This window comes from Eleutherodactylus coqui, chromosome 6 (assembly GCF_035609145.1).
Source record: "Eleutherodactylus coqui strain aEleCoq1 chromosome 6, aEleCoq1.hap1, whole genome shotgun sequence".
NCBI classification, from domain to species: Eukaryota; Metazoa; Chordata; class Amphibia; order Anura; family Eleutherodactylidae; genus Eleutherodactylus; species Eleutherodactylus coqui.
The window spans coordinates 56,584,746-56,711,936 of NC_089842.1; the positions used below are offsets into that span (position 1 = coordinate 56,584,746).

The 127,191-nt window shown below is 43.5% G+C and overlaps 1 protein-coding gene and 2 long non-coding RNA genes across 3 annotated transcripts in view; 2 read left to right on the top strand and 1 right to left on the bottom strand.

Moving 5' to 3' along the window:
• Window positions 1-58,843: 58,843 nt before the first annotated feature.
• On the bottom strand, window positions 58,844-75,042 carry LOC136632176 (uncharacterized). The gene is made up of 3 exons (XR_010793140.1): window positions 75,030-75,042; window positions 74,186-74,257; window positions 58,844-58,962 (listed from the first exon to the last, which is right to left on the bottom strand). It is a non-coding gene; the product is annotated as an uncharacterized lncRNA (long non-coding RNA).
• Window positions 75,043-84,690: 9,648 nt separating this feature from the next.
• On the top strand, window positions 84,691-111,104 carry LOC136632175 (uncharacterized). The gene is made up of 3 exons (XR_010793139.1): window positions 84,691-84,757; window positions 98,808-98,913; window positions 104,194-111,104. It is a non-coding gene; the product is annotated as an uncharacterized lncRNA (long non-coding RNA).
• Window positions 111,105-123,410: 12,306 nt separating this feature from the next.
• GPR157 (G protein-coupled receptor 157) overlaps window positions 123,411-127,191 on the top strand; it is a 20,630-nt gene continuing 16,849 nt past the window's right edge. Inside the window, exons 1-2 of the mRNA XM_066606864.1 lie at window positions 123,411-123,635; window positions 125,811-126,211. Of these exons, the coding sequence (XP_066462961.1) occupies window positions 125,829-126,211 (383 nt within the window). The 5' untranslated portion in view covers window positions 123,411-123,635; window positions 125,811-125,828. The remainder of the gene's footprint in view (window positions 123,636-125,810; window positions 126,212-127,191) is intronic.

Below are 127,191 nucleotides of genomic sequence, written 5' to 3' on the forward strand. Positions count from 1 at the left end.
CCCTACTCCAAAATTAATCCCTGCTAACAGTTAATTAAAAAAGTCAATTTAAAAAGTGTCCAGGCAGCTATACATGTAAAAAAGTTAAACCTTTTTGAACAAAATGAATATAAGACACTGTCTTATTTTCGGGGAAACACGGTACTATGCTTCACTGCTGCGGAAATTGTGGGATTCCATAAAAACCAAGAGACGTTGCATGCTCACCAAAGATGTCCTCCTTCTGCAAAGACAATGCCCAGGTTCACAACTCACATGTTGCCCAGATGGAAGCACGCGGCTATGGGAATGACATTCTACTGCATCCTCCTTATTCACCCAACCTCGCACCAACTCACTTCCTTCTCTTTCCAACAATGAAGTAACTTTTAAAGGGCAAGCATTTTCCTGATAATGGAACTCTGATTTCCGAAGTCACAATGTGGCTTTTGGAGCAACCTGACGACTTCTACAAGCGCGGTGTTTACAGTTGCATAAAGGGATGGAGAAGTGTGTGTCTCTAGAGGGCACCTATGTAGGGAAGGACTAATAACTGGGCTAAGTTTCGTTGCTCTCAGTCCACAGGAAGTGGGTCAGGGGAAATCTTTAATGAACGCCCCTTGTATGTACCATCTTAGCCCGCTATGTAACATCTTAGCCCCTTTGTATCATCTTGGCAGCCAATAAACATCTTGACTTCCACTCTCAGTTTCGTTTTTCATCAATGAACACAGTGGACACCTATGACTTAAGGGGGAGGTTCACAGCCTTAAAGGGGTTGTCCCGCGCCGAAACGGTTTTTTTTGTTTTTTCAACTTCCCCCCCCGTTCGGCGCGAGACAACCCCGATGCAGGGGTTAAAAAAACAACCCGCACAGCGCTTACCTGAATCCCGGCGGTCCGGCGTCTTCATACTCACCTGCTGAAGATGGCCGCCGGGATCCTCTGTCTCCGTGGACCGCAGGGCTTCTGTGCGGTCCATTGCCGATTCCAGCCTCCTGATTGGCTGGAATCGGCACGTGACGGGGCGGAGCTACACGGAGTGGGCATTCTACACGAGCGGCCCCATAGAAGACTGCAGAAGACCCGGACTGCGCAAGCGCGGCTAATTTGGCCATCGGAGGGCGAAAATTAGTCGGCTCCATGGGAACGAGGACGCTAGCAACGGAGCAGGTAAGTATAAAACTTTTTATAACTTCTGTATGGCTCATAATTAATGCACAATGTACATTACAAAGTGCATTATTATGGCCATACAGAAGTGTATAGACCCACTTGCTGCCGCGGGACAACCCCTTTAAGGGAGGGCAGTCCATCAGCCGTGGTTCCCAGGAGGATTCCCCCGCTGGGGTGTCTTCCTTTCTTGTGTGCTGAATTTTTGACTCTGTTTAAGTCACAGGCCCAATCACCATCATTCTCATCAGGGCCACAGTTAAGACTATTGCCCTGACTTTAAATGGAAACTTCTGTTTTTGATACCTTGAATGAAGTTAACAGAGAAGTAAGGGTACTTTAGCAATGCATCCAATCCTCTTCATTGGTTGGACCAGGGCTACATGGTGATTTTAGTTATAACACACGTAGTGTACCCAGAGATGACACTAAAGCCCTGCTACATTGCATCCTAATACAAGCCAATGTAGTTGTGTGCATCACATTAGGATGCCATGTAGCAGGGCAATAATTTGATCTTTGGCTGTGTGATGTGTGTCATGCCCAAAGTCACCATGTTGCCTGAGCCCTAATGCATATCTCATTACCTTTTGGGCAGTCATTGAGCGACACCTATGGTTCATTGTGTGACGGGTCCATTTTTTCTATCCACAACCATATACTTGAATGCTTTTAAGTATTATCACAAAAATAATTGGAATGTAGACATTTTTATGATCCAAATTGCTCCATATGATGGAATAATATGCAAATTACAGTTAGGAACCATACAGATAAACATATCGCTGTATAAACTGTTAACACAAGTCTATTTTTAAGGTCAAAAAGAGAAACATTTAAGGGCCAAAGAGGGACAGAGGGGCATGGGTTCAAAATAGGGACTGTCTGTTCAAAAGAGGGACACTTAGGAAGTATGTTAATGTGGAGAAAATGTGCTGATAAATATATAATTATGACATGTAACACCAGTATAATGCCATCCAAATTGGTGTTGTTTGGTGGATGCATCTGCACTATGGTCAATTGCCAGTACACACGACCATAACTCAGGAGTCCCATGGCGAGCCACGCAGCAAGGGGTCACGAGCCACATGTACCTCCTGAGTCACTGGTTGTGGACCACTGTTTTAGGACATACTTAGGGTAAACCCTAATAGTCACTAGTACACAGCATTAGGTGCCGTTCTCTGGCCCAAAGCTATTAGTATATAACAGTCAGACCTGGTGATCATGGAGCTGACAGTAACAATACAAAGGGCTTTCTGTCAATAGGACTATAACTTTCTCAGGGCTCCGGAGCTGAGGGCCACACTGGACGGAGCTTTTCAGTATGACAATTAGCCAGGGTTATATTATGCTCTAATAGAATTCTGTCTTCTCAGCATTCAGGATGAAAGAGAACAGTCCACGAATGTTGCTTATGTCTCAGGGTATTTGTCTGTCCCAATATAGGTGATTTTTCTGCAGGACACAGTTCTTCCTACTATACTGATCTTGAATACAGGAAGAAGTTACACGGAAGCAGACACTGATTACCTACCAGTAGTGGAGGAGAACAGGGCAGAAGGAATAAAGATGTATTACATTTTATGACCAGCACTGTAATGGGGCGCTATCCCTCTAGCAATGATACGAGACTACTATGCAGACCTTTTATGTGGCTCTGTTAGGCCTCCCTCACACAGGGCATTTTATAGAGCGTTTAGCGCTGCCTTTTCAGCCCAGCGCTAAACGCTGTACAACACTCCCATTCATTTCAATGGGGCTGCTCACACAGGGCTGAAAACGCAGCGCCTTGCAACGCTGCGCTTTGACAGCGATGCATGTTCTATTTTAGGGCGTTTTCAGCCCTGCGTCGCTCATTAAAATGAATGGGCAACGGTTTTAGCACTGCTGAAAACGCGGCAACACTTGGTGCCGCGTTTTTGGCAGCGTTAACCGCTCGCCGATTTTCGGGGTGAGGGCTTGCAATAGAAGCCCTACCCCGAAAATCTGCCCCAGCTAGGTAGAGAGAAAAAAAGAAAGATAATACTCACGTAGCCGCTACAGTCCGGGTCGCGGCCGCTGGTCTCTGCCGCTGATCCGGGCTTCCCCTGCATTCACAAGTCTATTGCCCTAGGCCAGGTTTGAGAACCCCGCCTCCAGCAATAGAGCGCTGTGATTGCTTATCGGCACGGTCGATGCCCAATCACAGCCCTTCATTGACTGTCTCAGCCAATCAGCGCCGGCAAGCTCTGATTGGCTGAGACAGTCAATGAAGGGCTGTGATTGGGCATCGAGCAAGCACCGACAACCAATCACAGCACTCTATTGCCGGAGGCGGGGTTCTCAAAGCTGGCCTCCGGCAATAGACTTGGAAGTGCCGAGGAAGCCCGGATCAGTGGCAGAGACCAGCGGCCATGACCCGGACTGCAGCGGCTAGGTGAGTATTACTTTTTTTTTTCTTTTCAGCATTCTTGGCTGCGTTTTCAGCCGAGCTGAAAACACAGCCAGAACGCTGGCATAAAGTATGCCAGCGCTGCTGAAACGGGGCGGAATCTGCAGTAACGCTTATGGCTGCAATATAGCTCGGTGTTTCTATGGGAAAACTGTGACTGACTTTCATGTAGGCACTGTGGTTGGCTTCAGCAAATGGACAAACTCTCTTGATACCCAAGGCCACAGTTTTCGAATGTGCTCCACAGTACTTAGTCCCTGATGTTTAGTATGATAACTGTCAAATGGACCATCCTTCACTTAATTACACCCTGTTGTTCCCCATAAGTCTATATAAAATGTGTGCTGTGTGAATCACCTCATAGGGTATTATGTGGCCACGTTTTGTCTGTGGAATACATGTGGGAGGCCAGCTCTCAATCACAACCATCCTTCTGCGTCACCACTATGCTGTACATTTATTGTGTTGGTCCTTAAAAGCTCTGGGAGACAGATGGAGCGAGCCTGATCTTTTGGAAATGATTGGCAGTGATATTGGCGTGGGGGTCCTGTGAATGATCATGTTATGGGGGCCTCTCTTCAGACTGGCTGCTCAACACAACAGCTGCAGACAGAACTTCTGTTCCATGAAAAACTTTGAATGACTCGTTTTGACCAATGTAAGTGCAGCTTTCGATGAGCAGGCCCACAACCATAGAGATAGCGGGGTAGATTGTGGTCTTGTCATGTGGTTCTACCATCTCCTCCCCTAGGAGCACGGGACCCATCCAAGTTACTGCTGGGGAAGTTTCACAGAGGTAACCCAAGTAGTGGTTTACTTGAATGTCCTTTGTCACTCGTGACGCCACCGTTCCTTCCTCTGCGGTGAATCCAGATGGTTAAAAAATAAGTAGTCCACACTCAGGGAAACGTTTAAAGTAAGGCCGGGAACGGTCGGCAGTGCTCCCTTACTTGAACATATTAATCCAACAGTCATATCCATGCCAGCAGGACAAATAGTTCAAAAACATAAAGTGGTGTGACAGGAAGGATTCACGGAATGACAAACAAGTTTACAGGCCATGTTATCTGTGGGGTTCTGTTCCCAGCTAATCTCCTTCACTTTCTCCAGCTCTCTACCGGTCAACACTCACATTTGGGAGACAGGCACTCCACGCAGCATGGCGGCTTCTCTCTCTCTCTCTCTCTCTCTCTCTCTCTCTCTCTCACAGTGTTTAAGGGTAACACTGGTATTTCCTGGGTAAAGCAGGCCCAGGGTAGGCTGCTGGATAATTTTCAGCCTCTTCCATTCCGGACCACACAGAGAAGATGGTGTCTGGGTGGCTCACTCACAGAATAGCACTCTTTTGTCCTCTCTCTTGCAGGTCAGGAACAGAACTTTCTTCCAGACACCTTGCACAAACATATAAACGAAGCACGATCACGTGACATTAGCATGATACATTTTTCAGACATAACCCAGACATTAACCCACTAAGTCCTGCAGAGGTGCAATACACATTAAATTCTTGCAACATATAAGACACTGACAACACGTAGGCTCAAGACAAATGCATTCATACTTATGGAGGGGCCCTATTAACTCTGGGCCACTACATAAGTGAATGACACATGGCGGCCTCTGCTCCCCGCTGGCACTCACCAGGAGGAGGGTGACACCGCTGCTGTTACTGCTGCTACGCTGAAAAGGGAGCCTCTTCCCACTGTCAGGTCTACAGAGAAAGTGAGTTTGGAGAAGAGGGTACAAGAACACAGAAAGAAGCAGGAACTGAACCCAGCAGAGGGGGGGGGGGGGGCACACAAGGAAAGAAACAGGGCAGCAAAAGACTAATTGTGCAAGGACAATGACAGAGACGTCATTAATATCTCAAGAACAGAAACTACACCACAGACTTTAGTTTGAAATGTACATAAAAAGTTGTTCTATATGTGGATATCATAAATGGATTCTACACATAGAGGATGCGTAGCGCTGTTTCGGACTAAATTGGTCTATATCAAGCTAGTTGAGAGAATAATTAATCAAGACCCTTATGGTAGGAAGGGAGTGAAAATCAAAATCCCTAATAATCCCTTGTGTAAGAGATTCATAACTCATGTCCCGCTTTCTATGGCCCCCACAGTCATTAGCTCCTCCTCTCTGTGATCCCACAATCTGTAGTTTCAGTTTCCTTTTTTTGAGGCCCCACAGTCATTAGTTCCCCCTCTCTATGGCCCCCATCATTATTAGTTCCTCTTTTTGTGGCCACCACAGTCATCAGTTCCCCTTCTTTGTGACTATCATGTCTATTGCAGTAAAAGAAAGAGGGGTTGACTTAGTTATTATAATGAGCCGAGAGCCAGTCCTTCAGCTACTATGTCACCAACACCGGAGGTATGCAATATCACATGACTGCTTGGCGGAACTCAGCTGAAGTGGCTGTTTTAACTCCACGCAGAAATCCAGGTAATTCCAAAGGGTTCACTTAACCCCTTAAGAATGCAGCCCTTTTTTTTCTTACATTTTCATTTTTTTTCTCCTCACTTTCAAGAAATCATTACATTACATTTTTATTTTTCAATTAACATGACTCTTTAAGAGCTTGTTTTTTGTGGGATGAGTTGTATTATGTACGATTATGATGATACCAAATTTATATAGTCTTACTTTTGCTGTATTACTTAATAAAATAAAATATCTTTTTTTTCTGCCACCATCTTTTGACGGCTATAACATTTGAATTATTTTTGTTGAGATAGTTGTATGAATGGCTTATCTTTATGTGGGACATCCTGTAGTTTCTATTGGTACCATTTTGGATTTCATAAGACTTTTTGATAACTTTTTATTACATTTTTCCTTGGAGATGGGGGTAACCAAAAAAGTGCAATTTTGGCATTATTCACCATGCAAGATAAATAATGTGTTATTTGATAGAGCGTACTTTCACGGACAAGGTGGTACCAAATATGCTTTTTTTATTATTATTATCATTATTATTAATGTGGGAAAAGTCCTTTTATTTTTTCCAATAAATAATAAAACTCTTTTTTTTTTTTCTTATTTTTACAATTTTAGTCTCCACAGGTGGCTTGAACTTGCAATCAAATGGTATAATATAATACCAAAATATTACATATACCGCATTTTGACAGGCAGGCTATGTAGTTGAAGGAGGTTCATTTTAATAATGAAGTCTACACTAGGAGAGTACTAGATGTGAGCCAACTTCATTATATACAGCTTTTTTAAACTTTGTAGACCAACTCAGGAAGGGAGATTTGTTGTGAGGTGCAACCCAAAGCTCCTGTACTCCTACCTATCATGCTCAATTTACTGGTGTCTTCTTACAGCTTGCACCTTTAGGCATGCTCAGGCTCAAGGGCTGGGACAAGGTGATTCTGTTTCCTAGGCAGATTAGGAAATTGACACCTCCACCCCTACAACCTCTAGAATCACTTAAAAGCCAATTTGCACTGTAATGGAAGAGATTCAAACATATTATACAATAAGCTGATACAAGCAGAATAAATATTTAACCTGATAATTCACTTTACTTTTCTTCTCTACTTGGCCCAGACCATCCTGGCAATTTCTCCAAGAGACTGCAGCATTTGCTGCTGAAACATCTCCGGTTCTCAGGGTTCTCCTCTGCAATGGGTGCTGCACCAGGTTTTGATGCTGATGTATATTACATCCTGATGTGGGCAGCAATGGAGCAGCTAAAGTAGAGGAGGACTGGTGAGAAATACAAAAGATGCTAACTGCTCTCAGGCATTCCTGTAACAATTGGCACTTCCATCAAAGTTAAAGGGGCTGTTCAGTTACCGGACGATGCCTGCTTCAATAAGGCTGCCTGCTTTAAAATAATAAACTGAGATTTAATTACCCCTCCATAGCCGCTGGTCCCGGCATTTGTTGCAACAGATGATATCACAGAAAATCAGGTACTATGAAAGAACTGGATGCAGAGTGCAGAATACTGGACTCTTACAACTAGCATACCTGACAACTGACAGGCATGCTGAGAGTCCTAACAGGGCTAGGATACTAGGAGTATAGCCAGTGCCTTCAGAAAGGAGGAGCCATTTTTATATATTATAAGAAAGTAGCTGACTGGCTGATTGGATTGTCAATTATCCGAGCCAGCCCTTCTGCTAAACAGCAGTGGGAATGGGTTTAACCCTCAACATCCAGGACCGAATAAAACATTAAAGTGCCGACAGGTGCATCATGAGATCCAAAACTGATGTTGTGAAACCAGCAACAGCAGCACTGTGACAGATAACTAGCAAAGGTACAAAGCACTTTACTTATCTAAAATTACATTTTTGTGTTGACAAATCACTCTAAAGTGCTGTCCACTAGGGTTCTTCATTCCTTCTAATTTGCTGTCCCCTCCCTTTTATCTTGTGAAATCTGTCTCTAGTAATAGAGATAAGAAGATGAAGAACATTAAGTAGAGGGTGATATGTCATGCTGTACATAGAAGTCTACATAGAAGGGAGAGAGTAGAGGGAGGGAAAGAGAAATTCACACAGATGCTGCTGCTAACTGGTAAGTGAATTACAGCTACTAGAATTGCATCTAATAGTCCTTCAGAGTATAGACACTTAAAATAATTTTTATTTAATAGTATTTAAAACATACGGGGCTCAGAATGACACACATACATATAACACGTATGGTACTAGTGCATCTTGCCTCCACCGCAAGAGTGGGTGGACAGGTAACACTGGTATTTCCTGGGTAAAGCAGGGCCAGGGTTGGCCGGGTTGACTTATAGGGGAGGGGCAGGTTTATCTATGGTATTCGTCTACTGATACACTATGGAAGTATAGATAAGCACAATGGGGATAATTTACTAAGCGCCCACAATGCCCTTAATACATGTGTGGTCTAGAGGGTAATAGATTTTATACCTTATAGACTGGTAGCTCAGTGATTAGCATTTTTGCCTTGCTCAGCTGGGGTTCTTTGGTTCAAATCCAACCAAAAGCAACATCTGCATAGAGTTTGTATGTTCTCCCCATGGTTCTGTAGGTTACCTCCTAGACTCTAAAACATATTAACGGGAACCTGTCACAACCTTTGAGTCACATAAACTACGTTTGGGGCTCAAAGGTCAGGGAACTGGGAGTCCAGGGAGAGGTGCTTTATACTCACCAGGCGCTCCGTTCCTGCGCAGTGTCACCCTGATGTCCGCGTGTGTTGATAGCGTGACCCTTTTCAGTCCGCTTTGTGCACTTGCTCTCCCATTCATCTCTGTGGGAACAGAATGGAGATGGAAAATTGAGAAACAGATACAAACTGAAGGTCTTTAGTTTCATTCTATGTCAGAGCTGCAAAAGTGATATATTTTATTTCCATTTTACTTCTCCCACGACGGAATAGCTAGATGGAATATACAATGTTTTGGGTTTTTTTACTTGCCATGATCCCCGTGTTTCAGAACTGGTACGCTGGTGCTAGATTTCCTTCGCCTCTACTGACAACAAGTCTACTCACTTTTCTTCGACATAAGTGACACTGAAAATTAGAGGCGTGGAGGGTCAGGTCTGGGCTGGATGTGACTGATGGATCCATGTTTAGGCTGGCTTCATACGAGCGTAAGAGCAATAGCGCACGCCTCAGCGCAACATATTTGCACACTGAATGAGTTTTTAGCCGCGCATATCGGCATACTTTACTGTGCTACTTCTGACACAGGGCATGTTCATTTGCACGCAGCAAACAAACGCACCGATTGAAATAGCTAATTGGTTCCAGATGTGTTTTTTTTCCAGCGCAATTACATAGTGTTTCACGCATCTCCTTGCATATTGCGCATGTATTTGCACACCCCAATTATTTCTATGGGGACCTTTGGTGCGCAAATATGCAGAAGGATAGGGCATGTTGTATTTTTTTTTTGCGTGACCAAGCGTTCAAAAATACGGAAATTAGAATGAACCCATTGAAATCAATGGACTCTATCCTCTGTGTATTGTGTGCAGGCCGGTTCAGCGAGATGTCATTGAAACCCACGCATCGTCATTACAACATGATGGACATGGATGCTAAGGATGTGGTTATAGTGCATAGTTGAGATAGGGCATGGGAGAGCCGGCCCAAAAGTAATAGAACTGGACAGCGCTAGGTGCTGCAGGAGAAAACAGAAAACTGTATAAACGTTTAATTAGGTAACAACCATATTTATGGGTTACTATAGCGCAAAAATAGTGTTTTAAAACTAAAGTCAATATCAGAAAAGCCCTTTAAGGGTTAGTGATATTATTTTTGGTGATTTATAGGTTTATATAGTTTGTTAAAAGTGATGTTGGACGCTAATGGGATTCGTTATAACATTCCTGATGATTTAGGGATTACTCTGCATATCCCATTCTGGTAGTGAAGGAGTTAACGCCAACACGTCTGCTGGGTTACAGCCTGAAAAATATCTCCTTTGCAGATGCGTGATATCATTAAATCTTGCCAAGGAAATACCTCTGCTGAGGATTTTCTATCGGCAATCCTTGTGATAGTACAATCATTCAAAACCTAGAAAAATCTCTGCGTGTCATCATTGATCTCAAGTTTATCGATGATCATTCCGGTAATTAAAAAATATTGGATTGTTAGTTAAAAATGAGAAATTTCTCTATGGCTAGCACATAGGACTATTTGCTATTCTAGGAGGTATTCAGTACATATGCATTAATAATAAATCACGAAAGCCTAGCCGGTGCCAATACGAAATTAGACAAATTAAAATGATATATTACTGTCATAGACGCCAAAAGAACGGTGAAGTCCCAAAGCATCTGCAGCCCCACATCCAGTTCCCTCGCAATGCAGCTGTGTAGTCAATTCCCTGCAATACCAGCAGCATGATTAGACATCTGTCCCCCTATAGCCATTAAATGATGGTATGTACACATCATCAGCATGTACAATCTGTATGTGTGATTCATGTCAGTAATGAACTGGACTTAAATCAACTTTTTATTAACCACCATAGAACATCATGCCCACTTATATAATGGTTCTTATATCTATGTATCATCACAATGTCGGTCTTAAATTTGAAAGTTCATGCCAACATAGCAATTCCATAATGGATCCTTATTACTGCAGTAATACTGAAGCTTTAGTAATTGAGACACTAATGGGATGTGGGGGTGATTACAACTTCCTGCGGTTTCTTTTTCAGCCTGTGATCAGACAAGGCTATTTTTACTAAACCCTGCATCTCTGTCTGGATGCTATTAAATAGCAGCCTGAAGTCCGTTAATGGATTTACAAGCGGGGCTAAAATAAGATCTCAGCAAAACAATTATACCGACCCTGCTAGTAGTTTTTGAACGTGGCTGGCATAGATTTTTGCCATAATTTACGCCAGTTTTTGATGTAAATTATGGTAAATATGTCGGGCTGAGGGAAGCTACGAGATCTATAAGCGTGGTTGTGAGCATGTGTTATCTAAAATTCCAATAAAGCTTTGAAAATTTTACCCACTCGTTGGTGCTCATTGTCTTTCTCTACAGTACACAATCCTACCTAAAAGTAGTATTTATTTCCATCTGTTAATCCTTAGTGGTGCTCCTTTTGTCCCTAATGACATCAGATACTCTCCGTGGCATACTTTCTACTAACGTCTGGTACACTTCATCTGTTATTTCCCTCCATTCATCCTGCAAATGTCTGGCGAGTTCTTTCAAAGAAGATGGACGCTGTTCATATTTGCTGACCTGACGTTCCAGTTCAGCCTAAAGATGTTCAGTAGGGTTCAGGTTGGGGCTCTGTGCAGCTAGTCCAATCACGGAACATTTATACAATCAAACAATGTAACACAGCATTTGATTTGTGACAAGGTGCGTCATCTTGTTGGAAGCATTGCTGACCATTCCCAGAGTATTGCCACATTGTTGGCAGCACATTATTGGCCAGAATGTCAAGATACACTTATGTGTTCATGGTTCTTGTCACTACAACCAATGAACTGAGACCATGCCACATAAAACATCGCCAGACCATAACAGAAGCTCCGCCGTACCTAATTGTTGGCACAACACAATCAGGCAAAAGGTGTTCTCCATGCATCCTCCACACCCAGGTACGTCCATATGATTCCATTGCTCAACTCTTCAATGATAATGCTCCTTGCACCATTGAAAAGATGGGACGGTGCACCTGCTTTGAGAGAACTCACCAGCAGGCCAAGCTGTGTGAACAGCCCCAGGCCTTTGGTCCCCTTATTCCATCATTGATTGTATGGTACGTTCTGTGCCATACCTTTGTATGGTATACTCGTACAGTAATGAAGAACAGTTCCAGACTTTTCTGTACAACACATTTGGGTAGGAAGCATAGTCTCGCATTAACCAAAAGTGTCCAATCCAGAGAACATGGTTCCACTGCTCCCGTGTGGTGGTTTGCTACATGCCAAACCTTGGCATTGTGTATGGTAATCTCAGGTTTTGTGTGCAGCAGTTTTGCTTTGGAAATCCAATCCATGAAGCTCCTGACAAACATCTTGGGCTGACGTTGCATTCAGACATTTTGGAACTCAGCAATGAATGTAACAGCTGAGATCAGGAAGACACATTGTTCCCTTTCAGTGAACTTCTGCTATGTATTCTTCGAGAGGTTGCTGCTCTTCACAATGGGCAGTTGACGAGCACAGCTCTAACAAGGCAAACATTTGACACATTTCATAATAACATCACATTGACGGTCTATGAGCTCTTCAGTATGAAACGTTCTACTGCTGATGCCTGTCTACAGAGTTTACATGATTGTATATTTGATTTTATTCACCTATTTTCGAATAATATGGCTGAATTGGCCAAAGCAACCAATTATTACTGGCTTTCTAATACTGTACTTTAATGATGTAGCATGTCTTCATGCTACACCAATTGGGACCTCTGCAAATCCTAAGAACAGGGGTCCTGCGTCCCCTTCTCCTTCCTACTGCACCCTCTGAAATGAGGAGGGGCGGCTTGAATAGAGCGGCAGGCGAACATGCAGTGCGTTTTATTTTTAACCGGAATGCTAGAGATAGCAAAGTACAAGCACTCAGCTAATTCTAACAGCTCCTTCAAATGAATGGAGTGGCATTGCGCATGTTAGGGCGCCGCTCCATTCTAGCCCTCCACACTGTGAGAGCTATAGTGAGGAGGAGAAGGGTTCTCGGGATCAATGGGGGTCGCAGCGGTAAATTGTGGACAGAGGATAAAAGTCCATCTTGGGAATAAAAGAGGTTGTCTCATAAACCCTTTCCATATGCACTATTAAGGCATGCAGACATCATGGGGGTTTTGGACTATGGACCCTCATCTATGAGCCAGAACGAACGGCCTACGTATACTCCTACATTTCCCATGCAGCAAATGTGTCTCACCTCCATAAGGGTGTATTTAAATGAATTGCTTTTTCACAATTTTTTGATTCAGCTTTTGCAAGGACTTTCATCATTTTCACAGAAGTGACACAGTCTTGCTACAATTATAGAATTTATGGCAGAAAATGTGATTAAAACCTTGAACAAAGACTGATTTAAATACATCCTATGGCTGCAAAACAAGGTTTACTGCTCTTATTTATACTGTAAACTGCCATAGGCAGCCTCCTCTCTGTGCAAGCCAACTGTCTGATCCTTATTTCCCCTGACATCTGCTGTCGGGGGACAGTTGGGGGCTCCCATGGGATGCTTTCACACAAGGAGAATATTTCCATAATACAAATGTTGTTGATCCATTTATTATGGTTACCAGATTGGAGTCGGGAAGCAATCGTTTCTTCTAAAATGAGGAAAATTTGCTTCTACCTCATTGTTTTAACCCTTTCCAATCCACTGTCTGACGTCTAAAGACATTCTAATTAAAGGCTGCATAGCTTCCGATGTCAGAAGACGTCCAGCAGGTTATTCTTACTGTATATTACTGGCTGCTCTTTTGTCGGGGGCCTCTCCAGTATGTCCAATACCACAGTACTGACTCTAGCCAGCAGGTGGCGCCATTGCATAATGGCAGAAAGAGGAAACCCCCTAGGAAACTCTGAATTCAAAATTGGATTGCAAAGGGTTAATTTGCCTTCCTCTGGATCAACATAAAGAGATAATGGGCTGAACTGGATAGACGTGTCTTTTTTCAGCCTTCCACACCACGGGGCACATTTATGAGAAGTTTTACGCCAGTCTATAATGTAAAAAAGTCACTCATTTTTGCGCAAAAATGTATTTGCGCAAAATGTTGCTAGTTTTCTTATTTCTATGCTGGACTCGACACTTTTTCAAAAAGTTTCAGTCAGAAAAAGGGAATTGCCATCCCGGACAAACACGTGTCTGTATAATTATGCCAGAAACTGGCGCAAATTATACCAGAAGCGTATGCTAGGTCAGACCTGGCATATATTTCTGTCTGTGCGCACGGAGCTGCCAGGGATGTTCTCTATACATGAAGAGGCTTGCACCTCTTCATGTCTTCAGTGCACCGTGAGCCTGCGGAAATTTTATTATGCCCAGCACAGGAAATGCCAAGCTTAGTAAATTCCCCTCTCTGTTATAGCTATTTTAAATAACAATGTGGAAATCTGAAGCTGGCTGGAACATAGTGGTGGCGCAGGTCGGCAAAAAAAGGTACTGGAGTTCAGTATAATGATTGAGGGCTCAGATCCACCCATGTTTCTGCACGATAAGACAGCCGCACCGCGTGCGGACGTCTCTCTGCATGACTGGCTCCATTGCCGGCCATGTGTTCTATCTTCCGGGCGGTGCAGAGAGTCGTCCGCACCTGCAGTGCGGCCGTCTTATCCTACAGAAACACGGGCGGATCGGCGCCCATGTGACTGAGCCCTTAGATTGATGTTTAGAATAATAGCCGTAAGTGGAAATGTTAGGGAAATTTTGAAAATGTTGGAATACCCCTTTAAGGGGGTCAATCAGGTATTTTCTATGAGTGCCGATCAATAAGATTGCTGCCCCCTTAATGCTTTTTCACAGTTTGATGGTGTCTATATTGGAGATGAACAATTGTTAATACGCTCACTTGTCTCAAAAACAGTATTGGCAGCATCTAGACCTCATTCAGCTGTGTCCAACCATACAGATTTCAGATGTGAAACCTGACATCTATTACTGGATCTATACAGGGAAACTTCCCCTGTCTATATATTTGCAGAACTACTAGGCAAATTTGATATGATGGATCCCGGTAAAGTAGGGTGCCAACCCCTATGGAAGTTGTACTGGTCTCCATGTTGCTTGACTTTGAGCTTTTTCACAAACAGATAAAAGAGAAAAGGCAGAAAAGGACATTTCAAGGACAAATATTTCCAGGGGATTTTCTTCTTTAGTTGCACTGTGTCTTTAAATTGACTAAAACTTTTTTAACCCCTTCCTCCCCACTGGTTAGTTTAAGACTAGAGAAATGAAATGATATATATATAGGAACAAACAGGAAGAGGTGACAGCTTCATGTCCGTCCGTGCTCTGCTAAGTTTTGAACATGCTCCAACTTGCCCAATGCACTTGGAGGACAGTGCAGATAGAGTCCTGAGTCTGCAGCCAGTGCAGTGCAGGGCTGAGCCTGAGTTCTCTGCAGTGTGGCACTGCCAGGGAAGCAGGATGCTGCAGCTCCAGTGTCCCAGCAAGCAAGACAGAGCCTTCCAGCTGCCTAGCATGGACTGAAGAGTGAGCCATATTCAGGTAATGTCTCCTTACCTTCATTCATCAATCCAGCTACAATGTAATTGTATATACAGTACTATGTTATAACTATAGGAAGTGCTATCCCACTGTACTTATAGATATATAAGTAATGCATGCTCCATAGCAGAGTACTGGAAGGCTAATGCCCGGTCTACAGATAGAAAGAAGCATGAAAGTAAAGAAATGGAATGATTTGCTACATAGTTGCAAATAAATCTTTCTATGTAAATATTTCTGAAACAAATACTATTATAATTATACGTCTGTTTGTGTTTTATACTATATACATAGATGTAGCTGAGCTGAAATTGTCATCTCCTTATGGATACACTGTGATAACTCATTCACTGATAATGTAGTAGGTTAACCTGCAGCCCTAATGTAAAAACCAGAGATAAATCAAGAATATGTTATGATATCATAGCAAGATGTGGCAAGCAACAAATTCCGGTGTACCACATGCACATAGGTAAGTAGTATGGTAGATCAGGGTTTTGTGCTTTTTGTAAGTCTTATCAAAAAATAGTAATTGAACTTTAAAGTAACAGACAGAACATTGGTGAGTTTTTATTTTGATGTTACTTACTGATACCTGTCCGACCATCTGCCTCCAATGGGGATTTTGCCCTATTCTACCCTCACTAACACCCCCAAACTTAGAGTATGTCAACAGGTAGTGCCACCATTGGTAGTCGCTCCTCATCTGCCCTGTCTAAAGTAGATATCTTTTGCTATTTTTCACTTTGTCCAGCGGGAGTTTCACACCACGCTGTCCTGTGTCCATTGAGACTCTTGCAAGTCCCATAGACCTTGTGTGATCAATACATAGTTTGCTGAGCAAAGACTTTAATTCGGAAGAGGGGGTCATTCCATAATATGGCAGTGTAGAGTTTCCAATCTAATCTGGAGATCTGGCGGTATGCAATAACATTTTTCTGTGACATAATGACAGTTTGCTATGCGGTGAGGTCATCTGAAGGGGAACCTACCCCAGCAGAGAATGCAATACCCATAGCACGGGTAAGTGCACAGTGCTGGGCTGCAAATAAGGAAAAAGAAGTCTGTAATTTACTAACTCTTCTCTTATGATGTTTCTTCTCTTCTTTTTCAGCGTATAAACAATGCTATTCTATATTGGGTCATTTCAGAGCAGAACTGGAGTTGGACTAAGTGTCTGCCTCTCTGCTGCTGTTAGGAGTGGGGGGGTACTTGTACAGCTTTAAGTGTCGTATTGCGAAATCTTTCTCCTTCAGGAGATCTGCAGAGCAGCAAAACCTGCCTGAGAATGAAGGATGGGGAGAGGAGAACGGAGTGTCTGTTGCCTGCACACTGCATCCAGTTATTACCATCCTCCCTGTATTATAGACTCTGGGTTTATACTAATAGTACATTATACAGTTATACACATTAGTATTACTATAGCACAGGCATTGAAGAGCACTTCCCAAAAAAATAATATATATCTATATCTATCTATATATTAATGGAAATGACTGCATTGTGCTCCTACAAGGGTTGTCACCCAGTATTGTACAGACCCTAAACAACATATAACATTGCATGGTTATAGTAAGGAGCGCTATATTATAGTATACTATTCAGGGTCTTTAGAAAGCTGGGTGACATTATTGTTTTAGACACAGCTGACTAGAATGGTACACTCATAAGGATGATTTAGGGATGTATATTTACTGCAAATTGTATGTTTTTTTGGATAATTGTTTTTTTCTTCTTGTCTTGTCTTACAACACAACATCTTTTTTTAAAAGAAGTCAATTTCTCTTAAAGTGGTTTTCTGAGACTTCCATATTGATGACCTATTCGTAGAATAAGTCATCAGTATCAGATTGGTGAGGGTCCGCCGCTTGGGACCACCACCGATCAGCTGTCTAAAGTGCTTGCAGTGGTCTGGTGAGTGTCACTGTCACTACAATGCATGCCAGGCACAGCGCTGTACATTTCATTGAGGCTGTGGAACTGAGCTGCTCTCAAACCATGTGGCAGATGGATATGACGCCATGGCGCTCATTTGAGCACTGCAATGTCTTCAATCAGCTAATTAGCAGGGGTCTTGAGTGACAGATCCCCACCTACAGTATCAGAGTATCAAAAATTATCCTGATCATCCAGTCTGTTGGTGGGCATCTTAGGAGACGGGAGCGGAAGCGCCCTAGCTGGCTTCACTCTCATTGAATTCTCGGGTGCAACTTGCCATCCGTGTGCTGTCCGATGTGACGAACACCCCACATTGACATGTGCTACTCTCGTCCAAAAATCACACAAGAATAGGACATGCTGTGATGTTTTTACTTGGACTAAAAAAATAAATCGGTCGTTAAAAGAGCCCCTATGCAAGTAGCTTTAATAGAGATGCCTGGTTTGAAAAACACATTGTCAAGTGCTGTATTAGGGAATCAGTAGAGTGGAGTCCTACACTCAGGACCTTCACCAATTAAAGAGGTGATTTTTAAGAGTGACTTAAACCCAACAAAGGCCATTTCCCATTAAAAAGGATTTTCTGTGGTTTGATTTTGGACACTTTGGAATAGAATATGATCTTTGTAGTGAAAGTTGTGTAGGTATTTGAGTTATTTTGGGTAAAGCATGCCACAAATAATACAGTAGGCATCATGAAAAGTACATAATCACTCTTGGCTCAATTTCTTTGGAAAATGGATTAAAGTCTCTTTGAAATCACCTCCATTATCCAGAGCAAGAAGCTGCTACAAACATGAGCTTAGAGTATCACTATACAGCCTGCCTTACATTGCACACTAAAGCCTCATGTCCACGGGCAAAAGAAGAATTAAAATCCGAAGCAGATCAACCGCACGCGGATCCGCACCCCATAGGGATGCATTGACCACCCGCGGATGGTCAATAAAAGTGAATTTAAAAAAATGTGGAGCATGAAAAAAAATGGACATGCTCCATTTTAGTTCGGGTCTCCCGCAGGCTTCTATTGAAGCCTATGGAAGCCGTCCGGATCCGCAGGAGACCTAAAATCAGAATAAACTCACCAGCTCCGGGTGATGCAGATCTTCCTTCCTTCGCAGCAGTATCTTCTTTCGTCGGGTCGGCGGATGTGCCCGGCGCATGCTCGCGGCCAGCGTGCCGAGCACATCCGCCCAATCGAAGAAAGAAGATCCGGCCACGAAGAAGGGAAGACACGCACGGCCCAAAGCAGGTGAGTTTATTCTTATTTTCAGCCCTTATGTCCGCGGAGCAGGAGGGACCCGCTACGGATTCTCCATGTAGAATCCGTAGCGGGCCTGATTTTCCCCGTGGACATGAGGCCGTACCAGATGATTGTGAATCTCTAGCTAAAAGAATCTCAAAGTGCGGCGCTCGGTTATGTCCATAGATATGAATGAAGTACTGGTTATAGATCCGCACTACCACTTCATTAAATAGGGGGAGTCATGTAATGTTCTTCTTGTGATCCCTGGGGGTCCAGGCGGCTGGACCCCCAGTGATCATACTATAATCACCTATCCTGTGAATAGGGAATAAGTGTCTTTAGTTGGAGAATCCCTTTAAGCTGACTTAATGTGCTTTTACACCGGATGACCTGTCAGGCACAAGTTGCCTGACAGGTAGTCTCAGCAATAATCGTTGCTGTGCTTTTAAGTAAGAGGTAAATCATCATGTGCTTTTTGCATGCAAAACTGAACGACAAGCGGACGACTTCTGATTTGTCGTTCAGTCAGTGCATGCATTTACACTGAAAGGTAAGCGTTCAGATTCTTGTTGGATCCCGAGAATCCGAACGATTATTATCGGCCCGTGTAAAAGCAGCTTTAAACATAAGATTTGAAGTGATGAACAAATGGACATATTTTGACAAATGCCTCTGCATACATAAATGTAGATGGTCCCCTACTTGCGAACAGGTTCCGTTCCAGGAACCTGTTCGCAACTACATTTGTTCGTATGTCTAAACAAATGTTTGTATGGAGCAGGATAGCGGGTGGATCCCGCTCCATACAACGTCAGGTGCCGGCTGTTTCTTACAGCGGACGCCCGGCAGCAGCAGTTCTGACGAGCGGCACGGGGCTCGTCGGAACTGCTGCCGCCAGGTGCCAGCTGTAAGAAACAGCCGGCACCTGACGTTCAGGGGGCCCGTACAGTGTCCTGCGATAAGACTGCGGGATGCTGTGCGGTTGCTAGGCAGCCGACAGCCTTCTGAAAGGCCCCAAGGCTGCCTATGCAGAGTGCCTATCAAGCGCACGGCTTGATAGGTGTTCTGCATAGGCAGCCCTAGGGCCTTTCAGAAGGCCCCCGGCTGCCTAGCAACTGCACAGAGTCCCGCGATGTGACCGGACAGGCTTCTATCAGGCTTGTTAGAAGCCTGCCTGGTCCCTGCACAGTATGATGTAATGCCGTAGCATGACATCATACTGTGCAGGACAGATTGTTCGTAACTCGAATGTTTGCAAGTCGGGGATTATCTGTATACAAACAGACAGGTAATAAAAATATGGCATAACAGATCATCGGGCATTTTCACAATAGAACATCTACAAAATGATGGCCGATAGTTAAGGGAGTGGTTGAAATCCTCTGTTTTAGACTATATGCATGTCAAGTCTATTGCCAGCTTTACTCTTAAACAGTTACAACTAAGAAAGAATGCACTAGATCATCCCAACTATAGTCTATTTATCTATCCATCCATCTATTCATTACCTATTTCATATCTATCTATCCATCAATTACCTATTTCATATTTATATCTATCTAATCTATCCATCACCTATTTCATTTCTTTATCTATCTAATCTATCCATTCATCCATCCATCACCTATTTCATATCTATCTATATATCCATCTATCTATCCATTACTTATTTTCTATCTATCACCTATTTCATATCTGAATATCTATCTATCCACCCATCACCTATTTCATATCTATCTATTTATCTATCTATCTATCTATCTCACATCTATCTCCTATCTATCTATCCACCCATCACCTATTTCATATCTATTTATCTATCTATCTATCTATCTATCTATCTATCTATCTATCTACCTATCTATCTATCACTTATTTCATATCTATCTACCTATCCATCCATCTATTACCTATTTCATATCTATCTATTGATCTATCCATCCATCACCTATTTCAAATCTATCTATCCATCTATCTATCCATCTATTACCTATTTCATATCTATCTATCCATCCATCACCTATTTCAAATCTATCAACCAATCTATCCATCTATCTATTACCTATTTCATATCTATATCTATCTAATCTATCCATCATCTATCTATCTATCTATCTATCTATCTATCTATCTATCTATCTATCTATCTATCTATCTATCTATCTATCCATAATCTATTACATATCTATCTATCTATCTATCCATCCATCACCTATTTCAAATCTATCTATCCATCTATTACCTATTTCATATCTATCTATCCATCCATCACCTATTTCAAATCTATCAACCAATCTATCCATCTATCTATCCATCTATCTATTACCTATTTCATATCTATATCTATCTAATCTATCCATCACCTATCTATCTATCTATCTATCTATCTATCTATCTATCTATCTATCTATCTATCTATCTATCTATCTATCTATCCATAATTTATTACATATCTATCTATCTATCTATCTATCTATCTATCTATCTATCTATCTATCTATCTATCTATCTATCTATCTATCTATCCATCCATTCATCACCTATTTCATATCTATCTAAACATAGATTTGGTCTCTATATCTTTTGACTTTCTGCAGTGCCCTTGGTTAGATTTCACACAACAGTACCTTCCAGCCAGGAATGGAGCCGAGACAGGAGCTGACATGCTGCTTGCTGCAATCTGGTCCACAAATTTCTCTATATAAGAATCTGGCTTTGATATAGAAACTATTAGAACGTTGATTACATACCTAAATAAATGGCGTATTTATGTAAATGTAATTCATTATTAACACAAGATGAACTATACAAAGTGAACGTTCATACATTATATAGATAGCAAAGCGCTACCTCTCATGGTAGCAGTCATAATGCAGCATTTACTATACACGGATAAGCCATAATATTAACCCTTTCCTGCTGTAGCCCTTTAGTTTGTTTTCATTATTCTATTCCCCATTTTCAAAAAATCTTAACTTTTTTCTATTTTGCAGTGACATAGCTACATGAGGGCTTTTTTTGCTGGACGAGTTATATTTTTACTGTTGCATATAGTATATGGGAAAACTGAAAAAATGTTCTAGGTGGGGCAAAATGGAAAAAAAATAAAATTGGTTTGTTTTTACAGTATTCACAGTGCAGTAATAATGAGATTTTACCTTTATTCTGTGGGATACTATGATTTATGGTGAAAGCAAGTTTTTAAAATGTAGTATTAATTAAAAAAAAAAAAAATTCCATTTAAAAAAATACGTTTTTGTCGCCATCTTTTGACCCACATAGCTTTTTCAACTTTTCCTGCAATTATGCTACTTGACGGCTTCTTTTTTGCAACATGATTGAAAAAATAGGTTTTATTGATCATTTTGGGCTACAAACAACTTTTTGATCACTTTTGATCCAATTTTTTTTTTTAGATGGGGTTACCAAAAAAGCGCAGTTCTGGTATTGCAGTGCTTTTCCTTTTGAATTCAGTTTCTGATGGTGTTCACTGTGCGGGATTAACACTGTGATATTTGAATAAATTGGACTTTTACAGACGCAAAAATACAATAATATATTTTAACATTTTTGTTATCCTTTGATGCAATGACTGGAAAAAGGCATTTTTTTACATAACACAGTAACATAGTAGGTTAGGCTGAGAAAAAAACATGTTTATCGAGTTCAGCCTATTAACCCCCAATGTTGATTCAGAGGAAAGCAAAAAAACGAATGAAGTAGAAGCCGGTTTCCTCATGTAACAAAAAAAATCCTTCCTGATGCCAATCTGGCAATTAGAATAATCTCTGGATCAACAGCCCTTCTGAAGTAATTAGTGACTATAACATATTATTGCGCTCAAGAAAGGTGTCCAGGCCCCTCTTGTACTCTTTTAGTGAGTTCACCATCCCCACGTCCTCAGGCAGAGTTCCATAGTCTCACTGCTCTTACAGTACTGTATATGTCAATGTAGAAACCTTCTTTCCTCTAGACGTAGAGGGTGCCCCCTTGTTACAGTCACAGTCCTGGGTATAAACAGATCTCTATATTGTCCCCTGATATATCTATATGTAGCTAGTAAGTCACCTCTCAGATGTCTTTTTCTTCTAAACTAAATAAGCCCAATTTTGATAACCTCTCTGAATATGGTAGTACGCCCATTCCATTTATTACTTTAGTTGCCCATCTTTGTACCCACTCAAGCTCTGATAGGTCCTTCTCGGTGCCCGAAATTGTATACAATATTCCATGTGTGGTCTGACAACTGATTTGTAAAGAGGAAGAGCAATGTTTTAGTCATGTGCCCCTAGACCTCTTTTGATGCACCCCATGACCTTTCCATTACAATTGGGACATTTAAATGCCATGGTCAGAGTTAATTCAGATTGTGGCTGTTGGGCGCAGGTACCAGCTGTCCCGGACAGCCAACAGCCATCATTTTTGGAGTGGTATACAATGATGCCCATTATGTGCTATTCTTGTATGGTAAACCAAAAAAACAAGGTTTGGTACCGTATTAGCCAGTAGAGCAAAATGTAATTGTTCTCAGTAAGAGAAACCAAGTAATCTTGTAGATATGATCCCTTTTAATGGCTAACAAAAATACATGTTGTTATAGCAAGCTTTCAGATCTCTCAAGATCCTTCCTCAGGCAAAATGATTCTTGAGAGGTCTGAAAGCTTGCAACAACATCATATATTTTTGTTAGCCATTAAAAGGTATCATATCTACAAGATTACTTGGTTTTTCTTGCTGAGAACAATTATACTTGTACGGCACACATCAGAAATGGGTTAATACCACTGACAGGTGATGTGAAGGACATTGATGATCTTGTGACAATGACTTTTAACTGGTTTCTTATCTATTCTGCTCTTGCATATGGAAATGACATTGGAGCCTCTGCTTGAGCAGTGACTGTAGGGTCTGATTAGAATTCTGTGATTTTCAGCATCTACCTTACATGGTAGCACCGTGTAAGAAATGAAAGTGATAACCATAGTAATAATGTTTTCCCCTGGTGTTGCTTGGCATGCTTTTTCATTCTTCACTGCGATGGAAAAGGTTATGAAGATTAAAGAGGAAAGTAACTCAGTGTAGTTTGAACAAGGTAACATTCTGCAAATCTCTACAGAGCAGAATAGCCTAAAAACCAGCAGAGTATTACGGTAGCACAAAGCCTAGAGGTCACAAATCTACATAATGGAAACTCCTGTGTAAACTTATGCAAGGCAAGGTAGGGCAGATTATCAATAGGGGTCTAAATGCAGGCAGTGGCTATAAATTACAATGCATTTGAAAAGTGGTGCTGTCTGAGGCAGAGTGCTCAACTTGCCTCAGAGACGGGGCTCCCCTGCATATAAGGATATGCTGTGTCATATGTATAGGTAAACAATGTAGTTTCCAGAACTTGTGCCTCAGAGGCATTGCTGATGCTACTAATATCCTGCAGTCTTGTTTATCTCTGTATGGACTCCTGCACTCAGCTGTAGTACACATCTATGTGATACAGATTTGCAGTACAGTTTTATAGCTTACTATGGTCCCATACTGGGTACTGGTGTATCTTGTCTCCACCAAAAAAATGGGAGGTATAAGGTACGCTCAGAGCTGCTGATTGGCTGGGCTCCTGTCTCGCCTGTGCCATGCCCTCCTTTCTCTACTTCAAGCGGCTTCCCCGACGGGCTCTCTGTAATGCCCCTAGCTGTGACAGCATGGGACAGCTGCTGCTGTGTTGAGCAGGAGCACAATCAGCAACGTGGAGTGGAAGGGGGACGGATCAGCGACTTGTGTACAAGCCGCCGGCGCTCCTACACCTTCTGTACACGGAGGAGGCAGCACAGCAGTGTAAGGCACCGGCAGTGCTAAGGGCAGGAGGTGGGGAGAGTAAGCGCTGGAGAAGGCAGGGCAGCGACAAGGGAGAGTGAGCGCTGGCAGTCCCCAGCTGAGCGGGGATGGCAGCAGCGGGAAAAAGTGGACGGGGTCAGTGAACTCACAAATGGAACGCCACGCAGGGGGGAACACTGACAGCGAGGCCGGGAGCCGAGATGGGAGGGTGGGGGAAGAGGATAACAGTGTCAGCGGAGCAGCCAGCAGCAGTGGAGACTGAAGGCAGTGGCGGCCCAGGGAGCCTAGGCTAGCGTGCACACTTGACAGAAGCAGCGGGGTGACGATCGGAGGCTATACAATGATAGCAGCGCAGGCGGACTTGGCAGGGAAGATATTGTGGGCATCACCTCGCCCTCCCCTCCAAATCAACCTAGCCAGCCCATGTCTCCACCCATTCTTCCAGTGGAGACAAGATACACCAGTACCTCCATACTGTACCTCCTTGTGCCTCCAGTTGTATACATGCTGTGATATGGAGATAGTCTTCTTTCACAGAGGCACCATATGGCAGCACATGCAGTACCTTTGGCTGTTTGCATGGACCCTTATACAAATAGTGATCTCTTTTTAAGCCATGTGCCATTTTGTTGCTACTGTATTCCGCTATTGATTTGCCATATACAAATCTGCACAGAAAGTCTGCAGCTTTTCCAGTACGCATCAATGTAATATGAAATATAGAAAGTCTTACCAGCAGCTCCAAATTCATCCAACTTTGGGTCAGGCTGAAATATGCAGTAGCCAGGAGAAGAAGTTCAAACCAGGAAGACTCCAAGATATAGACGTGAAACATCAAAATAGCTCGCAGCATAAACGGATAAAGTATAAAATTATTTATTGCCCCAGCATCACAGAAGCAACGTTTGGGACAGAGTGGCCTTCTTCAATGAGCTTGAAGAAGGCCACTCTGTCCGAAACGTTGGTTCTGTGGTGATGGGGCAATAAATAATTTTATACTTTATCCGTTTATGCTGCCAGCTATTTTGAGGTTTCATAGTGTAATATGAAGGAAGGACGTTTCCTTCCTGCTGACTCCACTTCTGGCTTTGGCTCAAAAAACTGCATCAAAAACTGCAATGACATTTTTCAAAAAACAATATGTTTGAAACCATTATTAAGGAGTTTTTCCATCTCATAAAGTGTTAGCATATCATTAGGATATGACATCACTTTATGATAGAAACAGACGATGGATGGCAGAAAAAGACCACCTGGTCCATCTAGTCTGCCTTTATATTATTTCCTTTTTCTCTTAGGATAGATCTATGCTTATGCCAAATATGGTTACATTCATTTATTCTTGATTCTCCAACCACATCTACTGGAAGTTTGTTGCAAATGTCGTGGTTGGGGCCGGTGACACGGGAATCACACTACTATGCGAACACCAGACTTAGCATAAAAAATATATATTCTTGTAACAAACTTGGAGATGGAGTTGGCAGTAGAAGCTTCTATTAATAGATAAGCAATATGAAGTTATTTAGAAACTTTAGACAATCTAAGTGACTCTAACTAAGAATATGCTGAACTCTGAAGTCGGTGGGGTATGGTAACAATGTTTCATAAATCATAAAGATCATTAACACAATTCAACTGTAGGACACATGGTACCACTACTGAACATTTCAATTTAGCAATGGCGGTCAGCCAGACGCAGTCCGAAAGTAACACAAGTGTTGTCCAATAACTTGTCTGCAACTGAATGTGTTCCTCTGGTGTTGGCTTGGGCTTACATATTTTAACTAGCAGACATGCTTTTAAGTCACAACTCATGTGAACCTGTTGGGCCTTTTCCTGAGGGCGCACCGCACATACATATCTCTGGCGTATTCAGTACTGTAATTTAGGTGACACATCTTTGCAGCTCTCTATGATCCCAAGTCCTCCTGATCTCCCACCTGACCTTTGCAGCCAATGTGAGTAACAGAGATGAAAAAGGAGGGTGGAGCAAGACCCAGTGAGAGTGGTGAAATAGTTCTGGAGTAAAAAGTTTTTCAAATGATGGAGGTGCTGCCAACCACATAACGCTCCACCAAGGTGGGTGTGAGTATAGCGAAAAGAGAGTGTGGATAAATACTGGTGCAAAGGCGCAACACTCTAAACTACTAGAAGATTAAAGGGGTTGTCCCGCGCCGAAACGGGTTTTTTTTTTTTCAATAGCCCCCCCGTTCGGCGCGAGACAAACCCGATGCAGGGATAAAAAAAACAAAACGGATAGTACTTACCCGAATCCCCGCGCTCCGGTGACTTCTTACTTACCTTGTGAAGATGGCCGCCGGGATCTTCACCATCGGTGGACCGCAGGTCTTCTATGCGGTCCATTGCCGATTCCAGCCTCCTGATTGGCTGGAATCGGCACACGTGACGGGGCAGAGCTACGAGGAGCCGTTCTCTGGCACGAGCGGCCCCATTCAGAAGACAGAAGACAGGACTGCGCAAGCGCGTCTAATCGGGCGATTAGACGCTGAAGATTAGACGGCACCATGGAGACGGGGACGCCAGCAACGGAACAGGTAAGTGAATAACTTCTGTATGGCTCATAATTAATGCACAATGTACATTACAAAGTGCATTAATATGGCCATACAGAAGTGTATAACCCCACTTTGTTTCGTGGGACAACCCCTTTAAGGTCCCAGATGCGATAGTGAAAGCACTTTTTTTTATTATTTATCAAAATAAAAAAACAGCAAGTGAAAACGCGTTTCGGGGACGAGCCCCTTCGTCAGTTTAGCTGGATTAAACACGGCAGGATGCTTGGGGTGACACAATTCCAAAGGTTTTTGGATGTGCCAGAGGTCCTGTATGTGGCAGGGAGACAGGGAGGAAAGAAGTGCTTTCACTATCGCATAATGGACCCTAATTTTCTACTACTTTAGAGTATTGCGCCTTCACAGTAGTATTTTTCCACACACGCTTTTCTCTGCAGCCAATGGGAAGTCCTCCATAGAGAAATATACAAACTGCAGTAATGTAAGAGAGCCAGTAGAGGTCGCCCATATACCATCCAGATTACATAACTTTAGGAACCATTACAGAGCTTACTACAGCACAAATTCAAATCTCAGCTCCCTTCTGCCCCCCAGTGCTTTAAACTAGTGAGTCATTTAGTGAAGGATCTACCAACAAGGTTATACAAAAACAGTAAATACATCAACTTTGCATCTGAATTTGCCAGATGAATTCTTTGGCAGTGTAGCGTTGTGGCGGAACCCCTACTCCAGGGCGAGTAAATTGTTGGAGGGTTGACTGACTTTCCTCACATAAGGCAGGTGTGTGGTTCATTTTATGCAATTCTCTAGCCTCAGCTGATGGTACTGCAGTGGAGGTTTCCGCGTCCATAATGCTGGGACGCACTGAGGTCCACTGCTCTTCAGGTAAGTCATATTCTGGCTCAACCATAGACTGAGGTTGGAGTATTGTCCCTTGTACTACAGACACAGGTCCATAAAGGAAGACATGTTTCAGTACACTATAGAGCTGTATTTCCCATCTCTTGCTCAATTTTCCTTTAGGCCGTTTCTCTTGGACCAGCACTCGGTCTCAAAGCTGCAGTCGAATCTTTTGCATCAGAGTTCTAGCTACGTGTCCTCTCTCGAAGTCTTAGTCTTGTGAACTGTCGTACGGTTTGCTACTGATGCCGATGCTCGCGTATCCAAGACGCAACAGTACTTTTGGTTATATCTCCAGGTTGCTCAAGATTCAGCTCACCAATTTCTCTTCTGACTCACCCCAAAAGTAGCATGTAAGGGGTGTAACCCATGGTATTGTGGATCCAATTGTTGTAATCACACAAGCTCAGGGAGGTATATAGGCCATCTCACCTTCTTATCATCCACAAAGGTGAGAAGCATTTGTAACAAAATCCTGTTAAAACGTTCATATGCTCCATTCCCCTGTAGATGGTACAGGGTAGTCCTGGATTTCTCAATGCCATACAGCTTATGCAACTCTTCTATGACTTTCCTCTGAAAACAGGCCACTTGGTCTGAGTGGATGCGTTCTGGGCATCCATACACTCAGATGAAGTCTTGACTGATCGCATGGGCAGTGGATTCATTGCACGAACGATTGCAGCCAATGAAATGTCTTGCCCCAAAGTGAGCACCCTGTTCTTGTGCTTCTCGAGCAGCATTCTTTGCTAACTTTACGGGGATTATTACCTGCCACATTGCCACAAGGTCCATGGTAAGCTGGACTCCTCTATGTAGAACATTGTCTTTTACTTGCAGGCATTCCCACTGTTTCAGTTTGGAGAGGATCTCTTGATTAAGATAGACCTTTTCTTCCTTTCCAGGTTTTTCTTGTTGAGTGACCCAGGTCTTCACCTAACTCAGTCCCGAATCTTCACTCTGGACCTTGCTCCACTCAGCATTCGTTTTTCCTAGTACTGCCATCAATGGTCAGTCTTCCTCCCCTGACCGGGCCGCTACTCTAGAAGGAAACATCTGAAAGACGGGTGCCTATTCATCCGCTAGCCGGTCATCCACTTCTCCCACAAGGACTTCAAACACAACTCATGACAACGCATCTGCATTTGTGTTTTCCTTCTTGGACCGATATCGGATAGTGAATTTGTACTTCCCCAGTCTGGCCACCCAACATTGTTTCAGTGCTCCCAGTTTAGCGGTGTCCAGATGTGCTAGCGGGTTGTCAGTCTGGACTGGTATCTTGGCCCCAGTTAAGTACTCTGTAAATTTTTCTGTCATAGCCCAGACTACGTTGAGTAGGTCTAATGTGAAGGAGCTGTAACTATAAGGCCGGCTGCACACGGCCGTGACGGGCTCCGCCGCGGAATATTCCGCGGCGAAGCCCGTCACGGCGCCCCCCAGAGACCCCATACTTACCAGCGGATCCGGTGTCCTGGGTCCCGCATGACGCTTCGGCGTGACGTGCTGCAGCGTCATGTGACACGCCGGCCACGTCACAAGACACGCCCACAGTGTCACATGACGCGGCGGCGGTGGGCGGAGAGGCGATTTCACGCTATCTTCTGCTGTGCTACAGCGGAAGATAGCGTGAGCGGACGGTTTCCATTGACTGCAACGGAAGCCGGCCGCGCGTACACCTGAGGCAAATAGAGCATGCCGCGGGTGAGGACGGGAGATTTCACGGTGCGGAATTCCGCGATGGAATTCCGCACTGTGAGCATTGAGCTATTAGGTTCAATAGAACCTAATAGCTGCGGGCAACGCAGCGGATTTTCACCGCGTATTACGCGGCGGAAATCCGTCCATGGGAAGGAGGCCTTAGGGTTGCGCTCTGTGTCCCGGCTACTATAAACAGTTACTCTCTCATGTCCATCTTGTATCTGCGCTAGCACTGCTCCTAGACCATAGAGACTGCCGTCCGTATGCAGCAAGAACAGCTGGTTAGAATCAGCATGTGCCAGGATAGCAGTAGTCAGAGCTCTTTCAATGCTTTTTCTTGAGCTTCACCCCAACAAGATGAATGGATTTTTGGATCACCAGCTGTTCTTCTTAACAGTTCATTCAGAGGGCCTGTAATTTTTGCAAAGTCTTTAATAAATTGTCTGTAATACTCTGCTAGGCCAAGAAATGCTCTCAATTCTCGCAAAGTCTTTGGTGGTAGCCATTGCTGCACAGCAACTACTTTATCCTGAGAGGGCAGAATCCCATCTTTGGACACTATATGGCCCAGGTATTTCAATCTCCCTCTTAATTAAGTTGCACTCCTTCGGTTTAACTTTCAGGCTGTGGACCTGCAGACGTTTCAGTACTTGTCCCGATCACTTCAGATGTTCATTGAATGTAGCACTGTACACAATGTTGTCATCCAAGTAGATGACAGTAGCTTCAAAATTTTAAGTCCCCAAAGCACTTTTCCATCAGTGATCTGGATTATGATTTCTCCAGCAGGCTTTGGGGTATTTTGCCGCTTCCGAATTATGTCGTGTGCACACATCATCGTGGAGCAAATTAGACACAAGCTATCAGCCTCATATCCAAAATGGCTCTCTGCCCAGAAACAGCCAGACAGGGCCTTTTATTGTACAGACACACAATGGGCGTGCAACAGGTTACATCAGTAACATATAGGATTCTCATTTGTCGGATCATATAGAATCCCCCCTCCTTCCTGCCCACCTTCTCTCAAGTCCAATGTATAAGCAAGTCTTTGTCTCACAAACATGTGCTCGAACCTGAAAGTGAAAGTAGATATCTCTTTGTTGAAGAAGATCCTGTGTGGGGGATGGGGAGGACTGGGAGAACACTCAAGCAATAACATATAACACTGTGATTTAACTCTTTCCTTATGCAGCAGAGTTTCACATTAGGCTGAAGTCACAAAACACACATAATACGTCTAGTGCAAATCGATAGACATTTTATACTAATTAATTATCATGTCTATCACATCAGCAGCTGAAAGATTCCAAGTGCGTTGGTTAACATGAACGGCATACGATTGAACTAATAAAGGTATGAGGAACACCGTTTTGGGTTTGTCCTTTTCTGTGAAGGACATTTTCCAGGATCGGCTGCGGAGATCAAAAGTTGAGAAATATTTAACCTTTCCCATTGCAGAGGAGAATTCTTCAATCCTTGATAGAGGGCAACAATCCCAAACGATAAAGGTATTTAACTTGCAGTAAGAGCTTGCAGCTCTCTATAATTTTAAATCCTCCAGACCTCCCACCTGACCTGTGCAGCCAATGGGAAGCCACATACAACAATCCATAGAGAAATACACAAACTGCAGTAATGTAGGATGGCAAGAGAGGTCACCTTTAATATGATTTAGATTCCATAACCATAGGAACCATAACACAACTCATAAAACCGTCAGGCACTGAATCCGGGGATGTAATTCTCATACCCACATTCTTCTCATAGAAATCGGCAGAGTCTCTTTAAAGGGGTTGTCCAAGCTAAAACGTTTATGTGAAAAAGGGTCACTTGTGTGAAAAATATAATAAAGAGCTGATACCTCACCCCACAAGTCCCTCGCTGGCGGTTCCGGATCTCCTCACTGGCATATTGTTTACAGGCTGCAATCAGTCTATGCCATCCCATAAATAGGCGGCTGTGGCCACTGACGGGCCTCATCGATGATCAGAGCCGTAGGTGGGGAACTTGTGGGAGGGGCATGAGCTCTTTATTATGTTTTTCACATGGGGGACCTCTTTTGAAATTACAGTTTTAACTCAAACAAACCTTTAAGTCTCTTGTGATAAGTTTTATGCTTGAGACCTTCCACCATTTTTGTAGCCCATATTTACACTCATTTATGGGTGATGTGGTGCGTTAAAAAGCACTAAAATGCATGAAAATAGAGCAGACAGTGCTCAAAAGTCTAACGCCACGTTTGAGCGCTAGTCTGCGAAGCCCCTTTGAAATCAATGCAAGCGTTGTACTGCATTTAGGGCGGTGTTTGAAACATGTAATTGCACAATGTAATGTTATAACATGTTTTACAAAGCTGCAGAGATATTACTTGTGGTCTCCTCCCTGCCTAGTTCTCCACTGGTATCCAATGGTCACGACCTGTATGCTCCGCTGTTTTACTGGTCAGGCATGTGCAGTGCCTTCAAATACTGTAATGGTGACACAGTTTGTACAGTTGTGAATGCGCACTCGTCACTAACTGGCAATAAGGCATTATGGGAGATGTAGTTTTTCTATTCCCCTGCAGCTATTTTAAATAACTATATGGAAATCTGTTGCTGGCTAGAAAACAGTGGCGCTGCAGGTCAGCAAGAAAAGGTACCGGAGTTCAGTTTGATGATTTAAATGGATGCCTGGAATAATAGCAATAAAGTGGAAATGTTAGGGAAATTTTGAAAATGTCCAGTCTCCGGAATACCCCTTTAAGGGGACTTAGTGCTACATAAATCACTGCCAGTGGCCTTATTTATCTATATACTAATACTAAAATATATAAGGGCAGGTGCAAATACTACTTCCCAACAGAATTCAACAAGGCAGATTGCTATATGGAGGAGCATGGTTCTGGTGTATCTTGTCGACACCGGAAGTGGTGGGTGTCGACAAGGGTTAGGCTGTTGGACAGCCAGGTGACACCCCCTGGTCCTTATTGGTTGCATAGCCAGGTCCTGGCACTCACCACTGTGGTGTCCCTTTTCGCTGGCGTCCTCGGCCTGTCAGCTCCTGCCACTGAACAGTCCAGTCTCCCTTCTGCGCCCAGGGCCACTGTCTGCATGTAGGGATGGAGTGCCACGGGGCCGCTAACAGCTAGGCGGAGGGTCCCTTCTGCGCTCAGGGCCGCTGTCTGCATGTGTGGATGGAGTGCCACAGGGTCGGTAACAGCTGGGCACTGGGGAGTCGTCCTGAGCTGCGGATAGGTGCTCCTGTCCTGGTAATGTCGGCATGAAATGGGGGAGGCTCTCTGCAGGGCCCCGGTAACAGCTTGGTGTTGGCTGTGGCATTGGGGGAATAATGTCCTCGCAGCGTGGGGAATAATTTATTGCTGGGATGGAGGGTTAGTGTTAGTTTCTGTGTAAGGCTTACATTATTTGCTATCAATAGCTCCATGTTGCTGCAGCCGGGCTCTGACATCTAACGATGTACAGCTACTAATGTAAGCCTAACACTGAAACTAATTCTAACCCTCCATCCCAGCCTTAACTCAATCCCCACGCTGCTAGGACTTTGCAGCAGCCAGCCAATCAGGACATTTGGGGGCGTTACCCAATCCTTAGCTGTCACTGAAGGTCTCCACCCATTATTCTGGTGGAGACATAATACAATAGTACCGAGGAGCATTACACAAGTTAAACTACTGATAAACAACCCACTCACCCACCTACCAGATAATGGGGGGAAGTGGCTGCTTAGTATTATACCTGCACATAGATAAGGCATACAAAAGGTGCCAATTCCCACTAATACATGTAGTGCACCATGCACTATTAATGACACCACATATGATTCAGCCAGATGGACTGCCCTGCACCTCAAAGTGAACCACACCCCGGAATACACCAGCACTGTATCCGCTTCCTTCTCAAGACTGGTTGAGTTCCGACTTTATGAGATGGGAAAATCTTAAAAGTTTATTTTTACTGCTGCTGCTAATTATCAAACTGTCACAAAGTTGAGATCCCCATCTCTGATCTTTCTGTCACAGGTTTGCTCAACAATATAATTACAAAATGTATACACTGCAGCTGCCAACAGATAAGCATGCTTGTAAATTGATACGTCCACAAAAATGATGTATCTTCAAGCAAACAAATATAGTTTTGAATGGTCTATTAAACTTTCAGCATATCAAGGGTTATTTCTGCTCCCCATTTCAGTGCTGGCGCTATACAATAAGTTTAATTCCTCTGCAGTGCTGTAGTGACAGACATAAAGATCACCCAGTAATACAATCTTCTTCCACTAGGGGGTTCCACCAACACAAACGAATAAACCATGCGTTGAAAGACTGTGAGGTGAGCTGAGGACAAGACTTCCTACTACATCTCACTATATGTAAGTATCACCTATTTCCTAATATTAAGAATTGCAAATTCTGACTTATTGTATAGAGTGATAACTGAAAATATGGAAATCCGGGTTCTTCTCTTCTCATATAGAAAACACTATAATTCTTATCATTTATTTTAAAGCGCTGTTAATTCCAGGATGCTGTACATGCTGTATGAGAACAGCAGTTTAACCCCTTAATGTTAGAGGATGTAAATTTATGCCCTGGGCGCCAAGTACTTAACGCAACAAGACGTAAACTCACATCCTGTGTTTAAAGTGTTGCCGCGGTGGCAATAGTTAGTAGCCTATCACTACTTGCCACTGGGGGACTAATCACAGCAGTCCTGCCCCAGCACTGACTAACCAATCACAGTGTAGCAGCCCGAGCTCGCGCTGTTTACAGTGCAAGTTCTCTCCAACCACCGCAGCTTGTTATTGTAGAGAGAAAACTGAGGAAACACTGGTATGCAAAGAAAAAAAAGTTACAGCGACCATCATTGTGTAGGTAGTGTGATCAGTATATTAGTGTAGCTACTGGTTTCCCCCAAAAATAAGCTTTACCCCTATTTTCAGGGGGTGGGGCTTGAAATATAAGCCCTCCCCTGAAAATAAGCCCTAGCTACACTAGGTTAAAAAAATACCAATACTCACCTAGCCGCCGACATCTGTGTCCTTCGTGCTGGTCTCCAGCGCTGTGGCAGGCTGCAGTCCTCAGCGCTGACAGGATTCTCTTCTGGTGACGGGGCTTTGAATACCCAGCCTCCGGTAATAGAGCGCTGTGATTAGATCGAGCGTCAGCCAATCAAAGCCAGCGCTCGATCATTCACAGCCATTCACTGAACACAAACACAGATGCCGGCGGCTAGGTGATTATTGCTTTTTTTACCTCACCTAGTCGCTGACGTCTGTGTCCCTCGTGCTGGTCCCCGCGCTGCTGTAGCCTGCAGTTCTCACCGCTGACAGGATTCTCTTCTCCTGGTAACTGGGCTTTGAATACCCCGCCTCCGGTAAGCACTGTGAGTGGATCGAGAGCCAGCCAATCAGAGCCGGCGCTCGATGAACCAACCACAGCACTTACTGAAGGCAGGGTATTCAAAGCCCCATTACCAGGAGAAGAGAATCATGTCAGCACTGAGGATGGCAGCAGTGTGGGGACCAACGTGAGGGAAACAGAAGCCAGCAGCTGGATAAGTATAAGACACCCCCCAAAAATAAGACACTGTGCCTCTTTTGAGGCAAAAAATAATGTAAGACAGTGTCATATTTTTGGGGTAACACGGTAGTAAATTGTGATCAGTGTCAGTCAGTGAAGCATTATGGTCCATTTACACGGGACGAACTGTCGGGAAAACAATGCCGTTAGCTCATCACAGTGATGCCCGCGCTCGTGCTGTTACACAGGAGCGGGTATCACTCTCATCATTCACAGCGCTACGGGAATGGAGGCGGAGCAGGCAATGGAGAGTTCTCCCCCCGCCCGCCTTCATTCACAGTAAGCAGACAGCCATTCAGTCGCTGCATGTATTTACACAGGAGAATTATCGTTCACATTCCCGCAGTCATTCAGTGTAGTGTCAGTGTATCAGTCAGTGTGTTCCAGACCTCGTCTCATGGTCACCCTGCGTCCTGTGGTCACCCACTCAATAAAAATTTTTGGCTACTTTTTTGGGTGCACAATAAATTTATGTATATATAATATGGCCTGCATGAAGTTTACTGCGGAGGAGGCTTACGCAGTAATTGTGTCTGAGTCAGACTTGGCTAGTGAGGATGATGCCACTTACCTGGCATTATCCTCTTCATCATCAAGCTAGTCTGAACCCCCTGTACCCCTGAGAAGGCATCCAAGAACTGCCACTTCAGGGGACCCCGGTTAATCTTGTAGATTACCCCAGATAATTTCAGATCCCCAACTCTAGCGGGAACTCAGGGATGCAATTTAATACAGCAAGACTCAGAGGGGTGGACTTTAAGTTTTTTGTTTGTTTTTTTCATATTATTTTATTGCCCGTGTTGTTACCCAAACGAATGTATATGCCCAGAATTTCATCCAAGAAAACCCCAACTCCAGTTTTGCAAAATCCCACAGGTGGACTCCTGTGGATGCATCAGAAAATACAAATTTCCCTGAGGGGTCTAGTTTCCAAAATTGGGTCAGTTCTTGGGGGTTTCAAATGTACTGATACTTCAGGGGCTGCAAACACAACATGTCGTCTGAAAATTATTCCAGCAAACCTTCATTCAAAAAGCCAAGTAGCGCTCCTTCCTTTCTGAGCCCTGCCATGTGCCTAAACAGCAGTTTACGGCCGCGTGTGGGGCATTTATAAAAACTGCAGAAACCAGGTAATAAATTCAGAGTTTTGTCTCTCTACTAACTCCTGCTGTGTTACAGAAAAATGGTTTTAAATTAAAAATCTGCCAAAAAATGGAATTGTTCTAATTTTGTTATATATTTTTCTTTAAATCTGTAAAACATCTAAATAGTTAATTATCTTCCTAAATGCCATTTTGAATACTTTGAGGGGTGCAGTTCTTAAAATGAGGTGATTCATGGGATTTTCTGAGATATAGGCTCTTAAAATCCATGGCAGAACTGAATTAATCCTTTTAAAAAAATCATCTTTTGAAATTTGCTAGTAGATGTGAAAAGTTACTGCTAAACATATATACTTTGTGGAGTCCTACAAAAATACAAATTACACTTAAAAATAATAAGCAGTCCTATGATAAATGTTAATTATTAACTTTTGTGGTATTTGACTATCTGTCTAAGGGCTCACACCCACTGGCGATCCGACTTTCCTGCGATGCCAGAGTGAGTCAAAACGCATGATAATGAAACTAATGAGTTTCAATGCTTTCATTCTCATTTGCGATGTTTTCAATGTAATCTCACATCACAAAGAAGACTGGGCGATATCGCCCATTTTTTTCAATAGGGCCAGCAGCAGCGCTAGACCCATTGAAAACGTAGGGAGAACATTGTGCTCCCCTGACACAGCTGTGACAGCTATGGCAGGGTACTCCTTCAGCTGTGGCAGTAGCCCGTGATGCTATCCCATTTCTTTTAATGGGACCGACACTGCTGCTGTCCTATTGAAATATAAGCCCTTCCCTGAAAATCATAGCAAGCTGTAAAAGAAAGTAAAAGGAAAAAAGTTTAACTCACCTAGAAGAGCCATCCGACTCTTTTCCCCAGCCCCGGCAGCCGTCTTCTCTGTTCTAGAGGCCATGGATTGAAAAATTCCTGCCTCCAGAAAGTGCTGCCTCTGATTGGCTGAGGGCTGTGGCCAATCAGAGGCAGTGCCCAGGCGTTATTGAATGACAGCTGAATACTGCCTCTGATTGGCCACAGCGCTCAGCCAATCAGAGGCAGCGCTTTCTGGAGGCGGGGAGTTTTCAATCCCTGGCCTCCAGAACAGAGAAGAAGACTGCCGGGGCTGGAGAGAATATAATAGAAAAGTGGCAACATGCAGGGGTATAATAAAATCTAAATGATCTTTATTATTCCATGGTCATTCCATAAAATAGAGAGCAGGCTACGTTTTGGCCCTAAAAGCTTGAAAAAAAGCCCTTTTAGGGCTGAAACGTAGCCTGCTCTCTCTTTTATGGAATGACCATGGAATAATAAAGATCATTTAGATTTTATTATACCCCTGCAAGCTGTCACAGCTGTATCAGGGGAGCGCAATGTTCTCCCTATGTTTTCAATGGGATTAGTGCTGCTGTCGCTGGCCCATTGAAAACAATAGGCGATATTGGCAATTCTTCTTTGTGATGCGAGATTACATTGAAAACATTGCAAATGAGAATGAAACCATTGAAAATCATTGGTTTCATTATCATGGGTTTTGACTCACTCTCGGATCGCAGGGAATTTGGATCGCCAGTGGGTGTGAGCTCTTACAAGGAGAAAAACTCAAAGTTTGTAAATTGCAATTGTTTCCAAATTTTCAGTAAATTAATTTTATTTATTAATAAAGACAATTTATTGATGAAAATTAACCACTAACATAAACTACAATATGTCATGAAAACAAACAAACAAACCTTCTCAGAATTGAGTTGATAAGTAAAAGCATTTGAAAGTTGTTACCACATAGAGTGATAGATGTTAGATTTGAAAAATAAGGCTTGGTCCCTTTGGTCAAAATAGGCCATGACCTTAAAGAGGTTTTGTCATAAAAAGAAAAAAAATCAATACTTCCCTATTCCTTCCCAGGCAGTCTTCTTACCACATCTTCTCCTCGCTAATCTTCTTCAGTCCCCCAGAGCCACCTCACCGCAAGCCAGCCAGATCCTCAACTTCTTGTTATGATGCGTCCATTCTCGGCATTCTTCTTCCTGCAGGTCAGTGTAGGTTATGTCACTAGTGACATAGTGTTCACTGCCTAGCAAGGAATGCTGAGCTATTTCCAAGACTACACATGTGCACTGTCTCAACGAGAGCGTTCATATACTAGTGCAAAGAGACAGCGCGTATGCGCAGTCTCTGCAATAGCTCGGCGCTCCCTGCTAGGCTGGCGACGTAGCATACATTATCCTGCAGGAAGGAGAATGCTGGCAATATACTCTTCGTCACTGGAAGAAGAATTGGCTGGAGGCGAGGTGACCCGGGGGACTGCAGAAGATCGGCATGGAAAAGATGCGGTAAGAAGATTGACAGCGAAGTTGTAATGACAGAACCCCTTTAAGGGCTTAAATACATTACATATATAAAATGACACGAACAATAAACATCTTCTAAATTTGTAACAAACCAATACAAAGGGAGAGAGACATTAATACAAGGGCTTACAAGGAAGGAGGCAGAAGGTGAGGGCAGAAGATGCTCCTGTTGTGGTTGCAGCAGACTTACTATAGATTGTAGGCTTTTGTGAGGGTTGGGCCTTCAGGTTCTTTTTGAAGCTTTTCCAGGTAGAAGAGAGTCTGATGTGTTGGATAGCAAGTTCTAGAGAACAGATTATCTACGGAGAAATCTTTAAAAGACTTGGGTATACTAATAGATCACAGACTGAACATGAGTCAACAGTGTGATGCAGCAGCAAAAAAGGCAAGCATAATTCTGGGATATATTAAGAGAAGCCTATTATTATCCCCCTCTACTCTTCCTTAGTCAGACCTCATCTGAAATACTGTGTCCAGATCTGGGCATCCCAATTTAAAAAAGACAGGCAAACTGGAGCAAGTTCAGAGAACAACTACCAGGATGGGAAGCAGTCTGCAAACATGTCCTTTGAGGAATGGTTAAAGGATCTAGAAATGTTCAGCTTGCGAAAAAGAAGGCTGAGAGGAGACTTAATAGCTGTCTACAAATTTCTGAACAGCTGTCACAGTGCAGAAGAATCAGCCCTATGCTCATTTGCACATGGGATGAAACTGAAAGGGAGGACACATATTAGTAAAACTTTCTGACAGTGAGGGTGGTCAATGAGTGAAACAGGTTGCCACAGGAGGTGGTGAGTTCTCCTTCAATTGAAGTCTTCAAACAGAGGCTGGACAGACATCTGTCTGGGATGATTTATTGATATCCTGCATTGAGCAGAGGGTTGGACCAGATGACCCTGGAGGCCCCTTCCAATTCTACCATTCTACGATTCTGTGATTATATGAGGATCAAACTAGAGGAGAGCAGAGGAAGAAGTGTTGCAAAGACCAAAGATTATGTGTAAGGAGGTATCAGAATATTAGGTCGAGGACATGTTGTGGTCAGACTTGTATGACATTGATAATATCTTGAAATGGATTTTCTGGATGATGGGTAGCTAGTAGAAAGATAGGCAGAGGAGGGAAGCAGTGGAGTAACAGGGGAAGAGATGGATGAGCTGCGCAACAGAATTGAGGATGGACTGGAGGGGCAAAAGAGCATTGGATGTGAGGCCACAGAGAAGGATGTCACAGTAGTCTTGGCGGGAGATAAAGTGGGCATACATTTTTGTTGATTTGGGATTGAGGAAAGATTTAATCCAATAGAAGTTTTTGAACTGGGTGTGGTGAGGGCTTGTATATGTGGTTTGAAGGAGAGGGCAGTGTCATATTTTACACTAGACAGTGCACTATGGGACTGGTGAAAGTATAGAGCCATTAATTGTGATTAGTAAGTGTGATGGGGGTGTTGAGTGAGATGGGGCAAAGGCAATGAGTTCAGTTTTCTCCATGTTGAGTTGAGTTGAAGAGAATGGGGATATGGCTAATAGACATTTTCACATTTTGTATAGAAGAGAGGTAATATCTGGGCCAGAAGGGTAGATTTCAATGTCATCAGTGTGAAGATGGTACTAAAAGCCATCGGATTCCATGAGCTGTTCCAGGGCAAAGGTGTAGATGGAAAATAGGAGGGGGTCTAGGATATAGCCTAAAGGAGCACCAACAGAGGGAGGCTGAGGCAAGAACATGGTATGTGAGATACTATAGGATCAGTCAGTGAGGCATGAGCAGATCAAGGAGAGGGCCAAGTGTGTGATGCCAAGAGAGCCAAGAGTTTATAACAAAAGGGAGTGGTCTGTATAGAAGGCAGAGGATGGGTCTGACTCTAGGAGGAGGAGTAAATAGTAATTTTTGAGTCTTTTGTAGTTAGAACATCATTAGCTATTTTGTTTAGGGTGGTTTCACTAGAATGGTGGGGTCGAAAACCAGATTGCAGTTGGCCAAAGGGAGGAGAGGTAGAAGGATAGTTCAAGATAGATGGGCTGTTCCAGGACTTTTGACATAAATGTAAATAGTGAGATGGAGCAATAGCTGGACACAGAGGAGAGATTGAGGGATGACTTTTGAGAATGGGCAAGATAGATGCATGTTTAAAGCATGAAGGGAAGACACCAGTGGTCAAATAGAGGTTAAAAACGTGGGTTATGATCAAGATAAACACTGTGGTAAGGCTAGGGGATGAGGTGAGGTGAAATTGGATCAAGTGTACAGGTAGTGAGATGCGATTTGAAGAGTAGGGTGGAAAGCTTATCCTCGGTAATGGTGAGAAATGAAGCAGGTTAAGGGGGGTGGTGAGAAGTAGCTGTTCAGAGGGGTTGCAGGGACTGTAGGTTGAAGCCTTCTCTGATATTCTCTTCTAGATGTGTGGCAAAGTACTCAGTGGAAATGAGAGATTTGGGGGATGGGGCATTAGGGGCAGAGAAAAGAGTTGAGTAGTTGTCTGGGGTTGTAGGTGAAGGAGGATATGAGAGTGGTAAAGTAATGCAGTTTGGCTAAGATGAGTGCACTTTGAAGTTGAGCATGCCCTGTTTGCATGTTGTGAAGCCTTCCGTGGAGTGGATTTTCTTCCAATGCCCCTCTGCAACTTTCTCAGTTTTTTTGTCAGATCAATGTGCCGGGGTTGCCTATTGATTTACCATGTTCTTTTATGTGTGAGAGGGGCAATTAGGTCATGGGTTAAAGTAATTGTGGTTGTGTCTGTGTCCTGGAGTGATGATATAGTAGAGAGGTAGAAGGAAGTCAAAGAGCATGTGACTATCAAGACACGTAAGATTCCTTCGTGGGTACACCAGTTCCAGGACAGGGAGAACAGCTGAAAAGGGAACTAACAGTAAAAGTGATGAAACTGAGGACAAACTTCAAAACATGAGTTTTTTCTCGTCAAGCAGTTCATGCGTGAGAAAATGGCAAACGTGAGCACAGCCTTACGACCATACTGTTGGGTTTTACTCGTTCAAAACATTACAACAACTCTAAAAGACCTGTAAGGTATTTTCTTGTGTCTCTTATCAGAACCCACATTATATTTCATACTTTCTAATACATAATAGTAGAATGAATCACCTTCCCTTCTTGGTGCTGCTATTTCAATGTCGGGTAGTGTGTGTATCCTTGACATGTCATGACATGTATCATGTCAAGAAGATAAAAACATTAAAAAGTGACAGAGAAACAATGTCCCTGCCAATTTGTCTCCCACATCGAGGCCCTCCAAAATTGTTTCAGTGAAGAAATGTAGACAAGAACAAGAATTTTATGATCCATTGATGGCTCCAAACTGCCATCTCTCTCTCTGGCATCTGGGACTAGTGTGTATACATATGCCCTTATCCTGTACAGTGAGTTACACTACACTAGTAGACCTCATTTACAAAATATAGATCCAGGGGTCAGGGGTGTAGATAAAGGCTAGGGGCCTAGGTGTAAGAGTTGAACTTGGGCCCCCTCACACCTGTACCCGTAGCCATACCTAAACCGTGCTACATGCAGCTGCAAAACAATTTTACATACATGATATAGGCCCATAGAATAAGCTTTCCAAACCTGACTCATTTCCTGGACTACGTAAAAACCTATTTGTAGCCCCTAAGGCCTCCTTCCCACGAACGGATTTACGCCGCGTAAATTCGCGGCAAAAATCCGCTGCGTGGCCCCCTGCTATTAGGTTCTATTGAACCTAATAGCACAATGCTCACGATGCGTAATTCCACCGCGGAATTACGCACCGCGATTTCTCCCGTCCTCACCCGCAGCATGCTCTATTTGCTGCGGGTGAGGAGGGGCTGTACGCGCTGACGGCTTCCATTGCAGTCAATGGAAGCCGTCCGTTCACGCTATCTCCCGCTGTAACCAGCGGGAGATAGCGTGAAAAAACGCTTCCCCACCTACCGCCGCAGCGTCATTTGACGCGGTGGGCGTGTCACACGACGCGACGGCGGTGGGCGGGGAAGCGTTTTCACGCTATCTCCCGCAGGTAAGTATAGGGGCTCTGGGGGGGCGCCGTGACGGGCTTCACTGCGTAATATTACGCGGCGGAGCCCGTCACGCTCGTGGGAAGGAGGCCTTAGGCTGTGTTCATGTTTTTATATTTATATAGAGAAGATACCCAGAGTACACCAACATATTCCATATCACTATATACAGGACGAGGTATAACTTATACCAGCTGTACATACACTACCGTTCAAAAGTTTGGGGTCACCCAAACAATTTTGTGTTTTCCATGAAAAGTCACACTTATTCACCACCATGCGTTGTGAAATGAATAGAAAATAGAGTCAAGACATTGACAAGGTTAGAAATAATGATTTGTATTTGAAATAACATTGTTTTTACATCAAACTTTGCTTTCGTCAAAGAATCCTCCTTTTGCAGCAATTACAGCATTGCACACCTTTGACATTCTAGCTGTTAATTTGTTGAGGTAAGCTTGTGAAATTGCACCCCACGCTTCTAGAAGCATCTCCCACAAGTTGGATTGGTTGGATGGGCACTTCTGGCGTACCATACGGTCAAGCTGCTCCCACAACAGCTCAATGGGGTTCAGATCTGGTGACTGCGCTGGCCACTCCATTACCGATAGAATACCAGCTGCCTGCTTCTGCTGTAAATAGTTCTTGCACAATTTGGAGGTGTGTTTAGGGTCATTGTCCTGTTGTAGGATGAAATTGGTTCCAATCAAGCGCTGTCCACTGGGTATGGCATGGCGTTGCAAAATGGAGTGATAGCCTTCCTTATTCAGAATCCCTTTTACCCTGTACAAATCTCCCACCTTACCAGCACCAAAGCAACCCCAGACCATCACATTACCTCCACCATGCTTAACAGATGGCGTCAGGCATTCTTCCAGCATCTTTTCATTTGTTCTGCGTCTCACAAACGTTCTTCTTTGTGATCCAAACACCTCAAACTTGGATTCATCCGTCCACAACACTTTTTTCCAGTCTTCCTCTGCCCACTGTCTGCGTTCTTTTGCCCATCTTAATCTTTTTCTTTTATTGGCCAGTCTCAGATATGGCTTTTTCTTTGCCACTCTGCCCTGAAGCCCAAAATCCCGCAGCCGCCTCTTCACTGTAGATGTTGACACTGGTGTTTTGCGGGTACTATTTAATGAAGATGCCAGTTGGGTACCTGTGAGGCGTCTGTTTCTCAAACTAGAGACTCTAATGTGCTTATCTTCTTGCTTAGTTGTGCAACGCGGCCTCCCACTTCTTTTTCTACTCTGGTTAGAGCCTGTTTGTGCTGTCCTCTGAAGGGAGTAGTACACACCGTTGTAGGAAATCTTCAATTTCTTAGCAATTTCTCGCATGGAATAGCCTTCATTTCTAAGAACAAGAATAGACTGTCGAGTTTCAGATGAAAGTTCTCTTTTTCTGGCCATTTTGAGCGTTTAATTGACCCCACAAATGTGATGCTCCAGAAACTCAATGTGCTCACAGGAAGGTCAGTTTTGTAGCTTCTGTAACGAGCTAGACTGTTTTCAGATGTGTGAACATGATTGCACAAGGGTTTTCTAATCATCAATTAGCCTTCTGAGCCAATGAGCAAACACATTGTACCATTAGAACACTGGAGTGATAGTTGCTGGAAATGGGCCTCTATTCACCTTTGTAGATTTTGCACAAAAAACCAGGCATTTGCAGCTAGAATAGTCATTTACCACATTAGCAATGTATAGAGTGCATTTGTTTAAAGTTAGGACTAGTTTAAAGTTATCTTCATTGAAAAGTACAGTGCTTTTCCTTCAAAAATAAGGACATTTCAATGTGACCCCAAACTTTTGAACGCTAGTGTATATAATTATATACACACAAGATACCCAGGTTATACCAGCATGCTCCATATCACTATACTCATGGTCGATATTACTATACATAGGCGACATCTATATATAGTGATATTGATAATGCTGGTGTAAGGCCGGTTTCACATCTGCGCAGGAACCTTAAAAGTATAGGAAGTTGAATGTAACTAACTGGACAATCCTGCTTTGGGCTACTCTGACAAATCCTGTAGCTAAACTTTACATTTTTGTTCCTTTTTGCTTTCCTTGCTGCCTGTTATAGGCTGGTTTTACATCTGAGTTGGAACCTCTGATTGGAGATTCCTTCACAGATGTGGCTCAAAATACTGGGCAGAAAGTGGACATACCCCATTATAGTCAACGGGGTCCATCTGGCGCTGTTCAATTCTGTCCAGAGCCAGAGCTGTATGGCTGCGGGGATTTCCCAAACGAAGCAGCAATGAGAATCCCCAATGCAGGTGTGAAACCACCTTAAGTCCTGGATATCTACTGTGTATAAGTTATACATCTCCTGTTTTTCGTGGTATGGACCATGCTGGTATAACCTGGGTATCTTCTGTGTATAATTATATATGTACAGCTGGTATAACGTATATCAGCTATACATGTATAATTGTATGCGGTACATACCTCGTTACACTGCATAGTCAATATCACTATATAGTGATATCGACAATGCTGGTATACTCTGGGTATCTCCTGTATATAATCATATATATACAGCTGGTATAAGTTATACATCTCCCTGTATATAGTGATATGCACCATGCACGGTATGACCTGGGTATCTCCTGGGATGTACATCCCCCTGTATATACTGATATAGAGCATGCTGGTATAACCCGGATATCTCCTGTATATAAATATATATGTACGGCTTGTATAACTTATACCATCTATACATACCTGATTATATACAGGAGATACTTGGTTGCACCCCAAAGTCGCCACTCCCCTTCTTCACTATCAGCGCAGCGCCAGCCGGACCACTCGCGCAGCTGGCAGTGTACTGATAGACTAAGGGTTCACTGACGGGCCGATTCGCAATTGCGACTTATGACAGTACCCCAGTGCCAGGGGTGTCAGTTACTAGTCAGATCCTTCGCTGCTAAGCAGAAGTTAAATCATATTAAGGTTCGGGTCACACGGAACGGAATTCCAGCTGAATTCTCACGGAATGGGCGCACCGAAAACCTGCACTGGGCAAAGAAAGACTCACCAAGTTCTGTGTCTGTGCCCCTATGACAACATTTTCTTTCTTGTGCCCCAGTGATGCAACATTGTGTAGATCCAGTTATCCATTTGCATCAATATGAATCCTGTGGTTAGTTATGAGATTGACACTGATGTGGGTGAAGATATGTTCAGCAAAGATTCAGCCCATGGTAGAACTACTGTTGCAATTGGGAAGGTGGCACAGAAGCTTGCATTCGGAAAGCTGAATTCTTAGGGCTTATTTTTAGAGACATATGCAATTTCGGTCCTTGAAAAAATTGACCGATTTCACTCTGTGCGTATATGCATGTTGCATACATTTTTGTTGTGCTAGTGCATTTTTTTTACGTCCGTGTGTCATCCATTTTTTACATGATTGAAAAAAAAAATATGCAAGAAAACTCAATTCATGTCACTTTTTTTCAAAACAAAAACATGGACAGAAGACAGACAGGAAAATTGTCCATGCACTCTTAATATTATTATTTTTTTCAACTCATTTTTAAAGCACTGTAAAGAGTCTATCACATTCAACGTGGACGCGCTGGATCTGTCACTCGCAGATCTACCAAAAATGCAAATAAATATAGACAAAACAAGAGTGGAACCAAAATATGGGAAACACTGTCCCTATACAACCAAACACTGGAAAGGGCCAGCCTAAAAAGCAGGGTGATTGCCCCGATAAGGACAGCCGCAACCGCGTGCCTAGGCCCCTAGTTGACCCTACGTGGGGAAAGGAACCAAAAACATAAAACCAAAATCACTATGCAAACAAATGCAGTACTTAGCTTGAGCTGCAACAAGTAACTGAATGATCCAGTAGAAAGCTTCTGACTGCTAGCCTAGTCAGGGAGAGACTGAAAAATCAACCGCAGTTCAGCTCAGTCTCAAGCCAGGCTTAATAGCCCTAGTAATTATCCACTGGTGTGACCAAGCATGTCACACCTAATAGCACACCCACTGAGCCAAAAGATGTAGAAACACATCCAAAACCAGCACCTGACTATCAGCAAGGTGGCACCAGACTACCAGAACCGCTGCAACAGTACTTCCACTTTCATAAGGGGCCCCAGGATCATTTTTCACAAGCCGATCCATATGGACATCTGCCGCTGGTACCCATGTCCTCTCCTAAGGACCATAGCCACGCCAAAGCACTAAATACTGTAGTGCTCTCCCAACCACGCGAGAGTCCACTATGCGACTTATCTCAGAATAAATATCCCCATCAACCACAACCGGGGCTGATGGAGATGAACAATTTCCTGAGTCAACAAACTTCTTTAACAGAGACTTATGAAACACATTAGTTATTCTCATCAAAGTAGGAATCTCCAAACGAAAAGACACAGGGTTAATTTTTTCAATGATTTTGAAAGGGCTGAAAAAACGTGGACCTAACTCAAGACTGTTGTTTGATTTTTATGTTTTTAGTTGACAACCACACCAAATCTCACCAAGAAATTAGTCCCCTCAGAACATCTATTATCCGCCACCCACTTAAAATTTTTAACCGTTCTTTGAAGATTCTTCTGAATATCTTCCCACAACACCTCGATGTTGGGGGAGAATTAATTCTCCTCTGGCACCTCTGACACCTTCTTAGAAAGGGACCAAAACATGGATGGAACCCATAATTACAAAAGAAAGGAGACGTCCCCATAGATCCCAACGATCTATTGTTAAATGCAAATTCATCTAAAGGCGAAAACCCTGACCAATCCTCTTGATTCTCTGAGACGTAACACCGCAAGTATTGTTCCAGACTCTGGTTACATCTCTCAGTTTGTCCATTAGTCTCTGGTTGATAGGCCGAGAAAAATTAGAGCTTAATACCCAACCGAGAACAAACAAAGCAACAGAATCTGGAAACAAACTGGACCCCACGATCGGAGACGATACCTTCTAGAGGGCAGATAAAAAGGGACTATATTATTAGCTGCCAGAGGGAGAAGAAGACTCATTAAGTCAGTGCCTGCACTTGTAGCACAGATTAGCAGTAGCACAAAGAAGGGAAACAAAAAAAGATGAAGAACACTGCAAATTATTTTTAAATAGCTATTAACATTTCAAAACTTTTGTATAAACATGATTCATAGGAAATCCCCTTTAAATATACACACACCCTCCTTACTTAAAGGGGTTTTTCCAAGACTAAAGTATTGATGACCTCTCCTCAGGATGAGTCATCAATCGTTGATCCTGGTGTCTGGCGCTCAGGATCCCTGCTGATCAGCTGATTGAAGTGACAACAATGCTTGGGTGAGCGCATCTGTCACCTCAGTCCAGCAGCGTACATTGCATAGTGGCTGTAGCTGGTATTGCAGTGCAGTCCCATTCACTTAGATAGGATAGGTCATCAAAAGTTTAGTCCCGGAAAAGCTATTTAAAGGGCTTTTAAATTCCTGTTCCCCATGTGTAAAACTAATAAGCAATGCAATCCTCACCTCTCCTGGCTCCCTGTCGTCTCCAGCGTCAGATCCTCGATGTTTTCGCATCTGACGCTGTGTTTACATGCTGCAGCAGCCTGTCTACAAGACATCACAGACTGCTGCACGCAATCACAGACCTCAGCACTTGAACACTGAGGTCTGTGATTAACTGTAGCAGCTAGTGACGTCCCGCAAACAGAGTGACTGTAGCCTGTCAACACAGACCCAGCGCAGAGCATGGAGCCGTGGCGCTGGGGCTCTTAGGAGCCGGGAAAAGTATAGGACAGTTTATTATCTTTCCATATGGGGAGCAGGAATTTCCAAAAAAAAGATGACGTTACCTAGACAACCCCTTTAAGACTGAAAGTCATGTCAGAATCGCCTGTCGGCACCGCTGGACTAAATCCTTCCTTTGAAAAGATTAATGTTCTGTAGATGTAACACACACATTGTTACTTAGAAGCTGCGCCCAGCTGATCAGGGGAGTTCTTCGCTGGGGTTCTCCCTTTCAGCTTAGCATAGGGGACGGGATTTCTGAAAAAGGGGTTTCCTACAATGAATGGCCTTTTCGCACACCCACCTGTCTATTTATTTCTGGTGCATTTTCTTAGCATGTAACAGCTGAGTTAGTATCTGTGGCTAAATATAAAGTCACATATTAGCCCATTTCACATATGTGACTACTACTGGAAGCTTCTCCATTAATGATGTCCATCTAACATGTTTTAATCATTGCAGTCAGACAAGTGGAGCTTAGATAGCCATTAAAGGGAACCTGTCTGCAATTATGAGTTCCAAAGACGAAAGTTAGGAGAAAGGAAGTTAAGTCAGGGAATGTGATTTTTTTCTATAGTTACCTTCCTCCGCGTTCCCTCACTGTATGCCCACAAAACCATCAGTGATTGCATACACCTGATTTTTGGGCGTGCGCACATAATGACAAGACTCGGCAACTCATTTCCTAATTTTAATTTATGGGACTCACAGGAGTTGACAGGTTCCCTTTAAAGGAACAATCCCATCTCATAAAGTGATGCCATATCTCTAGGATATGTCATCACTTTGTAATCGGTGGGGATCCAGCCTTTAAACCCTCACTGGTCTTGAGGGTGCGTTCACACGAACGTATATCGGCTTGGTTTTCACGCTGAGCCGATATACGTCCTCCTCGTGTGCAGGGGGGGGAGGATGGAAGAGCCAGGGGTAGGAACTAAGGCTTCCGCCCCCTCTCTGCCTCCTCTCCGCCCCTCTGCACTATTTGCAATGAGAGGAGGTGGGACGGGGTGGGGCTAAGGTCCATGATTTAGCCCCGCCCCGTCCCGCCTCTCCCCATTGCAAATAGTGCAGAGGGGCGGGAGCTCAGTTCCTGCTCCTGGGCTCTTCCATCCTACCCTCCCTGCACACGAGGAGGACGTATATCGGCTCGGCGTGAAAACCGAGCCTATATACGTTCGTGTGAATGCACCCTGAGAGTGAAGTTGCTGCAGATTTGATTCAGCGCCAATTTGATTAATCTGTACAGCTGCTATCCTGGTCTGTATTACATTGCCTTTTTATTTATGGATGTTCTTTGGCAGTCTAATATATAGTTTTTTAGGGTTTCCTGTATACTTACCTATCTCTGTACCTGGTTATCTGGGTCAATACCTCTGTGCTATGCATGTAGTACTATTGGACCTGGTGACCTCCACTAATCAATCTTAAACTTGTTATTTCAATGACATATATCATAATAAAGATGAATGAATTACTTATTTGAATGTTGTTCTGTGTCCTGTTTCATAGGTTCAGTATGCACACACTGCAAATTTGTCTCTTTAAAGCCACCTATAGGTAGCTACCTGGTAGATCTATGTCGGACCCACTAAAAGGCCTTGAAATATGACTAGAGATCTTAGCCAAGCCAGATGATCCTCCAAAAGGAAGCACTGTAGCGGTTGGCTGTGTGAGAAGATCATAGAATGGTAGAGTTGGAAGGGCCCTCCAGGGTCATCAGGTCCAACCCCCTGCTCACTGCTCACTAAATCATCCCAGACAGATATTTGTCCAGCCTTTGTTTGAAGATTTTCATTGAAGGAGAACTCACCACCTCCTGTGGCAACCTGTTCCACTCATTTACCACATCTGTCAAAGCGTCATCCTTTGGCAATAAATGCCGTAGTTCTCATATTAGACCGCAAATGGACAGTAGTGAACCAAATTCCTCAGCCTCCTTAAAGGCTTTATAAATGGAATTGAATGTGATTGATTATGTAAGAGAAATTTATTTAAAGACCTTTTTACACGAAACAATTATTGTTGAAAAGAACGAAAATGAACGATAACTGTTCAATGTAAACGCATCCGATGATCAAGCGATGAATGAGAAATCGTTCACTTTTCATTCATCTATTATTTTATGCTGATATAAAAATCATCCTTGGCTCACTCATCGTTTGGTTCCAATACTGATTGTTCAGTTGTTCTCATTCACTTAGGGTGCCTACTGGCGATATTTTTTCTTGCGATGAGCGAACGATAATTATGAAAGCAATGATTTTCAATGGTTTCATACTCATTTGCGATTTTTTTCTTAAGTCTCGCAGTGCAGAGAAAAAATCTGCAATATTGCTTAGTGTTTTCAATGGGGCTGGTGGCAGCAGTGCCAGCCCCATTGAAGACATAGGGAGTACGTCGCAGACTTCTTCCACAGCTGTGACAGCTATGGCAGAGGACTCCTTCATCCCCGCAGGGACTGCAGAGCTGTGGCAGAAGTCTGTGATGCTAACCCATTGCTTTCAATGGGGCCAGCGCTGCTGAGTTCTGGAGGTCGGGGATTGAAAGCGCCGGTCTCATTGGCTAGGCGCTCAGCCAATCACAGGCAGCGCTCAGCCATTGAATGACAGCTGAGCACTGCCTGTGATTGGTCGCAGCGCTCAGCCATTCATCAATGAATGGCTAAGCGCTGCCTTTAATTGGCTGAGCGCTCAGCTAATGAGACCAGCGCTTTCTGGGGGTGGGGATTTTTCAATCCCCAGCCTCCAGGGCACAGCAGAAGTCTGTGTCAAGAGTCGGTTCTTCTAGGTGAGTATAATTTTTTATTTTACTTTTTTTTTACCGCTTTGGCTGATTTGCAGGGAAGGGCTTATATTTCAAGCCCTTCCCCGAAAATCATCGCTGCGGGGGTTGACTGCAATCCACTGCTTTCAATGGGGCCACAGCAGTGCCGGCCCCAATGAAAGCAATGGGATAGCATCACAGATTTCTACCACAGCTCTACGGTCCCTGCGGGGATGAAGGGGTCCTCTGCCATAGCTGTGGAAGAAGTCTGCGATGTACTCCCTATGTTTTCAATGGGGCTAGCGCTGATGCCACCAGCCCCATTGAAAACAATGAGTGATATTGCAGCGCTTTCTCTGCACTGCGACGCACTTGATCTCGCATTGCTAGAAAAAATATCGCTAGTGGGTAGGCACCTAATACAGTAAATGTGAAAGAGTCAACAATGTATCTGCTGTATAAACAGGCTGCCCAAGCGAACTATGACATCGTGACCTTGTTCAAACAATAAATCATTGGTGTAAACGGACCCTTATTCTACATTACCGATTATAATATCTCTAGCAAGTCAAATAATATAGACGGAGGTTGCTTTTGTATGGAATCATAGCAAGTTTCTAATGTGAGTCACTGATAATCCTATTTGCTATTCTGTGAGTTATCTATATCATAGCTATGCCATTGTGAAACAGGGAATGCTGCAGATCCAGCCTATTATGCAGAAGCGGCGTGAGAAATGTTATCTCATAAAACATCCAAAGACGCTTGCAAATGGAGTCATTGATTTAATGACTGTGAGATTGTCTTCGGGTGCTTTTAGACGTAACGATTATATCATTCAGAAAATTGTTCAAATGAGCGAAAGCGAACTAGAATTGTTCGGTTTAAACATGAGTCAATGACTGAACAACAATGGAGAATCTTTCGCTTTTCACTTATTGTTCATTTTATGCAGGCATAATAAACATTCTTGACTCATTTACTTATCTTTTAGTTTAAACAGCAATAGTTCACTCTTTCGCATTCGCTAATATAGCAAATGTGAAAGACTGAACTATTCTCAACGATTCTCATTTTAACGACCCAACAATGCATTTGCCTGTCTAGACAGGCTGCAAAAGAGCTAGTGGTTTTGTCACTTGCTCGTTCAAATGAGAATCGGCTAGTCTAAAAGGACCCTTAGACATGCAGAGCCAAGGTGCTGCTAAGACACATGGCAGCAGCCTATTTATTAATGCCCATTTATATAGAGCGACGATCGCTCAAAAATTGCTAAAAAGTGATCGTTTGAGCAAGCATCGCTGTGTCTAAACGCGCGGCCATCGTGCTCTTTTCGTGCACTGATAGCTGATCGTTAAATTCAGGCCAACCTAAAAATCCTTATTCAGCCTTATCAGGATTTCTCCACGGGTAGTGCTGATAGCATTGTTTCCTGTCAGAGAACAAATGAACTGAAAGCAGATAAGGGCCCTCGGGCTATTAACTGCTTTCAGCTAAAGGCTTCATTTGCACACTAAAGTGCTATTAAGTTGCTCAGTAGCTACTTAATAGTTTATTCAAAATGATCTGTCGTTGAGCGATCTTTGAGCAATCATCGCTCCGTGTAAATGGACCTTTAAGCATGACCAGATAATGGCTGGCCATACACACATTAGTCAGCTGTTTTGTCTGACACCCCCATAAGCTCAGCCAAAGAGATGATAAAGCCATTGGCAGACTCTCATAGTGGCTTATCCACCCAAGAACAAAAGGATTGGGCAGTTAAAATCCAGCTACCCAATGCTTATCTCTTCATCTGCTATCATGGAGAGTGGGGAGACCATACAGATTAGATCATTCGGACCTACTTAAATCAGTGGGTTCTGCCACTATACATCTAATGCACTGTTCTACCAAACGTAATTTGAAAACTGAGCATGAATCAAAAGTAATACGTTCTTATTTCCATATGTTAATACTTAGTGAGGCCACCTTTGGCACTAATGACATCAGATACTCTCCGTGGCATACTTTTAATTAGGGTCTGATACACTTCAGCTAGAATTTCCCTCTATTCATCCTGCAAACATCTAATGAGTCCTCTGAAAGAAAATGCACACTCTTCATTTTTCCTGATTCCAGTTCATTTCAGAGATGTGATGTGCAGTAGAATTCTTTGTAGGCCAGTCCAGCAGTTGAACATCCATATCCTCAAACCAACATAAAACAGCATTGGATTGTGACAAGGTATGTTGCTGGCTATTACCAGAGTATTACCACTTTGTCAGCAGCACATTATTGTCTAGAATGTCAGGGTACATCTCCGTGTTCATGATTCTTGCCATTACAACCAAAGGACAGAGACCATGTCATGTAAATCATCCAAGACTATAACGGAACCGCCACCATACTTAACTGTTGGCACAACACACTCAGGCAAAAGGCGTTCCCCACGCATTCTTCACACCCAGGTACTTCCATCTGATTTGAAGATGGAATGCTCTTCCACTGCTCAACTGTCCAATGACAATGCTCCTTGTATCACTGCTTTGAGAGAACTCACCACATGTTTGCAGGGTGAATGGAGGTAAATACCAGCTGAAATGTATTAGATATTAGTAAAAAGTATGCCATGAAGAGTATCCAATGTCATTAATGCCAAAGGAGGCCCCACTAAGCATTGACATATGTAAATAACTACTACTTTAGACTCTTGTCCAATTACTTTTGGTAGGATAGTGTATTTATGGCCAGTCTTATTCCACAAAGAAAAGTCTTCAGTGGAACTTACTTTATAGATGTAGATCCCTAAATACATTGCAGTCTATATGTATAAATACTGACATGCTATGTTTTTCATTCGATTGAACCTTCACTATTCAGCAACCTTTGCCCAAAACATACCATATGAGCCAATACCACTTTGGCATTTTGTAATGTTAGCAAAATGTCTCAATTTCCCGCTGTCAGTCATTTGGGGGTGCTGTTAAAACAGAGAGTTAACCTAAAAAAACTTATGTTGAATTGTTAACCTAAGATGAACATTGGCTGATGATTGTTTAGTTGCCCATGACTGACCCAGAAGGATTGTCCCTTATGCAGGCTGAATTATGTCCTTGTTAATTATACTTATGCCTCTGTACTATATATTACACAGAGCTTCATTGGTGGCAGATATAAAGACATTCTTATAATAATCCTTGTCTTTTTCCGTGCCTCCATAATACGTACCATTTTATTTCCAGAGGGGTGTGGAGTTGGATGCTGTACAGTGTAACTCAGCAGTACTAAATCAGTCCTCAGATGCCACTGTACCAGAAAAAACTTCCAGAATACTTTTACTTACTGCCTTGGTTAGTCACTACTCACTCTGATCCTGCAGTTGGCACATAGAAGACTCAGGGCAAATGCGGTTGGTTTCTCCAAATGTGGTAATTCTGGCAAAGAACAAGTTATTTTGCTGGCCTGCACTTGTCGCTACACTATATCAATAAATGTGAACCTTACAGAGGAATAGGAGGTCAGTTTTAAAATCTAATGAAGACATGGGAATGTCAGTGACTGGGAGAGAGACTGAGAAAATCATGTGTCTTCTGAGAAAGCCAGATGAAATGACATGTCTGTTTTTTTGTCATACCCAAGGAGATACTGTGACTGCAGGGTGAGGGACCACTTTTTGCTAAGAATGTCACATCCATTTCTATGTGTATATCCAATCCATATGGGATACAGTGTATATGTGCTACATCCTCACCTGGCCTATGGTTATCCAGTACTAGAATAATTTAGCATTTATTGAACTCCTAGCCTTTAGTAAGTCAATGTTTGAACTCAATGAATATTGGAACTGGTAGAGTAATTAACTGGAGTAATTAACCAGAGCCAGCATGGGTTTGTTACAAACATGTCATGCCAAACACATCTAATTTCCCTTTATGACAGAATCACCGACTAGGTTGATCAGGGAAATGCGGTGGATATAGTATATCTTAACTTTAGTAAAGCATTTGACAAAGTATCTTATAGCATACTTATTGAAAAAATGACCAAATATGGGATTGACAAGGCAACTGTTAGGTGGATTCACAACTGGCTGAGTGATCATACTCAAAGAGTGGTCATAAATGGCTGCATATCCAAGTAGAAGAATGTATCAAGTGGGGTACCACATAGCTCTATCCTAGGCCCGGTGTTGTTCAACATTTTTATAAATGATCTGGAGGAGGGAATTGATGGGAAACTGATCAAATTTGCAGACGACAGAAAGCTAGGAGGGATAGCTAACACTAGGGAAGAGAGAGAGTATTCAAAAAGATCTAGAAAACAACAATTTCTCCTATTTAACAAGGAGAAATGCAAAGTCCTACATCTAGGCAAGAAAAATGAAAAAGGAACATACAGAATGGGAGGAATTGGGCTAAGCAGCAGCACATGTGAAAAAGACTTGGGTATACTCATGCATCATAGACTGAACATGAGTCAACAATGTGATGCAGCAGCCAAAAAGGCAAACACAATTCTGGGATGTATTAAGAAAAGCATAGAGTCTAGATCGTGTGAGATAATTATCCCTCTACTCTTTCTTAGTCAGACCTCATCTGGAATACTGTGTCCAGTTCTGGGCACCCTACTATAAAAAAAAAACATTGACAAAAAAGAGCAAGTTCAGAGAAGAGTTACCAGGATGGTAAGCGGTCTACAAATCATGTCCTATGAGGAATGGTTAAAGGATCTGGGAATGTTTAGCTTGCAAAAAAGAAGGCCAAGAGGAGACTTAATAGCTGTCTACAAATATCTGAAGGGCTGTCACAGTGCAGAGGGATCAGCCCTATTCTCATTTGCACAAGGAAAGACTAGAAGCAATGGGATGAAACTGAAAGGGAGGAGACACAGATTAGATATTAGAAAAAACTTTCTGACAGTGAGGATGATCAATGAGTGGAACAGGTTACCAAACAAAGGCTGGACAGACATCTGCCTGGGATGATTTGTTGAATCCTGCACTGAGCAGGGGGTTGGACCCGATGACCCTGGAGGTCCCTTCCAACTCTACCATTCTATGATTCTATTTTTGAGGTTTTAGTGTAGGAGACTAACAAACTAATCTGTGTTTCCTTATGTTCTTTGGACAAGTGCTAAACCTATTTTCCAAGATAGGATATGTAAAAACAACCAACAGATTTTCTAGTACATCTTTTTAGTGATGTCAGTCCTGTTGGACCCTATTGGAGTTGATGCCGAAAAATTCTGCTACCCATAAACTGAGTTTATATTCTGTCCAGGAAGAGGGTGAAGGGTGATCATTGGCCAGTAAAAGCAGGTTTTTATAAATGTTGGTTGAATGGCAATCCAGATACTGACGAGTTTGGTTAATTAATACTAATAGAAACTGGTCAAAAATTTGGTCAAAATTTGTTGCTGTGAGAATAAATTGTGAAATGAAGCAGGAAGAATTTTATAATGTACAAATGATTCATTGAGCAAAATTACTTTGGGGTCATATATAGCAATACAGAGCCTTATTGAGGTATGTTAAGACACAACAGTACATGTACGAGTAGACGAAAACACAACCTTTGATCCTTTATAAAGCAGCAGCAATAAATTACCTTTCATAGTGAAACTGAAAACATGCAGTTCTGGTTATCACTAGGTGATGTCGTGCTTTGTGTCACGTTGGCTAGTTGGTTATGTTTGACTTTCGCCGTGTCATATTCAGAAACTATTAAACTTCAGACCAGATGATAACAGAACCCTGAAGTTTATTTTCTATTTTAAAGCCCATCTGGTGTTTCTTTCTTTGAAGTAAACTAGTCTGGATTGAAGGGGTTTTCCGATACTTAAAAAAAACATTTACCCCCTCCCTGCTCAAAGCTTACTTGCCAATGAAAGCAATGGCGCCCAATGCGCCTGGTAAGTGCTTTACTATGAGGTCATGGGACCTATGATGTCATCTGGTCTTCTGGCTCCAATAATATCCATTATACAGGTCACATGGCCCTAGTATTGGAGAGGTCTGGGCCTGTTTTCGGGGTGTGATTGATGATGTTCCATTTCAGAACTTGACATTAGCTGCAGCAGTCGCATGAGTACACATCTATGTCAGTGCGGCAGCCAATGTAAACAGAGATATGCCAATGTAAACAGAGATATGCCAGTTTGTGCACCCATTCAGACACCATGGGCCCAGCGCATATACACCGAGGCCGCAATGCCATTGCCTCCCCTACCCTCCCTCTCGCTGGCTCACCTCCTCTCTCCTTCCCTCTGGCTGTTTGCAATGGAAGTGGGTGGGACAGGGCGGAGCTGAGCACCCGCCCCCTCCCCTTGTCTCCAGCCAGCAATGTGAGGGGTGAAGCTTAGCTACACCTCCGCCCCCTTCCATTGCAAACAGCCGGAGGGGAGGAGAGAGGAGGAGAGAAGGGGGAGGGAGTTTAGCAGTCACTGGGAGTTTGGCTCCCAGCAGCTGACATATTCCAGGCACAAAGATAGTTCCAGGACTATCTTTGCTGCCCAGCGCTATATTTGCCAGCCTGGCGCTTTTACGCCACGGGAATACGCCCGTGTGATCTGATGCATAGGAACCCAATGCATCAGATAGTAGTGTATATATCCGGCCTTGAAAATGGCGGCCGATATACACTCGTGTGAATAAGCCCTCAAGAAGAAGATTTGGCATTTATAAAGTGCTACTATTTTTCTTCTTGATAGTCCCAAAGGCTAAGGAGAAAGTTATATGCTCTATTACTGTCTCATATTGGGAGAGACTGTGTATCTTAGAGATACTGATCCTTGCACGCGTATTATCAGTTGCAGAATCAGCAGATTAGGAAAGGTGTCTATTCTGCAATACCTTATCCATATTTTATTCACTATTTCCTGATCATTCGCCTTTAGGGGAACAGGTATATACAACAGACAGTACATGTAGTTCTGCTACATACAGATAACAGTCATAAGGAATTGCATTGAATTTATAGATGATGCTCCAAATGGTGCTCCACAGTAGGGCACCTAGGAGAGAATAGCTCCATCACATAGTATCTGATTGAACATGGTTGTGTATACCCTCCATGTGGACAGAGGTACAGTTAGTCACAAAGATGTATTATAGCCGAATATTCAGATCATTGCTTTATATTCCATTTCTCAAACCTTGCAATAGGCATACCTTGCAAAGCATGACACCTAGACCTAAATGGTTGTTGCTTTTATCAGTGCTTTTCTTTCTACCTGTATGATATTGTCCACAATTAAAGCGACCTTCTGGGCCTTGAAAAACAAAGATGGGTGCACCAGCTTTTCTGACTACCTGATGCATGCTGAATATTAGTATGCATCAATAGTTGAGATACTACAGCAGTATTATTGTATCTTGACGCCACCAAGAAGTCCTGGTGGAGACAAGACTGACTGCCTGGTGACGCCCCCTGAAGCTAATTGGCTGGAGGGAAGGCTCGGCTGCAGGTCCTGTCAAGTAAGTATAATAATCCCGTCCCCTGTTAATATTGCTTTACACTCCTTGATGTGCCTCCCCGGCCCTCTAATCCCCGCTCCTGGTCTGGCCTCACAGCCTCACACCTGTTAATACACGTCCCCGCGGCAGGACTTTGTTCCTCGGCCCTGTAATACCCGCCCCAGCAGTTTGGTCCCGGCGCTGTGTGCTCTGTCGTCCCCGGCTGTGTGGTCCCCGCTGCAGCTGTTTATGTAAGCGGGCGTTCTTTGCAATTCCCCGGCTGTTAATGCAGCTCCCCTCGGCTGCACTGTATTCCCCCGGCCTGTAATCCACGCTCCTGCACGTTGTTCCCCTGCGCTGTGGTGGCCGCTGCTGTTCAGGGAGCTCCCCTGTGCTCCCCGCTGCATCTGTTTATCTCACCCACCACTGCTTGACATCACCGCTGAGGCTCTGCGTAGTCTCCCGCGTGGCGCTGCTGCTCCCGATATCCGCTGACAGGCCACGTCACTTCTGCCCTCCCGAAGAAGCTGGTGCGGCCATCATCCTTAAAAGGAACCTGTGAGCAGAAAATTACTTATCATTTAATCAGTTTTTTTTACTACAATCATGTTTTTTTTAAATGCTGCTGCTATATTTTGAACATTTGCATAAAAAAAGTCTTGAAATATACAGTTTCACAATGACTACTGCGTGAGTCAGGATAGGCTGATACTATTTTCTGTAGTTAACTTGTCAATTTTGCTGTGTAGATTATGTTAATACGAGCAAAGTCATTTCATTATTATTAGCTGATGGGCAACTTAATGACAGCTCTTTTGTTCTGCTGGAGGCCTAAATAAAGTAGGATATTATCACATGCATATAAGGCTCAGTTTACAGCTTCCATACCCCTCCCTGTTCTCTGGGGTATAGGCCTGCACTCGATCACTTCCTGGGGACTACAAGGGTGGCTATACACACTAGACTAGATAGATCTCTGATGAACACTCACTGAACTGATAGCTTACCCAGTGCCCCCATACAGATGCATACAGAGCATGCACAGTCATGAGATAAACTAAGTACACCTTCTTTGAGTTCTATGGTTTTATGTATCAGGACATAATAAATTTGGTCATTAGAGGGTCTTAAAATTATGTCAAACTGCAGAGGCACCCTTATTGCACCAATAAGTGCACCCTTATTGTTTCAATAGAAATTAAGAGGGTAAGTAGCAATCAGGTGCTGCTAATCAAATGCCCTTGATTAATTGTACATCTGCAAGTGTGACCATCACTATCAAAAGCAGAATTTTGGGCAGTTTGCTGGTCTGGAGCATTCAGGTGTGTGTTAAAAAAATTCCAAGGAAGAAACACATCAGCAGTGATTTTAGAGAAGCAATTGTTGCTGCCCATCAATGTGGGAAGGCTTATAAAGCCATTTCCAAACAAATTGAAGTCTATCATTGTACAGTAAGAAAGATTATTCACCAGGAGAAAATATTCAAGACAGCTGACATTCTTCTCAGGAGTGGATATTCCATTTGCAAATTTACCCCAAGATCAGACTCAGAGAAATTGCAAAAAAAAAACCACGAGCTACAGCTCCGACTCTAAAGGCCTCAGTTAGCATGCTAAATGTTAAGATTCATGACAGTAGAATTAGAAAGAGACTGAAGAAGTATGGCTTCTTTGAGAGGGTAACCAGGAGAAAGCTTTGTCTTTCTAAAAAGAACTAGGTAGTATGCTAAAGTTTGTAAATTTGCATCTGAGCTAACCACAAAACTTTGGGATCAATGTACTTTGGACAGACAAAACCAAAGTGGAGATGTTTGGCCATAATGCACAGAGCCATGTTTGGTTAAAACCAAATAAGGAAGATAGAACAATATTCTGCAGCGCCACCCAATCTTTGTTAAGACCTGTATAAAGGATCAAACATTGATTTGCAGAAATACTGCCATCCAATAGGTGGCACTGCAGAGGTATGGTTCCATCCTCCTTATTTTCATATTACCCAGAGGAGCATGCATGGCCTTATAAGTCTCCTCACTCACCTCAAGGAGAGACAATACCCCTCCTGACTGGTGAAAACCAAAGACAGCAAATTGTCAGAAATGCCTTAAAACAACTGCCAAGCACGGTGGTGGAGGAGTGATGATTTGGGCTTGATTTGCAAGCAAAGGACCTGGGCACCTAACAGTCATTGAGTCGACCATGAACTCCTCTGTATACCAAAGTATTCTAGAGTCTAATGTGAGGCCATCTGGGTCATGCAGCAGGACAATGATCCAGGGCACATCAGTAAATCTACATCAGAATGGCTGAAAAAGAAAAGAATCCAGGGTTTGTCAATGGCCCAGTCAGTGTCCAGACCACAACTCAACTGAAATGCTGCGGTGGGACCTTAAAGGGCAGCAACTGCAGGCAGCATGGACCTGGGACAGGCATGCTCATTACTCCAGTCTATATTTTATTCTGAAATGCTGTAGCCAGGGGCGTAACTATAGAGGGTGCAGGGGATGCGGTTGCACCCGGGCCCAGGAGCCTTAGTGGGCCCATAAGGCCTCTCTTCTCCATATAGGGAGCCCAGTACTATGAATAAAGCATTATAGTTGGGGGCCCTGTTACAGGTTTTGCACTGGGGCCCAGAAGCTTCAAGTAATGTCTCTGTGCAGCATGGTTTAGGTATGGGTACGGGTACAGATACAGATAGAGGGGGGCCCAGCTCACCTATTGCATCAGGGCCCCTTGAGCCTTTAGTTACGCCCCTGACTGTGGCGTTTCAGAATAAACATACTTTGAAGTTTGACTCACAGAGGTGGGCCGCACTGGCCTCTTCTAGCCCGCATCATGCAGAGTGACAGCTCTCCCCCAACTTGTGTATAGACAGAGAGCTGTCACTCTTCATCCACCCCTGTGACTCAGATCTCAGCTTCGAGTCAAACTTCAAATTGTGTGCATTCTGAAACACCACAGCGTTTCAGAATAAAACATACACGGGGTGATAAGCATACACGACCAGCATTAATGCGAACTGTTGTTGGGACCGCATGAACCTGGTGACAGACTTCCTTTAAGAGAGCAGTGCATAAACGAATACCCATAAACCTCAATGAACTGAATCAACATTGTAAAGAAGCGTGGGCCAAATTCCTCTAGAACGATATGAGAAACTAATAAAGTCATATAGAAAATGAATACTTCAAGTTATTACTGCTAAAGGTCGTCCTACAAGCTATTGATTCATAGGGTGTACTTAATTTTTCACAGAGTGCTTCTGCATTTTGAACTAGTTTTTGTTAATGGGGTTTTCCAGGACGATCAAAGGTTATATGGCCTTAAAATAAAGAAAGATGGAATACTCACCTATCTTGGTGGCTCCCTATGCAGCACTGTAACCCCAGTGCCCGCTGCATGGAACCTGGATGAATTGGCAGGTGGACGGTCACGTGTCGTTCATTGTGTATGTGACCACTCAGCCACTCACAGGCTTCAGTGGTGGCTCTCTATGGCCATTTATGGGTCTAATTCCAACGGCTGGTCCTCATTGATCATAAAGTTATCCCTTATCCTGTGGATAGGGAATAAGTTTAGATTTTGGTACAAAAAGAGAAGCCTGCAGTTATTCGAACTATTTGACAACTACAGTATGTAATGCTTGAACGAACCAAGTCCACCACAGTAGGGATCCCTCTCACAGTGTGGCTCTCCATCCTGGCTTAAAGAGGAGGAGTCCCAAGCAGGACATACTTCTTTATAAGGTCCATATAATCTACGAGGCATATGAAAAGAGGTTGTGCTTAAAGGCCTTTATAATAATAAAGGCAAACTATCCTAACATGTACAGTTTTGGAGCATCTTTGCATCTTAACCATGACTCTGCATTATGTAGTCCCTCTGTTTTTCTGCCCGGTGTTTATGAATAAATTGACAACTGCTTGTTACCTTTCCCCTTGTGAAAAAGGAGTGTCCCTGAAGGCTGTTCTATTAGCACTGATTGGACAGTGTCAAACTATGAAGGTACACACCCCCAACTAGTAACACCCAACTGTCAATTCATTCATTTTCAGGAAGAATAACAAAGGAACAGCAAAACATAGAGTTCTAAGAAAAGATGCTCCAGAATGGTTATTTTATGGTGCATTTTCAGAAATGACAGGAGAGCCAACCGGTTCTCTTTAAGGAATTGCATAATTAGCAATATTCAAATAACTTCATTGGCACTACTTCCTTTAGGGCTCTTTCACACGAGTGTAGGTGATTTTCTGTCGGCCATGTCACAGCCACAGTGCGACCGAAAATCGTGTGAACGGGCACACAAATCTCCCATTTGTGCACCCGTTCAGACGGTCCAGGTGTGACGAGTATACGCCAAGCCATGGATACCGTAGGGCGGGGGTAGACAGTTTAGCTCTGTTAAACTGCCTCCCCCGTTTTGCCCCTCGCCAGCTCTTGGCAAGGGAAGGGGACAGGATGGGGAGGGAGTTAGTGTGCTAAGCTCCTGCCCCCTCTCCACCACTTGTCAGCTGCCAGCAATGGGAGAGGGCAGGAGCTTAACTACCAGCTCCCGCCCTGTCCCGCCCCCTACCATTGCAAAAAGCCGGCAAGAGGTGGAGAGGAGGAGGGAAGTGGGTGGGAGTTTAGCAGGCATGCTGCTAAACTCCCTCCCATCTCCCTTCTCCGGCAGCTTCTATAGGCTCTCATAGCAGTCTATGGGAGCCCCTGCCATATTCCGTCCAGAAGATAGTTCCTTAACTATCTTTTCTGGCCGGTGTAAAACCGCCTGACCGGAATGCGCACCGTATTCGCTATCTTGGCCGGCTGGGTGCTTTTAAGCTGCGGCAATACGCTCATCTGAACTGTAAACCAATGCATCAGATGGGCAGAGTATATTGGCCGGCCGTGAAAGCGTGGCCGATATACACGCATGTGAATGGAGCCTTAAAAGCAGGATTATTCCAGTAATAAATCTATGAGACTGCAGATAATGTCATATTACACTGCTGCCTTGTAATCTCTGATCGCACAATATAGGCTCTGTTTGCAGCAGCCTACATTGACTCAATACCCAAGTTAATTTGGATATATATATATATAATTATAATCTTTATTTATATAGCACCAACATATTCCGCAGCGTTTGTATATATGTAGTATAGTATATGAGGAGTGTACGTTTTTGGTTGTAACTGTACTCACTACAGTTGTGAGATCAACATTTTTAGAATAGTGCAAGACAAACTCCAACAGTTAAATGAAGCCTGACACTATCACAGTCTGCTAGACACATCATTTAAGTAGAGCAGGCCCTGCCCATGCCTTGCCAAGTAGCCTGACAATAGTCTTGATTTAGCGTTCATACATTCTGGTAGTTTACGTCTCTGCTCTCCGGTTAGGGGTTTCTGGAGAGCATTGATTGTTCTGTCAGGGCGGAAGGTGCATGCTTGGAGACTTTTAGCTGAATGGATGATGAACAATGAACGCATCTTGTTCCGTTTTTGATTTGTCATCAGTTCTGTAAAAAGTCTATGGAAATGCCCTATTCTTTTCAAACCATCTGTAATACAACTCTGTTAACTCTGTGTTTACCACAAAGTGTGCCGATGATTATGGAAACATTTCCCCAGACACGTGCACGATAACCAGATGGGGACACACTTACAAGTATACTTATGCCAGTTTCCTAGTGCAACAACATTAGAAAATGTGGCATTTGCACCCAATGGTATATTTTTGAAGCCCCTACACGTCTTTTTATGAGGCATTAAAAGTGTACATGCACTTTTTAAACATTTTTATTTCTGTTGCGTTTTCTATTCCCCTCTGGAGAGCGTACTGCAATTGCATAAAAATGGAACGCACTTTCTAGGAAAAAGACTGTAAGTGAACTACAAGAAATCCCATAAGGCCACAAGCAGTAAATTGAGCAGGGGTAAGCAAAGTATTGGAGTATTTTATATAAAAATGTAACCTAATTTCGTCTTCCTGGAGACTGTATACCTTCAGGTCTCATGCACACAAGAGAATCACAAGCATAGAGCCTCTGTGGCAGCAAATGGGGCTGTAAGCACTAAGTGTACCACCATATGGTGTTTCCATAAAGCGTTATATTATTGAATTACGTACCTCGGTATTAGCTAAGGCTATATTGTATGTGCTTACAATTCAGATTTTGTTACTTTGTTAAAACACCTTGATTAGAGTAAAGGAAATATTCATCTTTCCAGATCCATCTCTTGTATATTAGGTAACTGCATGGTAAGCTGTTCACTAATATGCTTTTATGACCTGTATAGTCCCCTACCCAAGTGGAAGCAATTCCGGTAATGGAGGAAATATGGGACTGGTCTACCCAGGGGTACCTTGTAGTCATAAATACCCTAAAGAAGTTGTGCCAGGCTAGAAAGTTATCCCCTATCCACAGGATAGAGGATTAGTTTATAATCGTAAGGGTTCAACCACCGGGATCCCCACCAATTGGGAGAACAGGGGACCCAAAGCTATCCACATACATACATGAGTGCCATCTCTCCATTCAATTTAATGGGACATTTGGAAATTGGCAAGTACAATGCTGCATTAGCAGAACCCAGGGGTGCCTCAAGCCCTTCTGCTGAAGCAAAATGTGAATTGGCAAGCCCCCTGCAAAAAAAAACTCATTTGGTGGGCATTGAAAGTGTCCATACACGAGATGCTCAATAGATATTTGAAGCATTGAAACTTGTCTGAAGTTACAGAGTAATAGGGCCCCTAGTAGTGACCCCAATAGTATGTGTCCCCCTTAGTGGCCCTAATAGTAATAGTGACCCCCCCTAATGGTGTCAGTAGTAGTGACCCCCCCATTAGTGGTTGCCCTAGTAATAATGACCCTTGTTAGTGGTCACAGTAGTAATAGTGACCCCTATAGTAGCTCCAGTAGTAACAGTGTCTCCGTTAGTGGTCTGAGTATTAACAGTGACCCTCATACTACAAGCTACTGATTCATAGGGTGTACTTAATTTTTCACAGAGTGCTTCTGCATTTTGAACTAGTTTTTGTTAATGGGGTTTTCCAGGACAATCAAAGGTTATATAGCCTTAAAATAAAGAAAGATGGTGGGCATTGAAAGTAACGGTGCCCTTGTTATTGGCCTCGGTAGTAATAGTGACCCTCATAGTGGCACCAGTGGTAACAGTGCCCCTGTTAGTAGCCCCAGTATTAATAGTGTCCCCCTTTGTGGACCTCTGGCTGGGTAGCAACTCAACATCATCAAGTGTGGCCACTGCTGCTCTAATCAGACTGTGACACTTGACCTCTCCGCCATCGGAGTACAGGCTGGCATCTTGGGAGATCAGGGGTCGCTGTCAGATTACAGCATCAGCAACGACCACTGGACAAGAGCTATAGACTGAGCGAGTTAAATGCTTGATGGTGTCAGGTTGCTATGTGGCCGGCTGGCAGCTGAGCTGACAATTATTTTTTACCAGCGATTAATATGGTGACTTACTGGCCAGGTGGCAACCCTAGCGCCGCCCCTCTGAGGTGCTGCAGACTACCACCTGAGGTGACAGGCTTAGGTTGCCTCATGGTAGAGGCACCCCTAGCAGAAACGTGGACTAAACACTGTACTAGACCATGGATAGCTGCATCCTGGTAATGCATATACACAGCTTTCTCACAGCTTTTACACATGATTTGTATATCATTTTCTTTTCCTGATGGGATAAAACTGCAAACAAAAGTTTGAAAAAAGAATGATGCCAAGTCCTAACAATCAGCATCTTTAGGCATATTGGGGCACAATTCCCTAAAGGAGTGCACCACAAAAGTGATGAATTATGCACCAGCAATTTTCATACATTGCCCTAAATGTATGAGGCACTTGCATTATTTTAAGAATATTCTTTGACAACTAAAATATTTTTTTTTGTAAAGTTGGTGCATAAAATACTCAATAGTTGTATCCCATTTGCCATGATCAGGTGCCAAGTTTTGGTGCAAAATATTAACCCCAATATTCACCAATCATGAGGTGGTGCAAGAGGGAAAACAGTGCCAAATGTATAATGCCGCTTGTGAGATTTTGATACATTTATTGCAATATTTGCTGACTGTGAATGCACCATGTCCATTATCTATATAGGCAACATTCTTCACGTCTCATATTTCCAATGCAGTTAAAGCTTTGTAATTAAACTAACAGTGACCGGCATCGAAGCAGTTAATGAATCCTTTCTTTCTTGTCCTGCTGAGGTGACACATTCATCCTCTTCCTCCGGCACTGCTGCTGCACTGCATTTATCAGCAGAGAATACCGGCTGCATTTAACCCCATGGCTCCTCGAGCAGCATTGCCGGCAAAAGCGCATAGTTCAGGAAAACTGTGCTGCTAACAGTCTAGGAATGCAGATAATCTGACATACTTAGCAGAATATTTTCTCTCCTCATGTCCTGTCATAGTTTTGCATATCTAGGTGATTTTCCCCAAACCCACTCCCCCCATCATCACCCTTTGCCCTTCAACTGTGAAGTAAGATCCAGTACAAAGGCTTGTGCATCCTTCTGTTTCCCCCCTCTCCAACCCTCCCACTGGAGGTTGGCTTCCCCTTTAAAAGTCCCAACACATGCTAGCATGCGGATCTGATGCAGACTCTTGCTTGCGACAACAGGAGAGGCTGCTGATCTGTGCAGTTTGAGCTGCCAGAGATCCCTTTTAACAATGTCATTCTGCTCTGACAAGGCACTGCAGCACTCAACTTTCACTGCTTGGAAAGGAAGTCACATTCTGTCTGCCTCACTAATGCCCACATCTCCGGCCTGTGCCCACTGACTGCAAGTAAGTGACAGACAGCACTGCTCTCCAATATAGTCTGACCTCATGCATGTTTCATGCCCCTCTTTGCTTTTCTTCCTAAATCCTTTTACCCCTTTGGGTTGCAGCAGCACTGCTGAACCTCCCTGTGTCATACTGCAGTGGCACTGTGCATTCTGTCAGCCACATACCCTCAGATGTGCTCGTCTCTTTTCCCAATGTCATACTTATATTTTCTGTTTACTTATTTATTCTTTTTCTAGCCTATGATGTTATATTATTGTATGTTTATATATCTGCTAAACTTCATTTAGCTTCTGAATTCAAATGCAAAAGAATGAACAAATATTACCACTAAATTTGCACTATGTTTTTTATATATTTTATCTGTTTGTTTTTTAATTTTACTTTTTATTGCATTTCATTATTTTTGAAACTCGTTTATTTATTTTTGTAACTGCTTAACCATTGCTGACTCTTTCCAGACATTGTGATAGACATTTTTTTTCTCCCCCCAGTGCTTTCTAATGTGCTACAGAATGGCTTTTAGATGCAGCTAAATCCACATACTTTGATGGCTTCTAGTTAAGCTGTTTATTGCATGTTAATGAGTATGTCTAGTGTGATAAGTTATATGGGATGAATGCATGGAACATAATGCAGCAAGTGTATAGACTCTGCATGATAACAAGGAATGTTTTAAAAAAAAAAGTCCCAAGGAACTCAGCAGCTACTGATATCACACAGAGGCCTGACCATATTCCTACGAGTAAAGGGTTAAAAGTACACTGACCAATAGGCACCGGACGGAAATCTATTATAAAATGTTTTAAAGGAACCCGTTTATATCATTGGCTCAGATGTAACATTTTAGAAAACGATCGATTCTATTTCACTGGGGATTCTTGGAATTTGAATTAAGATTTCATGTGATTGTGTCAATATTCATTTAGTTAACTGCGTATGACTAATGCACAATATGTGTATCCTGGGAATGGACATTTATATATATTTTACAATGGGGGGGGGTGGTGTCACGTTTTCATTAAAAAGTAGCATCACCTCTACAACTGCTGCAGTTACACCACGGGTGTGTAAAACGTCAAGCGCATTATATGGAGAGAATTGTCTATTAAGCGTAAGAAAATCCTGATGAAGCAGAGCCAAGTATAGTATGGCAAGTAACTCTCTGGGCTGCACCACTTTCTGCAGTGGGTTTACCTGCAGTCCCATGTAAAACCAAAGGCAACACCTCGTGCTATAAAGACGATTCGTGCCACATTATAAATTCCGCTCTTCCATCTATATTTTATATTTTAATCGGCTATCTAATAAAATAAAGCAGTTGAATAAAATACACGACGCACTTTGCAGACACTGCGGATTTGTGCTTTATGAAAGTACCAATAGTGAGTCCTGACCGATATTGTAACTGGCTTATAACGGACCAATCGTAATTTCTACTTTTATTGGCTCGCCTGTACCCCTGGCTTAAAGCCAGTTTTGGGGTGTAGAGGTCACCCATCTCTGCATCATGTGAATTAAAACTTCCCTGCTGGCCACTGGGGACAAATCAATTCCATTAGGGTAATATTTGGTGGAGAACGTCTGCATGTCCCTCGCGCAGTGCAGTAGTCTGACGGAGGTGCAGAAGGTTATATGGAGAAAGAAGACTTGGATGACATTCGATACAATATATCCACAGCAACTAGTTCGGAATCATTCGAGTGATCTATCTATATATCACCAACATGTTCTGCAGCGGATATTGTGTCACCTCAGCTCTGTCTCTAGTTAATAACTTTGACGTCATGCTATGCAGTACATTTTACGGCCTTTGCAGATTACTAGAACGAAGGGTTAAACATCCTTTGCCCTTATATCTCAGGTTTAATTACTGAGCCCCCCTCTTTTAGTGTGACCTCTGATTTTCTGCTTCTGCATAGAAGCCATTGCAGCACATTAGCATCTGCAATATCCCTAAGAAGTTGCACAGAGTATACAGCAGCTCCAACAAGGTGACTTTGTGTGCCGGTCAAGGCAGCAGTCACATCTTTGTCCCATGCCCATAAGCATTAGAAACGGGGATTTCCTTGATGTGCCTGGGCTTGTCCAGGCTTGTCTGCCTTGCCTGTCAAGGGGGAAGGGATTCATCTGGAGCCCTATTCTTAAGGATTTCCCCGCGCTCAGATATAGTCTCAGCATTGCTGTAGATGACTTGATGAGGTAGCTTTTTCCCTTTATCTTGAAGCCTTTCCCAGTCCCTCTCACATTTGCCAATGCACCACAGGCTTGGACTGCAGCAAGCATTTGTGCTGTTCCTGCAATGACTCCTCCTCGCACTCATCTGCTGAAATGCAGCATTGATCTGCTCCGTATAGGGCCCTGTTATTTTTACCACTGACCCCTCCTATAGCAGCATCAGGTCAGTCAATGCACCACAATGCAGCTTTTCTGCAAGATTGCAACGTGAGCATCTTTCACGTGATTTAACATAGAACTAGTTGGAAGTTGCACTTGAGACAATTGAAGCATAGGGTAAGGGATGACATTGGGAGAACTAATAGGATGTGCAGCAGCCCTTGGATGACCTCTGCCTGCGCTGTGCTAAAATCGTAACCTTCTCAGCTTTGCAACATTTGTCATCTTGCATTTCACTTCTGCAGTGATACAAAAGGATGAGGTGATCTATAGACTTTATATGGAGCAGCATCAATTCAGCCCTGCCAGAAAGTAACTATATGCAATGGCGTATAGACTCGGAGCCTATTTAATGGCGCATTTGGATTTTTTTATTTAACTCGTTAGTTTTCAATTAATGAACTGGCTGCGAACGAGAATAATGGCCATTAGATTGGGAATGGGGTTCTGCTCACAGTTTTTGCTACACAGTGTGTGTGTGTGTGTGTATATATATATATATATATATATAATATATATATATAAAATTAGTATATTTTTGGATTCAGAACAATAAGCCGAAAAAATTCCAGTTTCGCTTAAAAAAAAAAAGAGAAGAGGAAAGGTCAAAGTATCCGTCATACAATTGCATCCTTTTCTTGCAGTGTACAAAGACGGGAAACAAAAAAGTGATGTAAGCTTTGCCTTAGGATATATTCAAGCACAGACAAATCTACAATGGCAATTCTTAGCGAATCAGCAGCAGTAAAATTTGCCTCCGTTTTTGCTGCAGGTTTTGGTGCAATAATTGGCTGCGGTTTTCACCCTCTCATTTGAAGGGAGGGATGGTAGGGGATCTGCCGAATAAATGACATGTTGCAAGTTAAAGGCCTCATGTCCACGGCATGCGTGGATTTTTCATGCGGATTTCCACAGCAGATGCACTGCGGGTCATCTTAAAATAGATTTTTTTTTACCCTTGCGGGAGATCATGGATTGCACGTTTTTTCCGCAAGGATGTACACGAATGCACTAGCCTGCGGCGTATTTTCGCTAATACGCCACAGCCACCTGTGCACATTGGGCCTTAGATTCTGAGTCGCAGGTCAATCTGCAGAGTGGATTTCTTCCTCCGCATGTGGATGAGATTTCTTAAAATGTCATCCACATTGCTTGTACTTTAAGATGCTGTGGATTTTCAACAGCCGGTTTCGCAACATGAAATCCACAGCATTTCCACTCTATTCTCACACCCTGAGATGCATAAAAAATGCATTTTGACACAACATGTGAAGAGGGCAGGAACAGCTGGGCGCATGCGCAAACACACTCGCCGCTACGGAACGTATTTGCGCATGAACAAGTCGAAATTCTTTTTTTTTTTTTTTACCATTTAAATTTCACTCTAATGTAGGAAAAAGTAAGAAGATAAGCCCTGCCCTATCTTTTCTCACATGTAGTAATATCGTGGGAGAATCCCGCTAGTCAAAAATGGAACCATTGGAATCAATGGTTTTGTGCCGCCATGTTTTGCAGCCGTTTTCACGACATAACGTTAGTTATTTTTTAGCCCTTACTATAGTTTTGCGATGATGTTATTGGCTGCAAGGTTTTTGCTGGTAAAACACATTTATTTTAGGCCTCTTTTAGGCTATGTGCGCAAAAATCACACATGTAAAAAACATGCGGCCATTAGAACTAATGGTTTCCTATGGGAACGATCAGATGAAGGAATCTGAACGTTCCTGAAGGAAACCATTGGTTCTAATAGCCGTTTGGTTTTTTTGCGCGTGTAGCTCCCCGTGTGAATGAGCCCTTACATACTTCATCTGCGAAAACCGCATGGTGAATAATCACATTAAAAAAGGAGGAAATCCCATACGGTTTTCAGATGCATGTTTTGATAAAATTATCAACTGTATCAGGCGTATGTTGTCTGCGTATTACACACCTATTTTTTTATGCGGGTAATACGCAGTACACAGCAAATACACATGTAACATGCATACTTACTGCGTAATATTTAATAATTACGCCCCAAAATAGGACATTCTGCCTTATTTTTCATGCGCATATAACATGTGGGTGAAAGACGCAGATCAGAATGCTCACTGTAAATCAATGGGCTTTTAGTACTGTGCTCTTATGCTCGTAATATGCAGACAAAGTACGCCCGAGTGACTAATCTTTTACTTTGGGCTAGGCCAACTTTTCCATTTCCTTCCAGCGCACGTCAGGGTACTGGAAGATAACCATACACATAAGGCCTTCTTCACACAAGCGTTTTTACATGGCTAATTTAGCTGTGATAAAAAATTGCGACCATCTGAAGCATTGGTTTTCAATGCATTCATTCAGATGAGCGATTTATAACCGCGGTGTCCGAATACGGCGTCCGATTTTATGCATGGCAGGAAAACATAGATCTTGCCCTATCTTTGGCCGAGATACGCTGGAGGCTCCCATAGGCTTATATGCGAGCTGTAAAAGAAGGGAGGGGGAGGAAGTTTAACAGCGTCCAACACTGCGAAAAGATTACAGCTGGCTCTAGTTACATATTAGAAGCCAATCCGAGGATTTGTGCCGACCGAGGGATTTCTGGGCTGTGGCATACTTTCGTTAATACGCCGCAGCCTTCTGTGTGAATGGACGAGAAAACATGAATTTTGACTGACTTGATCGCAGCTATTCTTCGTTCACGCATTTTTCGTCTGCAATGTGTGAAAGAGGCCTAAGTCAATGACTCTCACTTCATACATGTGTGTGTATATATATATATATATATATATATATATATAGTAGGCATCCCCAATAACCAGACAGAAATGTTTATGGGCCACTCCCTCCTCACCTAATTTTCTGTAACACCCTGGATATGTAAATTGCACCTACTTAACTGCAGTGCAGCCTCCTGATTTTTTTTCCCCCCTCTTTTCTCTTTCTCTGTGCTAGCAATCCCACGATGCATCAGCACAGCATCACAGGACCAGCCAGAGCCTGTACCATCTGTGCCTGCTGGGAGGACAATATGAATATCATTACCTTCCATGTTCTCCTAAACAAGCCAAGGACCATAAATATACAAAAGGAGGGTGAGCTACTATTGCCTTGATTATAACTGTGACAGGAGCCTAAAATCATTAGCAGTAAGGGCTCCTGTCCACGGGCAGTTCGGACCCCGCATGTGAGATTTCCGCTGCGGAGTTCGACCTGGTGCCCAGCCGGTGATCCCAGCGTACCTGTCTATTATCTCTTTTCTATGCTGCGGATGTGCCACCCTGCGCTACGGCCTGCATGCGCAATACAGAGGACGCTGCGATGTCGCAATTGCGATGACGCTGCTCCCGCAGCTATTCTGCAATAATGATTGCAGAATGGCCGTGGAACAGACTGATTCCATTGACTTCAATGAAAGCCGTCAGTGCGTAGCCCGCACAAAATCGCAGCATGCTGCAATTTCTTCTCCATGAGTGGAAAAGTTGCAATTGATTTCCGCTCCTTGGCAGGAAATCGTGTTTTTACATTGCATGCTATGGGGCTGGATTTGCTGCGGAGTCCGGAGGCAGAATCCCGCTCTGGACTCCGCAATGCAAATCCGTCCGTGGACAGGAGCCCTAACTGTGATAGGAGTTTACGACACCCCCCCCCCTTCCCCTGTGAAAAGCCTGTGTAGTACAGTCCATATAATCTCGTTATACAGGATGTCCTGGTGGCTGAGACTGTTCTCTTTAGGAGTTACAGAGAGAAAAGTCACAGTAAGATCACATGGCCCATCTAAAGAGAAGGACTAAAAGAATAAGGCAATACTAGCTGATATATATATATATATATATATATATATATATATATATATATATTGGGTGACTAGTTACATAATGGGAAAAAAAATATCATCGTAGCATTGCTTTAATAGCCACATCTTTTACATCCACTGACAATAGCCATATTTGCAAACAGTGCTAGGTCTGTTCGTATTTATTAACCTTTTGTAATCCAATTATGGATTCAGGGTTTCCTAGGGGGTCTTTCTCTTATTGCCATTATACAATGGCGCCATCCTCTGGCTAGAGACAGTACTGCAGTATGTGACATGCCGGAGAGGGCCCCGACAACAGAGCAGCTAGCAATATACAGTAAGAATACCCTGCCGGACGTCTTCTGACATCAGAGCGGCACAGGCTTTAATCAGAATGTAGGAAGACGTCAGACAGTGGATTGGAAGAAGTTAAGAGCAATCTATGCAAATATCTTACTCGTACGCAGCGTTTTTTGTTTTTTTTTCAAAGTCTGAGTGCCTCACCACCCGAAAGTGGGTGACAGGTATGTTAATGTTAAAATATGTGAATCAATAGCTTGCCCTAAAATTGAGATGACGTGCATAGTACTTTGTGGACGTTTAGAGCAAAAGGGATCACAGTTGAAAAGCACTGAGTGCTCAACAGGTTAATCAGCCCTCTTCTCACTTCCGACTCCCCTCTGTAAGCTCGGCTTCTCCTTGGTTTGGGTGCTACCACACATCCTAAGATCGGCAAGCGCCAAGACGTTGTTTGCCAACTCTTGGCGCTGGCCTACTTTGAATGCTGACCTGGGATCTGGTGAGCAACTTACCTGTTTGCAGCAGGTGACTGCTACTTCACTCGGTTTTGTTTTTTAAGTTGTGGCTTGATATAACATTGGGGACTGGAAGAGAAAAGAATTCTGCAGGTAAACGGGCAACTTGACCAACACAAAACTGTACAGCACATGGGAAGAGTGGCACAAGGCCGTGTGTGCCACAACTACTACAGCAGCCTGTCACAAAGCACATATATATAAAAACTACACACGTTATATGCAGATCGTATACTCTGTGTCATCAGGGCAGTTCAGAAGCGATGCAGATGACATCCCGAATCTGCATCCTGTGTGTGCCCTAAATAAATTTTTTGCAAGAAGGCCAACCTGATACTTTTTAAAAAGAACATGGTTGGACTACAGTTTGAGGGCTTATTTACACGTCCATATATTGGCCGGGTTTTCATGCCCGGCCGATATATTGGTGTGCCTTTCTGCAGAGGAAGGAGGCGGGCCGGGCCGGGAGCAGTGCACTGAGCTCCGGCCCCCTCTCCTCCCTTCGCCACTATTTGCAATGGGAGGGGGCGGGACTTAGCTCCGACCCCGTCCCAGCCCTCCTATTGTAAACTGCTGTGAGGGGGCGGGAGCTCAGTGCACTGCTCCTGGCCCGCCTCCTCCCACTGCAGAAAGGGACACCGTATATCGGCCGGGCGTGAAAACCCGGCCGATATACGGACATGTGAATAAGCCCTAAAGGTTCTACAGCACTATGACATCTATTTGATCACCAAAACCCAAAAAGGCAGCAGGTCATAAGGGTATGTATAATTCTGAAACTACAGTAGGCATCAAAGGGCCACTTTAAGGAAAACACATTTTTCTATCCCAGCCATCTCACCTCTTTGCTTGATACACTCTGGAGGTTTCCTCGGTGTGTTGCAGGCATTTTCATGCAGAGCAGCCTCCTGTCTGATGCTTGGTAGTGAAAATTTTGCTTCCATTTTCACATCACTATGATGAATCAACGCAGCATTAACTAGAGATTGTACCATTTATTTCAGCTGGACAGACAGTTTAGTTATCATTACCTTCTATATCTGCCTAAATAAGCTAAATACCATAAGTATACAGTTAGGGGGATGAGCTGTGACCTTCTCTATTATAACTGTGTCATGATTATCATCGGTAACTGTGATAGTTAAGTTTGTGTCAGGGTCCATGTAATAATATCACACAGACTGAGAAACTGACTAGAAATTGAATACATAAACCCAGGTAGATCGTAGCCAGTCAGAATTGGGATCACATGACCATCAGCAGAAAAAGAGGCCAGGAGTTTCTGAAAGAAAGGAATAACTAACTAAAGTAACAATAGTGATTTAGTCCGGTTTCACATCTGCGTTGGAACCTCTGGTCGGAGATCTCTTTACAGATCCGGCTCAGAATACCGGAAGAAAGAGCTCTGCCTGAAGCCCTTTTCTTCCGTCCAGAACCTGGGCATCTGGCTAGACAGCGGGCCGGCCCAATTATAGTCAATGAGTTCCGTCTGTGCTTTTTGGTTCTGTCCAGAGACTGAACCATTCGGCCGCAGGGATTCTCTTTTTCTGCTCCCCGAATGGAACAGGAAAGCGGAATCCCCAACGCAAGTGTGAAACCACCCTAATATGGACTGGGGGGCAGGGGCGTAAATATAGGGGATGCGGTAGCACCCGGGCCCAGGAGCCTTAGGGGGCCCATAAGACCTCTCTTCTCCATATAGGGAGCCCAGTATTATGAATAAAGCATTATGTTTGGGGGCCCTGTTACAGGTTTTGCATCGGGGCCCAGGAGCTTCAAGTTACGCTTCTGCTGGGGGATAGCTACATAGTGAATGACAAAATGGTCCATTAAAACTGACATTTCGTGTTGCATTTGGAGCAGCCACTCGTTTATTATTAGTTGTATTGAGCCATTTAAATTGCTTGCTGGATTTTTATTTATTTATTTATTTAAAAGCTGAAAGTTTCTCAATTTGGCAAAAAAAAACAACAAATTTGCTTTGGGGATTGAATAATATTGATTGCAACTGTGTATATTGTGCACATTGCAGATTTTAGCGCAGATAAAGCTGCACATTGCAATGAATGATCTCTGTGGGCAGAGGTGCAAAAGTTTATCTTGCAGCCCCCCCAACTTCTCTTAACGCAGAAGCGTAACTTGAAGCTCCTGAACCCCAATGCAAAACCTGTAACAGGGGCCCCAACTATAATGCTTTATTCATAGTACTGGGCTCCCTATATGGAGAAGATAGTCCTTATGGGGCCCCTAAGGCTCCTGCGCCCGGGTGCAACCGCATCCCCTGCATCTCCTATAGTTACGCCAATGACCAGGGGGTAAATTGTGCAGTGACAGATAGGGCATATTGTGAATTTGAAACTCTGCCTCACGCTTTTAGAAACAGTTGCAGTTTTTTGACACTATGAATATGGTTGATAAAAATCCCATTCATTTACATTGTACTGCATTTTGTTGCAGAATTGCAGCATGGATTCAGCAACCAAAACTTTGCAAATAAATATGCAAAGTGCAAACCTTGCCTTGTCTGTTACGGGGTTCCAAATATTCATTACATGGAGTACAATTAAAGTTTGCAGCTGAATTTGCTAATGTCACCAAGAGAAAGCAAATGCAATAAGCAACCTGACCTCAGTGCTGTTAGCCAAAGGTGTTGTTTGTACTTAGGTTTTCATCGGAGTTATTCATCCTATAGCCGTCAGGTGAGTTTTCAGTTCACAGTGAGGAAAATATGTACAGAATCTGTGCATAATGTTATAAAATCCAGGATGTGCCACGGTCCAGAGGGAGTCTGTATATGTAGATACAATGCAGCTACTCTACAACATTACAGTCACATTTTGGACTTAAAGGGGTTGTCCCACGCCGAAACGGGTTTTTTTTTTTCAACACCCCCCCCCCCCCCCCCCCCCCCCCGTTTGGCGCGAGACAACCCCGATGCAGGGACTTAAAAAAAAAAACAGCACAGCGCTTACCTGAATCCCCGCGCTACGGTGACTTCTATACTTACCGGTTGAAGATGGCCGCCGGGGTCTGCTCCCTCCGTGGACCGCAGCTCTTCTGTGCGGTCCATTGCCGATTCCAGCCTCCTGATTGGCTGGAATCGGCACGTGACGGGGCGGAGCTACACGGAGCTACACGGAGCCCCATAGAGAACAGCAGAAGACCCGGACTGCGCAAGTGCGTCTAATTTGGCCATTAGACGGCGAAAATTAGACGGCAACCATGGAGACAAGGACGCCAGCAACGGAGCAGGTAAGTGAAAAACTTTTTATAACTTCTGTATGGCTCATAATTAATGCACAATGTACATTACAAAGTGCATTAATATGGCCATACAGAAGTGTATAGACCCACTTGCTGCCGCGGGACAACCCCTTTAAATGGGTTATCCTGGCAGAAAAAAATGTTGACAGAAGTGCCTAGTAGAGTACCAACATAAGAGAAGTCATGCTTACATCACCGGTTTACATTCCACCAATGCCCCAGTAAACCACTGATCTTCACTTTCGACTGAAGCAGCAATGACTTACCGACAATGGGACATATGACTACTGCAGCTAATCACCAGCTGAAGTGTTATGATGATTGGCTGCAGTGGTCACATATCCTTAGTGTCGATGACGTCATCGCTGGCTTGCTGCTGCAGAAAGTAGTAGAAAGTGGCTGGGGATCGGGCACCAGGAGAGGGGGTGAAGTTTGGGGAGTATGGCTTTTTTGCATTGGTGCTGCACTCTGTGCTTCTGTTAAAAACCTTTTTCTAACCAGATAATCCATTTAAAGCAATGTTCGGATCCAGGAGAAACAAGTTCCATGTGAGATCTTATATGCCGAAAGGGGGACTGGATCCAATGAGAGGAAAGCAAGGATAATTTCCTTTTAGAAATGCCTCCGTGTTCCCTCCATACAGAGGTGGAAATAAAGCCTACAGCTGGCCACACACGAGCTAAACTTCAGACAGAAAAGCCCAATATCAACAGATTTAGTGCAAATTACCATTAAAGGGGTTGTCCGTTTGCAAATTATTGATGGTCTATCCTCAGAATAAGTCATCAATAGTAGATCCGTGGGGGTCTGTTGCCTGAGCCCCCTGCCGATCAGCTGTATGCTGAACTGAATCAGGACCCACCCAGACAGCTCTATTCTTGTTGTAGTGGCCAGGCTTGGTATTACAGGCCAAGTTCTCAATACAGAATACAGAGTTCTTAATACAATACCAAAGCTGGCCACTACAGCAAGAATACAGCTGTCTGCTTCCTGCAGAAATTAATTCAGTGCACAAGCAAACAGCTGATTAGCAGGGAGTCTCAGGTAATGGACCCTTGCCAATCTTCTAATGATGACTTATCCTGAATGATAGGCCATTAATAGTTTACAACCAGACAACCCCTTTAACCTACAGACTATTTGAGAATTTTAGCCTGTGGTATTGTTGCCATTACCTGAACTTTATGGTATGATTGGCCATGGATGTCTATTTGGTCTTCATACAAAGTGTGGTCAAACCATAATATGTAAACATCGACAACCGAGAAAGTTATCCAACATATTTTTTAGTTGCATCATCAACAATGAGATATGATGTTGATGTTTGATGGACCAATAAAAAAATTCTTGCAAAAGAAGACATGTCCTTTAAAGGAGTTGTCCAATTGCAAACTATTGATGACCAGTCCTCAGGATAGGTCATCAATAGTAGATAGACTAGGATCTATCACCTGGGACCTCCAGCAATCTAGGTCCATCCGCTTGTTTGCTGAGCTCATTTCTGCAGGAAGCAGACAGCTCCGTACTTGCTGTAGTGGCCTGCATAGGTATGGCAGGCCACAATCCCATTAAAGTGAATGGCCTGTAAATCAAAGTTTGGCCACTGCAGTGATAACATGGCTGTCTGCTTACTGCTGAAATCAACTAGGTGCACCAGCACAGTGGCCGTGAGAACTAATTGGGAGTGCTCCCAAGCAACAGACCATTACCGATTTACTATTGACCTATCCTGAGGATAAGCCATCAATAGTTTATAACTGGACGACCTCTTTAACCTTTTTGTAAGCAATACATTACTTCTTACATTGAGGAAATAGTAGTTTTCTATTTGTTATCTTGTATAATGGAGCTTGAACTTTAATATCTTCATAACGATTGTTCTGTGTCATTATAGGGAGGTCTGAATTCTTCTAGTCACCTGCTCTGGTTTTGCAGGCTTACGTGATTTGGGCTGTTACCTGGCGATGATATACACACACCCACGTCATGATAGGTCACTGTAAAACTTCCTCATACCTGTGTGTTTATGTCTCTTGGATGAGTGAAACGGCTGAGAATAGCTACAGGGAAGGGACACCATGTGACAACTGTGGAATCTGACCCTGAAATCCTTTCTTAAATACAAAATCTTATGTATTTTATCTTCTGCTCTACTTTAGATTCCCATGATAGGTAATCAGATTATATCTGCATGTCTACACACTCTGACAAATTGAACTTTTAGGCTGAGGTCACACAGGTCGTATTCCCAGCAGAAATCTTGCGGTTTTGCCGCAGCGAAAAAACTTGAAATTTCCACAGAGAAAGCACAGCATTAGCCGCGAGTTTTGGAGCGGCTTGGCCGCATGCTTTTCCGTTGAGAGGAGCACGTCCGCAACGGAAGAAAAAAAAATAGACTTGCTGCGGCCGGGAAATTCGCGGCGCCAGCTTCTGCCAGCTTTGCAGAGATGGATTGGCCGTCCCATGTGGACGAGATTTTCAACAAATCTCGTCCACATGGCTGGCTAAGTCCGGAATTAGCGGCCGCAGGCGGATTTGCCACAGCGAAATTCCGCACGGAATTTCCGTGGCAAATCCGCCCTGTGTGAACCCAGCCGTAGGCCATGTACATCTATCTTTTTTTTATCAGTATGTTTTGGGGAATTAAGACATTTTGTAATTGGTTTTGTTTAAAGTTATCTGATTGATTGATATTGCTCGTATTGTTTTGCAAGGCACTGCAGACTGGAGGAGTTAAAGCTTAGTGATTCTGTCAATCAGAATAAACTGACAGCTCCTACCCTAGCCTGCTCCCCTGCTGGAAAGGCATTCATGGCCTTTCCACTGAGTTATTACAGAAGACCGTGTCGGAGGATGGAGGAGGAGATCAGGAGGACAGAGAGCAGAGAAAGCTACTATCACAGTGGGCTGTAATTCACTTGGGGTGAAGTATCTGCTCTTATTAGCAGTAAGGGGGAAACATACTGGCTGCTACTCAGTGAGAGGATGGGATAGCTGTGTAGTATTAATTGAGCATGGTTATACTACACAGCCTCTGAAAGAGGAGAGGTCAGGTGGAGCAGAGCTTGTGTGTTCATGATAGAGACCAGCTGATCAGTGCTAAAAATGCTCCCAAGCGATAAACTTGGATACAGGAGATCCTACAAACCAAGGGGCATATTTATAAACTTTTTAATGTCAGTCTTTGGTGTAAAAAGTTGCAAATTGTTTATGCAGGTGGTCATCTGTGCAAAAAAATTTGCAACTTTTTTCCTTTTTGAGCCCGTCTCGGCAGTTTTTCAAAAAGTGTGTAGGGCTTGTTGGGAGGGATATGACTGTCCCGGACTGACGGATTTATCTATAATTTACATCAGAAACTGGCATAACTTATTCCACAAATGTATGCCAGGTCGGATATGATGTACATTTCTGAAGAGATGCCGAAGATACACTGAATAAACGAAGAGGTGTGCACCGTGCTCTAGGGATAATTTTACTAAGGAAATGCTGGGTTTAGTAATTTCCCCCCCAAGTGTGAGGCTTCCTAAATGCATGAGAAGGAAATCTCAATGCAAAAAAAACAGATAAGTGTATAATTTTTTTCTGCAAGGATTGAATAAGATGTGTGTATTGATTTTTCATGTACAAAGGTTTCCATAACCTTTAACTTTCCCCCATCTGACTGACTACTGATTACTTCTAATCAATTACCACCCTGCATAGAGCTTGTACAGCTGCACAGTCAGGAGTCACAGAGCTTCCTTGCACTGGCTTGCAGGCATCATCAGACTTTATATGTACAGTACAGAGATTTTCTCCCAACACCCCCATACATATGGAGCATGTCACCGTTTTTTTGCATACATTTATCAATAAAAACACCTCTGTATGCCTGTGTATGACTATGGAGGTATATAGAGATACAGTTGAGGTTCCTGTTCTCTAGTACAAAACATGTACATGATCTCTTTGTTGCATTTACATGAAGCATTCCCCCCTTCCAGATTAATTAGTGATCATTATGGTCAGATATTTACATCTAATGAGGTATTGTAGCACAGAGTGTATAGTTTAATATTGTTATGTAAAGTATTATGGTTTATACATTTGTACAAGATCCTCACTTCAGGTGGATGAATACAGAGTTATTGTTCACCAGACTATTAACAATAACAACCTGAAAGTCAAGTTCTTTCATGTCAGGACTGAATGATATCACAATGAAAGCATCAACCAAAAGCACATAAATAATGCATGCGCATAAATTTGTGTACAATTTTATATATTAAAAGGGGCTTTACCAAAAGATAACCCCCTGTTCATAAAGCTGTGTAAGGGCATATGAACATCATAGCGAAGAGACCCCCTACTCGGAACCCCCATGTATGACGCGGCAGGGAGCACTGCTCTGTAAGAGCATCCCGCGTTTGGGCGTACTCTGAGCTGGCCTGATATTACTACAGGATGATCATTCATGTAAATAGCCGCCATGCAGGGCTATACTTTCCTGCTGCGGACATGGCAAAGTCAGCTGTGTGACAGGGGTATTGGGAAAGGGACCCATAGCAACCAGCTATTCGTTCTGGGCACCACATACAAAAAAGGGTTGTCTCTTATGCGCTGCGGAATATGTTGGCGCAATACAAATACAGATTATTATTATTATTATTATTATTATTATGGGGAAACCCCTTTAACACCTTGAGTGGCGGGTTTCCTACCACCCTGTCGTGCCCACCAGGGCAGGTTTTTTAAAGTGGTCTAATCATTTAATTTCAGCTAATTTTGCAGTTGCGTCTCAAGAGCCATAACTTTTTCATTTTTCCATTGACATGGCCATATGAGGGCTTGTTTTTTGCGGGACAAGTTGTGATTTTTTTAAACAGGGGTGAGGAAAAAAAGAAATGGGGAAAAAAGAAAAAAAGGGGTCATGTCATTAAGGGGTTAAATAATGCATTAACTTCCTTCTCTGGGTCATTATGACGCATGGATACCACATGTGTGATTGTATTTTTGATTTTTTTTTACAAAGTAAAGGGAGACAAGTGTTTTTATAATTTTTTTAATAATTTTTTTCCAAATTTTTTTTTTGTCCCTTTAGGGGACTTCTACAGAGACCCAGCAGGACTCCCTGATCACATTCTGGGGGGGGTCCCATGGTGACAGCCCTTTACATGCTGCAGTCACATAGACTGCAGCATGTAAAGGGTTAACACAGCAGAGATCGGAGGTTTTCTCTGATCTCTGCTGTAAGAGCAGGTACCTAGCTGTCCTCTCACAGCCAAGCACCAAGCTCTCCCTGCCACAGAGACCATCGGCTTGCTTCTGACAAGCCGATGGTCTCTATGGCAACCTGTAAACAAAGCAGGAGATTGCCGGCATATCTGCAATATCTTCTGCTGGTTATTCAAAGCCCTTGCTTTGTTCTCTGTGGGTCTGTGCAGGCAGAGCACAATGTCACAGCTTGTGGCATTGTGCTCTGCAGCTCCCATAGTGATACATAGCCCGGAAATCTTCCGGGCTATGTCGCTATGAGCAGTGGAGCTCGTCCCGGAAAATTTCCGGGCGTGCCACTCAAGGGGTTAATGGTTGTTTTTCTTATCTGCTTATCTATATAGGGTGATTATGAAATTGCTAATGAAATTCTTCTACAGTCTATCCATCAGAATTAGGCTATATTTACCTGATCGAGTGCGATATCGGCCCGAGAATCTCATCGCTTCTGTGAAACGGCTATCCTCACGTGTTTAGTGTGCGTGAAAGGATCGCAAATGTATTCCATTGACTTCAGTGGGAAAAATTGCATTGCACTTGCATGCACATCAGATAAATAGAGAAAAAGACCCCGAATAGGGTCGAAACGTTGTATATCGTCTTGGAGGGATAAAATCTATTTTAAATTGCACCACGGATGCTGCCATCTCTTCCATTTACATTGATCTGGATGCACATTATATGGCATGTGAGTGCCATGCGATGTCTTTGAAGATCCCATTAAAAACAATGAGTGAGGCATTCCGAGGATAGACGCCCAAGGATAGAACATGTTGCAATTTTTGTTTTTGGTTGCTGCGCTGTGAATGGTTCCTATGGGCAACAAGGACAGATTTTCTTTTAGACAGCTTTCATAAGAGTGTGGTGCTGGGATACTTTTCCATGGCCCATCTTGGAGTTACAAGTAGGGAAGATGGAACAATATCTCCACAGTGCCACCTATTGGAAGGCAGCATTCCTTCAAGTCAATGTTATACAAGCCTTGTAACAATGACCGGGAATTGAAAGCGAAGCCAGAAACCATACACAGGCAGCTGTTTCAGGGTGTTTGTTCCTCATCAGTGTACAGTAGGAGTCTGGTTTTGCTAGAGAGGCCTGTGATTTGGGTCAGAAACGCTATCCTATCTCCTTAGATAGAGTATCTAGATGGTGAGTGAGTGAGGAGACTTAAAAAGCCAGTCACGTTCCTCTGGGTAATATGCGAATAAGGGAGATGGAACAAAACTCTACAGTGGCACCTGCCTTCCAATAGGTGGCACTGTGGAGATGTTGTTCAATCTCCTTTATTTGCATATTACCCAGAAGAGCATGAATGGCCTTATAAGTCTCTTCACTCACTCACCATCTAGATACTCTATCTAAGGAGATAGGATAGCGTTTCTGACCCACATCACAGGCCTCTCTAGCAAAGCCAGACTCCTACTGCAGGGACAGACTACCCGCTCTAAACCGAACCGCCATGTTTCCTGGCTTCAATAAAATCTACTGTTTGGTCTCTGTAAACGTTTGAAAGCATCAATAGGTGCAAATTTTTTTCAATTATTCAATAACTGGCTAAACCAATATATAAGATTGTGTCTTATATGTATATATTGTGTCAATATATATATTGTGTCTTTAACCTATTTCTTGAGCAACATCATAGTATGTACTGTAGGTGAGAAGACAGCGAGACAAAGTCTACATGTCAATAAGGCCAGCTGATACAGGCATGAATGCGGCAGTGTCAACTTGGAATGCTGGTTGTGGACTGACTGGTATCTCACCTGTTTTATGGAGCATCTATCTCTCTGCACCTGCAGATAAGCAATAACTACTTTCATCCAGGTTGCAGTGAGTCAGCATTACAGCTGACTTTCAGATTTATGTGGGGGTGTAGAGCATTCACTTAGGTGTGGTCTGCAGCAAGGTGACATGCCTACCTTGATATGTACAATTAGGTTATATATAGTCTTGCACTGTTGCTGTGACAAAACAGTGATTGCCTGGATGTGAAGGGTGACACAAGCAGCCGATGTCCCAGCAAGTCCTTCTAATATCCTTATGGTCCGGGTAAGATTCAACCAATACTTTAAATTTGATATGTGACCATTGTGCTTTATATGTTACCCAGGGGTACAGTGGAGCCCCCATGCCTAGGATATATATTACTTTAACTAAATGTTTTAGAATATGGTCACACGTTGCTGATTTGTTGTGCATTTTATTGCAGATTTTGGTGCCGATCTGTGCAGATTTCACCCTTTCAAATGAATTCAAATTGAAAGGGTGAAATCTGCTGCAGATCTGCACCAAAATTCACCGCAAATCAGCTATGCGTGAACGCACCCTTGAAATATGTTCTGTTCGTGCCCTCTGCCTACCAAGGGCAATGACAAGACAGTTACAGTCGTCACAATCTTCAGGGTGACCGTGACATTAACATTGCTTTAAAAAAAAAAAAGTTTGGTACCATGTTAGCATGAGCGAAATGTGACTGTTCTCAGTGAAAGAAACCAAGTAATCTTGTAGATATGATACCTTTTAATGGCTAACAAAAATACATGATGTTGTTGCAAACTTTCAAACGTACTTAGGGTTCCATTCCATTAAGCCTGAAGAAGAACCCTAAGTTGGCTCAAAAGCACGCTAAATCATCATGTATTTTTGTTCACCATTAAAATGTATCATATCTACAAGATTACCGGTACTTGGTTTCTCTTAGGCCCCCTGTCCATGGCAGTGTATTCCGCTGGCGAATCATGCCGGCCGATGCTTCTCATAGCGCCGGCACCTATTCTCTGCTCGCGGCGGGCAATTCGCAACATTCTGCGAATTGCCCCGATTCTCCGCGGTCAGCCTATCTATTAGATAGGTCTGACTGGCTGAGATTCGGCGGCGGCTCCTGCTCCCGCTCGGCGGCTCCCACGGCAGGGACATCTATTTAATAGGTAGAAAACAATTAAATGAAATAAGTTACTGTAAAGGCCCTTTTAAATGCAACGATTATCGCTCAAAATTTGTCCAAATGGCCAAAAAATGAGTGATAATTGTTACATGTAAATGCGGGCATCGTGCAGTTTTTGTTTGAACGATAGATTTCAGTTTACTTAAAATCCATCGTTCAGCCATTTGAATGTATTTCTCTCATCTTTCAATAGACTGCAAGTAGAGATGAGCGAACGTACTCGTTTCGAGTAATTACTCGATCGAGCACCGCGATTTTCGAGTAGTTCAGTACTCGGGTGAAAAGATTCGGGGGGGGCGGGGGGAGGCGTGGCGGCGCAGGGGGGAAGCAGCGGGGAACAGGGGGGGAGCCGTCTCTCCCTCTCCCCCCCACTCCCCGCTGCAACCCCCCACTCACTCACTGCGCCCCCCGAATTTTTTCTCCCGAGTACGGAAGTACTCGAAAATCGCGGTATTCGGGTGAAAAGGGGGCGTGGCCGAGTACGTTCGCTCATCTCTAACTGCAGGATGTTCTCCCAACAGCATGTTTACACTAGCTGCAAGGAGTACAATGCAGCTGTTTGCACACTTGGGCGTGTGTTTAAACACACACTGGGCTCTGCAAACAACTCCTTTTACATGCAAATGAAGAGAATAAAGTGTTAATGGCCAGTAACACTATATACAAATACATCACTAAGGCCGGCTGCACACGGGGATTCCGCGGCGGAGCCCGTCACGGCGCCCCCCAGAGACCCCCAAACTTACCTGCAGATCCGGTGTCCTCGCTTCTGCATGACGCTTCGGCGTGACGCACCGCAGCGTCATGTGACATGCTGGTCACGTCACATGACACGCTCACAGGGTCACATGGCATGGCAAATAGAGCATGCCGCAGGTGAGGACAGGTGATTTCACGGTGCGGAATTCCGCGGTGGAATTCCGCACCATGAGCCCTGAGCTATTGGGTTCAATAGAACCTAATAGCTGCGGGCAACGCAGCGGATTTCCGCCGCGAATTACGCGGCGGAAGTCCTTCCGTGGGAAGGAGCCCTAAATCTTTTAATCTTTCAGTCATTTGAAAGCTTATCTTTGCATGTAAAAGGACCTTAAAGTTCAATTTAAACATAAAGATGATAACTCAAAAGATGGCTTTTGAGAGATCATTTTGCTTAATCTACCAATTGGTACTAATGCCTATTAGTATTAATTAGTAGCATGTGAGCCCCTGGGAGCTGAATTTATTCAGAGGACCACCCGCTGTTCTCTGAATAAATTCTCTTTGTTCAGTCGGCTGGGCTGAGACAATGCAATCAGCTGTTCTCAGCTCTTCCCAGGCAGAGCACAGCCTACGGTCCGTCTTATCAGCTCTTCTGCTGAACAACGGATTTCAAGCCGAACTGAATCCCATCGTTCAGCAGAAAACTGAAAGATGGGCACATTTACACGCAACAGTTATCGCTCAAAAGATAATCATTGTGTCTAAATAGGCCTTAAAACTCTATAGGTGCAAAATGAACTTGCAGGATGCACCGCAAACTATTATAAACTCTGCACTAAAATTCACAAGGTTACCTGCTGATTTTGATGCAGAATTGAAAAGAACTTAATTAAATCTGCCTGCGATTCGCAGTTAGAAGTGACATGTCACTACTTTTTTCCGCACAAGGATTTGAAATCCACATGTTGAAAAAAATGTGATTGGAACAGGATAGGATCTGCTGCGATTTTTCTACATCAGTGTGGATTCTGCATCAAAACCACGGCAAAAGTCTGCCATGTGACTATACCCTTACCATCCGAGAAGTGATGCAGTATGGCTGCATTTCCTCTTCTTCCACTTATGAAAAATATCTGGTGCAGCGTAACAGAGAAATGCCAATATCTCTGTAAGTAAAACAAACATAATTAATTACTGTAGCTTTGGCTGTTGCTCTTAAACTTCTGATTTACTAATATGTTTGGACAATTTTTTACATTTCTGTCTACGCATATTTATTCATTAGACAGCAGTAAGATTAACAGTATAAATCCATTAGCAGTTAAGTCAGAATATGATTTATTATGGACTGTCCTGTTTAATTGGAGAATAGGAGTTATTATCCTGACAGAGCTGAAGTAATATGTAAAGTAGTGCGGTATCTCGGATGTAGTAAACTATAATGCATAGTGTAATGTCTATAAACTTAAAGGGGTTTACAGAATTAGAAAAACATGGCCGCTTTCTTCCAGAAACTGTGTCACACTTGTCCATGGGTTGTGTGTGTTACTGCAGCTCAGCTCCAGTGATGCAAACAGGGCTGAGCTCCAATACCACATACACCTCGGCAACAAGTGCAGCACTATTTGTGAAAGCTAGAAGCCATGTTGTCTAATCCTGAACATTTCATACAATTTTTTTACATTGTATGCAAGATGTTCGCTTTAAGCGCTTATTTACACAGGTGTTTTTTCACATAGGTACAGTCCAATTTTTAATTAGATCGAACTGAAACGGAAATAGAACACATAGATATCAATGGTTCTATTCACAAAAAAACCCCCATAGCATCCTGGTCTGATTCCCAGACGAGAATGATCTGCTCAAGTCATTGGGTGCATTAAATAAAAAAAGATTGCACTTGCGTGGCAAGTGCATTCCGTTTTGTTTCCACACACCTATTGACTTCAGTGGGAGTTCTAAATCACATTTTTTTCTTTTAATTTTTAAAATGTAAAAAAAACGGATGACACATGTGGAAAAAGCAAAAAATCATGAAAAAAGCATGAAAATCACACATAAAACTATGGTCATTTTTTTACAGATCATACTCGCCTGTGTGAGCAAGGCCTTAAGGTGGCCGCCACGTCTGTCTCCTGAGATCTATTGTACTATAGGTTCTCTGGAGTTTACCTGCTCAGGTGTGGGGATTATGCTGGCTGGGTGTGTGTGTCTCTCCAGTCAGCCAATCACTCTTGGTTAGTACACATATAAGCTGTCTTCCCAGGTGTGGGTGTGGTCAGCTTTCTCTGTTCTCATTCTCTCTCTCTGTGTTGTGTCAGCAGGTTCTATGTGTGGTGGCTACAAGAAAGCAATCAAAAATAAAAAGTTCCTCACCTTTTGCAACAGGTTGCGCTTGCTCCCGTCTTATATCTATTCCATATCCTTCTTTCAGCAGGGAATACTTTCTATCCTGTGCCACTCTATCCTAGTGGCTCTTCGCTTTGTAGACAAACGTAAAACAGGAGCTTGGATTATGAAAGTAAAAAATCCTCTGCTTTATTTAAATCATGCTCGTTACAACAAGGCTACCACATACTCCCAAAGGACGCATTTCGACCTCCTCCCAGATCTTGCAGAGAGGGGCAGCGTATAGCGGCCGGGCGTGAAAATTTGACCGATATACACCTGTTTGAATAAGCCCTTAGGTCTTATTCACATAGATAATTATATCATCCGAGTTCTGTCTAAGTTTTAAAGGGGTTGTCCCGCGGCAGCAAGTGGGTCTATACACTTCTGTATGGCCATATTAATGCACTTTGTAATGTACATTGTGCATTAATTATGAGCCATACAGAAGTTATAAGAAGTTTTTCACTTACCTGCTCCGTTGCTAGCGTCCTCGTTTCCATGGAGCCGACTAATTTTCGCCGTCTAATGGCCAAATTAGCCGCGCTTGCGCAGTCCGGGTCTTCTTCTTTTCTCAATGGGGCCGCTCGTGCAGGATGCCGGCTCCGTGTAGCTTCGCCCCATCACGTGCCGATTCCAGCCAATCAGGAGGCTGGAATCGGCAATGGACCGCACAGAAGCCCTGTGGTCCACCGAGGGAGAGGATCCCGGCGGCCATCTTCAGCAGGTAAGTAAGAAGTCACCGGAGTGCGGGGATTCAGGTAAGCACTCTCCGGTGTTTTTTTTTAACCCCTGCATCGGGGTTGTCTCGCGCCGAACGGGGGGGTTGAAAAAAAAACAAAAAACGTTTCGGCGCGGGACAACCCCTTTAAACTAACGCGATAAAGTCAATGTCTGTATTCACATGTGTGAACAGTTTTTTCACCGAAGATCCATGTAAAAAAAAAATTAAATGCATTTTCCTATTTTTGTGATCTTTTTGGACCAGAATCGCCCTTTTAAGTCAATGGATATGTTAAAAATACATAATGCACTTGCATGTCAAGCTGATCTGTTCCATTTTCTTTCACACACCAATTGACTTCAATGGCAGTTTTAAACTACATCAGTTGGGCCACCTTCTATTTTTGTTTTCATGTGCATGAAAAACGGATGTCACCTAAAACCACAAAAACTGATGTAAAATCTGCGTACACTCACAGTGAAATCGCTCCGGACCAAAATCACCTCTATGAATAACTGAAAAGTATGAAGGTTTGATCCAGCACCAATAAAAAAATCACTTCTTTATTGGGTACATATTTTAAAAATTTCCATGCGCACAGGGATTAAAAGACAAGCTGACGCGTTTCGGCTGTTATACAGTCTTAATCATAGCATGGCATCACAGTAGAAATCAAGATCTTTAATAGTATAGAAGGATATGGCTAGAGATGAGCGAGCGTACTCGGTTCGGGTGTTTTTGGACCCGAGCACCGCTTTTTCCGAGGAACTGACTACTCGGACGAAAAGATTCAGGGGGCGGCGTGGTGGAGCGGGTGGTAGCAGTGGGGAACAGGGGGGAGCTCTCTCGCTCTCCCCCCCCCCCCCCACTCTCCTCTGCAACCCCCGGCGCCCCCTGAATCTTTTCGTCCGAGTAGTCAGTTACTTGGAAAAAGCGGTGCTCGGGTCCAAAAACACCCGAACCGAGTACGCTCGCTCATCTCTAGATATGACATATTACAACAGTCCAACCCTCCCCCAGAGCTACCAATCAGTATTAACATTAGCCTCCAGACTAAACCACTGAATGAGTATCAGCTGATGACCACATATCACAGATGTGAGGGTGCTCACCCCCCTAGTATAGAGCACATACTAATAAGGACACTTATATCAATCATGGAGCATGGCAATGATGATATGCCCAGCAATGCAAATAATGTACATTTTTGGATGATTGACAAAAAAATGATTATGGTCATGTGTCTAGCAATCTGAACAACTAAAATAATGGGGAAAAAATTAAAGTTTTATGCATACAGACATGCACATAAAACAAATGCATATGCATGCCAAGATGTTAGTCTATGAATAACGCCTAGTTGAATATATAGTAGTAATGATGAAATTACTAGAACATTTTATGGATATTCCAAGACTTCCTGAGTTTAGATTCACCTTCTATAATATAATTTGTGGTAACAGAAAGAGTTCTGAAGTCCGTTGTAGTGTTGAAATGGACATGCAAAAGTTGGCTGATTGGGGGCAATCAAAAATATAACGACTATTTCCCACTGTGAACCCTGCTCAAAACGAGCGGCCCGAGCGCTCCTCCAGTTTATTTACTCATAGGCTCTGCACAAAGCACCTTGATACCTGGGAGTCTGCAGTGCTTTCCATTCTTTCTCATCGAAAATGACAATTTCTTGGTGATCGCATCATTATATATGGCAACTTGACATATTTCATCTTTGACCACATGTAGTAGTCATCCTCCCGCTCGCTGACATTAGCTCATTTCAGTATTCCCCTGTGCTCCTGGGATCTCCCTAATTAAGCGTTGAGGTTACAGTAGAGGCTTACGCTTTCCACTCACTGTAAGCCATTAGCGCTCACATCTCCTCGCAGGATGCCTGCCGGCTCTCAATAGCACTGTGTTAACATCTAAAGTAGTTTGCTTTAAAGTGTCACCTTTATTCCGAAAGCGATTAGATTTCTGGCTGATATTTAAGTTATAGCATCAGATTATTGTGGGAACTTCATTAATGTAGTGTGACCTGTTATCTTATAAGGGTATTCCAGGCTTGGCAAATAGCCTGCTTGATTTAAAGGGATTGTACCAGAATTGCAAGTTCACTGAGACCCGCACCGATCCTGAGAATGGGGGTCCCATGTCTCTTGTCTGCCTCACTGCAGACTTACTGCATCCTCCACAGTGAGGAAGAAACTAAATGGAGAGCTGGTCCCAGTGTGCTGCAGCTCCATTAACTTTCAATGGGACTGTGGAAATAGTTGAGTGGCAAGCGCTCCTTTCATTGTGATGTCACTGCGGGTGGTGGAAATATTCCATTCTCGTATTTATGAGTTGAGTCTGGTATCACAGCTCAGTTTCATTCAAGGGAATTGGGCTAAGATGCAATACCAGACCAGATACAAGAGTGACGCAGAATGAAGGGAAGTGGTGCTCCAGTTAGTGCTGCATTTACCTAGATTGTTTGCACAGCACCTGCCATATATTTGTGGCTGTGCCAGGTACTGCAACTCAGTCCCATTCATGTACCCTTCATTCTGTTAATTGGTGGGGGTCCTAGGAGTAAGGCCTTTATGATTAAATATTGGTGGTTTATCCTTAGAACAGAGTACAATTTAGACATCTGTTGGCCAGCAGCTATTTAGTTGGCCCTACACATGTACGCTGTGTTCAGCCGAGCATGCATATGTTCAAAATCAAAAGAGGGGAGAATCCCGCTGCCAGACCCCAAGGACAAAAGGATCGGACAGCTGAATTTCAACTACCCAAACCTTATCTCTCCCAACATCTGCCATAAGGGAAGAGTCAGGAGACCCCTATACATATTAGATAATAGGTCGGACCTGCCGAAATCGGCAGCATTGACTGATATGCATATATTGTGTATGGCCATCCTTAGGGCTCCTTCACATGACGTATTTTGTCACACAAAATTTGCGCTCTCAATACGTAGTGAATGCAAGCCACTGATTTCACTAGGTTCCTTCACATGCGTGTATTTTGCATGCACATTTTTTGGCCGTGCACAAAAAAGCTAGAACATGTTGTATCTTTCCGTGCATTTGCAAACCAAAGGTCCCCATAGAAGTCAATAGGGGTTCACAAATACATGCGCAATACACAAGATGTGTTCTTTTTCCAGTGGAATTACGCATCTAGAACTAATTACACTTTTCAATCTGTGCATTTGTTTTCCGCATGCAGAAAAAGTGCAGTAAAATATGCTGATACGCGTGCAAATAGTCTTGTGCGTGCGTGCACAATTGCGCTTACGGTCCTGTGAAGCCGGCATTAGACTGTGGTCCCATGATGCGGCAACCACACGTGGCAGAGGCCTCGTCCACCTGCAGCAGCCAGATAATGCTGGCAAGATGGTGCGGCATTTGGCTCTTGCGGATGGGTGGTTTTTTGACTGCATGCTGTTACCACATCATTGGGTCGCAGCCTTAGGATCCAGGAAAAATCCATTTAATGCAAGTTATTTATTTATTTTTTTAACTCCATTTCTGAAGAGTATTGCTGTCATAATTTTTTACCGTGTGAAACTCGGCATCTGAATGACTGCAGATACTCATCTGTTATCACATTTATCTGCAAAATGTCACCAACCTTTGAGGATTTAAAAAGCTATCTGAGCCGTGTCTAAAAAAAGATGCAAAGTCAAAGCGGGTTGTGAAGAGTCAGATACTTGTCTCAGGTGTCCTCCCAATAATCAATATCTCCCGAAATAGAATCCAAGCAGTTCAGCCACATGAATTAAACATGGCCGAATCATGATGGACTTGTCAGTCATCGGCAGAAGACAAGCAGCAGAGTGCCGTCCGTTGTGTAGTATGGAGCATACGAGATATACATAGTGCATACATACTGCTTTCAAGATGGCAATTATCAAATTATGGGCGTTGCCGCAGGTATTTATGGCGTTTTCTCTTGCAGTCAAAAAACCCCTGTTATTTTAAGCTATCCACTTGTATGACGTGAATTTAATGATATTCAATTATTTCTGCATTATAGAATTTTCTTGTAAAGTTGCCAACTCCACATGTGCCAGCGGTGACCGATCCCACAGACCCCAGTTGTGTATTCACAAGAGGTGCAAATTTAGGCCAGCTTCACATGAGCGTATGTGTAGTTGCATGAGCGTAACGTTTTTGCTGAACGAACGATGCTTTTTTTGTGCATGCATCGGTGTATTTTACCGTACTTTTTGCGCCTGCATGGCATGTTCATTTGTGCGCAGCAAACAAAGATGCATCGATTAAAATGGCTAATGAGTTACAGATGTGTTCTTTTTCCTATTCAATTACACAGTGTTTGGGTGGATTCAGACGACCGTATATCGGCTCGGTTTTCACGCCGAGCCACTATACGTCGTCCTCATCTGCGGGGGGGGGGGGGGGATGGAAGAGCCAGGAGCAGGAACTGAGCTCCCGCCCCCTCTCTGCCTCCTCTTCACCCCTCTCCACCCCTCTGCACTATTTGCAATGAAAGGAGGCGGGACGGGGGCGAGGTTAAGTTCCGAGAATTAGCCCCACCCTGTCCCTCCTCTCCCCATTGCAAATAGTGCAGAGGGGCGGAGAGGAGGCAGAGAGGGGGCGGGAGCTCAGAGCACTGCTCCTGGCTCTTCCAGCCTCCCCCCCCCCTGCAGAGAGAGACGACGTATATCGGCTGGGCGTGAAAACCGAGTGATATACGGTCGTGTGAATCCAGCCTTTCACTCACCTATTGCGTCGCATTTGCACACCCCATTGACTTCTATGGGTACCTTTGGTGCGCAAATATGTAGAAAGATAGAACATGTTCTACTTTTTTTTTTGCGCATTAATGAAATGCACAAGCAAAATCCAAAAATGTGAACAAACCCTTTAAAATCAATGAGTTCTATTCTCTGCATATTGTGCACGCAAATACACACACAAATACGCTCGTGTGAAGCCAACCTTAGGGCTTATTCAGACGTGCGTATACCAGCCTGGCCGATATACACTGTCCCTCCCACTTACCGGCTCTCTGCTTCTCTCCTCCCCTCCGAGCGGTTTGCAATGGGAGTGGGCAGGACCGGGGCAGAGCTAAGCTCCCGCCCCTCCCTGCCCCTTGTCCATAGCCAGCAATGAGAGTGGGCGGTACAGAGCTTAGCTTCACCCCCATCCCGCCCCCTCTCATTGCAAATGCAGGAGTGGAGGAGAGGGGCAAAGAGCCGGTGAGTGGGAGGGAAGGGGGGACTGCTTAGATGGAAGCGTATATCGTCCGGACGTGCAAATGCTGGCTGATATACGCTCGTGTGAATAAGCCCTTACTGTATAATTTTAGAGTACTTCACTTTGGTGACCCCTGTGGGATCTACTGTATAGTTGTTAGCAGTTACCCAATTTCAAAATAGTTTTATTTAAGAAGCTGCTGAATAGAACATGAAAAGTCCTAACATAGGATGAAAATTAATGCAATTTTTCGCTTTTTTTGGAAAATATATTTTTTCTTAAAACTTACATTTTTTTGCTGTTTAATAATATTAAATATGGAATTGATTACCTTGCTTGTTAAAAGTGACTATAGACTATAATAGATTACTATGCTAGATATGTGTGAGACATGGGAAATGCAATATTATCCATATGCCAAAAAAGTCAATTAAGGGAAATCCCCTTTTATTTCCTAGAAAAAGCAACTGATCGCAGACTATTTTAGTAATGTTATGCCTTTACTAGAATTTTCATGTATATCTTAGGCTTCACTGTTAGTATACCATCAACAGACAATCATATAAACATCTAATCTGTACTTATAGGGGTATTCCGGTTACAAAAAGTAGCTGTCAAGTGAATGCTAATCAAATGTGATTAAAGTTTGCAATGTGGTTCTGCTTTGGATTTTGTGCCTGTAGCTCTATAAACATTACGTACTCCTGGCACTTTACACCTGTTTATTCCCAGGTTGTCCTGATGGTCATACATTTATGGGTTCAAGAGGTGCTTTATACTTAACGGACTCCCTATTTTTTCGCTGTCCACCTCTGGCTGTCAAATTTTAGCCAGAGGAGCAAGCGCAGAACACTGGCCAGTGATTAGCCCCACCCTTGGGGTATGTTCACACATGGCAGATTTACTGTGGATTTTCTTTGTGGAAATCATCCACATCAAATCTTCATCATTTTATGGGGATCTTGATGCATATTTTGGTGCGTATCCGCAGCAGATTTCACCAATTGAACTAAAGGGGTGAAATCTACTGCAGGTACGTGTCAAAATCTGCACCAAAAGATGCAGATTTGCTACCAATTTTCCGCTGTGGAAAATCTGCAGCAAATCCACTACATGTGAACATTGGGTAACCATTGGCCACTGTTGATCGGCGTGGTTTGACCATGAGTAGCCAGTCCCACAATTTCCTTCCACCCTTTACCTGTTTATAAATACAGCACTAGAATTAACTTCAGTACACCTAATACGGCACCAAGAGCAAGATCATAATATGAAACAGCACCAGAGTTAAGCTTATACCATGCATACAGCATCAGAAGCAAACTCATGGCATAATTACAGCACCAGATACAAGTTCTTTACATACAGTACCAGACCCAAGCTCATAATATAAATACAGCACCAGAATCAAGCTCGTTACATAAATACAGAACCAAGCTCAGTACATGAATGTAGCACCAAGCTATAACAAGCTTAGTGTTATGTTGTGATTGGCTGGCTGGAGAACTCCACACTCAGCCAGCTCAATAATCCCTGAGTGCTGCCTGCAAGCCAATCATCCCAGACCTGTGGCAGTTTGCTCTTGGAAACCCATAGAACTGCAGGTCTTAGGAGCACAACCTAACACCAGTACATGAATACAGCACCAAAACCAAGCTCAGTACATGAAAACAGCACCAGAACCAGGCTTGGTGCATGAAAACAGCACCAGAATCCCCAAAATGAATTTGACATACTTTGTAATACAACCTTTATAACACGATTCAGTTTTCTTCTCCCTGGGCCCAGACCGCCATTGAGACTTCTAACAGTTATGACTCACCTCTGCACAATAGTGTTCCCCTCTGTAATCTTAAATATTACTAGTGACCCATTTTGTGTCTTAAATACTATAGAGCCTCTTTAGGGCCACCTGTCCCACTCCTAATACTCTGGACAGGGGTTAACTTCATGAATGCATTCACTCCCACACTGGCTGCCATCTGACGTTCTGCGTCTTTGCGCGATCTTGCATAGCAGAAGCCACGACAAGAATGCACAATCGTTAGTACCCATATAGCTGTCATTGATCCGCTGCAAGTTTCCCCATTTACATGGAGAGACGTTCAGCCAAGCATCATTCTTATGCTTGCATAAACGAGGCAATCCGCCAACGAACAAGCATTTTCTCATCATTGCTCCCTTTTCACAGCCCGATTGTTGAGCGAACATGTATTCAGATCATGTTATTATAAAGCAATCATTACTTTTGTCGTCTTGTTGAAAACACTTGCATGCTCGGCTGAGTCCACCTTGCATGTGTATGGGATTGGGAGGAATAGTTGTCGGTCGAATGAGCAAATGAAGGTGTATGACATCTTTACTGCTTGCAATTAGAGCATGAGGAGGCTACTAGAAATGCCTTAACTTGGGCTTTACTGACTTGTAGCCATGGATTTGGAATGTAGCCGAGGATACGTGATTGAATATGTCATTCCAGAAACTGAAATAATAATGTCACTCCAACGTGACATTTCCACTTCTGCATATTATGCTGCCAGTAACATCATGATAACCACAGGCCATCCCATCAGTAATACCTTTTCATTTGCTTAGCGGGAAGTATATTTTACAGTGCAGTGTCACAGTAAAGTTCAGAATGTTGCCTGCATTTTGTTAAAAAGATAACTTAGTAACCATTGTGATTCTTGAATTAACATATAATGTACTTTTACATTAATAAAACTGATATTGATGCCCATTAACCTGCCCTTGCTTTACTTGACCACCAGGGGCGCTTTCCACTATAAAAATACACTGAATAGTCGTTTTCTTAGAGATACCGGTCCTTTCATAGTTAGACCTTCCCTGTATGGAAATAATACATGTGACCCCACAGTGCAGCATAATATCAAGTGACAAGTTTTCTGTGGATCAGTTTCAGCGTGAATCCACATTAGATGGGAAAATCCAGCGATCTGAGCGACTTCCAACAAGGCCTAGTCATCGGTGCTAGAGTAGCCAGCGCCAGGATTTCATACTTTGCAGACCTTGTGTTGTTTTCTCATGCATTACTGTCAAGAGTATACTGAGAATGGTGTGATCGGAAAAAACTTAGGGAGAAGGGGATCCTGTGGACGTAAGCAATGTATCAGTAAAAGAGGTCAGAGGAGGATGTCAAGAATCATCCTGATTAACAGGCCTTGCACAGGCAAGAAAATTGCAGCCAAATACTCTGCTGGTTCTCCAACTAATGTATCTGAACTCACCATTCCTTAGCATGGATGTGCTATAGCAGAAGATGGTTAGTTCAAGTGGCATTACTATAAGAGAAAGAGAAAGGCAAGACTCCAGTGGGCAAAAGAGCGTTAAAAATCGGTCACTGAGCAGCGGTAAAAGAACACAACCTGATCAGATGAATCCAGATTCCTGTTGCACAGTGCTGGTGGGAGGGTAAGAATTTAGCACAAGCAGCATAAATTGATGAACCCTTTTCAGAACATAGCAGCACCTCCAACTAATTTGCAACAAGTACAAGACGTTTCCTGTCCACATGGGCCAATATTCCTGCAGAATGATTTCTACACCTAATGGAATCTATACAATGACAAATTGCTGTAGTTCTGATGGCCAAAAGAGGTTCAATGTGCTACTGGATGGGGTCTCTACTACAGCGGCTGTACAACAGAGATGGGAGGTACACAGAGGTTGGGTATGGGCCCATTATAGTCTATGGCTGCTGTATTACAACATAGATCCATGATACTTCTGCATGCATAATTGTTGGTTCTCTTTAACCTCCATCAAATATACATGATTCATGAATGAAAAGCATATGAATAAAGGAAGGGAGGTTATCTCAGCCGCAGTTCTCAATATAGAAACAATTAAAGCTATGATGCACACGTTGGGTGTGAAGACTTCTGTTAAATTGTGTCATTGTAATAAGTATATTATTGACCCTACAAGTCTCTTCCTTGATGTTAAGTCTTGAAGATAGTGTGATACTCAAGGTAAACATCCTGGAGCCTTTGTTGCAGGCCTGGCATAGCAATACTGAGGGTTGTGGTTCCATAATTACAAGGGAGAAACTTGTGATTTATATGACTAAACTAATCAGATAGGTAGTGTTGATCTATTCTGTCATTGTGTCCACAGATCTACGCCTTGCATCTCCATTGGAGATATGATAGCGTCCTGGAATGATGGCCTGAATAAGCGAGCACTATGATGCCGATTATGCCTTGTGAAAGATCATTTACTGGTAAGTTCATAAATGTGCTATATTTTCATTTGATCTTTGCTGAATCTGCATATTAGATATAAAGCAAAAAATATAAAATGACACATTATATATCACCATTACGTGTACCATCTGTTTGAGTATTGAAAAACACAACACTATCTTATACAGTCTCCTGTAAAATCTGAAATTAGGATAGGTCATCCATAGTTGATCAGCAGGGGTCCTGGCCCACTGTCCATGCAGCAGAACTGGACGTCTGCATTGGTGGTCAAGGCTGGAAGTGTAATAGATGGCTTAACTTCTATTGAAATCAACAGGAACAATGCCTTCTATTACACTTTCGATTCCTCATGGTAGTCAGAGATGGAGGTGTACTATTGATTTCAATGGGAGTGAAGACACGTCTATTACATTTTTGGCCCTGACCACCATTGCGGATGTCCAGCCTTGCTGCACTGACAGCAGGCTGAAGGATCAGCTGAGGGATCCCAAACAGCAGACCCACACTCATTAATTATTGATAACCTATCCCGAGGACAAGTCATCAACAGTAAATGCCAGGAATACTCCTTTTAATTAAGGATGTGTTTTTTGATGGCCTGTTCTGGACATTCCTGTAGAAATAATGGGGGTTATTTACTTAGAACAGCGATTTACACGCCAGTCTAAGGAAGCTCAGTGCTTGGCTATGAGTGGCAAATGTATTAAGAGGTGCAAGCTTCTTGATACATATGTTTCATCTGGCGGCACCTCCATGCGCCAAATGAAAAACCTGTTCCAGCTAGGAGGTGGAATAGATTTGTTTTTGGTATAATCTACACCAGTTTCTAGCATGGATTATAGTAAAAGACAGACAAGTAAAAGGGGGACCTAGATTATAGTAAAAGAGACAGACAAGTAAAAGAGACAGACTGCGTGTGGCACCGCCTCCTAACACGGGGACCCATCTACTTTTAGAAAAGTCTGGCACCCCGGGAGTTGTTCAATAAACTCCAGTGTGGTTACTCAATTGGCTACAAGACTTTTGTTTCAGAAAAGGCACACCGACTTTGACTGTTTTGTAATTGTAATACAACAGATTTAAAGGGAACTTGTTGTATTGAACTTGCATTCTGACCTGCGGCAGCAAGTCATAAAGCTGAAGTAGCTGAACAGATTAATATATACCTTTATGGGAAAAGATTGAGAAGAGCTTGTCATTTATTGATCTAAATCTTTGCTTATTTTGTGCTTTAGGAGGCCAGAGGGCGGTTCTAATCAATGATTGGCAGACAGCTCTGTGCACACTCACACATGGAATGTTGTCAGTCACTGAGTAGGACCGCCTCCCGGACTCCAAAATGAGCAGACATATAGATCAATAAATAATAAGTAACACGGAATCATTTCACACAAAACTATATATTAATCTGTTCAGCTCTTCCAGCTGTAGAACATTGTGGATCCCTGAAAATGGGCAGTAGAGAAGAACAACTGCAGTTAAATGTCCCAGGACAGAATTATGTCCACAAACCAGAGGTCACTTTGAGATACAGGGGAATAAGATGTAGGATTAACCCTTTCCAATCCACTGTCTGACATCTTCCTACATTCTGTTCGAAGCTTGTACAGCTCCAATGTCAGAAGACGTCCGACAGGGTATTCTTACCGTCTATTGCCAGCCACTCCGGTGCCTCTCTGGCGCACACACACTGGCTTTAGCCAGCAGATAGCACCGTTGTATAACAGCAAAAAGAGAAAGCCTTTTAGGAAACCCTGAATCCAAAATTGGATTGGTTAATGATGCAGCTATATGCTAAATTCCACCCCACAGCTGATACCTGAGCAATGGTCTTGCGACCATCTTCCTTTACTTATAATGGAAGCCAAGTGGCCTGATCTCCATTTTTTTTTTTTACTGGAATGGGATGGGCATTTTAATTCTTATGCCAGTGCTTAGTGATAATCAGAGTTCAGGGTATTGCACAACACATCTATAAGTCAACATAAGGCTGATCTGCAACCTGATGTACAGAAACTGCAGTAACCTCCTGCTCTAAGGTAACAGCAGGGTGAGTGTGAGGGTGGAGAGCTAATCGGCGTGTAACCATGAATAATCTGTACAATGGCACTATAAAAAGAAACAACATTTTCAGTTATACCAGAACTGCAGGTATAGAAAATCAATCATTGCCCTTGTCTTACAGGATAACCTCGCCCGTGGTGACACCTCATAAGTGAACTTCTAAAATAGTAATAATATTATTAGACAGACTCCCTTCCATGGCAGATGTCCTGGTAATTACCCTGCAGGTCTGCATAATAATTCTGATTTCCTATGCACTGTACTGTAGCTACTCAAGCTTACGTTCTGTCAATAGTAGGTTGTCTACAAAAATCTCCTCTGGCAAAAGGATTGTCTCTCGGGGTTTAGATGAAAGGTCCCCAAACCTTTTTGTACCTTGTAAGCCACATCCAACTTTGAGTAATGGCCAGAAGCCACATTAAAGAGGTTGTAACAGAATAGACTTTTATCACTTATCTATAAGATAGAGGATATAAGTCTGATCAGTTGGGTTCCCACTGCTGAGACTCCCACTGATCCCAAGAATTGGGGGCCTGGGTTCCCCTCTTGTCTCTGTGAGTTTGATGCACCCATCCACATTGATGTCAGAATCTTGTTCTGGAACAGGAGGGTCTCTTTAAAGCTATATCAATCAGATATAGATGTAACACCAAGTGATAGCCGCCACTTAGGCAGAGTTGTGTGTATAAAGCATGTACGTCAGCACACAGTCATCACTGTCTTCATTTCAATGGGACTGATAGAAATACGGTACTCCAAATGCAAGTTCACGGCCATCCCTGGAAGTCCCATTAAAGATGAATGAAGCAAGACAACTGCTCCATCCAGTCTCCTTCTCACTTCAGGAGCAGCAGTGAGACCACAGTGAGGAGGAGAGTGGGAAATCCCTGTTCTCAGGATCAGTGGGGTCTTATCAGTGAGTCCCTCACCAATCAGAATTTTTTTTATCTCCTGTCCTATGGATAGATGCTAAAAGTCAATTTTGGTACATTCCCTTTAAATGTGGAGAAACAAGAAATGGTAAATTCTCAAATATTTACTGCTTAAAATTTGTCACAAGTACTCTGACCTCCAAATTGGCACTTTTTGATCGGTTGCACATGTCTGTATTGCCAGTGCACATAATGAGCCATCTCTAGTCATAAGAAAAAACAATATATATTGCACTCATAGGCAGTTTGTGTGTATTCTGTTTGTATAGGAAACAGAAATACTGCAGCATACCTATACAAAAACAGCTCAGTGAATAAATACTGCACTAGAACCAAGCTGACAGCATAAATGCAGCACTAGAATCAAGCTCAGTACATAAATACAGCACCAGAACCAAGCTGATAACATTAAAGGGGTTGTCCCGCGCCGAAACGGGTTTTTGTTTTTTTTTAAACCCCCCCCCCCCCTTCCCCGTTCGGCGCGAGACAACCCCGATGCAGGGGTTAAAAAAACAAACCGGGTAGTACTTACCCGAATCCCGGCGGTCCGGCGTCTTCATACTCACCTGCTGAAGATGGCCGCCGGGATCCTCTCTCTGTGGACCGCAGGGCTTCTGTGCGGTCCATTGCCGATTCCAGCCTCCTGATTGGCTGGAATCGGCACGTGACGGGGCGGAGCTACACAGAGCCGGCATTCTGCACGAGCGGCCCCATTGAAGACAGCAGAAGGCCCGGACTGCGCAAGCGCGGCTAATTTGGCCATTAGAGGCCGAAAATTAGTCGGCACCATGGAGACGAGGACGCCAGCAACGGAGCAGGTAAGTATAAAACTTTTGATAACTTCTGTATGGCTCATAATTAATGCACAATGTACATTACAAAGTGCATTAATATGGCCATACAGAAGTGTATAGACCCACTTGCTGCCGCGGGACAACCCCTTTAATATAACATCAGAAACGAGCTCATAACATAATACAGCTCAAACCAACCTCTGTACACAGATGCAATACCAGAACCAAGCTCCTAACATAAATACAGTCGCAGAACTAAGTAACTGTTGCAGGGGCACTGATGGGCTGACAGCCTCGCCTCGGAACATTAGAGGTGAGGATACTGAGCCAGGAGTAGGATGAGTCATGTAGCTATACAAGATGTTGCCACACGAAGGAAGAAGATTATCTTGCCGGGCTGATCTAAGGAGGTAATAGCCCTCAGTCAACATTGATTTGGTGCCCCCCTACAGGCAGGTGCCTAGTACCCTGTATGACTGCACGGGTCACATGTAGCTAAGCTTGTATAGCAGTGGTTTATATTATAAGCAGTCCTCATGTGAAATGTGCCGCTTTCTGGCATAAATGGGCATACATTTTGGAGCAAGTCATATACGGTATATGAAAAATGTGCGGCTTTTGAATTTCCACTCCTCTCACCACTTTTATGGTTATGGGGTCCTACTTCTGGCACCATAACCAATCGGCTAAATGAAGTAGGGCCACAGTGCTATACATATGGCCACCTGCAGACGGCCCGGTCGGAGCCCGCTGTGAGAATTCTCGCAGCAGGACCTGACCGGAGCCCCTGCAGGGACCAGTGCGGCGCTCACCTCTCCCGCGGCTCCGGCTCTTTGATGTGACAGCTGCCGGCCAGCCGGCGCATGCGCCGAGTGGAGCCAGCGGCCGGGGAGTGACATTTCTGTGCGGGGCTCTGCGAGCCCCGCACAGAAATGGAGAAGCCGCAATTTGTTTTCAGTGCGTGATTTCACGCAGACAAATCGCAGCAGTCTGCCTTGGATTGCGTTTTCTAACGCAATTCTATGGCAGCTTCCCGCCGCGGAGTTTCCGCCCGTGTGCAGGGGACCTATGGCTGTGGCTATGCCTAGTACTGCAGCAGTAAACCTTAAACATGATACGGTAATGGTTCCATTATTCAACTGATTGATAGGGTGCCAGGTGTTGGGACCCCTATTGTTAACCTATCTTAAGCAAAGACCTTCAGAATTACAGTCCCATAAACTCCATCTATATTTGCCCTCTTGACCAATGGGACCAATTTTCCGCATGTGTCACACTTTGCTTGTTAGTTTTGTTTTTCCCTTAAGAAGCAAATCATTGCTATAAATCCCACAGTGATTCAATATAACATATTTTCCCCATTATTTGATGTTTTTCTCTTTTACGGTGCATTCTTTTCACTAGAATCAATCCTGAATTCTTAAATTGTAAACCACAATGTTATGTGAATCACTCCTGGTTATAATGTGAAGGTCAAAGGCATCAAGTATTTTTTTTTCTATTTAAGGGTGACTCTGGAAAGGATCACCAGTGTTGGCTTACGTCCAGGTTTTGTTCTTTCTGTGAGTGTTTCTTTGGCAGTGTCTTAGCTGGTTGTTGTGACGTTGAATTAGCAATCAGCAAATATACCGCCCTAGAAGTTCTGCACATTTTAGACAAAGAGAAGATCTGCAGAAGCAAGGCTACAAACTTCAGTGCAAGGAAAATAATCCTCCTTTATGTGATGCATGGGATCCAACCCCACAGGTAATAATTGGATAAATGCATGTATACATATGTTATCATGTATAAGTAACTATTAATCCTCTCTATGGGCAGGATACGTGCATTGATTCCCTATGTGTATATTCCCGAGTTCATGTCCAGCTTTAAATATAATTTTGTTTTTATGGTGAAAAGAGATCAGTACAAATCTGTCTTCCGAATGCTCCTAAGCTCCCCCTAGTGGTGGTAGTTGGCAGTCATATTGTTACTATTTTAGGGTGCGTTCACACGAGCGCGTATACGGCGCTTTTCTGCGCCCAATCGTATATACGTGACCATCTGAGGTGTTGGTTTCCAATGTATTCGTTCACACGGGCGATTTTACGGCGCGTAAAAACGACAACCCGCAAAAAACAGAACATACGCGACCGAAATACGTGCCAACGTATATTCGATGGCCGAAAAGATCGTTTGAAAAGTACGAACAAACGATAATACGCTTTCTAGCTCTGGTCATGATCGACGAAAAACGTTCTTTCCGGCCATTATACGCTGCGGACGTGCGAACGTAAATACGCCTACGCTCGTGTGACCACGCCCTAAAGGTGTATGGCTTATCAAAAGGATACACTAAATATTAAGTTATTGCACAGTGGGGATATTATCTCTGGAACTGCCACTAATCAGAAATACTATGGGGGAATTCTGAACAGTTTTTTGTTTTTGTTGCAAAGGCCTTCAAATTTTGCCGCACACATTTGCGCTAAAATTTGTGACTTTTACAACCTCTGAACACTTGGAAACTTTCTGGCCTCTTCCCATCTTGGTTTAAAACAGATTTGCCTGAACTGCAGAAAAGTTTAGAAATTCTTCTATGAGCTTGTTGATTCATGAATCGAACACCAGCTACAGTGTAGACTGACACAAAAGCAGAGCAGTGCAGAAGAGGATGGATGTTAATCTGCTTAAAATCTCCTATATAATTCTACCTAATAGACAACAATTAGGATAGGGTGCAACATGCCAACATATACCCTGTCCACATTCTGCCTTCCTACACTGATAGCAGGACTTGTGAGGGGCAGTAGTGGAGATGTAGGAGGGCACATCACAAACCTCTTGTGCAGGAAGTGTTCTCCTATGCTGGCTATCATCTGGTAGTTTAGATCCACACTGAGTTTTAGTTTATCAGTGATTGTTGTTTGGTGAGCAACGATTTGCATTATTTTTCAATAAAGATACTGGGGTAAGAATTGCAACTATAAGGCTTTTCCAGATAAATAGTATTGAAGACCTATCCTCAGAATAGGTCATCCTTAGTTGATTGGCTGGGGTCTCAACTAGCAGCGCTGGCCATTAAAATAGTCAGAGCATGTTGCTTACACTCCATACTTTGTGCTGACAGCAGGCACCCAATCAGGTGATCGGCCGGGGTCGTGAGCGGCAGACCCCAGCCAATCAACTTTTGATGACCTATCCTGACGATAGGTCATCAATAGTTCTAGCCTGAAAAACCCCTTTAAGGTTGCAGTTTCCATCCAGTTTTTTCGAGGCGAAGCCAGAAGTGGATCCAGCAGAGTTTCTCATCCCTTTTGAATCCACTTTTGCCTTCCGCTAAAAAAACATGCCTAAAAAAGTGCACCTTAGGATAGGCCGTTAAGAGGGTATTCCCATCTTGGCTTTTCATAGCTGAGATGGGAAATTGCTGCTATTGTCATTGTTACTTCCGCTGTTTCTGCAGCTCTCATTAACTTCAATGAGATCTACAGAAACTGTGCTGGGCTGAAACATTCAGCTATTTGCGTGAGGTGGTTGGAAACAGAGGGACAGGTTTTCCCATCTCGGCCAGGAAAAGCTGGTATAGCAATATCACTTTATTGCTTTATTGATGGGGCTCTGATCTCCCCGCTGATCATTACAGTGAAACAGTTGCAGTGCACCCCTTCATTCTTCACATTGGCACAGCAGCTCATCCATATGCATCATATGGTACGAGGAGCGTTGCCAGGTCTTCACTGTGCTAGGTGCCCAGAAAGTCAGACCTCTACCAATCAAACATTGATGGTCAATCCTAATGTTATAGCCCCAGAAAGGACCTTTAGGGGAAGGTTGAGATGGGGCAGATTTACCGTGTGGACCCTCTGCATGGAAATGACGTGGCATTTACAGTAGCTACAAGGGGATGAGATTTTGAAAATCTCATCCACAAGCTGCGGAAATAACCCGCACAAAGCCTATGGGGAAATTGATATGCAGTGCAGAATTCAATCCATGTCAATTTTATCACCGTTTCCGCTGCGGAACTCACCTCTTCTCAATGAGGGGGCGAAATCCACACCGAAATACACGATAAAACCCGCACCAAATGGTGCAGGTTTGGAGGCAGGCTTCTGGCTGCTGATCTGCAGTGGATACCCACTGCGGACATTCCACTGCGAATTAGCCCGTGTGGACCCAGCCGTACAACCTCTGAGACGTTCACCTATATGTTGTGGATATTAATTCCAGATGTAATCCATGTTTATGAATATATGAAAGATGTTGTCATGTGTCCGGTCTCACCAAATAGTTAATTGAATCGAGCCTTGTCTTCATTTTAGGCTGGTGAGTCAGGGTGATTTAACCACTGATTGAAATATTTTAAAGGGGTTATCTAATGGCAAAAAATTCTTTAAAAGCTGCTCAGCCTGCAATAAAAATGTAAAAGAGCATACTGACCTGACCCAATGCCCTGCTGATGCTGTTCTGATGATGCTCAGTCTCCTGCTGCAGTCTACTTACTACTGCAACAGTGATGTCGCAACCATGGGGACATGTGACCACTGCAGCCAGTCACTGGCTTCCTTTGGCCAGTAATTAACTGCAGTGGTCACATGTCGTTGCTGCAGCAGGAAGTAGACAGTAGCGGGAACTTGGCACTGTACGAACAAGTGTGACGGGTAAGTTTAGGTTTTTTTGAGGGTTGTGGGTTTACAGTAATTTAAGCAACTTTAATTAAAAGACTAACTGTTTTTTTACTTTTAACCCATTAACTATCAGTCACTTTTTGTGTTTTTCCTTTTTTTTTTTTTATTTCTCACCTTTCAACAGCCATAACTTTTTTTTTTGTGTCAACAAAGCTGTACGAGGGCATGTTTTTTTGTGGGACAAGTTGTGTCTTTTTAATGGAACCATTTAATGCAGCATATAATGTATTTGAAAATGTAAAAAAAAATAAGTGGGGTGTTCATGATGTGGTTAAAATGACATGGTAACTTCATGCTATAGGTCAGTACAATTATGACAATACTATATTTATACTTTTTTTTCTATGTTTTACATCTTTAAAAAAAAAATTTAAAACCCTTTTGTTTAAAAAAATCTTTTGTCTTCAAATTCTTAGTTCTATTACTTTTTTTTTCTATTGATGGGGTGAGTGAGGACTCATTTTTTGCAGGGCGAGCTATAGGTTTTATTGCTACTATTTTTGTGTATTTTTAATAGTTTTTTTTATTGGGAAATTAGGTAACCAAAAAAAACACAATTCAGGCACTTTTTTTTTTCTTTACAGCATTCACTATATAAGATAATGTGATGCTTTGTTAGTTTTGGCTTTATTTTTTACATTTTGTTTTTCCTTTAAAAACTTTTATTTGACTTTTAATAGTCCCCTTAGGGGACTTGAACTCGTGATCGTCTGACGATTTGTACAATATACTGCAATGCTTCAATATTGCAGCATACTGTATTTTTGACCTTCACATATTAGGCCCTACCATAGGCAAAGCTTAATATGGTTAAATATATGGCAGTCCTGGGAGCCTTTACTAGGCCCAGGACTATCATTGCAACCATCGGGAACCCCACAATCGCATCATTTGGGAGTCAGGAGGGAAACCCCCCTCTAGCTAACAGCTTACATGTTGCAATTAGGATTGACAGAGCATGTAAGCTGTCAAACAGCCGCAATCAGAGCTAGCTCCAATCATGACTGTTTACGGTGGCACCTGCCGAATATTCAGCGGGCTCTGCTACCAAGTATAAGCGATGCATTTGACTATTTCCTTGAATCCCAAAGAAGTGAATGGAGTGCTTGTGTTCCACCACTCCATTCTCTAGGGGGACTCCGAATGCTAACAGGGCTCTCCTTACTGACAGCGGACATAGGGATCAGCTAATCGGCATGGATCTCGAATTATCAACTTTCGCCGATCAACTTTGGATCCTGAGGATAGGTCATCGGTTGTAAAATTCCTGGAGAGCCTCTTCAACACTTCCTGCCACAGGACATAAGTTTACATCCTGGCTGGGAAGCTGTTCCTGGAAATGAATGTAAACTTACTTAGAAGCTTGGTACTCGCCATCCACAGTGGGGGCTGGCGCTGGCCTCTCGCTGCAACAGCAGGGAGTGATAAACACAGCTCCCTACTGTTAATTGCTTACATGCTATGATCAATGTTGATCACCATGTGTAAAAGGTTCATAAAAGGAAAGCGCTCTCTCTGTGACATCATCGGCCCGCTGAAATATAGTCATGAAGGGCCAACGAGTTGCCATGGTAACCGGATGCTAGACCATGGCATCCAGGTCTGCCATAGCCTATATTGCTATTATTAGCGATAATACATTGCAGTAGAGAAGTACTGCATTGTATTATCATAGTGAACATGAAATGCCAGGTTCAAGTCCTCTACAAGGACATAAAAAATGTAAAGAACAATAAAATAACATGTAAAATACAGTAAAAAACAAAAAAATATTTTTTAAACACTTTTCCCTCTTTGTTTTAACAAAAAATTAAAAATCCATGTGTCGTAACAACCCATACAATAAACACGTTGTTATCCTGCATGGCAAACACTATAAAAGAAAAGAAACTGAGCTAAAATGCTTTCTTTATTAATTTCACCTCTCACAAAAAATACAATAACAGTGACCCAAAAAGCTGTATGTACCCCAAAATTATATCAATAAAAACTACAACTTGTCACTCAAAAAACAAGCCTCCACAGAGCTCTGTCCATTTAAGGGCTCCCACCCACTGGCGATTTTTTTTTTCTTTGCGTTTTGCGTTTTTTCTCAAGTGCAATTAGAATTGAATGTACTCCTGTCCACTGGCGTTTTTTTTTTGCGTTGCGTTGCGTTTTTTAACATAGGAACTGTCAGTTGCATATGTGTCCTTATTTTTCTCCTAATGCACCCATGAAAGTCAATGGAAATTAATGAAAAAGCCGCGAAAACATGGCAAAAAACGCCACGGAAATGCTGCGTTTTTCACGCACGAAAATCGCAAACGCCAGTGGGTGGGCGCCCTAAAAATAATAAAGTTATGGGACTCTGAATACAGCAATGCAAAAAAAAAGAAAGGGGTTTTATTGTTGAAAACTAGAAAAAAAATTTTATATATATATATAATAATTTTGATATTGTCGTAATTAGAGATAAGTGAGCACGCTCGGTTAAGGCAGTTACCCGAGCATCGCTCTTCTCAAGTAACTGCATACTGGTCTGAGCTGATTCAGGGGAGCGAGAGAGATCTCTCTCACTCAACCCCCCCCCCCATCCCCCCCCCCCCCACCCGCTCCCCCTGAATCTGCTCGGACCAGTATGCAGTTACTTGGGGTTCAGCACTTCTGTATGGCCATATTAATGCACTTTGTAATATACATCGTGCATTAAATATGAGCCATACAGAAGTTATTCACTTACCTGCTCCGTTGCTAGCGTCCCTGTCGCCATGGATCCGTCTAAATTCGCTGTCTTCTGGTGTTTTTAGACGCGCTTGCGCAGTCCGGTCTTCTCCCTGGTGAATGGGGCCGCTCGTGCCGGAGAGCTGGTCCTCGTAGCTCCGCCCCGTCACGTATGCCGATTCCAGCCAATCAGGAGGCTGGAATCGGCAATGGACCGCACAGAGCCCACGGTGCACCATGGGAGAAGACCCGCGGTACATCGTGGGTGAAGATCCCGGCGGCCATCTTGGTAAAGGAAGAAAGAAGTCAACGCAGCGCGGGGATTCTGGTAAGTAATAAAGTTTTTTTTTTTTTTTTTTTAACCCATCCCTTGGGTTTGTCTCGCGCCGAACGGGGAGCCTATTGAATAAAAAAAAAACCCGTTTCGGCGTGAGACAACCCCTTTAATGTGTCATTTATGCTGCATGAATAATGTAAAAAAACCTCCAAAAAACAATGGCAGAATTGAGATTTTTTTTTTTGTCCCTTTCGTACAAAAGAATTTAACATAAGTTATATAATGCATTAGATGTACCCCCAAAAGATGATACCAATTAAAACTTCAACTCGCCACACAAAAAAGCAATCCCTCATATGGCCATGTCAGCGGAAAAGTGGAGAACGAAATCTCCCAAAAATTGTCACATCCTTATGACCAAAATAGGCCATGTCATTAAGAGGTTAATTGTACAAAACATTGCCTACGGATAGTAACTCGGGTAACGTTTCTTGATGCCTTTTCTCAGGCGTCACGTGCAGCCGAATCACATGAATCAAAAGGTAAACGTACATACTGTGGATCTGTGTAAATTGTGGGTGAGATGCTGGGGAGTCGCAGATGAACCTGAACTGCATGTTACTTTCCTTCCATGAATGCTTAGAACTAAACACGGTACATCTCACATTTGTAAAGTTTTTTTTTAATATATCATAAAAACATAATTTCCATCTGCTGTTGTACACTGGATAATGTAGACTGTAGAAATAAAGCTTGTATAACAAATTCCGACCAGTGTCATTTTTCTTCTTCTTTAGAAGTTTGTACAAGAGGGGAATGGTTATTGACACACACTAAGAGATTGAGGATGCATTTATCCTCTTTCTTGTGGGCAGGGGATAACTAGCGTGTTTCCCCGAAAATAAGACAGTGTCTTATATTAATTTTTGTTCAAAAAGGTTTAACTTTTTTACATGTATAGCTGCCTGGACACTATTTAAATTGACTTTTTTAATTAACTGTTAGCAGGGCTTAATTTTGGAGTAGGACTTATACTTCAAGCATCCTCAAAAAGCCTGAAAAATCATTTTGCATCCTCAAAAATTTTGGAAAAATCATGCTATGTCTTATTTTCAGGGTATGTCTTATTTTCAGGGAAACAGGGTAGATATTTTGTTACAGCTCCTTTAACAAACTACCGGCAATTTACAGTTATTTAATTTTCTAGCTACATTAGGCATTTCCCTAAACCCCTTAGTAACGGGTCCATTCTATGCTCATATGACCAACCGTTTTTTCCCATCGCCGCATTCCTAGAACAATAACTTTTTCATCGACATAGACTTATGACAGCTTGTTTTTTGCAAGACAAGTTGTATTTTTTAATGCCATCATTTTGGGTATAATGTACTGCATGACTGTTTTATTCTTTCTTTTGGGGGGTGGGGGAGGGGGGGAGTTGAAAAATAAAAACAAATTCCACATTTGTTTTTTTATTTCATTTTTTATGGAGCCTGCAGAATAAATAACGGCTAACACTCTGAGTCAGCACGATTCTGTTGATACCAAGTTTTTACAGGTTTTTTCATGTATAAACTGGTTTTTGTATCGCAGCATTCCAAGAGTCATAACATTTTTACTTTTCCATCTACACAGTTCTATGAGGGCTTGCTTTTTGAGTTATGAGTTCTTGTCTTTATATATCCAGCCTTTGGAAGTATATAACATTTTAATCACTTTTTAATCTATTTTTTCAAGAGGCAAGATTAATAAAATCTGCAATTTTGGCAATTTTTTTTTTAAAGTGGTCACCGTGCAGTATAAATGTGCCAAATTAATTCTGCGAGTCAGTACAATTATGTCAGTACCGAATTTATATTGTTTTTTTTTTTACATCTCGCTACTTTCTCACATTTTTAGAAAATATGTATTTTTTTATATTGTGGCATTTAAGACCCGTTTTTTCCGCCAAGGGTGCAATTTGAGGTCTTTTTCTTTTTTTATGGGACGAATTGTACTTTTTATTGGTACCAGTTAGTAATCCATATGACTTTTTGATTGCTTTCTATGCCATTTTTTTGTGAGGCGCAATATACAAAATTGGCCATCTTCGCCATGTTTTCTATTATATTTTTTTTTCCCACAGTGTGCACCGTGTGGGTTAAATCTACTAAATTTTTACTTTTGGTCATTGTAACCACAATGATACCAAATTTGTGCTGATTTTTTTTTTTACATAGTAGAAGAGGAAGGAGAGGTTTTAACTTTTTTTGTTTACATTTTTTTTATATTTGTCTCATCATGGATCTTGAATGTATTAATGTTTAATTCTTGTTAGAACACACTCCTATATACTACTATAAGGCCGAGCCACATAGGCCAACATACTGTAGTCTCCAGGTCTACCATCTATCTTCAAGCCTCTGGGTGCCATAGCAATCTATTGAGACCTCGTAATCACATCGGAATGGTCTGATTGGTGACAGAGAGAGCCCCCTTCTTCTGCCAACTTTTTCATACCACAGTCACATCGACATGTGAAGGATAAACAGCAGGGATTGGTGGTTTTTCTGGTCCCTGCTGGACTGTCATCATACACCTACTGGCACAGGAGACCCATGTCAGACTTACAATCTGGCCTCACTCCAACATTAATGACTTCAGCAGAAAGTGACCTTTGGATATAGAGTGTCCGATTATTTTGGTCTACAGTGTGTTACCTTTGTCTTTTCCTTGGTGTCCCAGATTTTTGCATTAGGTGCTCCTGGTCCCATGCCATCTGTTATACCTGCTATCTTGTAACTTACCATACTCCCATGTTTTAAAATATACCCAACACTGTAATCTTCTATACAATGTTAATGGAGTAGCAGTGTGATATGTACATTCCAGAAACCGGACAATATGAGGTGTGTCACAGAAACTCAACCATATCCCTTGTTACGTGGAACTACTAATAACTTGTCACCAAACATAAAGTGATGGTAAGACAAGCTGACTGGGTGGGTGAAGTGTATGGTCTGTACATAGGGTTGGTATGTGCTCTGTGATCTCCCAATTAGTGGGGAGTATGGGTTAACAAGAGAATACATATTGTACTGTACCGCTGTTTTTGGATTGTACGAGTGTATTATTGCATATGTTTGCATTTTCTATCATCGGTTTAAATAATCAGTATATAATACCTTATGATAGTCCAGTAGGATGCATACGTTACCTTAGCACACAAAGTTATATATTAGGCAGCAAAAATAACAAAAAAAGGAACTATAATATAAAGTATACTTACATGATTGGTCAGACTGACCAAAGGGAGGATTTTCCAGTCGGTTATGTTCAACTTCCAATACTTTTAAGGAGGCACAGCCGGTACAGGATCTTAAAGGTTTAACAAAGGCAGCACTACTTGCAATGTCTGACGGAGTTTAACACATTCCCAGTTACTGTATCTCAGAAATAAACTCTTAGTTCTTATTGTTTGGTCTTTGTGTGCATTGAAAAGAAAACAGTTTACAGTATACGTAAAAGTGCACATAAGAGGTGGTCTCCCATAATTATATACTCTAGTGGACTCAGTCGACCTATTTATGATTGGTCCTGATTAGAGATGAGCGAGTATACTCGCTAAAGGTAATTGCTTGAGCAAGCATTGCCTTTAGCGAGTACCTACCCGCTCGAGACTGAAGGTTCGGGTGCCGGCGCGGGGTAGCGGTGAGTAGCGGCAGTCAGCAGGAGGGAGCGGGGGGGGGGGAGAGAGAGATCCCCCCTCCGTTCCTCCCCGCTCTCCCCCGCAGCTCCCTGCCCGCCGCCGGCACCCGAACCTTCAGTCTCGAGCGGGCAGGTACTCGCTAAAGGCAATGCTCGCTCGAGCAATTGCCTTTAGCGAGTATACTCGCTCATCTCTAGTCCTGATGTTCTAGCCTGTAGAAATTATTTTTAAGGATAACCCTTGGAAAATGCTGTTCTGGATATATTTAGAGACAAGTCCAGACAGAGCTTGGGTTGGGCAGGTCATGTCCAGCAAAAGTATGTGTATGGATGTATCAGCATCTAAAAAAAAAATTAAGATGAATTCCTTGGCAAATGTCATGCTAGGTCATCTTTAGAGACAAGTTCAAACAAGTATTGGGTTCAGTAGGCTGCGTCCAACAAAGAAATGTGGATGGTGAACAATAGTATCTATAGAACTCTGTAGGTGACTAGCAAGAGCTGAGAAATCCTGAAAGCTCCTCGCCATAAAATGTTATATTATGTACTATGCTCGTTCCATCAATATATTTTACCGTAATAGCTATCCGCTGAAAACCCCAGGATAAACATTGAATACATTCCAGGTACATGAATGGCTCTTCCAATAGATCCCACCAACATAGTCATTTACATCATTCATACAAACAGTGTGCGCTTCCAAATATTTCCAGCATTTAATGAAGACCATCACTTTCTTTTCTCCAAGAATGATGTGAGGTTTTGTGACTCATCCCCACACTGGACATTACTTTCCGGTTTCCGGGGTCTAAAGGGGTGAGGAAAGCTTGATGTTTTCGGTTATGCTCGTATCACTAACTATAGTATTACAATAACATACATTTGTTTGCAATTATATCTTAGCAACATAATTAAAAACAGTCTTTCTGAAGAAAAAAAAACAACCAAAGAAGTTACTCATCAATTAAGCTGCTGCAGCCGGAAAAACGTGTAAAGACTTTTTAGCAAATGAATGGCTATTATCCTCCTCATATATTACAATGTTATATATACTCCTCAAAAAAAATTAGGGAACAATGAAATCACATATCGAATCTGGAGGATCGCCTTCGTCTCCAGACTCTTTCATGGCTGTCACATGTGCTCCGTGTGAATCTGCTCTCATCTGTGAAGAGAATGGGACTCCAGTGGTGGATCTGCAAATTCTGGTGTTCTCTGGCGATTGCTAGAGGCTGCTGGGCTTTCATCTATTTGCTCAGTGTAAACAGTGACATATTCTTACAGCTCTGTGCAGGGTGCCGGACATGAGATGCGGACAGTCCTGTTCAGGGTGCATGGTGTTTGGTGTTGTGTGCAAATTCCTGGCGTGTTGGTGTGAGCTGCGTTCAGTCTTGCTGTGTTTCCTTTGTCATCTAGGTCTAGGTAGGTCCCTAGGTTCCAGCGCAGGGCTGACCTTGTGGGGATGATCGCCCCGCATGCAGATAAGTTTCATATGAAAGTTGTCTCGTCAGAGTAGAGACCCGTGAGACGAGGACCCTTGAAGTGGGCTTGCAGGCTTAAGTATCTTGGCCAAAATACGAACTAATACCTTGTACATTGTATAGTTATATCTGCTTGGTGTGCAGATATGCAGGTGAGTGTTTTGAGTGTTTGTTAGTCATAGGCTATGTCTGTTTCTTAGTTATGTCCAGAGTTTTCGAGTTCTGCCAAAGTTTCGCCAGTTCATGAGTGTGAATGACGTAACAGAATGCACGTTTCAGGTAGGAGTTATGTGTGTCGTTTGGGCCCCTCCTTCCGTGTTCTGTCTGAGTTCTTGTGTGAACTGGACGTAGCAGCTCCTCTTGTTCCTGCGGTCCTGATGCTGGATTGATGTCTAGTTCTCCTTTTGTTATGCCCAATATCCTGGTATTGTCTCTATGCTCTTGAGATTGTGCTGGGAGACACAGACATTGCATGTATGGGTGTGCCATCCTGGAGGAACAAGACTACCTGTGTAACCTAATTGAGCTGCAGGTACCGCCCCATGCTACCAGTAGTGACAAGGACACTAGTAAAACGCAAACCTAGAGAAGAATCAGTCAGGATGGATAAGAAGAGAGGACTTGTCTCCATTCTCTCTTCGTAGGTTGTCTTGCTATTGCCTCTCCTGTTGTCACTTTCATTTGCACCAAAGCAATTACCGTAATTATATATAGTGTTGAGCTACTATTGAAATAATTGAGTTAGGAGAATGTTTCCCTATTTCACATGCGGCGTGATTTTGGTGTGCAGTAGAAAACTGATCGACCTGGAGGGGAAAAGCAAAAACTCTATACAGATGTTGATCTGATCAAATGTAAACCATTGCCTTAGTGCCGGCAGCCAGCAGTGATAACCAGTGAGTCACAATGTGCTCCTACATAAACACAATGGTTCAGTGCAGCCTAAACAAAAGTCAGGGATACATTTTTAATGGGTACATGATGTCCAAAAAGGATAAAACAAAGATTATGATGTGTGGATTGAGGAGATCACAGTGTTGTGGAAGAACTAGCATGAGTCCATACAAAATAGTAGTGGTTTCTGAGATGGCACCATAGTACTCTCTGCACATGAGCTTCACATTACTATAAAGCCTTGGGATGGTGTGATTAATCTCCATGATTATTTGGTGTCAGCGGTGAGGAAAAGCCTTGATCAGAGAGGATGTTATAAATTTAGAAAGAATAAAGTTTAACAAGACATAGAAGTGCTGTGGAGTGTGGACACAGTAGAAGGTGCAACACTGCTAACGATGGTATGATTATGGGGGTTACTGATGCAGAAGTTTCAACAAGATCCTAATAGTTATAGTTCATATATAAAAGTGGAAAGATAGGACGGTGGTGGATTGAAATTGTCATGGTGCCCCACCGCTGCTTCCATGTCTTACCTATGACTGCGGCTGCGGTCGCCATCCTCCATGTCCTGCACACCATTAACCATCCCCCCTGGTGTCAGCCATAGGGTGCATGAGCACTCTCGTCTCTGCCCTTAAAGGGTCAGTGCACATGTCCTAATCAGGTCCCCATCCAGGTTCTGCTGTATTAGGCATCCTTTCCATATGGAGAATGCCTAAGCAATCAATTTCATCAGATATTATGACCAAGCCCTTGTTAGTGTTTGCTCCGGTTATGACTCAGGACCACTCTGGCTTCTGTGCCACCGGCCCTTGGCTTTGTTTAGTAGCCCTTCTGCTTGGAAATTGCTGTCGCACCTGTCCTGGCAACCCGGAGTTTAGCCTGTTCTCTGAAGTGACAGAGTAATAGTGGCCCCAAAAGTAATAGTGACCCACTTATTGGCTCCTATAGTAATAGTGACCCCGCTAGTAGCCGCAGTAATAACAGTGGCCCCAGTTTGTTGTCCCAGTAGTCACAGTGACTCCTATAGTGGCCCCAGTAGTAATAGTGTTCCCTATAGTGGCCCCTGTAGTAAGTGTCCCCATAGTGGCCTCAATAGTAATAGTGATCCACTAAATGGCCCCAGTAGTAACAGTGACTCCTATAGTGGCCCCAGTAGTAAGTGTCCCTCCACACTGGCTTTAATAGTAATAGTGTCCCCCATAGTTGCCCCCGTAGTAATAGTGACCCTATAGTGGCTCATTAGTAACAGTGTCCCCCATGGTGGCCCCAATAGTAATAGTGACCTGCATAGTGGCCCCAGTAGTAATAGTGTGCCCAATAGTAGCCACAGTAGTAATAATGAGCCCCGTTAGTGGCTTCAGTATTAATAATGTCCCCTGTAGTATATCTCCAGCTGGGCAGCAATCCCCAAGCATTCAACTCACTTGTTCTGTTGCTGCTGTCCCCTGACCTCTCCGCCTGGCATCTGAAGGAACGTAGATGCCCGGGGGGTCACACTCTGTTTCATAATAGTGGCAGCCACCGTCTGACAGGAGCGACAGGGCAAGTGAATTTAAAGCATGTTGAGTTGCTACCCAGCCGGCTTGCAAGCGCAGCTGGAAATTATATTTTACCAGCCATTAATATGGCCTGTAAAACATAATTGCCGACTCGATGACTACTTGCCACCCCTCTGAGGTCCAGCAGAAGGCTCAGTTCACCTCATGATGAGGGCGCCCCTGATGCCCAAATAACATTTCCATAAGGAAATGAAGCTGCATCCTTTGGAGGTGCAAGTGTTGGATGCCCGAGTCATCAGGGTCATTGGTGCCCCCTTCACTTTAAATGTCTTATGCACACAGGTAACAGACATTTAAAGTGAATGTGTCACTGGCTTTGAGCACCACAATCTAAGTTATAGGGCAGGTTCCCAGGAGCCCATGGAGGTATCTTTTATACTAACCCAGGTGCCTGTACGGTCAGCCCAGAAAGTCGAAACACGGACTGTGCAGCGGACTCAAAGCTATCCGATGGCCTCGGTCCACACACTGACTTTCGGGGGTCACAGCGTGGGCATGGAGAGACGGCTAAGTATACAAAATACCTCCTTCAAATTACCCAACAGAAACACATAAAAATGATCTGTCATGATGATTTTATTAGCAATTTTTTGAGAATTAACCTTTTCCAATCCAATGTTGGCCCTCATCCAGCAATTAAATTTCCGTGCATAGCTCTGATTGGACGAGGGCCGATACATGGTTCTAACAGTATGTAGGACAGCGCTCCAATGTTGGAGGTTGTTCTGCATATGTATGCTACAGTATGTAGGACAGCGCTCTGATGTTGGAGGCTGTTCTGTATATGTATTCTACAGTATTCATGACAGCGCTCCAATGTTGGAGGTTGTTCTGCATATGTATGCTACAGTATGCAGGACAGCGCTCTGATGTTGGAGGTTGTTCTGTATATGTATGCTACAGTATTCAGGACAGTGCTCTGATGTCGGAAGTTAATCTGCATATGTATGCTACAGTATTCAGGACAGCTCACTGATGTTGGAGGCTATTCTGTATATGTATGCTACAGTATTTGGGACTGCTCACTGATGTCGGAGGCTGTTCTGCATATGTATGTTACAGTATTCAGGATGCCACTCCAGCGCTGTCCTGTATACTGTAATAGAAATGGAGCTCTGTCCTGCATACTATTAGAAACGTGTCGGCCCTCATCCGACATCGGAGCTATGCAAGGCAATCTTAATGTCGAACGAGGGCCGATACTGGATTGGAAATGGTTAATATCCATTCAGAACTTGAACCTACCACCAGACGGTGACAAAGGGAGACCCTGTATTACTCTTTGCTATGCACCTCTATATTCTAAGAACATTTACTATACAGAACTGTGCAAATGATAAAGGAAATCAACTCAACTTCTGAGAGAATGTCTCCTCCCATAAATGGGCCAACAACAATCATCAGGCCTGCGTCATACTGCCCTCTACTGGTCTTTACAGTGGAGCAAGGTTCACATGACAGTTCTTCCTGGTACGAGCTTAGGTTTTGAATTACCTATTAACTGGTCTTTATTTAGTACCCAGGAGACCGCTATGCTGAAAAGACACAATAAAACTGGTCATTGCAGAGGCTCATGTACATGATGTATGTGGGGACCTTACAGAAGCACAAAGAGACCAGTTAGATGCACCCTGTGCGCAATGTTTTTTGGTGTCCCCAGCAGAAGAAAAAAAACTATATATATTGCGTTAATAGGCAGTTTGCTTGCATTTTGCAAAGCAACAAAGTAGCAGCATACCTACACCTGAACAGCTAAGTGCATAAATACGGTACCAGAACCATGCTCATAACATAAATACAATACCAGAACCAAGCTCACAACATAAATACAGAGCAAATCAACCTCATTACATAGAAATAATACCAAAACCGAGCTCATAACATAAATACTATACCAGAACCAAACTCATAACATAAATACAATAACAGATCCAAACTCATAACATAAACACAGTAGCATAGACCTAAGCGATTGTGTTGTGGGGGCGCTGATGGACTGACAGCAGTGACTTGGAACATCAGAGGGGAGGAAGATGATTCATGTAGCTTCACAAGACACTACTACACGCAGAAAGAAGATCATCTGGCACCGTGGACCTAAGGGGCGACGATTGCCCCCAGCCTACATCTGACTGGTGCCCACATGCGAATTGGTGAATGGTGCCCTGTGCGACCACATGGGTCTCACATAGCTAAGGCGGGCCATAACAGAGACCCTCTGAGTTTGTATTCTGGCTTTATATTTTCTCCTTGATCGATGCTTCTACTAAAGAATACCTGCATAATACACCATGGAATGAAGCAAGCCAGGATTGTCCCGTTATATAAATCAATCTTATCTGACCAAGAAGGGAACACAGTCCGACCGCTGACATCTGCTGTCATATTTATGGGTGAGCCCAGAATAAATTCATCAGCTTGGATCATATCCCGGTTACACATTGTACTGTAATTAACTTTAAAGCGGTTTTCCAGGATTAAAAGAGAAGAAGAAAAAAGGGGGCAGTGAAGGGTGTGACATAAATAAGGAGTAAGTCATACTCATGTCCTTAAGTAGTCCCCCATCCAGGACAGGAGCCCCGATACCTGCCGCTCTGATCCCAAAAGAAGCTGCTGCAGTCATGTTTAATGGGTGCGTGACCACTCAGCCAATCACAGACTGCAGCTGTGATTTTGCCGTGATCGGCACGTGACTGCTGAAACCTGTGATTGGCTGAGAAACCCCGTGCAGGGACATGAAGGGCACATGACTGCTGCAGCTTCTTCCAAGATCAGAGAATGGGAACTGGGCTCTAGCGTTGGATAAGGGTCACTTAGGGTAGTTCCACACGGCGATCGCGATTGTTCCCGCCATTTTTGAGAGTCAGCGACACTTTTTTTCTAGAATAATCTCGCATCACATCGCTACTGCCCGCAATAAAATTGCACAATTTTTTTATAGTCAATAGTTATTTCTCATGTTAAAATCGCATTGCAACGCAAGTTTGTGCGTTGCGTTGCGATAAAAAGGAGGCTCCGTAGGGAAACATGGGAGATAAAAAATATTGTACATCTCGCCAGAAAATCGCAAGCTGCAATTTTTTGTTTTCAGTGAAAACATCGCTATTGGAAGGAAACCATTGTTAATCATTGGTTTCATAAAACTGCTATTTTATTAACTCTCGTATTAGGCCTCATGTCCACGGGATAATTTTTATTTTAAAACCGCAGCGTTTTTCCCGCACGCGGATCCGCGCCCCATAGGGATGCATTGGACACCCGCAGGTAGTTAAATACCTGCGGATGTCATTTTTCCCGTCAGGCACGGATCCGCATGCAGGAAAAAAAATGGACATGCTCCATTTTCGTGCGGGTCTCCTGCGGGGACGGCTCCCGCAGGCTTTTATTGAAGCGTATGGAAGCCGTCCGGATCCGCGGGAGACCCGTACCAGAATTAAACTCACCTGCTCCGGACGATCTTCCTTCCTTCGCGGCCGGATCTTCTTTCTTCGGCACGGCGGATGTGCCCGGCACATGCGCGACACGCTGCGGCGTACCGAGCACATCCGCCGGGCTGAAGTAAGAAGATCCGGCCGCGAAGGAAGGAGGATCTGTATCGTCTGGAGCAAGGGAGTTTCTTCTGATTTTCAGCCCTCATGTCCGCGGGGCAGGAGGGACCCGCTGCGGGATTCTACATGGACAATCCGCGGCGGGCCTGATTTTCCCCGTGGACATGAGGCCTTAAGGCATGCTTAAAAACGTGTGCAAAAAATCTGCAATGCCTAGGGAATATGTGTATTCTACTTATGTAAATATGCAGTATATTTACACGACTAAAATACACATACGTCCGTGTAAAGGGGCCCTCAGGGATCATTCACATGAGCATATAACTTATACACGTGTAACACAGTGAATAGAAGCCATTGATTTCAATAAGTTCGTTCACATGCGCACTAGTACTGTGAGGGGGGTCACTAACGGTCACTGTGCGGAGATACAGAGGGATGCTTAGCGTAAAAGGGGTGTGGCCTAAAATAGGGGCCATAGAGTGCCAAGTTCTCCGAAATGTAGCAGCCGCAGGGTATGTTTAGGCTGGGTTCACACAGGGCGGATTTGCCACGGTTTTGCCTCGGATTGCCGTTGCATATCTGCACTGCGGCAAAACCGCTGCGTTTGCAGTGCAATGCTGCACAAATGAGATTTGCCAAAAAGCTGTTCTCACAGGACGGATTTTTTCCGCACAGCCGCAGTGCGGAAATTCAACTGCGGCGCGGTTTTTAAAGATGCAGCATGTTCATTCTTTGGTCGTTTCCGCAGCGCTTTTTTGTCCATAGACCTCTATGAACGCAGCCAAAACCGCACCAAATACGCAACAAATACGGGACAAAAGTAAAAAAGTGCTGCGGAAAAAAACGCTTGCGGATTTTTCCGCACGAACATCCGCAAGCCCAAATTAACCTTTGAAGCGGTTTTGCCGCAGAAGCAGTTCTTCTGCGTAAAAACCGCAACAAAACCGCAACAAATCCGCCCTGTGTGACCCTAGCCTTACACGTAGTGGAAATGCTGCGGCAAACTTCAGCAGGCAGCCTCTAATGAGCGCAGCGCCGCTGGTCAGGTGATGCTGAAGTGGCCAGCGGTGCTGCGCTCACTAGAGGCCGCCAGGTGCCAAGGAAGAGCTGAGAGCACAAAGACTTTGGAGATGAGAAGGAGCGCGAATCTTCTGTAATCAGCTGCGCATTTCCGCTACGTGTAAACACACCCCTAAACTGGCCCTGCGATTAAAAATGACTATTTTCAATTTCACTGCTGCAATAACACGGTGGCGTCAAGGAGCCCTAATATTGCGTAGGTCCTTCAAAGCTGCTACTACGTGTCCTGCACGGACTCCTCAAGACGTCTCAAGTGTCCTGGGATATCTGCACCACGAGGGGGATTGTCACATGAGCTCTGCTACATCACCAAGCAAGTAGGCAGCTCACAGACATTGAGAAACGAGACAACAAATGTCCTGTCCTATTACTAGACAGGAGCATAGCGCCTCCTGCGGGCAGGTGACTGGAAGTGCACAGAGCGGCCGAGGCTGGCCGCTGGTTATAGCGTCTCTGTCCTACGACACTTGGAGCGATTCAGCTACACAGCCCCCCTAGCGGCTGGTTATAGCTTCTCTCTGTCCCACGACACTTGGAGCGATTCAGCTACACAGCGCCCCTAGCGGCTGGTTATAGCTTCTCTCTGTCCCACGACACTTGGAGCGATTCAGCTACACAGCGCCCCTAGCGGCTGGTTATAGCTTCTCTCTGTCCCACGACACTTGGAGCGATTCAGCTACACAGCGCCCCTAGCGGCTGGTTATAGCTTCTCTCTGTCCCACGACACTTGGAGCGATTCAGCTACACAGCGCCCCTAGCGGCTGGTTATAGCTTCTCTCTGTCCCACTACACTTGGAGCGATTCAGCTACGCAGCGCCCCTAGCGGCTGGATGAAGGTGTACAGCGCTGGCAGCAGTGCTGTAGAGAAGTCTCAGACGTTACTTCGGAGTTCTCTGCTCGGCGGCCGGTCCCGGCATTCCTCCCCGGCTAAAGACGTTTCCTGCTCCCTCCGGATGTCCCGGGACGAGGCTCCTCCCTGCATACTGCTGAGGCTCCTGGAAGAAGAAGATACGGGGACGGGAGGAGGGCTGCTCCGGGCAGGTCAGTAGGCTGTATACCCTGTCCTCATAGCAAATATAGTATATACAAGTCACTGTCCTCATAGTAGTATATACAGCGTGGTCAGTGGACTGTATACTCCTGTCCTCATAGTATATGCAGGGGGGGGGGTCAGTGGACTGTATACTCCTGTCCTCATAGTATATACAGGGGGGTCAGTGGACTGTATACTCCTGTCCTCATAGTATATACAGGGGGGTCAGTGGACTGTATACTCCTGTCCTCATAGTATATGCAGGGGGGTCAGTGGACTGTATACTCCTGTCCTCATAGCATATACAGGGGGGTCAGTGGGCTGTATAGCATATACAGGGGGGTCAGTGGACTGTATACTCCTGTCCTCATAGCATATACAGGGGGGGTCAGTGGGCTGTATAGCATATACAGGGGGGGTCAGTGGGCTGTATAGCATATACAGGGGGGTCAGTGGGCTGTATAGCATATACAGGGGGGTCAGTGGACTGTATACTCCTGTCCTCATAGCATATACAGGGGGGTCAGTGGGCTGTATACTCCTGTCCTCATAGCATATACAGGGGGGTCAGTGGGCTGTATACTCCTGTCCTCATAGCATATACAGGGGGGTCAGTGGGCTGTATACTCCTGTCCTCATAGCATATACAGGGGGGTCAGTGGGCTGTATACTCCTGTCCTCATAGCATATACAGGGGGGTCAGTGGGCTGTATACTCCTGTCCTCATAGCATATACAGGGGGGTCAGTGGGCTGTATACTCCTGTCCTCATAGCATATACAGGGGGGTCAGTGGGCTGTATACTTTTGTCCTCATAGCATATACAGGGGGGTCAGTGGGCTGTATACTCCTGTCCTCATAGCATATACAGGGGGGTCAGTGGGCTGTATACTCCTGTCCTCATAGCATATACAGGGGGGTCAGTGGGCTGTATACTCCTGTCCTCATAGCATATACAGGGGGGTCAGTGGGCTGTATACCCCTGTCCTCGTAGCATATACAGGGGGGTCAGTGGGCTGTATACCCCTGTCCTCATAGCATATACAGGGGGGTCAGTGGGCTGTATACTCCTGTCCTCATAGCATATACAGGGGGGTCAGTGGGCTGTATACCCCTGTCCTCATAGCATATACCCCTGTCCTTGTAGTGGTATATACAGGCTGCCCCCCTTGCTCCTCACACTGGATCTAACATCTGTATTCCGGGGGGCGCTGTAGTCCCTCGTCCACATGCCTCTATTATCACTCACTGATCATTTCCTCTGTGGGTTTAGCACCTTATCAGACAAGTGCTTTGTGTTAAGACTCTGTACACACAGAAGTGTCGCTATAAGGGAATGTATACATTGTCACATGTGGGAGCCGGCTTGTAGATACAGAGCTCCAGTATTGTCTTTGTGTAGCTAACGGTCCCTTCATATGATGGATAGATCTGCCCCTGCTAACGACCACCGACCGACAATGAGCTTACGGGAAGACTATCTGCTCTAAGGGGACGACCGCTCATTCACACCGTCATTCGTCGCCATACAGCGGTCATTCATCGGCTGCTCGTCATCCTCTTTATATAGGAGAATGAGCAGGGAGCGTTTGCATACATTGTCGAAAATTCCGCACCATTTACAGCACCCGCCTTATGGAGGAGCTCGATTTTTCAGCCAAATGAGCGTTCCTGCGAACTCTCGGTTCGTGTAAAAAGTACTTCAAGTGTAACTGCACTTTATAAAAACTTTTGATATATCAGAAGGTTTTGATCAGTTTTGGTCCCGGTGCTGAGAAGCCAAGGTGTTAAGGATGGAAGCATAGATGTCTAATAAAGTCTATGCGTCTGTCTTCAGCTGCCAGAAGAAGCCAACAAAAGGTGCACAGCAGTCAGGTGAGCTCCGCAGACCCTTCATTTGAGCAATCAGCAGTGGTCTCAGCACCAGGACCTCCACCGATCAAAACTTTTAACATGTTGCTCTGATGTGTCAAAAGTTTTTTAAAAGTTTGTTACCCTTTAAGAGTGGAAGATTCTATGTGACAATCCGCTGCACCGCACATAAATCATCATGATGTTTTGCTCCTATGAGGACACACATGGTGGCTGCAGCGCCCCCAAAGGGTTCAGCTTTCACTGTCACATTATAGGTTCCTTATAGAATGAATTGTACCGAAATGAATGATATTTTTTTTTCTTTGCTAGGATTCGCTGATAATCGCAATGGCCTGGATGGTCATTCCTCCGGAGGACTTGTACCTGTCTGAGCAGGTGATCGTCCTCTTGTCCTGTGCCTTCTCTTTCCTGGGATCTTTACTCATTATTTTCACCTATATTCGTTGGCCTGAGCTCCGGAGTCGCCCGCGCCAGCTTCTACTCTTCTTGTCGGTGGTGGACCTATTCTCGTCTGCCTCCTACTTCTATGGAGTGCTGCGAGACTTCCAGACCTCAAGCTGGGACTGCATTGTCCAGGGGGCTCTTTCCACCTTTTCCAATACCAGCTCGTTCTTCTGGACTATGGCGGTGGCCCTGTACCTCTATATCACTATTGTACAGTCGCAGCAGAGCCTTGCAGAGCACATGGTTTACTGGTTCCACCTGATCAGGTGAGTAGAAAGTGCAACATGATGGTTCTTAGTGCTGACGGAAACACATGGATTGAAATGCTAAAATAGACAAATGTGCTTACCCAGAGGAGCGTGCATGGCCTAATAAGTCTCCTCACTCACCGAAACAGCTGTCTGTGTTGTTTCTGGCTTTGCTTTCAATTCCCAGCCATTGTTACAAGGCTTGTATAAAGAGTCTAACAGTGATTTGAAGGAATGCTACATTTCAATAGGTGACGCGGTGGAGGTATTGTTCCATCTCCCTTATTTGCAACCAACACGTTCTACTGGTTCCTATATATCAATGTTAATTAGTTGTATGGGGAAAAAAATCATTACAATAGAAGCTGGAAACCTTTGGGGAATCCCTTTGCATTTGAGTGGCTTTTCCTGTGTATTTCCTCTGCATTTCTCCAAAGTGAACAGTGGAAAATCTCCATAAAGTTCCCCGCCGTCACCCAGGGCACTAGGACAAGGTCATTCCTTTTGTATACAGTTGGTTTGCACGATTCTAGTTGTCTGCAGTCTGTGGCCCTCTAGCATTTGTGATACTGCTAGTCCTCCAGCTTGCTTTGCAAGCTGGTGCCTGCTGGGAGTTGTAGTATCACTGCACAGCGGGAATGGTTGGTGCCCTGTGCAACCTGTCCGATCAGTAAACTATCCGGTCTTTCCAGAAGTTTGTGCACAAAGTCTGGGAATGAGATGCAAGCTGTGGGTGCTTAGACATCCCAAGTGCCGCCCCCTACAGGAGTTACAGTATGTGACTGCACAGCTGGCATATCTCGAAGGGCGGCCCTGCTGGTCCGTGGCAGGTTGCCATACAATGAACATAAAGCTTTGTTGGCATCTGTTTTGCTGGCTTCGTTCAGAGCTTCCAGCACAAAATCCTGGACAAACTGTAGAATTTTTTTTTTTTCCTTAAAAATGCTAGGTGACCTGATGGAAGCCCCATAGACCCGGTGTAATCAATGGTGTCATGT